The sequence below is a fragment of the Denticeps clupeoides genome, chromosome 8 (assembly GCF_900700375.1).
Source record: "Denticeps clupeoides chromosome 8, fDenClu1.1, whole genome shotgun sequence".
NCBI lineage: Eukaryota > Metazoa > Chordata > Actinopteri > Clupeiformes > Denticipitidae > Denticeps > Denticeps clupeoides.
Window position 1 is genome coordinate 898,816 of NC_041714.1, and position 103,902 is coordinate 1,002,717.

Sequence of the window (103,902 nt, forward strand, 5' to 3'; positions counted from 1 at the left end):
GAGCACCTCCATGCTCTGGACACTACGCTGACAGACACAGCAAATGTTCTTGCCACCGCTCACATTGATGTGCCATCCTGAAGGAGCTTCACTACCTGAGCCACTTGTGTGGGTTGTAGACTCCGTCTCATGCTACCTCTAGAGTGAAAGCACCACCAGCATTCAAAAGTGACCAAAACATCAGCCAGAAAGATAGGAAGTGAGAAGTGGTCTGTGGTCACCACCTGCAGGACCACGCCTTTATTGGTGGATGTCTCGCTAATTGCCAATAATTTCCACCTGTTGTCTATTAAATTTGCACAACAGCATGTCAAATTGATCGTCAATCAGTGTTGATTCCTATGTATGATTGACTTGGAGTTACATTGTGTTGTTTAAGTGTTAAGTGTTAAGTGTTTAAGTGTTGTTTAACATGTACATGTTGCATTGTAAGGCTTGCTACATGGATTGCATTACACTTGCACTAGTTTATCCCAGTATGGTGCATTCAGATGCACAAACATTTACAGTTCTGGAAACACACAATTGCCGCTCTGCAGTCCCACACATTAGTCTGTGTAATGCAGACAGGCACATTATCTTAAATGGCATATTTGTATGTTTATTGGTTAATTAAGCCTGGTGTAACTTTCCAGAGAGTTTAATGAGTGGCTGGCATTTCCTCAGCCTATTGCATTTCAGTTTATTAGAGCAATTAGAGGAATAAACAAGTATCATTGCAGATTTGCTTTAACTTATTTGTAACTTATTTCTTGGTTTTACTTTTTGAATCTCCATCCTCCCTCTCTCTTATACTTTATTCTCCCCTCTCTCAAGCTGAATTTTAGTTCCAGTTGTAAAACAATGGCTGGCTCATGCACATGCCGTGTAACAGAATCTGCTCCATCAGTTGTACAGTAAAAAAGGATTTGAGGAGGGAATTAAACCACACCAGTGTGATAAGGAGTTAAGAACAGAGGCTTTGATTTTGCTTTAATGGCTTCTATAAAAGAGGCACAGGATGGAGGACAGGGTGTCCATAAAGCCCTAATGGAGGATCAATTAAGAAGCCTGGGCAGTGAGGGGATATTTTAACAGCTCTGGTGCCAGAGATGGGCTGTTTCAAGAAAATAAAACACATTCTCTGAGCTCCTGTAACACCTCAGTCTGGAGTACAGAGCAGAAAAGGAAAGAAACTGATGCAGAGCTGATTGAGAAATTATTCCACAGTGCCACCAAGTGGGCAGGAGGACCCCCACATGCAAAATTCTTTTGCAAAACCAAAACTAGTTCAGGAAAATGCAAGATTCATTAATAATCTGGGAGGTTTTGTTGATACAAAACCTAATATTTCATAAGGTGATAAGGAGACCTACACAATGTTTTCATTCAATTCTGGACAAACATGACCTGAGAGATGCACCACAACACAGTCGGACCCAGGGTCTGGCACCCACTACAGGCCTCAATGATAGTGAATATCTGTGCCCACAGGGCTGCAGAGTGTGCATGCATATATTCTGATTTTATCACATTTCAGCCTGCAGTCTAATATTTGGCTTAACATCACCAATTCAAAACGCACTGCGAAAAGTGATCTGCCGAGGCGTCAGTAAACACTTTTGCGGCCATTAAAATTGAAGCTTAAACATCCAAAATTTGGAGCCAGAGAAAAAGCAAACACTGACCTTGTTTCATGTCCACAGTCAACACTCAGCTTCTCCAGATTTCATATGAGTGTAAGACATGCTTCTGTTTGCTGAATGTATTCTATTGCAAAAAAAATTCACTTTGTAACTGCTTTAAAGGACTGGCTTGAAAAGAATTGCCAGAAAATGTTGAATAATGGCAGACGAGGTGAAGCATTAATGATGATCTTTTCATCTGCTCCCATGCAGGCCTGGCTCTGGTGACATAAGAAGTGAGCAAATGAGGCTCTGAGCAGGAGCCCAGAAGTCAGCCGAGGCTCTTCTCGGACAGAGACGGCACTCTGTAAACTCTGCCCAGGAAGTAATGCTAACAAATGTCCAGCCCGCATCTTATCTCTTCCCCCCTGCCCCCATGCCGTGTGCGGATACGCCGAGCCCTAATCTGAAAGACCTATTCAAGAATGGTGCCAAATCATGTCAACACGCTGCCACTTAGCTCTGCTCGTACTGCCAGGAGTGACGGTATGTATGAGTGTGTGTGTGTGTGTGTGTGTGTGTTTGTTACCTTCACTCGGACAGAAAGCAGATGTGGGTGAAACGTGCTAAGGGACAGCCTTGTTGATAATCAAGCCGCTATTAGGGAGGTATGTGGCAGCGGTCCTGCAGAGATGTGACGGATTACATTAGTCGATCCCCCTTGAGCAGACAAGTGGCTGCCTTCCACAGAGGAAGCGCTGAGAAGCTACTGGTGTACAGAACCTCCAGGGGTGGAGAGGGGGAAGAGAGGAACAGATTTGTTCACACAGTTTAGGAGCATCCCTGGATCCAAGGCTTATACAAACTCTTGCGTGTGTCTCCCTGGGGTGAGTTATGGCCAAAATGTGTCTCTGTTTGGGCCTGCGGCGTGGCAGGTCTTGTAAACACTGGGCTAAAGTGATGCGCATTATTTGATTTTGCCGCCCATTCTTTTTCCGCCCATAACAAATGAATATGAAGGCCCTAGGACTCCCCTGGCTTTTAGTAGGGATGTAGGGAGAAGGGGAGACTGAGCTGGATGGAGAGCTGGATAGAGGAGGGAGGGGAAGAGGTAAAAAGCCCTGCCGCTCCCCCCTGCATTTGAGCAGCGGCCAAGGTCTGAGGCTCACAGCCACAGCCAGTCTCTTCTGAGACAGCTGCAACTTTTCATGGCTCCAGCTCAGCAAATTTCCATCAGCCACCACTGCCAGAGACCACAAAACGATTTCAAACAACGGCTCACTTCAAGAATTTTTGTCTCGGCGAAAGCGGGGAAAAACGGGGGTGGGGAAACGAGGAGAAATGTGTCTTGGTGCTGGTGAGTGAGCGTGGCACTCTTGGGTTAGCAGATTAATGAAAGCATCCCACTGGCAGAGAGCTGCGATTGGCCTCTGCTGCTAAATTGCTTGCAGATTTAGGGCTAGGTGAAGAAAACGAAGCGAGAGGGGTGGGTGGGTGGTTGCATCTCAGAGATGAGGACTGTTTTTAAAAAAACTCTCACCATACATTAGCACTTGTCAGGGATAGCCATTAAGCCAAAGCCATAGAAGAAATTTAATTACAAGACCATTTATTTCATTGAAAGGAAAATAAACCCACGCTGTCCCAGAATGCATTAGACCAGTCTGGTCAGGCGTAGACCCTCCTCCCGTCACCAAGCTAAGTTGATAACACCCAGGACCCTGACACAATCTCCTGGGCCAAAAAGCGGGTGTGGGCTTCTATTACTAACAGCTGTGTCTCATAAGTCATTCTTTATTTAAGCTTAATTAGAACAACTGATTTAATGAAAGGTGGGTATTTACACTCTGCGCTACTCATCCGTGGCACCCATTGACAGGGCAACGGTTACACCAAGCAGCAACCAGTCTCAATAAATAAGCGCGTTTACACAGGCCGCTTATGAAAATAGTTGTGCTGGCAGAGGGGACTACAGGCGGCCTTTGTCGCTTGCTGTCTAGCTGTGGCAGCTGAACAGAGGTGTGCAGCGTAATAGGAACAGGAAAAAATGAAAAGTTGAGAGTTTTATTTTTTTCTTCATAAATGAGGAAGTGGAGTGAAGGGGCTGATTGGAAGGTAAACACCACATTGATGCAGACAGAGCTACGGATGAAGTCGAACATTTCCTCTGCTGCACGTCTGAAACGGCCGACAGACTGCACTGGACCTGCTTCTCCCGGCTTCATGGTGTTCCTGGTGCAGTGGGGACGGTGGGGGGACGAGCACTGGAGGCTTTTGTTTGAAGTCTGGGCCCCAGTCCCGCTGGAGTAGTAAAGGGACTCCCTCTACCTTCCTCTGGTCGTATAAATGACAGCTTGTGAAACCGGATCAGCCGTGCAGTAATAAAGAGCGGCGATATCTACACCGCCCTCTCTGTTAATCAAATTCGCTGTAATTGTCATCTGAAGATTTTTAAAGACACAAAGGGGAAATAGTAACTCGACCTGTAACCCCTGACTCAGGCTTGTCTGAGCGTTTGTATATAGTCATGCTCCACTGTCTGTTAATGTCTGGAGGAGTATCCTTTTTTCCCCCTGAAAGGATGTGAGAGGGTGGGAGCAACACTGTTCTTTGGTCATCTCGCTCGCTTGTCCTCCATCCCTCCTCAGATCTTCAAAGCTGAAGTAGAGAGCACAAATCACAAATCACATTCTCCTAGGGGTGCACTAGGCCATAACCATGAGAGTGAGGCATAATGGCGGCAAAAGAACTAATCGGTACCAGTAGGGGAAGCATCTGGAACATTTTGGAGAAGCATATAGTACAGCAGGGGAGATCTATATCTAGACATTCTGTGATAGATATCAGTCTTCAACAGTGAAAATAATATATTAGAAAATAAAAAATACCATCTCTGTCCATGTTTACATCTAAATTACTTTTAAGTGTGGGCTGTACAATCAAATATTTGTGTGTTGTGGCTGAAAGGCAATGGTTTTGGACATTTTAATAAGAGATAAGATAAAATGATCTTTTTGTCCCACAAGACCGCAAAAAAATTGGACAGTAAGCGCAGCAAAAAAAATAAATCTCAGTGAGTCTCTTGCATGGAGGTGGGAGATGTTCTCCAGCAGAGTTAACCACTATTCTCCTGTCACTCACTGTTTAATTATCTGTATTCAGGAAGAATGCAGGATATGTTGACACATCATTCCGGCAGCAACTGGTCAAACTGTGATTCTAAAGGCAAATGCCAGCTTAGAAGGTATAATGCATTTTGTTTTATAAACTCTAAATACATTAAAGTAATATTTGCTTAATTTTTCATTTAATATATATATTTTTAAATGCTGATCCAGAGTAAAGTTTTGTAAGTCATGTAATAGTTAATGTGAATATAGTATTTCAGTTATGCTAAAACAAGATTATACTAACATTAATGATACAAAGTTTTACTGTGATAAGTTTTACGCAGTCTGAGGTGAACTTGTTTAAGTTGATAAGATTGCATGAGTTTAGAATAAATCTGTGAAGTAGCACATGTGATAGTTTGAATGCTTAATTTTGGTAGAAACTCTGTATAGTCGAAGAATTTAAATAGATAAGATGTTAAAAGAATTATAGAGCACAGTGATTGATGACAAATGTTAAATGCTTTACAGAAACAATATTGGTCTGTGTCGCAGATGAATCCTGTTACAGGACCAGCAGTACCATCATTACTGTGAGCAAAAGGGATTGATGTCATAGATCACGCTGTTCTTCCCATCATAGCTTTTAGTTTAACTGAATCCTCTATTCGTCTTATCCCTCGGCCCATCTGCTATCCTTTCTCCAGCCACACCAGCCACCCACAAGCTCATGAGTGGCCAGTCATTGCTACACTGTCTGGACCCACTCCACCATTTGGCTGGAAGTAGAAACTGTTTGCAGGCTTGTTCAGTTTGGCAGATGTGTGCGTGGGGAGCAAGGGGCCGATGTCTGGTTGGTAGAGCAGTGGGGGGGCTGAATATGACACCCTTTACACAGGTGTCCCACAGGGGCAGCAGTTGTCAGGGCCCCGGGCCTTAATGAGGATTGACGCGCTTAACCCGACAAACATGCACGCCATCTAAGGAATGACGGGACAGTGGGAGAGGAAGGCGTAGTGGCTGCAGAGCGGGAAGGGGGGTAAGGGGGACCCAAAAGGGGTCGTAAAAGAGTCCAACACCCTGTACGTGATTTAAAGCTCCAAATATATATAACAGTGTCAATAAATCTCCGCTGCTTTTGGAATAAGATAATCCTAATTAGTAAAAGTTGTTCCCTGAGCTCCAGGAACCAGAGGTTGCCATGCTGAGATAAGAAATCAGGAGAAATAACGAGCCTCCATTGACCCACAGAGCAGTATCAGAAACCTACATGTGTCTGGAGTTAACATGCTTTCAGAAGAACCTCGGTTCCGTTGTTCTGGTAGAAGCTCAGTCTAATATTTCACTTTCACCTGCTATCCACATGGGTGAAACGGCAAACAGACACCTTTTACACACCTACGCTCATTCAATAGGGCATAAACCTCCTTTGAGTAGTTGGTAGGGTAGCTCCTCTCTGATGTGTTTACTCAATGTCCTGACCTTCTCGTCGTGACACTTTCGCTGCTGATATAAATACCACTGACACTTAAAATCACCCAGCGCCACTGTAACCCAGCACCACCCTGTACCCTTCCACGCTATTTGCTCAGAGGTGTCACATGGTTCAGCAGTTGATCAATGGGGTGAAGAATCACGGCAGTGGGAAGATATTTTTAAACCACATTTATATGGTGAGAGGCCATCTGTAAAGAGGCAGAAGGAGGAGGATAGAGCTTCTGGAGTATTGGGTTCCGTGTTGAAACCGGATCGGTGTCCCGGGCGTAATATGTCCAAAAGTACGATAATTACAAGGCGATAATGCCTACCGATTGAATAGCCTGCTGCCAACAAGAGGGAAGCCCATACTATTCCCAGGGCAGTGTGTGTGTGTGTGTGTGATAACATGTTATGTTTGTGGAGCACTTGCCAGGTCCAGATGATGCAATATTTCAGTCACATGGAGCTCCGCCCTGTGGATTCAAGTTGCACAGGGGTGTCTTGACCAGGGTTCGAAAAAGCACACACAAGGATGAGCCGACGCCTTCTCCATGCTGAGTGCAATAACACTCCACATTCAGGACCCACAATGTGGAACAGAGCACGATCAAACATCACGAGATGCCATGACCACCAAACACATTGGAGTATCACAGGTCACCAGCGAGGTTACAGGCCAGTCCTGTAGGAATGGCTGATACTCTGAAGCAGGTTGTGGTCTGGGGGTGAGGGGTTGTTTTGGGGTCAGGGTCAGGGCAGTGGTTCGGCGCTTATCATCCAACAGATCTGCTTACAAAGAGCCAGTCCCGCTGTCTCATCCGCAGCCGGAGAACCAAAGCTCCCTGTATTACTGACATATGTGGCACTGTACCAGCTGCCGCACAGACATGGAAATCTATGGAAATATATGGCCGCTGTTTATTTAAAGTTTCAAATTCAAAGTCATTTCCTTTTCATGTTTTTTGGATTTCACTCAGACTTTCCAGCTTGGTATTTTTAAAAACTGGCAAAGAAATGAGGAAGGGGGTAGGGAAGGGAAAAATAAAACAGAATCAGTCATTCAAGCCAAGGCAGAAATATAGTTTCGATGTCTCATCTCTACCTTCACCAATTGCTTTTAAAACAACACACAAACACACTCGCCTATGAACCTGAAGACCCTGGTTCAAATCCCACTTACTACCATTGTGTCCCTGAGCAAGACACTTAATCCTAAATTGCTTCAGGGGGGACTGTCCCTATATCTACTGATTGTAAGTCGGTGTGGATAAGGGCGTCTGATAAATGCTGTAAATGTAAATGTTGTAAATAAGGTATATAACAGACATGTTGTGCTAGATGATGGGTATAAATCAGTGAGATTGACAGCATTTTTAAAGACTTTCACTACCAGCCAAACAGGAACGAACACAATAGAGATGCAAAATTTCTGACTTTTGACCCCATGAGGTAGCCCCTCTACACAGACACAAATGGCAAGGATCTATGGGGTGTGTAATGCTACACCCTGCGCTGCAGACTGTCCCCTGGGCTAATATGGCATTCACCACCCTGCTGTCCGCGAGGCAGCAGCCCACCGCCGGGCTCCAGCCAGCAGCAGATGGGGGAGAGGGCAGTCCGGCTGCCAGTCACCTGGGTGGGCAGCCATGAGTCCCACCCCCTTCCCCCAGGCTGTCGGATGGACCTACGCCGGTGTGGGCCAGTTGAAACACAATCACAGCACTCACAAACTCAGGCCATTTATCCACTCGCTTTACCAAAACACGTTTAGTACTTAGATGATTTACACAGAGATTTACTCAGATTGGTGCTATTTGTCGCCAAATTACTGAACGTGTGGACTGCTGGGTGTGTCCCCATCATCTCTGAGACGCTGACAAAACGTCTATAGGCAAAGAACTTAAATGTAGAGAGGATCATTGGTGTTTCTGGGGTCAATTGTTTCAGATTGCATGCTAAATATAGGAATATTTTGTGAAAGGCAGTTATTGTAGGTGAGTGCTCATCCAGGGATTTTTCTCATTAAACCTTCACCTTCGGTGCATTGAGGGAGGAAAGCAGCATTTTTTTTTCTTTTCAGAAACCTCAATCCATTCAGCAGAGCCTCAAGCGAAGGCGTCCAGTCTGCACAGTTCTTATTGATGGCTAATGGCCTCAGCACACCGAGTCCATTTGTTTTCTCAGTAACAGAATCTGCATGTTGTTTATAGTCATGTTTTAAAATAGCAGCATGACTCATGACTCCATTTGACATGACTGCTTGTGACCCAACACCCGACTCATATTGCAGAGAGGAGGAGAAAAGGCCTTTTTAATGAACAAGGGTGGGGGTAGTGAGGTGTGTTGGAAATGGAGAAACGTCTGGAGCAGGAGGACGAAGGAAAAAACGAAGACTGGTAGAAAGAAGTGAAGGAAGAAAATGAGATGGCTGTTCAGATTATGTCATGTCAGTCTCTCTAACATCCCTTGTTTCCCCATTTGGTTGGGCAAAACCCCAAATACAGTTTGATTTGGGATCCTGTGCATATGCACCCATACATCTAGGCCTGACTGCTGCTTTCTCCGGATCCCAGAAGGTCTGCAGGAACACTTTAAAAAAACTGTCAAACATTGAACAAGTATTGATTTGCCTAAACCGTTTAATGTAGAATCTTCCTTATTTTCATTAAAAAGGGATGTAATGTGTGTAGAGATAGAGACTCTGTTTTCATGTTGTTCTCTGAGTAGCAAAACAATATTGTTCTCCATCTCCGACTTTTGCTTGCAGAAGATCATTCATTCGTTTATTTGGGAGAGATCAAGCCACAATAATAAAAAAATATTTTATTATTTTATTAAGTTACATTGTTTTTAATCATTTTTGTGTTTTACAAATTTAGATGGTCTCATCCTCTGTCTTAAATACTACTACTACTTTTAGCTATCATTGTACAAAATGAATTTTCTCTGTAAACCTAAACTGAAACAGGTTATAAGATTGTATTAGTTTGTATGCACCTCTGAGGTTTGAACTGTGCTATCTAGGACTCAGGTGAGTGCCAGGTCCTTGGTCTCAGCAAGATGTAGGTGTAGAACATCATTCTCACATCATATTTACTGCAGGAATTGTGAGCTGTAAACCCTATCATTGGCCCATCCACATTGGTCCATGACCTTCCAGCATTGTTCTCAAGAAGCAAAAGAGTGCCGGATCATCTTACCTTTTCAGGGGGAAAAAATGCAACATAAAACTCTTCGGAACTCTATGTGCAGAGAAGGGTAAACATATGAAGAAGGGATGGGGGTGTATTAAACCAAACACATCAAGAGAATCTCATCTCCCATCTCTGTATCTTTCACCACACACTTTTCAAACACTTTTTTATCCAGTACAACACACATATACAGCACATATACAGTATTTAAACATTTTTTAATTACCTGGTTTATTTGTCTTCAGTTGTTCATGTGGTGTTTTCCATTATATACATTACAAAATTGAGTAAAACTATTGACTGCTCAGGTACACATCTTTACCTGTTACCGGTCTAAGGTGCATAAAAAATGTGCAAATTACTGCATCACTGAAACTCTGTAAACAACTGAGATGGTAATTTCCTGTTTTTCCCCCAATTGGACTGCTTGTTATACCAACTGTCAGAGATGTCAGTTACCCTGACTGAGTACAAGATAAACCTGACTTTTTAAGACTTAAATCTATAATAAGGCATTAATGGTATTCAGGACAGAAAATAATCACCCTGACAGCTTAATTATGTTTCAGGGAGGAAGAAACAATGAGCTGAACATTTAAGGCCAGGTAAATCCAGTCTGCTGTGTGTGTCAAGCTGTGGTACGAGGTGACAGCCAGCCGAACCTGTTTGTCTGCTTCAAAGATCTGTGTTTTTCTTCTGAGAGAGTGTGGTCGGGTGTGAATGAGTGTGAGAGAGGGGCATCTCTGGCCCTGTGAGCAGTATTTAAATGTGATTAAAAGTATAAATCTCATTACTGCTTTTATTGCTGATGTACTGCTCAGCAGCCCCTTGGCTCTCTTCTGGCACATTGGTTTATTCGTCGGGGATTTTTTGGTAAGATGAGCACTGGCACATACAAACAGGATCTTATCGGGCGGATCAGGTATGTATGGGAAAGTGATACAGAGGGAGTCACTTGCCCCCGAGATAAGGAGGTACAAGTTTCCAGTTTGCACTGCAGGCATATCCTGTTACTAATACTGCCCCCCTTTTGTCCCTGTGCTGGGATGTCATGTCCCCTCAGGCCAGGAACATCAACTTCCCCCTCACCCCTCATCTCCGTCTCTCTGCTTTCTCACACTCGGCTCAGAAGCTGCATTGGCACAAGTGCACAGTACTAATTCAGAAGTTTTAACTGTTCCACATGCACCCCACACTCAGCTGAAGCCGATCTATTGTTGAATTCACAGTCTGTCTGACTCATGCGAAAGGCCCCAGGCCATGATATGCTGCCCTCTGTAATGTCAAAGGTTGAATGGTCATGTCCTGTCCTAGCATACCTTATGTCACCTCAGTCTCCACCTTCCTCAACACCTGTGCACTACTAGACCTGAGTCTCTGCTAAATTCAGACCCATTAGTCATTATTTTGTCAGGGCTGGGCTTGGATCAGCCACTTTGGAGCTCGTCCTTCTTTATTGCTTTGGGATACTATATTGATAATATTTTGATAAGCAGACTGTGAGACTGTGATATGAATAAAACCAGCCTTTCTCAGGGTTGTCAAAACCCCAAACCAATGGTTCTGTCCAAGACATTGTGCCATAATGTTGAGAGCCACAAGAACCATATTCTGATAATCAATGATTATCAATTATTAAAAAAGTTGTCAACGTTGCATACATCACCACACCATTATGTAAACAACTGCAGTTGTCACATCATTCAAAGAGGACTAAATAGTTCTATAATTACAGAAAGAATTAAAAAATGCCATATTCTTGAAAGCCTAATGTGTGGAGCTGTGTTTCATGGATGAATCTTTATGAAAAAAAAGTTAATAAATCAGGAAGTATGGTTACTTGATTATCCAAAAAGCTGCACCAAAGGTCTCAGAATGGAATAAGCTCTGTTAACTGAAGGGCATATCATAAGATACACCATGTTCATATTAATTAAACATTCAGTGGGAGCATAATCATCCTGCAAAACGCCAATCCCAACATGCCCATTCCATAATGTTTTAATCCCAGGTTGAAGCTGATCATCTGAACGCCTTTTTTTCATCTCATGGGCCTGGTGTTTGGCGCAGTCAGTCAGTCATCTCCCACCTGTCACTGGCCTTGCAGCTCTGAAATGAAGTCACATCCCACATTCCTCTGCCATCACCCTGAACTGTTGTTTACTGTCCTCTTTGTACGAGCTGTCTGAAGTCCTCCCCCTCTCTCTCAGAGTGCTGAATGAAAAGTCAGTGCTCCATCAGCTGCTTTACCTGCCTACACCTTCAAGGGCTGCCTCCTTCTGCCCTTCCAGTGGCGCTAATCCAGCATCTGAATGCACTTCACACCTTTAATCCGCTGCTTTCACCCATCTGAGAGGCTTTAAAAGCAAGTTCCACTGACAGATGCAGAGGTAATATCATAATCTGCTCTTTGTTTTTGGGGCAGTGTTGTACTCAGAACTTAAAGAGTGAAGGTCAGGCCTTACCTGAAATATGCAGGTTACACACAGAATCACATCTCAGAAATATATAATACAATATAAAAATTAAAATAGTAAGTAAGTTGTTTACCTGAAAAAATAACAATGAACAATGCTGGCCAGACAGCAGCTTCTCTTGGCATGAACCTCCGTTCTACTTCCTGCTTAACCCGCTGCTGTCTCTGCGGTTCCTCCTCACCTGTGGCCAGGTGTGTTGGCCCATGTTTGTGGCAGTGTGTGTATGTGTGTGTTGTCTGCAATGCGGATGAAGCAATGACAAATACTGTGCTTACCGAGGTCATCCGGAGGTTATCCAAAATGAAAAGAGGTAATGGCAGACAAGTCATGTCTGAGCACAGCAGTGCAGGAAGCTGCAGGAACTTTCTGGTAGGTCCTTTCAGAAAGTGAAACAGACAGACAGACTTACAGAGGCAGGTGGGCAAGCAGGCAGGCGGACAGACAGAAGGGTTAGTGGATATTACAGATGTGTCAATCCTGCCAGTCAGTTCTGGCAGGCAGGATTATTATATAGAATATTCAACCGTGGAGCTCACATTCAACAAATTTTTTAGTCTTTGGGCAATCAAACACACACACACAAACACACAGGTCAATACTTCTGCTGCATTCACTCACACAGCTGGGGCCTGCTGCGTATTTTAACATTTCTACCTCTTCACTCATACATCAGAAGAAGGTCCTGCTCCAAAATAAATGTGGAGAAATGGAAATCATTTTTGCACCCAGTCATTTCTCACAGGGGCATAAGAATTTATAAATGAATCAGAAGGAAAAACAGTTACTCTACCATCTGGTACCTAAGAAATCCACTTATAACATCAGTTCCACTCTCTGGTCAGAAAGAAGCTGCTCACACTGAATGTAAACATTCTCCACCAGCGGCACTGTTCTATTTCCCCGCCATGGCTGTACACAGCCTTTCCCACCGCTCACTTGCGGTCGCCCCCCTGCAGGACTGACTGGAACTGGCCAGCAAGGCCCAGGTGCTGGGGGCAGCGTGGCTGGGAGGTCCGGAATAAGGCTGAGGTCTGAGGCGGCCTGAAGCCATTAGAGGCGGTTTGTTTGTATGGTGGTGGGGTGTGGAGGCCTGAAGTAGTGACACGGGGAAGTGGATGGTGGGAAGAGGGAACTACAGACCCGCACCCAGTGGGAGAGGAGAGTGAGACCAAGTCTACTGCAGTCCTGTAATACTGCACTAAATATAAATATACAGAAAATAATTTCTATACATAACCCAACATACATAGCAATGAGTGAAATGGACCCTTTGAATGTTCAGGAAATATAAATGCAACAGGATGAATTTAAGAAGCCCTGCTGTAAACACACCAATTTGCACTGAGCACACACTTTACTCAGACAAAATCCAAACTCAGGGAAATTATGCACTTTAATATTCACATGTACCATTCAAACATTTAAGGTCATTTAAAACTTTTTTGGAATTGAGACTGAAAAGGACAAATGAAATATTACAAGATGAATAAGAAAGAGTTATATATGAGTAAGAAATTTTGATGCAGTTGAACCCACATTTGCTGTTGCAGTCAACACTGAGGTAGTGTGAAGAAGGCCAGATTTATTGCCTCTTTAATCAGTGCAACTGTAGAAAGATAATACTAAGATTTCAGCATTCATTTGGAATTCAAGACTGCTGATAACAGGCCTTTATGCATGCCTCTGTATCACTCCTTCCCAAGGTTTCTTCCTTTCTTTTTCTCTCACCTAGTTTTTTTCAGGGGAGTTTTTCAGTGTAGTGTCAACTGTAGGGTCAGTCAAAGCCCATTGACACATACTGTATGTACTATAAATGTTGCTGTTGTGTGTATCAGATACAGAAGAAAGGGGGTCAGTTGTTAGAGGTTCCGCAGCTCTTCTTCGGAACAGGATTTTCTTCTCACATCTATCGCCCTGAGGCCGGTAACCAGTTCATCAGTGATTCTTCCTTGGACCTCTTTCAGGTGGGTCCCTGTATAACCACCAGTCACACCACCAGTCCTGCAGTTGCCTGGTCCTCACAGTTTGGTCACTGTCCTTTTTCATACTGGCAACAACTTACTAATACACTCATGAAAGTCTGGACTAGTTGTACTAAAATGTTACCTTGAATATCAAAGAAAACATTTCGATCAGTCTGGGACAACACTGCATGCACGAGCATTCAATGGTTTCCATAATGCCATGATGCGTTTTTCTTGAAATCATGATATAGATTTTTGCTTTGTTTAAAAATGTTGATGATTTATGACACAATTCTTTTTCTGGTATTTTTATAAATTGTCGTAATTGTATTTCAAATTTTTCATATCATGATATTGTCGCTATAGTGGTCAATGTAGTATAACTGTTGTGGTATTTTATGATTATTATCAATATCCTGTACAATTCCTGACAAACACAAACAAACGTTACAACTGCAGGAAAGGGAGAAGAAAAACTGCAACCCTGAAACTCACTTAACTCCATTTCTCCATCCTGATTCTCTTTCCTGTCTTTCTCTCACAATGGAGTGGCATGGAGCGTGATGGAGGGAGGAAGAGATTTGCCTGAGAAAATAAACGTGTGAAAGCGACACTGTCTGCGCTGGTGTTGTGTTACACTGCCCTGGAAAAGCGTGCTCCGCTGAGAGGCAGGCTGCGCTCCGTAATGTGAGCTCAGTAATCGCGTTGCTGCTGAACCCATCCGTCTTCAGATCGCAAACAGCAGAAACACAGAGAGAGCGAGAAGAGAGAGGCTCGGGTGCAGCAAATAAGGAGGATCAATTTGACTAAATAGGGAGAGATGGATTATTTTTAGGACGTTTCTCCAGCTATTCATAAAGTGTATGATTAGTATAATTTTAATTTTTTATGCACAATTGCAAACATTAGTCCAGAATTATGCTGTGGTTGGCCACATTTTGGTAAATTACCACATCTAGGAACCAGAAGAAGTGGATTCATAACCAAATTCAAAGGTCAAAATTTTGGCTGCCCACTGCTCACTAAGGGTGATAAAGGGTTAAATGCACAGGATGCATATCATTGTATGTCACTATGTGCTGTGCCTTTCATCTTATCATTTGCTTTTTCACTTTCATCAGAGAGAGAGTAAATGTGGATTAACTGTCCATTACCTGAACAGCAATATCAGTGGAGTCCTTGATCACCACCTTTACTTAGGTGGAAAGTAAATGGAAAGTTTGTGACAGACTTCACTTATATTAAACATTTACATTAGAAAACATTTGCTTCAGAGTCAAGGTCAGTGTTAAAAGAGAGACCTGAACCTAATTTTTTGACACTGTGACGGATCAAAATACAAAAATGTGTTACTGTGTTAAGGATGGTCAAATTAGGCCTTTGGTTAAGGCTTAGAATGTAAAGTAATTTTTAGTTTATACAGTAAATGTACATGCAACCATAACTTTCTGACACTGTCTCTGTCTTGGTGTGATAAAACAGAAAAATATCTGTTGTTTGCCAGAAGTGGGGCATTTATTGTGAAATTGTAAACAGGGAGGATCTGTGCATTTTCTTTTTTAATAGTAAAGGAGAACAGCTTGCATGAAATATGACATATGACAACACACACACACACACACACACACACACACATGGGGTAGCACTGCTGTTATGTTTTGATGCTCCAAAATGAGGTGAGACATGGTGAGGAGAGAAGTTTGGAGTGTCAGAATGGGGTAAAAATTACACCACTCTCACCCCACTTTTAACTACTTACACAGCATTTGAAGCCAAACACAACCCCCACATCCTTATGAGTGACATCCCACATGAACGATGTCCTGCCCCTCAGGTGAGGCTCTTCGTGGGGGGTGAATCAGGTTTCTCTGCCTTTAGGCTCTGCACTCCTGCATGATCTTGGCTCAGACCATGTCCTTCCCCCAGACAAAGGCAGGAAGTACAGAGCTTCTCTTCAGGTAGTGAGATTCACACCCTCTCCTGGGAAAGGAGGCGTATCTGTAACACAAACCCCTCACCTGAGGGCCTGACAACCGTCTCAACCGTGCGCTGTCTCTTCCCGTTTACCAGCAATTCAGGCCCAACCAGGACATACAACATACAACATCTCACCTGACTCAACCAACTGTCCCACAAACACTGCAGTGACTGATAAAATCTCCAACTTTCCCCCATTACAGCAGTGACCTATTTGTAAAAAAGTTAATGAAATGCAAGAGTAAATTGAAACGGTCCTATCATGAGCTATTCATTTCCTGCTGTCTTTGGGTAAATATTATGGATAAATTCAGGTCCCCACACGCCATCAATCATGATTCAGTGGGCCAGCTTTGAGCTCACTGGATCTGCTTTGTCATAATTACTCATTCGTCCTGTGCCGCTGACAGCTTTTTTCCCTGCCAGTGATGGCAGGCCCCTAAAAAATCAAATAACATTACCTGTGTTAACTCCACTGTGTGACGCGACATGCCAAGAGCTGGAAAAAAACTATAAACAATCTCAAACATCAATACCACGCCCCAACACTCTTCACTGCTGCAAAAAGTTCATAAAGCGGTTCACAGCATCTGAGCTGTAGAACTTGAGACGTGATTGGACTAAACTGGTGGTTTTTCCATAATATGCCCTCTTTTCATGTTGGCTGAAAGAGTTTTGCTTGATGGACGGGGAGTGAAACTTTGAATAGATGCATGACCTTTCTAACAATTAGCCATTGCAAAACAAGCCCATCAGCATCTGGACCATTCAATGGCTAATGATCATTCAAAAGTGGGTGTGATGAAGGAAGAGCTGAAGCTTGAGGTCCACTCCAGCTGAGAAGGTTTGAGATATGAGCAAACATGGGGAGATCACACAGATCGTCTGAACTGGCTTTTAAAGAGGACAAAGCTGTAGGCCAGGCTTGGGGGATAATTGGAAGATGGATATTTCAGACACTCAGCGTCCCAGCTGGGTGGAAGCAAAGACTTTTGGGATAGATTTATACAGACCCTGGCCTGAAATTACACGTCAGGGTAAACTTGCTCTAATATTCATAATAATTCCTGCTGGACGGGGTTTGGCCAGTACTGGGGCATCTGGAGTTTCTGAGTAGTTTTCCATGGAATTATCACAGAACTGAGCACTTTTGAGTAGCTGATGACTAAAACCGCTTTTCTCTTATTCCTCTCTTTCTTGTGGTCCCCTTTTCTAGCTACCTTCTCCTAGGCTCCAGCTCACATTCCCTTCATAACTGCCACAATTTTCCCTCCACTTTCTTCCTCAGGAAGAAAATCTGCAGCTTTATTCCAAGAATCCACTGCACAAAAACACATAAAAAAAAACCAAATTTTAAATGTACAGCAAGAATGCCATAAGTAAAGAGGGCAGAGCTTAAAGTGGAAAAATGATTCTTTCCTTGATTCCGCCCATCTTCGTTTCCAAATCATCCCCAATAAGACAATTACTGAATGCTCATTACTGAACCTGCTGCTGGCCAAAATCATCCTTGTTCAGTTTCTCCCTTCTTTCCTACTGTACCTACTTGCACAGTGTCTGAACTGTAGCAGCTCACAGACCTCACAGGCTGTCCCCAAACCACCTAGGGCCTTCAGAGGGGCCACAGGGCACACAATCTGCAGCAACATGGGAAGAGCATGCAAACTCTAACTAACCCTGTTGAGAGGGTGAGTGAAAGGCCTGATCTGGTCCATTAATGACCACATCAATGGACTGTTAACAGCGACCTCACTCACAGTTTCTTATATGTCCTCATTAGGGCTTTGTTACACTCTAATGTTCCCCCTCAAATAAAAAGGAAAAAAATCTTTGCATACATTCATGATTCGATTCTATTTCCTCCATCTCGGGCAGGATGAGAGTTCAGTTGGGATCTGATCCCTCCCAGGGAACAATTCCTGTGTCACATGCCAGAACCAGCCCTGTGGATCTGCAGCACGAGTCCAGGGGAAGTGCAGGAAATTCCAGCTTTCTGAGCCAGGATTTGATGGAGCAGCCAGGAGGTTCACAGCTCTGATTGAGGCAGCAGGTGACGGGACACTGACAGGGTTAATCCACACACCAACACACAGATGTGCACACACATGCCTATAAACACAGATATATTTACAGCATTTTTCAGACACCTTTATCCAGAGAGCCTTACAATCAGTAGTTGCAGGGACAGTCCCCCTGGGAATTTGTTGTCTTCTGATTCATAGGTGAGTGTTTTACCCACTGGATTACTACCACCATACACACACACACACACGCTCAAACTCACCTCCCATACACCAAACAGGTCCAGGTTTCTGTGAAATGTCATGTTTCAACTCATTTGCGCTTGTATTTATTTTAATTGGAATGAAATATGTAACCCTCACCCTATAACCCAGCCAGAAACGAAGAGAACTGATGGTAAGGGATTGCAATTGGTGCTACATGGCACTGAGCAGAAATTCATACATGAGGTGATCTGATAAATATTTATATAATAAAGTCATTCTTAGGACATTTTGGGTCATCCTCTGTAGCCCATGGGTGGACAAGGAAAAACTGCATCAGAACAATTCATCATTTGACACATTTGTAGCACATTTGTAGCACATTTTAACACGTGTAGCACTTTATCTGGAAAGATTTGTTAATTATATTAAAAAAACATGATATTAAGGGAATAAACACAATCTGAGTGTGAAGTGGTTTTCATTTTGAAACACTGCAGCACAGCACACAGTGACACACAACTAAATGTTTCCTCTGCATTTAACCCATCACCTTGGTAAGCAGTGGGCAGCCATGAAAGGCGTCTGGGGAGCAGTGTGTGGGGACAGTACCTTCATAAAGGGGACCTCAATGGCACATTGACAGTTAAGGATTCAAGCCCAACCTTCTGATTATGAGTCCGCTTCTTTACCTGCTAGAAAACCACTGCCCCCCAGTCTCCTCAATGAAAACACATTTTAAGTGTGTCTTAAAAAACAAATATAAAGAAAATTCCTATTTTCAAAGAGACACTTCCATCCAGAAAGTATTCACAGCTAATCACTTCTTCCACAGCTTTCCTCCAAAATGGATTAATTTATTTTTTCCCCTCAATTATATGTACGACACACCATAATGACAACGTGAAAAATGTTTACTTGAGGTTATGGCAAATCTATTAAGAATAAATTACTTAGAAAGCACATGTACGTAAGTATTCACAGTTTGCTCAATAAATTCTCTATGCATCTTTGTCAACAAATACAGCCTCAAGTCTTTTTTAATATGATGTAACAAGCTTCCTCTTTGTAGTACCTCTCAAGCTCCATCAGGTTGGATGGGAAGCATCTGAGTACAGCCATTTCATGATCTTCTTTTTAAGGCCTTCAGAGATATTCGATTACAGGTACACATCCTTAACCAGAACAACATCAACAACATTATTTCTTATATAGTCCAAAATCACATAGAGTATATCTCAATGGACTTTAATAGGCCCTAGAGTTGACACCCCCCATAATTGACCCTTCTGCGTGTAAGGAAAAACTCCACAAAAAAAGAGAGAAAAGAAAGGAAGAAACCTTGGGAAGGAGTGATTTGTCCAATAAGAGAAAAATACGTGTCCATTATGATGCTACTAGTCCATTTAAAAATCCCTGAAGCTTTAGTTGTTACGGTGGTGGTGGCTGTGGTGACCCTCTGGTTCGTTTCATGCAAGTCCTCGTTTAGCAGTTGTCAGGAACCAGGATTTATCTGCTGGTCTCTTCACTGGAGTTTGCCAGTAGTCTGTGCGCTTGATTCAGTGTCTCAGAGAAAACAAACAGAAGCAGTGGCAGACGGTGGCATTGTACGTCTGATACTGAAATATGTGGTTATAGTCTGTACACTGTCTGTAACAGTGGCCCAGTACCCTAACTAGGACAGCCCAACTAAGGTCTGTGCTTAACAGGGTGACTGTGTGATTAAGTTAATAATTGACACTGTGTCTGGGACTTTAACAGAAGGCTAGAGAAGACCACTTCCCCACCATTATATAGTGTGTGTATGTATATATATATGAGGTTTCTCCCTAAGAACCAGAAGACTACGGAGTCACAGGTTCAAATCCCACTTCCTTCCATTGTGTCTCTGAGCAAGACACTTAACCTAAGTTGCTCCAGGGGGGGGGGGCTGTCCCTGTAACTACTGATTGTAAGTCGCTCTGGATAAGAGCGTCTGATAAATGCCATAAATGTAAATGTAAATGTAAATGTAAATGCAGAGACTTCTTACCAGCAAAAGTGCAGATCCCATACCAGCTAGTGATGTAGCAGCAAATGACACTCTAAATGGTTCCCTGGCAAAATTATGTGAGTGGTGTTCAGGTGGAGAGCGGACGAGATGGCATCATCTGTGGAGCGTTTTGGGCAGTAAGCAAACTGTAGTAGGTTTGCTTACTGTTGGAGTTGAGTTTTCATGTGCCTTAATACCAGCTTCATAAAACACCTTGTGATGATGGGCATAAGTGCCACTGGCCAGTACATTTACATTTTACATTTAAGGTATTTGGCAGATGCTGAATCTGATGCGTGAAGCAACTGGGAACCATTGGAGGGAACGTAGCAGAGGGGTGGTGTGGGTGAATTTGGGAAAGTTGAAGATCAGTCGTGCTGCTTCATTTTGTATTAGTTGTAGAGGTCGGATGGTACGTAGAGGTAGACCAGCTAGAAGGGAGCTACAGTAGTCCAGTCGTGAGATTACTAAGGACTGAACCAGTCAGATAAGGACGGATTCGTCTGATATTGTAGAGAAGGAATCTACATGAGCAGGAAGGATTGCTGATGTGAGTGGAGAAGGACAACAACAAAAACAACATTTATTTCTTATATAGCCCAAAATCAGTATGTCTCAATGGGAGAGTTGGTTGTCTATTGTTACTCGAAGGTTGTAGAAGGAGAGAGATGTGAATTGTCCAGGTAAATAGGAAGATCCTGATGTGGTGAAGAATCTAATGGAATGAATATTAGTTCAGTTTTGGTGGAATTGAGTTTGAGGTGATAGGCTGCCATCCAAGATGAGAGGTCATTTAGACATCCAGAGATTTTGGAAGCAGCATGTAGATCTGAGGGAAGAAAAGAGAAGAGGAGTTGTGTCTCATCGGCATAGCAATGGTAGGATACTCCATGTGAGGAAATGACCTCACCAAGTGATCTCGTGTAGATTGAGAAAAGGAGAGGACCTAGCACTGAGCCTTGAGGGACACCAGTGGAGAGTCTACATGATGTAGAGGTGGATCCATTCCAAGTCCCTTGTTAAGATCACTCATCAAGGTAGGAAGCAAACCACTGCCATGCTAAACCCAGTAGTCATTGAGGCAGGACACACTAGACTTCTTTGGCACTGGAATTAGTTCTGTGGTTTTGAGGCATGCAGGTATCATAGCTGAGCTTGACAATGTATTAAAGATGTCTGTGAAGATGCCTGCTGGTCAGCACAGTCCAGATATGTTGTCTGGTCCTGCAGCCTCCTCTGAGTCAACCTGACATCTTCTGTGCCTCAAAACGTGCAAAGAAGTCATTCAGTTCATCTGGCAAGTAGGAATCACTGCTGCATGCCAGAGGTGTTGGCTTGTAGCCTGTGACTTTTTGAATGCCCTGCGACATGTGCAAAATGTCCTTTTGTGGATTGTGTGTTGACCTTCTCTGTTTCTGTATTTGCCCTAGCAGTAGCGTAAGCTTCCCTGTTGTTGGACTTAAAAGCAGAGTCTCTGATTTTCATCTGGTTGCATAGCTTTGCAGAGCACCAGGGTTTATATTTTTGCTTGGGTGATGACGGTCTAGGAAACAGTGACATCATAAATGCACTGATTGATGTAGCTGGTCACTGAGGTTGTGTACTCCTCCAGGTCCATCATGTCTGTCAATGTAGCTTTTCTAAAAATGTACCAGTCTGTGCATTCAAAGCAATCTTGCCGAGCAGGTATGGCCTCCTCTGGCCTTGTTCTCTTCTCTCTCAAGGCTAGTCTGATCTGCTTGATGGGTCTGTAGACTGGAGTGGGAAGTATTATGTAGTGGAGCCTTGTATGCATTTTGGCTGTTTATTTAACATGTTGTTACAAAATCAACATTCTGTTGAAATATAGGTTAAACTTATTTACAGTGTGTGTAGAAAGTATTTAGACCCCCTTACATTTTTCACTCTTTGTTATACTGCAACCATTTGATAAAACCATTTTCCTCATTAATGTACACGCAGCACCCCATATTGACAGAAAAACATAGAATTGTTGACATTTTTATCAAAGAAAAACTGAAATATCACATGGTCCTAAGTATTCAGACGCTTTGCTCTGACATTCATATATTTAACTCTGGTGCTGTCCATTTCCTCTGGTCATCCTTGAGATGGTTCTACACCTTTATCTGAGTCCAGCTGTGTTTGATCATGCTGATTGGACTTGATTAGGAAAACTACAAGTTTACATAAGAGCTTACAGCTCACAACGCATGTCAGAGCAAACGAGAATCATGAGGTCAAAGGAACTGCCTGAGCTCAGAGACAAAACTGTGGCATGGCACAGATATGGCCATGGTTACAAAAAAGTTCTGCTGCACTTAAAGTTTCAAAGAGCCTAGTGGCATCCATAATCCTTAAATGGAAAATGTGTGGGACGAATAGATCCCTACCTAGAGCTGAGCTGAGCTTTCGGGGGAGAAGAGCCCAAAGATCACTGTGGCTCCATAAATGAAGTCAGGAGATGGGAGAAAGTTATAGAAAATTAACCATCATTGCAGCCCCCCACCACAAAGTTGGGGTTTTATGTTAAGAGTGGCCCTCAGTGCAAGGCAGCTAAAAAAAAACACCCGGAGGACTCCAAAATGGTGAGAAATTAGATTCTCCAGGCACTTCTCATCAACTGTCCCAACAGTGAAGCATGGTGGTGGCAGTATCATGCTGTGGGGGTGTTTTGCAGTTGCAGGGACAGGACAACTGGTTACAAATTGAGGGAAAGATGAATGCGGCCAAATACAGGGATATACTGGATGAAAACCTTCTCCAGAGTGCTCAGGACCTCAGACTGGGCTGAAGGTTTACCTTCCAACAAGACAAGGACCCTAAGCAAACAGCTAAAACCAGTGGCTTCACAACAACTGTTCTGAAATGGCCCAGCCAGAGCTCTGACTTAAACCCAATTGAGCATATCTGGACAGACCTTAAAATGACTGTCCACAAACGTTTACAATCCAGCCTGCCAGAAATGGCAGAGGATCCCGAAATCCAGCTCTGAAAAACTTGCCTGAATTAGATCGAAAGGGGGTTTCTACTAAATACTGAGTTCACATGCCTCTGTGGCCAAACATGTGGCCATGTTTCATGCAGTGTCCTATATCACTCTGAAAGTTTAGTAGTAGTCTTAGACTGTCCATTTTATTGTCTATAAAACACACATTATGGATGCCGTGCTTGCTTACCGCAAGCGAGTATGGCCGCTGTACCTAGCATGTCACCATTTTGGTCCAAGAGCGCTCTGGAGCAGTTTTTCATCCAGGATGTGTCTGTACATTGTTGCAGTCATCTATCCTCATCTATCATCTAGTCTCCCAGTTCATGCAGCTAAAAAAACATCCCCACATCATGATGCTACCACCACAATGCTTTACTGTAAGGATATTATTAGCCTGGTGATGAGCAGTGCCTGGTTTCCTCCAAATGTGACGCCTAGCATTCACACCACAGTGTTCAATCTTTGTCGAATTAGACAACAAAAACAAATTTTGTTTCTCAGGGTCTGAGAGTCCTTCAGGTGCCTTTTACTGTGGACGGGCTTCCACCTGGCCACTATACCATACAGGCCTGATAGGTGGATTGCTGCAGAGATAGTTCTCCTTCTAGAAGATTCTCTTCTGTACACAGAGGACCTCTGGAGCTCTGATAGTGTGACCATGGGGTTATTGGTCACCACTCTGATTAAGTCTCTTCTCCCCGATTGCTCAGTTTAGGTCCCCGACCAACCCTAGGAAGAGTCCTGGTGGATTTGTACTTCTTCCACTTACAAATTAATGTCATTATGGGGTGTTGTGTGGGAAGTTCTGAGAGTTCTGGGCCAGTGGTGGCCTAGCGGTTCCCCACACACTGCTCCCCGGGCATCTGTCATGGCTGCCCACTGCCCACTCAGGGGGATGGGTTAAATGCAGAGCACAAATTTCACTATGTGCACCGTGTGCTGTGCTGCTGTGTATCACAAGTGACAATCACTTCACTTTCAAAATGAATTTAATCCATTTTGGAATAAGGCTGTAACATAATCAAATTAGGAAAAAGTGATGCACTGTCTGGATGTGCTGTACTAGATGTGGCATGTGGGGCTTGTTTGCTAATGACAGGCCAAATTGAAATAAATAAATTGACAAAAACAAGAAAGGACTGTTTGCTATTGTCATGTGGGAGGCAGTAAGAGAAAAAAAAGGATTTTGCACACCTGATGTTACTTTGCTTTACTTTATTTTGCAAACGCTTTTGCAGATATGATGAACCAGATAACCCAGGTTCAAATCCCACTTACTACCATTGTGTCACTGAGCAGGACACTTAACCCTAAGTTGCTCCAGGGGGGGACTGTCCCTGTAACTACTGATTGTAAGTCCCTCTGGATAAGGGCGTCTGATAAATTCTGTAAATGTAAATAGGAACCAGAGGGTTTACCATCAAGTGCGTCAGCCAGGCCAGTGTCAGGCACCTCAGGAGTTCGGTAATAGACCAAACTCCTTTAATACATACCATCCACAATCTGCATTCTCACTCATTTCAAGACAAAAATCAGTCTGGTTTCAAAATATCTTATTCCACAGATAATTATGGATGTTACAGAAAATCCACAAAATCCTCTGCATGGCTGTGGATAGCTTCCAATCTTGAGTATAGGACATATCAGGTGACATGGAATGGAACAACATCTGCTCCTCTCAAGATCTCTACTGGTGTCGCTGTACACCAGGGGTGGGCAAAATATCGGGCCCACATAAGTTTGGTACAGAATTGACCAAATCAAATCAAATAAAAAATCAACAAATAATTGTTAACAACAGCCCATTCTTGACATAAAGCTAAAGAGCTGTGTGCGTGCGCACATTTTAATAATGTGGCAAGCTTTTGCTGAGGAAGAAATGCTCATCACTTATTCTGGCTGGAGTAAGAACTTTTCATTTTTACAAGCGGGTAGTGAAGTGATTGTCATTCAATTACTATTACTGCATAGCAGTAATATGAACAAGTCTGTATTAGAGTTGCCTTGCATTTACTGGAAAGGCTCTAAACTTTAAATCTATTTAAAACACATGTATACAAATATACAGCTTTTGTCATCAGTGTGGTAATCATTTATTCTTTATGTATCGGTCCTCCCCTGTAAGGAGATTGAGAGTTTATTAAAACTTTAAAGAATGATAGATAACAACATAACCATAAAAAAACAGTTGTCTGTGTCACACCAGATATTAAGGCACAACATAGTGGAACTTAAATGACAAACAGAAACAGAAGAAAATACAACAGAGACAAGGTCTAAACTGAAACGGAACATACATGTACATGTAGGGTTATGCTCAGAAGACAAGCGACAAATGAACAGCAAATAATCCCCTTAGTTCAACCTCCAGGAGCAAGGTAAGAATCCAGGAGGAGGAACAGAAGTGAAGAACCAACAGAAGTGAAGAACAGCAAACACAGAACCCCTGTGGAACCAGCCATTGTGTCGTTGAAGTTCTCCTCTGGATGCAAGGAGACAGGTGGGCCTGTCCAGCAGGAAGACTGTTGTCTTGCCCTATTGTAGTCTCCAGAACTGGTGATATCAGGTCCACCACGCTTTCATCTGTGGTTCGCCCCATCGCCCTTCAAACCTAAGGCCTTGGGGATAGGTTCCCCTGCCCACATAGCATCCCCAAAGATCACAAACGACCAGTTGACTGTGGTTTTTGTAGTTTTTTTGGGTGCTTGAGAGCTCGTATAGAGCAGGGGAGTTCTTCACATGTATGGAGAGAGGAGAGACACAGAGTAAAAGTAACAATGTTTATGTGTCTGCACTATGGTCTGCTTCTGAATCTTTTTCTTCCTTCGACTGCTCCATCTGATGACACCACAGCAGATCAGCCATTCACAATTCAAATGAGCTTTAGTTTCATTTCAGCTCCGTATATGTTGGACAGTACATAGTGAAACAGATCAACTTTTTTTTTTATGAACAAAGTTACGAACTGACATAAAGTGCACGTGTGCTACATTGACAAACTGAGATACATAAAGTGCAAAGTGAAAGTCATTGTCATTGTAAAACACAGCACGTTAATTCACGTTTCTGGCTGCTGCATCCCACTATATGTTTTTACAGGTTGAGATGAGACATTTTCACACACCAACACAATGTAATAACATTGTCAGCTATGGGGAAGAGGCTGTCAGTGTCGAATCCACTACAATCAGAGTGCAGTGCACATACTGGTATTTGGGTGAAAATAAAAACCCTGACTGCTATGGGATTAAATCTGAATATCTGACACATAACATCCACACCATGCATGTTGTTTTAGTATATTAGAATATATTAATTATGTTTTTGCTTACACAACAATAAAAATTGGTTTACCACCAAAAGCACAAAATATGTCTGATAAATAATAAAATTCACCACCCCCCCCGATTTGTTTTTACAACTCGACTACTGCCTGTAACCCTCTCCAGTCCAACGGCTTGGAAAAGACACAAACTAGCATGGAACACATGAGGAACAGGGGGAATTGATTCACATGGATTCACAGGGCTTTTGTAGGGGAGCATAACAAGCCGCACCTGACTTACTACACCAGTGAGGATCTCTATCCATGCTGAAGGGCCGTAGAAGGGAAACATGAGAAGAAACCCACAACTCGGAAGTGTGAGGGTACTAACACCAAGTGTACTCAATGAGATTGGAATTTACAAGGGTGCCTGCAGCTCCACACACAGACACAGATCCTAATAGTCAGGGGAGGGGGAGCCGGCATGGACATGACAGTAGCCCTTAATCCAGGTGCACTTCCAACCGCAGAAGCGAGGACCCCCCTGGGCCTGGGGCTGGGACATGAGGGCTGCAACAAACTGGGAGGCCGACCTATCTGATGGCAATCAGGCTGGGAAGTACAGTTGGTGGGTGAGCAGTCTCATGCTGCATGCTGACTCTGGGGCGTGAGCACTGCCCTCACATTAAGTTGAATGCCGATAGAATGTTCACCTTGAGAAGGCATCCAATATGGAGTGGGTGACATTTATTATAGTGATTTTGTTGAGGCTATGGAATTCAGTGCAGGGGGCATTTCATGTATATGGTATCCCGGTCGACTGGTGAGGCCAGGGCACCAGGAAAGAGTGGAGAACAAGACCAGAAGTCAAAGTGCACTTCATTGTCACCTCACCAAATACAAGTACTTGGTGAGAGAGAAGAGATTGCGAAGCTTTGGAGATTCACAGTGTGCAAAAAAACATGGAATAACACACAACACAAAACATTACAAGGACATTGTGCACCAACCCATAATATAGTGCATGTCAAGACAAACAAGATAACTGGTGAGGTGTCAATGATATTTCAGAGAGGAGAGGTCCACTTGGTGATGAGGCTGGGGCTGGTCATCCACAGAGGTGATTGAGATGGACTGCAATAAAGGCTCCCTCACATGTACGCAGCTTGACACGGAAAGTGGCTTGGATCATCTCTTCCCAGATGTGAAGAGCTAGCCCTTCAACAAGGCCCAAAGAGCCTAAGATGGTCTGTACCGCAAGGGTTTGGAAATCAGCATTGTATTGGCTGATGATAGACAGTACTTGAGATATTAACTTGCTGGATGGGGTAGCAAGGTGGCTGGAATAAAAAAAAAAAATTGCACTGCACTTCCTGTACCTTCCATTTCCACAGCACGAGCTGTGGCTCAGGGGAAGATGATGTGGTGGCAGAAGCAATTGCAGGATGCACACTGTGTGTGCACGGCAGTTTGCATTCAGTGCCTGCAAGACCTGACGCAAGGGCTGCACTTTGTGGGATAGGTGGTTAATGATGGTGGTCTGCAGAGTTACAGTGTCACAGAGCCATTTTATTATGGCACCGAGGTGAAGCCAATGCCAGGATTCAGGGTCATGAGATCGATGGACCCAACTGTGGAGGTGTGCAATTGTGTACTTAAGTCTTTAAAGAACATGTAACACAAATTATTGTGCACTGCTGAGTTTCTTGTGCCCGTTTCTAGTCTGAGAATCACTTACATCCGCGTTCCTTTGGTGATCACATCAGTCAATCAATCAATTTTTATTATTTACCCTAGCATTTTACAATATCCATTGACACAAAGTGCCTCACATTAGAACAGTTCTCAGGGCATTTAGTGAATTGCAAAAGGCACCTGTGGCAAGGAAAAACTCCCAGGAAAAGAAGGAAACCATAAAAGGAAGATCAGATTCAGACGCCAGAGGAATTGTACCAGCAAAACTTTGTACAAGGTGGGCAAAAAGCACATGCTAAAGACAGAGGTTCAGGCTGAGGAGATGAGGGTGAGGGTGTCAGTCAGACAATCTACATGTCATTTCTGGGAGGGATTACAACAATAAATTAATATAATATAAGGAAAATACACAGATTTTATAATATAAGAAATATATTCATAAATAATGGTAACAATACAACAACTGGGCTACAAGAAGTCATTAACAATTAAGGGTCTAATGGCATACAAAACTATAGTTAGTAGTAGTAGTAAATGAAGACTTTTCTGCCATGCTAGTCAGTCCACCAATCACAAGATGGAGGGACATGGTGAATATTATCTACAAAAAAATGGGGTTTGATTATGTTTGGTTGTTTTGCAGATAAAGAGAAACTGCACTCTGTATCAAAGTGATATGCAGCATCATTCTTTAAACATGAGAAACACATTTAACATTCAGTACATTTCAGATTTTCAGTACATTTTGGTACAATCAAGATATCTGTTCCCGCATACAGCAGGTCCATTAGCATTCCTGTGGAAAACATTAAATTACTCTGGTGCCCATTCCTGTGAAGACCTATGACATGTTAGGCAGGCCAGTGTGACATTTCTGTCATTTCCGGCAATTTAAGGTGACAGGCCAACTGTCTGGTATTATGTTGCAGTATTAAAAAGTTCATGAGAAATAGGGCCATGTAGAGGGACAAGGCATTAAACTAAAGAAAAGAGAAAAAAAACAGGCAATACAAAAGATTTATATGAACTGTATGCCAACTTTATTTACCTCTAAATATATTTAATTAATGTAACCAGGTCAGGATTGAACTAATATACTAATGTGGTATCTTCCTCAACCACCGAAACTTCTGTTTGTGGCTTTGCTGTTTCCTGCATGCTTTTTGTTTGCTCTACCCACTTCTCAATATCCATAATATAATTCAGTTATTCTGGTGCACATGTCTTGAAGTAACAAGACCTCATTGCATTCATTGCATGTAATATGCAACTTATGTTTCCAGTACGTAGCCTACATTTAAACAGCTTTAGTCTTGCTTTGATTATGATCTATTGATTTATGGAGTATAATGATTTATTTTATTTTAACCATAATACCAACTGGCATGAATGCAATTTGAAAATCACAACTGAAAATGGCTGCTGTAGACACTGAAATTGTGCAGGTTGAAGACTTGGTGCCATAGAAAAGATGTGGTTGTAGTATATGGAAGGTTGCAGCGTTTGGGCACAGTCTGCACAATTTTCAGTGTTAATTCAGTATGCACTTTCAACAGTGAAAGGTACAGAGGCTCAAGCCTCTAAAGCAACCCCCTCAGTGCATGCCTGCAAAAAGTATTAAGAAATGCCCTGCGGCTAAACTAAAGACTGCAAATTACATTAATCAATCTTCACACAATCACCACATATTCTCAATTTGACATACTAAACCATAAGGTCTGTACAGGGACAGTTTGCACGACTACAAGAGGGTTTGTATGGTCATAAAAAACCTGGAAAAGTTAGAAAAGAGAATTATCTAGTACTTGAAAAGTTTTTTGCACCAGCAAAGTATGAGGTGTGGAATCAATAAGGTTAAAATGTATAAATGTTTCATACAATCATAAATCGAGATTGCATAATCAACCAACAGTAGTGGTAATTATGATTTTGATGATCATTTTTTTGCCTCATTTAAGTTAAGCTTTTCAGGATTCAGGGATGTCATAAATTTAGTTTAACAATTTTTTGGATTATTTGACTTCTTGTGATTTTTTTCAAATTAGCACAGAAATTTCAGAATATATGCTCATGAAAATTTTCCTTAGAGTATCTGAAATGTTTAATTGAAATATAAATTCTTTTGTAAAAATGTGTAAGAACCCTGATACAAAATACTTTGATAATTTATGAAGACAAAGTTATTAACACTTTCATTTTTGAAAGCATTCTTAGTTTATAGCCTTTTTCTTGTCTAACCTGCCTTAAGTTCCTTTCAGTCAATTCACTTGGTATGACACAAGAAGAATGACCACACCTCTGCATACCCCCCTGAAGACATCTTTAATCCTATAGGCAGAAGATGAGGACACAGGGGGAGGGGCAACGCCCCCAAATAAAACTACCTGAAGTCACCATTTACCCTTTAGTTCTTACACTATTCACCCTGCTAAGGACACTTTTATGCCTATCAATCTTAGTTTAGGTAGTTCTAACGGTTGTGGATTTAGCCACTCAGGATTTTACCTGTTTCAGCGAACTGCTCCAAAAAGGCTTAATGGACAACATTCAGAAAACGAGTCTGTTGTCCTCTGATGCTACCATGGTGAAAGGGAACTTATGTCTTCAAACAAAGAGTACATGCAGGCCACCCAAAATCAGGATGATAAGGAGACATCATCCTTTATTGTCCTTTTTCATTGAGTGGCTGGTGGTGGCGTGGTCTTCCCATCCTCCTAGCATGGGTAATGAGCAGAGTGTTGTATTTGTTGTGTCTGACAGAAAGCACCACGTTGATCATGTTGTGGGTCCCTGACATGTTCTGCCCCTTCACAGTCTCCCAAACACCCACACAAAGTTCCTTTTATGTATGTACCAGTTCATCCTTAGCCCAGTCGCTGTACACAAACAGGCCATTCAGCCTATGGACAAAGCATTCAGCCGATATTTTGTGGTTGAACAAGCACCTGTGTGTGTACAGTTTCACAATTTTAACACTTATCACAATTTACGCAGATCACAGACAGTTTCTCAGATTTGCACCTGCCAGGGCATTTGCTTTCTCGAGTATTTGTATGATCTGGTGGTGATTTTGCCATCAGAAGTGAAAGCACAGCAGAACACAGGTCTTCTTGCACCTGCAGTGTCTGGGGTTTTCGTTAATGTGAAAAAGAGTTTCCTATCCCTAGCTCAGAAAAGATCATATCTGGGTCTGGAGCTCTGCTCTTGCACTGGCTTTGAGAGATCAGAGCTTTTAGCTAAAGGGTTGCCTGCCAATGTTAGCGCCAGTATTCAGAGCTCCTGGGCTTCCTCAACCAGGAGCCTTTATGCTTATAAATGACATTTTTTAAAGCTCTGTCAGGGGAAGGGTCTGGATCCATTCCTCTGTTCCTTTGAGGGCATTCTAACATTTCTGCAGGACCTGCTAGAGCAAGGTCACTCATTTTCATATTGATGGGGTGTCACCATGGTCTCTCCCCCTTGCATTTTGTGCGTTTTTTTATTGCCTGGATGTGGTTTCCTCTCCAATGGCTACTGCAGGGCTTACTGCCACCTCAGGGAAATCTTCAACACTCGCATCTTCCTCTGGTTCGTTTCTGCTGTGCGGGGCATGTGTGTATGTCCAATAATTTTTGTGTTGTATCGAGTGAATCGACTCAAAAGGAACATCAGGTTATACAACAACAACAACAACATTTATTTCTTATATAGCCCAAAATCACATACTCTATGTCTCAATGGGCTTTGACAAGCCATACAGTTGACACCCGCCCACAAATGACCCTTCTGCACACAAGGAAAAACTCCACACAAAAAAACTCTAGGAGAGAGAAAAAAAGAAAGGAAGAAACCTTGGGAAGGAGTGATACAGAGAGGGACCCCCTTGCAGGGTAGAGTGAGCCTGCAAATTATGTCAGTGCAGGGTTTGTGATTGTCCAATGAGAGAAAAAGGCCTGTAGTCCAAAGTGTAGTCCAGTGTCATGGTGTACATTACGTGTCCATTATGATGCTACAGGTCCATTTGAAGATCCCTGAAGCTGTAGTTGTTACGGTGGTGGTGGCTGTGGTGACCCTTTGGTTCGTTTCATGCTAAGTCCTCCTTTAGCAGTTTCCAGGAACCAGGATTTATCTGCTGTCTCTTCACTGGAGTGTGCCGGTAGTCTGTGCGCTTGATTCAGTGTCTCACAGAGAAAAAACAGAAGCAGCGGAAGACAGTGACATTGGACGTCTGATACTGAAAAATGTGGTTATAGTGGTATATTGGTGCTACAGTGACTCGGTACCCTAACAAGGACAGACTAACTGAGGTGAATTTAACACTGTCTGCGCCAGAGAAAACAGGTGTATTTTCAGTTTAGATTTAAAAACTGAGACAGTGTCTGAGTCTCGAACACTGACTGGCAAGCTGTTCCACAACTGTGGAGCTCTATATGAGAAGGATCTGCTCCCAACTGTGGGGTGATGTGGTCAAATTTCCTAGTTCTAGTTAGAACTCTGGTTTTCTCATGCACCAACTAGAACATATAACCACTGTTCCCTGAGGAAGAGGAACAAGGTAAAACACTACGTCACCCTGCCCTGTCGCTGCATAGCTTGGCAAAGAGCGGTTCTGAACTGAAGGGGAGATGGCAGAATCTCCCCTTCCTGGCCCCTCCCCCATGATTTCATGATTTCGCTTTTATAGAAGTTTTGATTAGTAAAGTAAGTTTTGAAAGTAAACAGGTTAGAGAGAGGAGGCTTAGTGCCTCTCGTTAAGATGCACTCTCCCTACAACTAAGTATAAGAAAACATTTCTGAATATTAACAGAAAAAATATCTATTTATTTGGTTTACTCAAAGAGGCTGATATACATTTCAATATTTGTTTGCTCAGAGTCCATATTCATTTTGCTCTGCTGAACAGCACAAACAGCAGAGAAAACAAATTGCTCAATACTGCTCCACAATCCCACAAAAATAAACCACACAAACAAATACAACTGGAAATAGCCCAAAGGTAAACAAGCAGTGAATATTTCCTTTTTTTATTGATGATGAATTTCCCCTCGGAGACGAGTGCAAATCCTTGGGAAAACTTGATTTAAAAACTTTGTGAAGCAGGAAATGTTTTCTTTAATACTTTTTGTCTGTTTAAGGGCAAAACAAAGATTATAAATTCATCACATTACATTTTTGAGAAAATAAACATTAATCTATGCACACACATAATTAATATATAATGTTGTATTTGATATGTTCTATGGCCTAACATTCCGCCGCTGCTAAAGTGTACCAGCTGTAACAAATGCAAAAAGTGGTAATAGGAAAAAGGTGTTTCTATCTCAGTGTGACAACCTATTATTTGACCCTCCTGCCCTTCTCCCTATTAGCGGGGCTTTGGACCGTCAGCTGACTAAGCCAACAGTGAGAGGAAATCAGTGGGAAATGAAAGACAAACAGTCATTAGTGACAAGGCCATAAGCAATCAAACACCTGCCCACTGCTGCCCACCCTGCAAAAAACACATAATAAAGTGCCACTGTAGGGCCTAGCTGCTGACAGAAATATCCTGTACTAAAGTACTGCATGAACTATGACCCTTATCTGACCCTGCAAAATGCATGTCCCAAAATGAACAAGGCGAGCAAGTCCAGTTTGGGGCTGAAAATGTGACGGCATGCAGAGTTGCTGCAATAATGTGATGTGTTGTAGTGAAACATGCCTCATGCCACACTACATGTTAAGGTAACAAAAGCTAAAACTGCTTACCCCCCATAGTGTTAAATATACTCTGGCCCTGAGTAGGACTAACATTGCAAGCTTTTAAACACGTCATGCCTTTAAGTTACAACCCAGTGTTGTGCTTGGCCACAGCTCAGTGTCTCTTCCCAGCTGGGAACACACTGCTGAGCTGGAGTTATTGGTGATGCAGAGAGTCTATTAATGAGAACAAGTTGTTTAAACTTGCCATTAGTGGCATCCATTTAGGGTAAAATTTGAATTACGGTGCACAGTACATTCGGGTTGGAAGTTGGAAAAGTCATTTATTCTTATTTCTAGTACAGAGTACCCATATAAAACATGACTCATCTTAAGACATGTGTGGAAAACATTTTCACAGATTAATGGCTGACACAACATCAGCGCTAACACAGAATTTGTTCACAGCTGTGGCATTCATAGATGTGACCATGTCCTACACTAATGACAAACAGGAACCATGGCTCTTGCCAACTGTTGTGTTGCGCCATAGAAGCGGCACCAGCTGTGCTCACAGTTGTGGCGTTGGCAGTGCTAATGGACAGCCCTGATTATCGGGCCAGTGACAGGGGAAGCTCTTCCTTTTCCTCAGATGCAGCCCAGCAGGAAAAATCCATCACCGTTAGCTGTCTGAACAGAATGCAGATGAGAGCTACTCCACTCAAATCACTGCCTCCTTCCTTCCTGAACCGGAAGCTATAGTGAGACGATACTATAGTGTGGTGTACTGTAACTCAAGAAGCCTTTAATGGAGACATGACACGTGAAAAATGCAGATAAGTGCTGGCATCCAGGTTTCCAAATAAAAAAATCATAGGTTTAAGGTCCTTTCATAAAAATAGACTATTCACAAAAAATTATACTATGCTTTCATATGTTTTATGATTTGTTAGTAATGCCTTCCGTTGATTAAATCCACTTGAATGAATAAATTGAATACATTTTTATTTATATGAAATCTATGGAGTTATTGTCTTGATTAACGCCAGTTCAGACAAGTGCTAAATATGCCTAGGGCAATGTTCAATAACAAAAAAAATAGTTTCCTATATTTTTTAGAAGGGCATTTGGACAGACACTGTGATATGAAAACACCCAGAAGGAGATTATAAAGCTATTAATCTGGTTTTGAGATAAAAGCGTCAACCCTCTGAGCTGAAGGGAGTGAGTTAAGAGTCGGCCGCTGAAAGGCAGCCAGACGGATTGGCTACATCTCAGTAGTGGTAGTATTGTTCTAACACTAAATCTGTCGCATGGTGACAGCCTAGTCTGACATTAATAAGGTATTATTACCCTTCGTTGACTCTGGATCCCTTGAACGAATGGTAATTAGACCACAGAGGCTGTGTACAGACTGCCACCAGCACAACTCATAAGGTGTGCTGGAACGTGCCCACCAGGGATGAGCTCCATCTCTTCTGAAGACGAGTTTGTTTATGACCAACCTTATCCTTGCCGTATTATTACCATCCTCACAAACCAGAGAGTTATCACAAATACCACGTAGCTAAACTTTAAGACCTGCAGACACACAGGCCATAAATTAAGCTTCAAAGGACGCAGATTTGTAAGATCTACAGAAACTTGATCACATCGCCCCCACAACGCACTGCTGCTCCTAGACACAGGTCTGGCAACTTCACTGAGCAGAGAGCCTGCGTCCTAGCATAAGAACCATGCTGCTGGGTTCAAATGTTTTTCAAGGCACATTGTAAAAACACCCCTTATATAAAACTCTGGGGGACACAGGCCAGACCCCATTTCAAAAACAATTGAAAAATCAAAAAAAAAAAAAAAAAAAAAAGATTTTTTTTTTTTTTTTCAAGGGTATTGTGAATCGTATCGCCAGACCACCTCTCAAATCCTCACTTTCCTTCCTGTGACCGGAGTGGGACTGGACTGAAGGCAGTTGCCAGATCCTCAGAAGGCTGAATTTAAGATGTGAGATGGGTCTGAGATTAGACCAGAGTGTTTATACTTTCGCTGGTGTAACAATACATACCACTTCACCTTGGATGTCAGTCACATAATATCTATAGAATTGGGAAGGAAGAGCTGATCACATGACCAGAGGTGAGGTGAAATATCTGAGAAGTTTTAAGGCGCAATGAGTTACATGTAAGGGCGTTATGTAATTTAATTACAAATAAATTGTCATCCTTTAGTTACTACAGACAAAGGTGAAATTAAATTAGTTACTTATTGAAAGATGCATGATTATCAGTTTGCATCTTAATATTGTATACAAACCTTGCCATTATTTTTAATAATATTGGTATAGGGAGAATCATAGGTATCAGTGGTATTTGTGTTAGGCAATCAGTTTTCAGTGCTGACTATGTTAGTTGAATGTGATGAGTTGTCTGTCCTAATTTCAATCTCATGGCTGTCCCACCGCATAGGCAATATACATCTCATCCGGAAAGTATTCACACTTTTTTTTCTACACACAACACCCCATAATGACGACACAAAAAAGTTTACTTGAGGTTTTGGCAAATTTATTAAAAATAAATTGGCTCTCTCATGCGCTTCCACCAAAAACTCCTCCCCCTAAGCCGCATTCATTCACATTGGTTCTGCTCTACAAAAACATTATTTAATAATTGGAACAGATAACATCCACTATTCCTATGGTTACATAATGAAAAGCAACTTTCCTATGAGGCCACCATGGCCACAAGGTTGGATGGTAATTTTTTGATGTGTCAACAAGCTCAACATGTCAAAATGTCCTAAATTATCTGGTGTACAAAACAAATAATGAAGAGGTGGAAAAACATGACAAAGACAGGGGTAATGCTGAAATACAGGAATACTGCATAACATTAAATGAGAGGAAATAATGTCTCGTCTGCATCAATGAAAACGAAGAGACATTTTAGTCGTTTTTATTTTGTAATAAAAAAATGTAATCTAATTTTTATTAGTCAACAATATCACATGATGTTTCTCATAGTAGCTATCATCACTGTAAAAGGTATGTGTGCTTATGTATTGCGTGTGTTTATTTAGTGAATGTCTGGTTGGTTACTTGTATATTGTTTCACTGAAAATAAATGCACTTTTGTACAGTTCGCTGGCCTTCACATGTCTCACTACTCCTGTCCCAAATCCATCCTGATCACATTCCTCTACATCCCTAGACAAAGACGTGACTGTCTGTTGTGTGCACGGGTCGCACCTACTCATCATTCATTGACGACTTTAATTCCACATCCTAGTGAACATCTGTTGTTTCTCCCAAATATGCATACACACCATTCATGTTTTCACAACGGCTCTTCTTGTCAAGCAGCATAAATGTCCCCCATGGAAATGCACACCCTGGGAGATCGGTGCCTTTATAGGAATTGTTGAAATGTGTGTTTGATGTAAGGGGGTCAAGTGTTTGCTGTTTTTATTTTTTTTTTATGTTTAAGTGTTCTCTGTATGGTTTGGGTTATGGAATGTGGCTTACAATACGTGTAGTTATGTCTTGGGTGTTATAGAGGAATATTGATGGCGGGAATTATGAATATGTATGCGTATATTAGGGGTGTGTATTGGGGTGTGAACATGTGATATAAGCAGAGCTGGTATAAAAAAATGTGTTTTATCAGTTTTTCCTGAGTTGGGGTCACAAGACACGGCTTCATCTACCAAAACCTTGTTTCCAACTGTGCTATAGAGCCACAAACCCTGAAAAATAAAATGCACTTGCAATTCTGTCGTTTTTTGTGCGCAAGGTGACTTGGGTGGGAGTTTGTTTGCGGTATCCATTGCACTTCGATAGGTGTCGATTGTTGCTGTACTTTATCTGGAGGGTTCCTGCTGAAATGAATTAGGTTGGGTCACGTATTGAGCATAACAGTCACTGAAATAATTCACAAAAGAAATGTGTAGGCTAATATGCCACAGCACCAAATATTTCTCAGACAGTTGCGCCTCACTATGAAACAAGCGTGTCTCTGCCGGAGTCCAAGAGCCTGTCACTTACAAAACAGCTTCGACAGAAGATAATCAGAAAATACCAGTATTTTATCTGGCTAAAATGCAACACAGCCACCAATGAATAGGCACCCTTGCATTATGAAATCTTCTGGATATTTCATTGACCCAATCCATTGGAGCATCATTTAAAGCACAGAGTAAGTCATCTTCTGATTTAATTCAAAATTTGACTTTTAGAGAATGTTGCTCAGATAATGAGCATCAGTTTTTCAATGCTGAATGCAAATCTCAAAACATGACAGACTGATCACAGCATCTTGTATTTAAGATCTGTTTTTAAATTTTTAGTGAAATGTATAATAACGCAACATGTACAGTATCACAATATATTGTGATATAATTGTAATGTGATCCTTGTATCGTGATACTTATCATATCGTGAGATCCTAGCCAATACACACCCCTATTTGAAACGTATAAAATATTTGTAATTATTAGTGGTGGGCCGTTATTGGCGTTAACGTGCTACGTTAACGTGAGACTCTTATCGTGCGATAAAAGAAATATCGCCGTTAATCTATTCACAAAGTTGGTTTGGGTCTAAGCTGGGTCTATACTACGCAAGCTATTGTGACGGAGTTCAATGGTTACACTAGATTTATAAGTATATTTCTTCTTTCTTGTGTCTTATTTTCTTATTTCCTAAAGACTTTTATTTTGTTTTTGAGACCCGGTTCAGGTCTCTTGGACACATGGCGTGAGCTGTGAGAGGTGCGTGGGGTTTATGTGCAAAAAGTTATTTCTTTCATTTTAATTTATGTACATATTAGGAATATTTTGCATGTGTGTTATTTTGTGAATATTTTTTTAATGTTTTTTTTAATACTGTATATTGTAGAGAGAGGTGCAGAAAGACGCGATGTTCTGACACGACCTTGCTTTTTGTACAGAATACACTTTGCACAGAAGATCTCTTGGGTGTCAGCTCATCATTTGTGGTTCAAGAAATGAAATTAAAAAATTACACAATGCAGAAAAAGAACCGCTACACTAGGATGACTTTCACCTTGATATTTTAGCGAGGATGTATACCTAGCCGAATTGCACTGTAGGAGGCGAGAATGAGTCTCCGAACTGTGAAATTACCACATCAAACGTGACGTGTTAACATGGATGCAGCTATTTAACTGAATAAACAGTTGGTAAACACAAGTACATCTTATTGAACATAATTTATTTTCATCACCAATTATTATAGAACAGCTTTCTCAAGCATTTTAATCTAGATTAATGTAGACTAATCTAGAATCTAGATTAATTTTGCTTACTCTAGATTAGTCTAGATTCATTCCAAAATCACAGTGAGATTAATCTATGCCCACCTCTAGTAATTATACATCAATAAACCACAGAAACAACTGACAAACCAATCGAAAAACACTGAAAATCAGTATTTGTGTCTTCTCTAAGATTTTGGCCACAACTGTAGTCTTGATCATATTTCATTATCACAGGATAACTGGCATTCAATGTCACTCTAAACTTGAGAGCCTTGCAGACAATATCACAAAAATAGATCACAGGGGAATTCTGGGAAGCATATGGGACACGTGTAATGTAAACACTGCCAGATTATACAATTTCAACATGGTAAACAGTTAAGAAAATGTATTCAGAATTTCGATACATTACTTTAATGTAGTTAGGATAACAATTGAAATAGTTATCCTATTTATCCTAATTTTAACTAATATAAACTTCCCCACACTGCACCTGAGCATAGTAGGCCTACTGTACCTGGTGTTGGTGTATAAGTTTGACCCAAGAGGCATTAGGAGTATACAGACCGGAGGAGAATGGGAGATGGACACTGCACTACACCTGATCGGATGGGATTGAGTAGTGTGTGTGAGCTGTCAATTATGCCTACAGTCTCTCAATATTTTACTAAACATCTGATCAAAACATATTTAAAATTCATATTCTGGTTGCACCAATACAAAGGGCTGGCAGGGTAGTAAGTTTTTCTTCTCCAAGACACTTAGTTGTTTATTTCTGACAAGGCTTTCAATCAATGCAGAATTAGAAACCAGGAGCTCCTGAACACCTGGGCTATGGGGAGAGCATTTGGCCGAAGCTGTGGGGCTGATGGAGGGGGATCTCTGCTGGAGGCTCTCATCTCAATAACGTCGTCAGGCCCACGTAATCAGAGTAAGCACATTATCCACTTACTGTCGCGCAGCCGCGGGGCCGGGGCGGAGTGGGGCTAGTGAGGCAGGCTAACAGGGTTAGCCTAATGGTCTCTGGTGAATGAAGATAATGAATTTTAGCTTGGGAGGCGGTAGCCGGCGTGACCCCAGGGGACTCGCTAATCAGCTGCTGCTCTCGGCTCACTTCACAGCAAACTGATTCGGGGACAAGCAAGCTTATAAGCTCTGTTGACAAGGTGCGATGTATTGCAAACACTCACTCACCTGCCTCGAGGCGACATCACAAAATGGAAGCAGTGTGGGTTTAAATTGGGAAATACGTCGACATGTAGTGGAATGCAGTGAACTGGTGTGGGAGAGGAACCACTTACTAAAATGTGACCTCACCTAAACCTAAACCCACAAACAGGAACAACCATAAAACCGGCTTTTACTCTCGCACATGATCCATACGTGCAGGAACTAAGAAATCTGGCTAAAAATCCAAACAAAAATGTTTTCAGCAAGAAACCGAGCCTCATCAAACCCAGCAGAGGTGCAGGGTGGAGAAACAAAGACTACAGTATGACCACCTGCTGTCCGGCCAGGAGGGATAGGGGTAGGTGGTGTCCGGTGTGGGTGAGCTTGCATGACAGGTGCATTCTGGGGGCTTGCATGGCCGCAGTGAGAAATCTGACAGCAGCTCGTAAAAGCACTCCAGACAGGGAGTCATAGCCAACAACAGCAACCTCGGTCACATAAACTGTATTATATGTATATAAATATGTATACACACACACACACACACACACACACACAGTGGTGCTTTAACATGTGTAAACCCTTTAGATTATTACAGATATCTCCATAAATTTGACTTCTTCACAAAATCTTCACATTTACAGAACAGATATGTACATAATATTGAATTAATTTTAATAAATCTTTAGTGAGTTAGTGATGTTTTAGACCATATTTATTAGGAATTTGGAATGCCAAGGATGTACACACACTTTGATTCACTATACTCAGTGCAACGAGAGAGGGACAGTAGTAGCCTACTGCTTACGGAACAGGCTCAGGCAACCAACAGGTCCCCATGTAATGCTCCAAGGCACCGTTCATGGCCTATCACAGTACAAGCCTGCTTTGTGTTGCGCACCATTGCAGTCATCACATCATGATCCTGTTCTCTCTCACACACCGGTATCCATCACACTCACACATATATTCTATACCGTGCCAGTCCCTCAAAATCACAACACCTTCATTCACATTTTCCCCAAATTAGCTAACGAAAAACTAACATCTAGCAAGACGGGGGAAAAACTGAGAGCTATGACTCAAAGTGATGCATGGAAGAACTTGGCCCCTCACAGATGACTGAGAATAGGTCACATGAATGGCAGAATGTGGAAGGATGTACAGTTGTGGCCAAAAGTTCTGAGAATGACATAAATACTGGTTCTCACACACTGTTTGCTGAGTCTGAAAGTGGAAAAAAAGGGAAAGTGAAGTGATTGTCAGTTTTAAACAATGCAGCACAGCACACAGTGACACAATGAAATGTGTCCTCTGCTTTTAACCAGTCACCCTTGGTGAGCAGTGGGCAGCCATGACAGGCACCTTGGGAGCAGTGCTGAGACGGTGCTTTGCTAGGTCACCACTGCCATATGTGTTTTTCGATCTCTTTCTCAGTTGTTTCTGTGGTGTACTGAAGTATAATTACTAAAGTATAATAATTTAAGTATTTTATATGTTTCATATAAACTTTTCTTGACAATTACATCAACTTTATGCAAAGAGTTTTTTTTTCAGTGTTCCCCCAAGACCTCTATAATTCAAAGTGGCATGCTGTCAACCAACTTCTATCCTTGAACTTAAACCACTCTCCTTGAACTTTTGATGATTCGCAAAAGTTTGATTTAGGCTGATCTTAGTAGCAGAAATATCCTTGCCTGTAAAGGCCTTTTTATGCAACACAGTGATGGTTTCATTGCAGGTAACCACTGTTAACAGAGGAAGAACAATGATTTCAAGCATCACCCTCCTTTTGAAGCATCAAGTCTGCTATAGTCACTCAGTCAGCATCACAGGCACACAGCCTTGTGCTCCTCAACACTCTCACTTGTGTTAATGAGAGGATCACTGAAATGATCTCAGCAGGTCCTTTTGTGGCAGGGTTGAAATGCAGTGGAAATGTTATTTTGGGGGGATTTAGTTCATTTTCATGGCAAACAGGGACTTTGAAATTCATCTGATCATTCTTCATAACATTCTGGAGTACATGCAAATTGCCATAATAAAAAGCAGCCAACTTTGTGAAAACCAATATTTGTGTCATTCTTAATGACTGTAGAAGAAAAACTGTTATATATTTTTTACATTTACATCCTCGACTTGTTTTAACAGTTTAACTGTAGCAAATGTATGTTTTTTACTGCTCATTACTGCTAACTTCTTGTCTATTCTATCAGGACAGGAATGGAAGGGCTGTAGTTTGTTGTTTTTCATGCCAAATAAAGCTTTGAATCCAAGAGAACAAAATAGATAAGAGATGCGGCGGTGGGTGTCTTGGACTCTGCTTGATCCAACCACATTCTCTGTTCAATATGAGCCCACAGAGATCCTGCTCATATCAGCAGCATTACTGTGAGCCATCACCCCCTCTGGGCAGCCGAGAAGCTGGCCTGCTGGTTGCTAATCAGGCCGGATGGACCGAGCACCACAGCACGCTGCTCCATCACGGTCGGAGATGGAGGAAATGGATGCCTGGTTTCAAACCTGTGCTTAAAAAGCAGCAGAAAGAGCCCCGAAAGAGGAGGCGATGGCCTCTCCCTCTCCATATGGCAGATAACAGTCACGGCTGGGACGGCTTCTACTCCCAGCTGCTCGCTGCAGAGTGTCTGGCTGAAGCTGTCTGACTTTCTCCCAGGGTCCTGATGGATTTGGGGGTGGTGGCGCACCGCGGCCAGCCCGTAAATTGGCTTCTCTGTCGGACGGCTCACGTCCATGGCAGGGTGGGGCCGGCTTTCCTCTGGAAACGCTGCCAGTGGCACAGGTCACCTCTGTGATAATAGGACATGGCAACACTGAGGAGTGTGTGTGTGTGTCTGAGTTCTAGTTATTACATCTCACTTTTCCTGTCTTTGTGCAGATACAGAAGAGGAAGACCTCAACATTTATCACAAACAGAAACCTTCATATTGGACTTGCCATCAACATGAACACTAAAAAATAAGATTTGTGTTTTTTTTTGTTTTTTTTTTTTTTAAAGAGGTTGCCAAACATAATACAGCCAGGGAATAAGGGATTAATTTTGTGGTGCCAGATTAGCACGTGGCTAGTCAGGTGTAATTGGGTTTGCGTTCTCCCCACAGCCTCTCCATGTTTATTGCATTCTGACGGTGGCTTCGCTAAAACTGCTCTCAAGCTCCCTGCAGATTAAGCAAACTGTCAATCAGAGTGACTTCCTGTTACCCACTGCTGTTTCCTGTTGGTTTTCAAGGTGACTGATGTTAGTGTGATGTGCAAACAAAACAAATTGCGCCACACAGCAAATGTTCAAATATTGGGATTAGTCATAATGCACAAAAATCATGAGGTATACACATTAACAATATACGTATCAAACAATAACTGAAAGTGAAACTGAAAATACTCGTTAACATGAGTAACAAATTAAAACGTTAACTGTTTGGATCTAGTGTCTTTTAAGGAATTCTTATCTAATGACCCGAACAAGATCAAGGGTAATCCGTTTCCTCTGAAGGTCCAAATCCACAACCCGGACCTCCACCCGCTCCCCAGGGCCCAGTGCCAGGCTGTGGTTACGCTGGTCAGAGGGTAGCTTGTCTGGCGTGATGAATCGTTTGGGTATAAGTCCTGATCTTTCCATTCCGATGTCCACAAACGCACCAAAGAGCGCCATGTTGCTCACGCGGCCCGTCAATACCAACCCCACATGCAGATCGCTCATGGAGATGATCTGCCGCTTGAAGTCCGCTTGGTTAAAGTCTGTGAATCAGCAGAAGAGGGGGGAAAGAGGATTAGACAATCAAGAGAAGAGGAATTGGACAATAGAGAATAAAAGCGCCATATCGGGCTACAAATGACAAATCAAGACGACTTCTTGCCATTCCTACAAATTCTTTCCTTCCATCCTTTCTCCCCCACACAGCTTTGCAGGGTCTGTCTGTTCAGGGACATTTTCTTTGGTTGGGCTTTAACATAAACACGGCCTCTCGGCAGGGTTTGTGGTCCAGGAAACATTCATCCACAATTATGCTTATCCGGGACACCTTACCTAGCATACGGTTCACATATCATCTATTTGTACAGCTGGCTATCCGCTGAGGCTCATCAGGGGGCCTGAGCAGGGAGGCCAACCTGTAGCCCTCCTGATGGGAAAGCCAGGTCTCCATCCCCAGCCTGAGAGCTCCGCACTGCACCTAGTCCAGCAGAACCCGGTGCTCATCCTGCCTCTGGGTAATGATGGGGCTATACTGGCGCTGCGAGGTGCAATCTAGAGTGATGGGGGCACACGCACACACACGCATGCAAATGTAACAACACAAGAAGCATACTGTTCTGCCTCGGATGGAAAATTGAGCCTGAGATACTCAGATTTAAAAACACACACGTCTGAGCACGAGAAAGTAAAACACAGGAGGCGCTGTGTGTGATCTCAGGGCCAGTGATTCCTATCCTGAACAGACACACACACCTCAAAGCACTTCAGACAGAGACAGGGCTTTCTTTCCACCCCAGCTCTGGTGAGGGTGAGGAGTGGTGGGATGCTCTCCAAGCTTTGAAGCCCCGCTGCGTAATTCGGGGGAAGACCCAGCGGCGGGTTCTGAAACGGCTACTTGCAGTCAGCAGATAGATCATTAATGAGGAGAAAAGCAGTAGCTGCGTATTTGTGCAGTGGGCCAGACCGAGAGAGAGCAAGAGCGATGTTCATAAAACAGAGATTGTGCGGCTGGTTTAAACATCAGTGCACAGACACGGCAGACGCCACGGGCGGCCGCTGATAATAACAAGGCTCAGGTTTCATGATTGAGTGAGATGATTGAGACGAATGACTGGCTGATGTCTGGGAAGATGAGGTGGGGTAAGTACAACGGACCACTGCTAAACACTGCATAAGGACCTGGATGTCAACCAGGCAGCAGTTGAGTACACTGGTGGTGATTAGATCTTATTTTCAGTGACTGGTAACCGCACAGGCATGAAAATAAAGAAAAAAAGCACATCCTCACAGAACAGTATAATTATTTATTAAGCGCCTAAATTGACACGCAACCAGTCAGGTGCATCTATGTATACATTTTCTCAACGGACACTGCCAGCGCATCACAGTAGACACACATCATACACACCACATCATAGAAAAGTTGGCAAAGAATTGTCCAGGAAGGCGGTTTTCAACATGGGCTGTGGCCCAGGGAAGCATCATGGGCATCGGCAAAATAATTTATTTTTATATTTATATATATTTTGAATGCACACAGTTTTCTATTGCCCATTTGCGCCTGGTTGTATTGCCGTTGTATTTTGTTGAACCACTGTGACGGAGACAGCTGGGACTACATCTACATTCACCACCAGGTATTTGGAGAAAAAGCTGCATGAAATTTAAGATAACTAATTACAAGATCATTGACTATCTCTGCGTTTCATGTTATCAACCTATGAGGAAAAACTCCTAAATCTGGCATAGAATGTCTTGCATGCATGCATAGTACAGTCATCTGTTTAGGTTGATTACAATCCCGTGTCTATGTGCAAGAGCAGCAATAATTTAAATGTATGACATTCCAAAATTATGGTGTCATCTTAAGTTCTGGAAAATAAGAGATGGAAATTTATTTTGTTATTTTAAATAACTTGCACAGTTTATGGTACTTTAGGGGCTTCATACACTACTCCTTGTTAAATCTGTAGATAGTGAAGCAGCACTGCCTTACTAAGGCAAATTTGTAAAATTTGCTGGGAAAAAAAATTCTTAAAACGTGTAAGTGAACATTTGAGTGCCAAATATCCATTGCCTTCAATTCAAAGCAAGGGATCATTTCATAGCCTTATTCATAGATATAATAAGGCCTATAATAAGGTGGTGGTAGTAGCCTAGTGGGTAACACACTCGCCTATGAACCAGAAGACCCAGGTTCAAATCCCACTTACTACCATTGTGTCCCTGAGCAAGACACTTAACCCTAAGTTGCTCCAGGGAGGCTGTCCCTGAACTACTGATTGTAAGTCGCTCTGGATAAGGGCGTCTGATAAATGCTGTAAAATGTAAATGTAAGGCCTCAGTCCGTGGTATAAGAGACTTAATATGAACATCTATAATTTAATAATTTAATATAATTTAAAAGACAACATGAATTTTAATTTTAATGAGTAATGACATTTAACAGCAATTACTTTTTTTGTCTACAGTTGATCTGAGTAATGTGATGTCAATTCTAGCCCTAGTCTGTTTTCGATCTTGGTACCCTCAAGGTACCCTCTTGGTACCCTCTTAGCTCTGTCTTGGTACCCTCCGATCTCAGCAATGTCTTTGGTGTGACCACCCTTTGCCTTCAAGACAGCATCAGTTCTTTTAGGTATGTCTGCACACAGTTACTTCTTGTTTGGATACATGTTTGTATTGTTGTCCTACTGCAGAATATATTTGAGGCCAATCATACCCCTACCAGATGGTATTGCTTGATGGATAAGGATATGCCAGTATTCCTCAGCATTGAGGAACCTCCACCATTCTTCACTGTTGCCTGAAGACATTCACCTGCAGTCCCTATTTTTAGTGCATAGTTGCCCTCATTGCCATGTCAGAGGTATGGCTTTGGTTGCAACTATTCATTGAAGGCCAGTTCTAGCCAAACTTCTCCAGACAGTAGATGGACTAAATAGGGCTCTCCAAATGAGGGATTACAATAATAGACATCTTAAAGCACATTTGTAAATTGCTCTGGTTAAGAGTATCTGCTGTAATTGTAAATGGGTTTGTATGTATGTGTGCACGTGCGTGCATATATTTGTTTTACACACACACACACACACACACACACACAAGCAAGTACCTAAAACTTGCAATATATACATTGTTCTACAGTCTCTCTAAATCACAAAAATAGTTGAAGTCAATCCAGTCCTAATATTATCAACATCAAGAACTGTACAATGAATTCTTCAAAGAGTCTAAATTGCAGTCTAGACTTCACTAGATCAACACACACTTGTTATGTCTTGCCCAATATCCCTCTGCTACCCTTTCTCATTTTGTCTCACTTTCTCACTTTTCACTCTCGCATTGTGCCGGTTATTTTCCGGTACATGAGAAAATTATAACACATTTGATCATTAAAGCATATGGAACCCTCTCAGTACACAGCAACCACCCCAATAACTTCATAATATGATTATTTTCATCAACTCATGAAGCTACGTCAATTAGGCTAAAGTGATTTCATTCCTCATGTGGTGGAGAATTCCAGTGGAAAAACCTTCTTGACTTGACTGTAATCATGTTATGAGTGGAAATTCCGCTGTCAGTATCAATATGGTCCAGGATCCCTCATCCACCAGGATTCATCTGTCACTAGCACAGACCACAGTGGGTGTTTACTGGATGGCTGTTCCTGTCTCTTACCTTGGCGGATGTCAAAGCCAGGCGGCTGGGTGAGGCCATCTATAATCAGTTGCAGAGTTTCGCATGTGGCATCCAGAGTTTGGGCCAAAGCCTCCAAACCATGAGACTTTACATGAGCCTCGACACGATCCTTCAACTGGCACTGTCCCAACTGGTCCACATGGCCTCCAAACAAAGATAGGAACCTGAGACAGAAACCCAGGAAAGGAGGGTAAATAAAGTGTGCATGGTCCCTCAAGGCTGCACCTTAGTGATTCAGTGATGATAGACTTACAAAAGAAACTTTCAGAAAACTAGAAATGAAAATGTGATATAAATGTTTCAAAGGAGCCAACACACAAAAGGAACTCAGAGTATGTCTGTAATTAGTATGGGTTCAATTGTTTAAGCACAAAACACCTCAATTATAAAATTAGTTTAAACTTTACAAAAAGAGTGATTGTAGTGTGGGTTTATCTACTGATATGTTTATTGGAGGCGAAGTGGGCAGTTTGGGCTGTCATGCAAATTTTACCAAGGCTCTAGACCTTCATTAGCTTATTAGGGTGGTAGTATCCTAGTGGGTAACACACTCGCCTATGAACCAGAAGACCCGGGTTCGAATCCCACTTACTACCATTGTGTCCCTGAGCAAGACACCTAACCCTGAGTTGCTCCAGGGAGACTGTCCCTGTAAATACTGATTGTAAGTCGCTCTGGATAAGGGCGTCTGATAAATGCTGTAAATGTAAATGTATTAAGTTATGGCTGGTTCTAAATCATTGGAAGGAAAAGTCAGGCAATGCCATAAAGCACACAGTGTTAGGTAGGTGGCCACATGGGCAAGTTATGTTTGATTGATATGGTGATAATGTTGAGGACCATTCTGTTAAAACTTCTGTTAAGGGTCTGTGTCCATTGAGACATACTGTTTGTGATTTTGGGCTATACAAGTTCTCAAGCATCTTAATAAAACAAAAATAAAAATAATTTATATTATTGAACATGATAAAAATGAGGTCATAAACTATAAGCTGAAAATACAAACACACACACAACAGCTAGGTGGGTGTTAATGAATGTCTGTTTAACACTCTGCACCAGAGGCAGACCCCTGAGATGGCTGGAGCCCTGAGGGCCCAGAGAGAGATTAGGAGGAGAAGCGAATAATAACAGAATCTCAGCTTTCGAGCTCCCGAAACACATAGAGATGAGACACAAGGATGTGGCCCCACATGCAATAAATCTCACATCTCCAGGGGCTATATATGCTTAAGCGTGCATGTGTGTGTGTGTGTGTCTGAACTACTCAGCAGCAGGACATTACGTCTGTGGACTTACTGAATAACTTACCTGTCAGTCAACCCAACAGGTCAGATAAGTCAAACCATTTTCAGGTGAGCAAAGGTCAACATCATGCATCTCATTTGGCTGCATTTAATATAGCCTTCAAGAGACAGAGCTAAATATGGGTTTCTATAGGCACATGCAGTCTAGATTGAAAGATAGATCTGGATTCTGGTTGAAGGTATTTTGGACCATTCTTCTTTACAAAACATCTCTAGATCATTCAGGTTTGATGGTTTCCAAGCATAGACAGCTCTCTTTAACTCACACCACAGAATTTCAATAGTATTCTGGTCTGGGGACTGAGATAGCCATTCCAGAATGTTGTACTTCATCTCAATAAATGCCTTAGATGATTTTGAGCAGTGTTTAGGGTCATTGTCTTGTTGAAAGACCCAGCCTTGTCACTTATTCCTGGACGTTGGTCTCCAGAATCTGCTGATATTGAGTGGAATCCATGCATCCCTCAACTTTAACAAGATTCCCAATCCCTGCACTGGTCACACGGCATGATGAAACCACCACCATATTTTACTGTAGGCATATATTTACTAGCAGGTGCTCTGTTCTTTTTCCTCCATGCATAACGCCCCTTGTTATGGCCAAATAACTTCATCAGTCCACAGCACCTTATTCCAAAATGAAGCTGGCTTGTCCAAATGTGCTTTAGCATCCCTCAAACAGCTCTGTTTGTGCTGTGGGTTAAGAAAAGGCTTCCTCTGCATTGTTATTGCATTTAGCTTTTACTTGTGTAAAGTTTGAATGATGCACAGTGACTCCATCTGCAGTAAGATGATGTTGCAGGTCTTTGGTCTGTGGGTTGACACTGACTGTTCTCACCATTCTTTGCTTCTGTTTATCCAATCCTTTTCTTGGTCTACCACTTCGAGCTTTAACTTGACACTGTGCCTCTGGTCTTCCATTTCCTCAGTATTTTCCTAACCGTAGAAACAGAAGGCTGAAATCTCAAAGGCAGCTTTCTGTATCCTTCTTCTAAACCAGTTGTTTTTAGACCCACATGTTTCTACTCGTTAGAGAATATTCAAAGAGGAGGGAAACTTACAATTCCCCCCTTAAATTCTCTTTCTCTTAATTGTATTCACCTGTTTATGGAGGTCAAGGGTCACTGAGCTTACCAAACCAATTTTGCGTTCCAATAATTAGTTCTAAAGGTTTTGGAATTAATAAAAAGGCAACAATTCCTAAATTTATGCACCTGCCTAATTTGGTTTAAACAATTATTGCACACTTTCTATAAATCCTCTAAACTTTGTTTCACTTCTCAAATATCACTGTGTGTGTCTCCTATGTGATATATTTAAGTGACATTTTTTATCGTAACAACCAACAATTCATGAAGATTAACAAGGCTGCCCATACGTTCCAAGTCCTTAACAGTTATGCCTAAACTATGGTTGCTGTTCTTTCCTTATTAGAAGCTTCGTTTTCAGCCTCCCCATGAAAGGCGGGGCATGCACAGTCTTTTCTTAGAATAGATAAAATAACCGTTTCCAGACTGCACAATATATTAAGGTGACACTGGATAAATTTGGGACTTTAAGATTTGAATAATAAACCACATGTTCGGACTCTGAACAGCCTGTCATTGGACGTGTACTTGGCCTCCATATCACCCTTGACAGTCCACATTGGTGTAATTTGAGGAAAAGCCAGTACAATAAAAACCAAAGTACCTTAATGCCCTCATAAGTCACACACTCACACACACTGTCTCCAACAGCACACACACACACACACACACACATACATGCAGTATGTGACAGTTCAATCCTGGAGAATTTAGGGTTGCTGGTGTGACTCTGGCCAGAGGTCCGGTAGAGGTGGATGAGGGATTGGAGGAGTGTGTAAGGAATGTGGGGCCACAGCTGACTGGGACCTGCATGCTGGAGCCCTGTTGATAGATGGGCGTCGCCGTTGCACCCTGACGCCAGCCTGGAACTGCAGCTGTCTGTGTATTGACTGACAGGACAGGTGCAGGTTCAGGCCCCACCCACTTCCTGTTGCCGTTAGAGAGGCTGTAAATGCAGCATTGTGCCATAATTGTGTCTATGTATGTACATGCACACAGACACGCCAGCACACACAATCTAAATCCATTCACACTGGCATTGAAACCAGGTTAATGGTACAGTAACACAGTGTGAATAAATCCTCACTTCGACAACTACAACTGAAATTAGGGCCCTGCAGACAATAAGTAGCTAAGACATCATGAGTTTTAGGAAAATTGGGCAATAAGCAAATCACCCCCTATACAACCACTACTGGTAAACAGTGTACAAGAAACCTGATAATTTTAAATAAATTATAATGATAACATTTTAAAGACATTAATACATTAGAGCTGTGCAAGTTAACATGTTAACATGTTAACTTGCAAGTTAACATCCCATTAACACATTATTTAAAGAATGCCGTTATTTTATCATGCCGACAATTATTTCATCATGACTGTTTTATTATTTTTATTTTGAAATTGTGGCTTTGAATACACATACCGTCATTATGTGCCTCACATGAACTTGAACAGAACTTGTTCTGCTGTTGGTTCTTATTTTACTCCCTATTTATTTTTGATAACATTTTGCTTTATTTTTCTGCAGCAGGAAATTGAACCTATTAATTTAACAATGTCTTGTTGCTACAATGAAAATAAAAGAATTTTGTTTTTTTGTAAAAATTCAAGGTCTCCTTGAGAGCATGTTTTCTTTTAAGAGGTCCTTCTATATGTGACTTTTAAGAGCCCAGAATGAAGAAATGGGTGGTAACTGTTGATCAAAAACATTATGGAAGATTTTTTTCATATAAATACAGAAATATTTTGAATCAAGTACACTGCACATGATCATTTTTGTATTATAAAATAACTTTCACCATTCATGCATTGGAATAACTTACATACATTCTTTGCTATATTTTCCATCAAGCAAAATGATCTCAATAATTACTGATTTTTATAGTTATATGTTCAATGTATGTAAGTAAACAATGCCACCAGAAAAAAAAAGATGCTTCGTCTCAGCATTGGCTATAAGAGTTACGGGGTGCTGAAAATCCTGTACGTACACACACACGTACACACATACACACACACCAGGTCTCAACGCTCTGTTCTGATGAGTTCCAGCCTCTCCCTCAGGTAGAGATCTGGCGTCTCCTCTAGCAGTGGAAGGCAGATCGCTTTACCCCAACGCGCAGGCGGCCCTGCGAGAGCTGCCCACAAATCCATCAGTACATCAATCAGCACGCGCACACACAGACACACACACAAATATCTGAATTTGTGGTAGAAATGTCTACATGTAGACCCCAAAACACACACACACACACACACACACACACACACACCAATTTGTGCTCCAAGTTGCCTCTCCCCAATGTCACACTGTAACTCTGAGTTGATTTATGAACAGTCAGAACACAGTGAAGGGTGTGTGTGTGTGTGTGTGTGTGTGTGTGTGTGTGTCTGTGAGTATGTTGGGTGATTGAGCCCCTCAGATCAGGTTGCGTCGGGGCCCAGGGGTCTGACTAAACCCACCCGATCAGTGAATTGCGCTTTAGGAGGTAGAGGGAGCTCCCAGCGCCACTGGCCTGCAGATCCCAGAGAGACCCTCTCTCTCTTCCTCTCTCCACAGGGCCTAATGAAAAGCAGGTTTCAAGTGGACTAAATACTGAAAGTGTGTGGCTGTGACAGACAGAGAAGGAAACAGAAAGAGGGAAAGTGACACTGGGTGGGCCCTGGTACAGAGGCGTTCCAGACACCCCCACCCCCGGGGTCTAGACCACGGTACAGGTGAGAAACTGATGCAGCTCCATGACGGGCCTACTTCTCCCCTCTACACATGCACCCCATACAGCGATCTCTGCATAAATCTGCCCGCGGACATGCGAAATCATAAAAAAAAAAAAAAAAGCTGGAAATGCTATTGAGATTATAATGATAAATTATATTTACAGTGTATGTTGCGACATTATATTTCAACAACGAGTCAGCTACATTTCTAATGTTTTCTTGTAATAAGGGGATCTAGAGGATTAGAACAGCAGATATAAACTAGACAGACAGGACAGGGCTATGAGGGTTTAATCTCTCTGAATCTATACAGGTCTGCCCACCAGGGGGTCAAAGTGGAATTGTGTGTGTTTTGGGTCAAGGGTATAGGATTCGTTGCATTCAGGCAACACAATCTGCCTCTCCAGGTTTCTTCCCACAGACCGCCACAACAACACAATCGCACCCCCCAACACGCTGACAGGGCGGCCAAACACCTCCACAGTTCAAAATCTGTGAATGATTTAAGGCTTTTGCCTACCCTCCTCCATCTGGCCTGATATTAGGGGCTGTAATATCCTGTTGGTGGGATGAGTGGCAGGAGGATTTTGCAGGGCTATGCAAAATCAGGTTGCATCATCAAAAAATGGTGATGTGCGGCTGTCGGCTTAAAAACACAAGAATCAGAAGACCATGTGGAAAAATAAGGATTTAAGTGAAATGAGTGATGGGAAATGGGCCACAGCTTGTCATCGTTGTTATAAAGCCATTCCTCACCAGGGTTTCGCTCCGGCCCTGATGTCTGGCTCACACGCCGCTCACCCCCCCAGGCAGCAGTGTGAATCCTCCGTCGTCGTCAATGAGTCGGAACACCGCCCCCCCCGCCCTCCTCCCCACGGCGAGAGCAGCTGCCATGTTTAATCACCGCACTCACCTCCAAAAACAATATTGCGCACGGCTGATGACATGGCGCACGTGGGAGAGCGGCCATTAGAGCGGCACTCCGTAATGACAGAATGGGGCGATAATCGATAGGTCGGCGAGGGATGCAGTTCTGCCTGGTGTAGAAGCAAATGGGGCTGAACTGGGGGGAAGAAAAACAAACCAAACAGAGGGGGGATTTTTTTTCCTGAGTAGATATCACAGGCTGAATATGCCGCCTCTCAGACACCTAAGTGCCTTTAGTAGACCTCTGACCTCAGCCTCACACACATACACACACACACATACACACATGCATATAGTACTCAAACAGCAAATCAGCTCCATTGTCTAATCATTAAAAAAAACTAATGTGCGAGTGTGCAAGCATTAGACATACACACATTTAAAAGCAGGGAAAGAAACAAATATAATGTAAATTCTATTTTTCTCTCTCTCTCACATACACATGTGGCAATTACTTAAAAAAAAAAAAAAATGTAGAAAAAAAAACACAAAATTGTATGTCTGTGCATGCATTAAAACACACACATTTAAGCTGTATGGTCACATTTTAATCCTACCCATGCTACACATTTCTTGTACTTTATTACACTGAAATGTCTGAAAAAGCACCCACCTACCTGTATAATTGACTACATAATAATTTATGAGGTTGTGGTTGTGTTTTTTTCTGTTAAATTATAAGTTGTATTACAAAACAAAAAGATCTTGAAAATGTAGATATTATGTCAAATATGTCTTTTACTTCCAAATCACAGAAATTAATTCATAACCACAAAATAATGCTATTAACTGTATAAGAGCAAATTCATGGCAAAAGCTCTGAAAACTAAAAAGCCTACAAAAAGCAATGTTATGATGATAAACTCACACACACACACACACACACACACACACACACACACACACACACACACACACACACACACAACCGCATAGGAAACAATTTCAGAGCAGCACAGATCTCACCCTCTTTTATATACACACACACACACACACTGAATCCTGTCTCCAGCCAGTAGCAGTTATGCAGCTCTCTGAGTGACTCTTTGTTAAAAATCACAGCATTTAATCCACCCAGCATCTCCCACCGATCAGCATCTCTCTATGACAAACAACTGCCAGCCACACACTCAAAATCTTCACCCTGATGAGATTACAGGCCTCACAGAAGCAGGGAGCTGGTTAGATGCCCTGTCATGGTGAAGTGCTGCAAGCAACTGTGTACTGAAGGCCCATGCATAGTTGGGCCAAATACCACATGGGCACACGCTGTCCACCTAGCAACTATAGCAAATCAGATACACAAAAAGTCCACACTTACAGGGTAAATGTTCTCAAAAGTATCCAGATGTTCAAAGCATTTTCATTAAAAAAGATCACAATGAGCATAAATGAATTAATTAATACTGTGTGTGTGTGTGTGTGTGTGTGTGTGTGTGTGTGTGTGTGTGTGTGTGTGTATGTATATATATATATATATATATATATATATGTGTGTGTGTGTGTGTGTGTGTGTGTGTGTGTGTGTGTGTGTGTGTGTGTGTGTGTGTATAAAATGTATTAAAATATATTACACACCTCTAAAAATAAATAAGAATAAATATATGAAACGAAATATGCGGATGTATGTCAATTGTACATTAAACCATTAAATAATAATTTTGAATAGCCCCATCAAATAAAACACCAGTCATGAGAGTATTTTTTTTTTTCACAAAAGATCTAAGAATTTATTTTACTTTGTGACTTCTGTGATTAATCAATACATTTTATAATGTGCAAAGTCTGTAACAATGGACATAGCAAATTGCAATCAGATTCTCTGATATTTAAGATTATGATGAATACATTGCAGCAATATTAATTGGATATATAAAACTGTTAAATAATAACAGTTAAATGTAGCAGAAGAATATGAATTGTGGATGAAAAAATATTGACTGCATTGTATTAATGCAGCTATCATGACATATGCAATAAGAGAGGAAATTTCACATTAATAGAAAGAATAATGTAAGTAGAATGTCTCCTACCTCATGGCGGTACTGTAGGACTCTGGGTGGATGCAGGTCTGGTCCAGTGGGTTTAGTTCAGTGCCGATGATCTTTCCCTTTCCTTTATTTGTTACTGGTTTGTTGTGTGCTTTAGCTTCACTGCACAAATTCAATCAAGAGATCAGAGAGTAAACAAGGTAATTTAGCATATTCCCAATTAATTATGAGAGGTTCCCCATATAATCCCCATATAAAACTCAAGCAGATAGTCTAATAATTAAATACCAACATAAATTACTTTGTTTAAGTGTATTGTTGAAAACAAATAAAACAAGCGATCCCTAATAAGTTGAAGTGTCACTGTCACATATAAGCACCTGATGTACTGCAGGTACATTCTGAATTTAAAATACAAGCATAACCTATTCTTTCATATTATAGCCTTTGTACATAACAATGTAGCACATAATAAAATAAAAAGGGTATTTAGGTTTTAATTAATTAAAATAATGCTCGTGTCTGTTCTTGAGTAAAACGTGATTTAACGCAAACTTTTCAATAATGCCAGTTTCTGTACTTAAACAGGAGTTGGTGGAATTTCAACAAATATTATTTCAGCAACTTGATGCCAGACCAACAATACACCCCAGGATCACAGCAACAGGGAATCAACGTATTTATACATTTAAGTGGGGGATGTGTCAGTCACACTCTGCATATGAATTATTCATGTAGACTGGAACTCAACATAAACACAAAAATCCAAAAAGGGGGGAGATTATATTATATTATAATGATGTCATACTAGAATCTAAAATACTAGTTAAAATGTAGTGCCGGTAGTGACTGTGAACGCCCTTTGAACACCTTTGTCGTTCAATGCGCGTTCACCTGATGCCAGATTTTATTGAAAACAAAATGTGAAGTAACACAAAAAATCGGATTGGATGCATCATGATTCTTCGATAATCGAGGCATTGTTAATTGTAATCTAATCAAATCATGAGACCAGTGAAGGTTCACGCCCCTAGCTGTGACCTGCGGAACTTTGTTCACATGCAGGCTGAAGAAAAAGTAATTAGTTACAGTACTTTAAATAATTACACTACTATTAAAAACAAGGTAACTTGTAATTGTAACAAATTATGTTTCCAAAGTAATCTTCCTAACACTGGTTACACTACATATTATTTATATATTTATAAATTAGTCCAGATAAAAGAGATAGCATATGTTCCTATTGGTTGTGACATGACCAGGACATGAAAGCAACTGAGAAAGAAGTCTGTGTACCTGGTGGCACTCTGCACCGTCTCGGTGTTGATCCTAATGAAGCCAGCGCACTGCTGGAAGCTCTTGGGTCCCAGGCCCTTCACCTGTTTCAGCTGCTCTCGGTTGAGGAAGGGCCCGTTCTTCTCCCGCCATTCTATGATGTTGTGTGCCCGGCCTGCATTCAGACCTGCTACGTGCCTGAAAATTAGTGCACTTATTGATTGTGAGTGATGGGATTTATCCAGTTTCTCTGCCAAACTCACCCAAGACCCCAGATGTACAAAATGATGGACAATAATCAATTGACAAATTAATTTGTAAATCTCCAAAGCAAGAACATTCTGAATTGTGTGCCATGGTACCCGATTGCGGATTTGTACCAGTCTACAGTTTGCTCATGAATTTCTACTCATTCAGAATTAGGTCTCTAAATTCGCAGTATGAATTTAGACATGAGTGTGTACGTAAACAATAAAAGAACAAAGAGAAAAGAATTAGTCAGAAAGGGGTTGACTGCACCATGCTCTATGGAGGCATGCTGTGGTGGCGGCACGGTGAACACAGTGAACAGCGGCGGGTCCAGACTCATTTTTAGTCAGGTAAACAGATGACCTGATCCCTGCATGCTGCAACTCAAAATCGTATAAAAAGTCTTTCCTGTAAACGTGTGTGTCTGCGTGTGCGTAGAGAACGCTTGTGCAAGTGGAAACTGTGTGAGTGTGTGTGTGCGTGTGTATGTGTGTCTGTGTATACAGACTGTTTTTTGTGTTTGTGTTTACAGTATAAGCAGGTGGGTGAGGTCACAGACAGTTCAAGGGAATTATGTCAACTGTGACACTTGATTTTGCTCTTCAGCGAACAAACACAGCTTTGAAGGGGAAGCCAATGGCAGCAACTATGCCTCCGTTGGACCAATGAGGACTCTGGAGTTGTGCGTGTGTGTGTTTGTGTGTCAGACTAAACAGTGTGTCGGGGTGGAGAGGGTGAGGCAGGGCTGCCATGCTGTGACTGCTGCTGGAAAATATTCTCTACCTCATCAGGGTCTCGGAGCAAACGTTGACGTCCACTCCCACGAAGCTCACACACTCCTGCACTACTCCGTCCAGCGCCGCCCGCAGCAGCGTCTGAGACACGTCGTGCTGGAAAGAGTGACGGCAGCCATTACTGAACATGTTGGTGTCTGCGCGTCCGTGTGTCTGTCTGTCTGTCTGTCTGTCTGTGTGTGTGAGTGTGTGTTCATCATTGTTTGTGTATCTAGTCCTGTACATTCCGGGTCTAAGTTACAAGTTACACCTGTTTCACTGAATGAAAGCCTAATTGCTTGTAATGCTTTATAAAAGATATTTGAATTTTATCAGTAATTATACACATTTGTATATTTGTATTTTCTTTGTATTGTTGATTTTTTGCTTTTCTTAGATCTTTTGTGAAAAAAAAATACTCTCATGACTGGTAATATACCAGGACTTTTGAGACGTTTTATGAGGTTTTTCTTTATACAGTCATCACTCTTGTAATCATGTCAGATAATGTAAGGTTAAAATGTCTGCATCACATCTTTTGCATTTTCAAAAGGCATTTCAGTGGGTCAGGAAATTCTTCAGTAAACTCTGTCTCTATAGCCAATCGATCCCAGGATCCCTCATGCACACTTCCACAAATACAGGCTCACTTTCCTCGCATTCAGTTTAAACCCTTAACGCAAGTCTGTTCCTGCACTTACAGTTATGAGCTGAAGGCAATCTGTGATCATCATCGTCACAATAAGTTGCACCCTGAAGTGCAGGAGAAAGACGTAACCAGTGGCCCAGCCGGGGGAAATGAACAGGTTGTTTCGGGCTGATGCGATGTGGGCTTTGGTCTGCAGCCTGAAGGCAAAGCAGCTGGAGGAGCAGGCTGCGGCTACTGAAGCATCTTACCCACCATACCTTGCAATTTATAGGTCAATACACCAAAAACCACCACCTCTGTTAGAGCAAGCGAGTAGGAGAGAGAGTGAGTGAGAGAGAGAGGGGAAGAGGGGCCTGTGTCCTGTTTTGATTGGAGAGCCTCAGTGACACTTCAAAGCCACTCCACACAGGTTTCGGATTAAACCAAGGCAGCTGATCAAATTAACAGCAGTCGAAGTTTCACACGTCAAAGGAGGATTTTACAGGGAACAGAAATCTGTAACTGTCAGAAATTAGGCAAGAATGGTGCTCACTGAGTGGTCCTGTCGCTCCTCCAGAAGGGTCAGCAGGCATATGGAACATGTTACTGTGCTGAAGCCCTGCAGTTCTTTCTGCTTAGAAACGAGTGTGGCTTCTGGTATGGTCATTTACCCTAAACTGTATCGCTGATTAAAATGATATGTGAAATGATCTAATGATTGAGGTGTGACGTCCTTTCCACATCTCACTCTGTCCTACATGCACAGCAATCTGTGTAAAATGGACACCAGAATGCTGAGTCAGTGTTACGTTGAAAACATTTTCTCTCTGACAAGCGGGTGACTGGTCCAGCTGCAGCCAAAACATAGGGGTGTGTGAGGGCAAATGTGTGTGTTCCTGTGTGTGAAATACGTTACGGAACTTTCAGAGATTTTCGTGGAATCCACATGAAGGTGGGTGTGTGTACCCCCCTTGTACTCAAATAAATGGCTAAATTGTGTGTTTGTGTATACTTTGTGTGTGTGTGCTTTAGGTCAGGACATTTATTGGAATACATACTTTGTGATTAATACAAATGGAAAGACTCACAGCGCTTACACAACTAAAATAATATACAGAAAGGTACAACAGCACACACACACACACACACAGGCTACAACAATAAACAGCCATCAGGCTAGATATATATTTTTCTCCTGGTGTTGGGGCAGAGCTGTTTGCTACAGAGACTCCCTCATACCAAACACCAATCTCAGAAAGGAGGGAGTTTACACCCCAAAAAGAGCGTAAGAAACCAACAAGGAATGGGCTGAGAAAACAATCAGTGCCTCCCCATGTTTGCTATGTAACACGATATTGTCCAGCGCAAACAACCTCCTAGACCCTGAAAACAACGGCAGATCCCTCCAACAGAGTGTCAGAAACAACAAGCACTCAGCCCAGCACCGCTCAAAGCAGGACGGCTGAAATCCATACCACGCCATCATCACTATCTGGTTTAATTAAAGAAGAAAATACAGATAAAGCAATAAAGAAGCAATAAAAAAAAAAAATTAAAAGAAATAAGAACCTTGTTACACGTCTCCAATATACTATAACAACAAGACATATTTTTAGTGAGGTATTTTTGAAAAAAAAAAACCTCAGCCAAACATAACAATAATTCTTCAAAAGAACATGATTCATGGAAAGAATTTAAAGCATAAATGGATCATAATTTTGAAATTGCATGAAATTTATTGCATCTTATGGTTTGCTCGGTGCATAAAACACAGAGAAGTTGAATTTTAAAAATAAACAAACCTAAGGATGACCAGCAGAAGTTGTACTTACGACTGTCAAAATTAACACATTAACTGCTGAAATTTATCCATAAATGAATATATTTAAATGACAATTATGTGTGGCAAAATGTGTGGTTAATTACTTAACATTGTCTAATTGATTGACAGAAAAGAAAGTAACTGTGATATTGATTAGAACCTTGTTTGTGGGGCAGTGTGTTATGCACAGTGCAGCATGGGCATCTTAATGCTATTAATTAACACAGGCTTTAGGAAAGTTAATCCCAGGATGTTAAATATTATAGGAACAGTTGTGCTGTTTGCAGCTTTTAATCTGAGGAGCTTGACAGGATATTTAAATTTCTCAAACCGGACTCTCCCAGCAATGGAGGGCTTCTTTGCAATCTGTAAAGTGACGAAAACAGTGACTTGTTTCTGAAGGGCTGCCTGACTGGCAGAAGATGGAGGGAGGGGGGTTATGAGGTAATGACAGAAGAGAGAAAACACAAAGAAATGAGTGAAGAGAGGATAAAGGCAAAGTGTGGAAGGAGCGAAAAGAGAGCCGCAGAGTGACAGCAGTCCTGCTGAGTGGACTAATGGGATGACTGACAGCTTGATTGACAGCTGTGTGGAGGAAGGGTGGCTGGTTGCTGGCCCAGCATGTGTGAGGTGACCTACAGCGGACTTCAGACCATGAAGTGTGCATGTGTGTGAGAGAGATACTTCATGTTATACTATTTGTGGAAGACCCTCAGTCCAGCTACATGTCACTACTTTTTGTCAGACTATTTCCTATTACCGGCATAGATGTCAAACAACATTATATAAATACATTTTTTACAATATTATGTGTTAACACATTCAATTCAGCAGCACTGAACTTGATTCTGCTGACCTTCACATGGTGCCACCAAAAACGGCACTGGAAACAATTAAAAAAGCAGCATGTACAGACTTTATAGCAGCGCTCAGTGGTAATACCTTGCAACTACAGGTGTGATTAACATGACTCAGGGGATCAAAATTCACATACTTCACAAAAACAAAAAAAACAATATGAACCTGTTTATGACACGACATCACTTCCTGTGTGAAAACGAGTGGGAAGCACAGGTAATGTGACACTAACCAAAAGTGTTTTTTCACACGAGAACGACACTCATGGGAACCCCCACCCACCCATCCAACAAATGCTGAGGAACGTGCTGACGCTCCCCCCGAATGAAACCCAAGGTGCTGGGGCGTCAGCCAAGCTATGGAATGCAGGTAAGGCTGAACAATGCATGGAGGAAGGTTTTAACTGGCTGAAGTGGTACATTTAACATCAATGTAGGTTCTATTGTCACTCTGGTCACATGAGCCCTAAGTCATGGTCTTATGAGAATAACCTTGGCCCATTTTCTGTTAGATGGAAATATAGCTCTGCTAAAGGTGACATAATACAATTTCAGACATTCAAAAGTAATCTGGGGTTGAAACACAAATATTTTCATTAATAAATGAAGCTGAGACGACAATTGTACTTCTTTTCAGTATCGTGAGTTTTGCTCAATTTGTGATATCATAATAATAATAAGCAGCTACTGTGGTCATATGGAATCACAGGTCACAGTTGTGGTGATAAGGGATTAACCGCCCTTGCTTTGACTAAAGCTCCTGGTCTTACAGGCCTGCAGCCTGAGGGCACGGCCGAGGAGCTGTCTTCTGCAATGGCGGGACATCAGTTTCTGCCTCAACAACTGCCAGAAGCCCAATCTGAAGAGGAAGGGGTGTGAGATGTTTCAGCGTCAGTGTCACTGCACCCTAACCCGGAGAACACCTCAGAAGCCCTACGGCACAGAAAAGGTAAAAATTCTCACCGTATACGAGCTGAGAGCATGAGACAGGGGGAGACAGAGGGAGACAGAGATTGGAGGAGAGGGGAAGACACCCAAAAAGTGTCCCCTGGAGCAAAACGGAAACACTAAGGAGCCAATCAATCATCTGGGCCAGAAATAAGCGCTTATTAAAAACACCAGCTCCAGGGCTGCCAGAAGAGTCGTATACGAGTGCGGTGTTAATTTATGAGAGAGCGCAGCACTGGCGTGTGTATTATCGCTCACACACTGAGAAAGAAAACCTCCGGAACCTCCAAGCAACTGAAGAAGTGAAGGTTCCCACCATAAGCTGGGCATTGGAGAACAAAAAAACACCATGATGATAAATCTTTACAAATAAAATGATCATTTTATAAAATGTGTCATTTATTTGCATGGAGCTGTAAAGTTTTAACATAAAGTTAAGTTTTAATATTTTACTGTATTCACAGATCAGATAAATGCTGTAAATGTACAATGAATTAAAAAAAAAAAGTAAAACCTTTTCAGAACAGTGTTTGTAGTTTATTTTTTATTTATGATTAAATTACAGTTAATTACTATAATTAATGTTTCTTTAAACCTGTTCCTATATGTATTTAAATTTTTTGTGTTAGGTAAGACTTTTCATTTTGGAGACTAGAACAGATGACCTGCTGATTCTGTTCTCTAGTCATGTAGTGTTAGTGACACGTTCTTCCTTTGAACTTCCAAGATGTAGAAAGACAGAAACGAAGAAAAAGTAATGAAGAGCGAAGGCCAAAAATGAAAATATTAAATTGGCAGAGGCTCAACAAACACACACACACAAACTGCTTCAATAGCTAACTGAGCAAGAACCAGTCTCTCTCTCTCTCTCTCTCTCTCGCACTCACACACAGCAGGATTAAATTCAGGTGCAAGGTCCTGTTTGGCTTGGATGAGCCCCAACAACAGAACAAAGTGTTTCTGTCTGCACTCAGCTCCGTTCACAGCTTTCTCGCCTTTTTTTTCCACCCAAAACCTGCCATTCTGACACGTCAATCAGCCATTCCAGAGAGAGAGACCAAGAGCAGGAGCCCTAACCAGCTGCAGGCTCTGAGAGCACTTTTTGCCCAGAAGAGGAAAACACAGAAGTTGTTTGAAGGAGATCTCTTTACACGAAGAGCCCCTCAACACCCCATCAACCCTGAACACCCCCAGTGTAACTAAAGAACTGCACTTTCAGCAGAACATTAAAAACCCTGATAAAATGGGGAACAAAGAGGCATCCGACACAACGCTGGCCAGCCAAGACACAATGGCGGCCTGCTGACAGTCTGGAGGTCTTGCGTAGGCCCCTCAAACACCTGAGTCAAAACTAAACAGGAGTTATGACGGCAATCCCCTCAGCCCCAGCCATGTAAAAGAGGCCGATGCTAGCACACTCAACCTGAAAACCTTTCACTAAAATTAAAACCCATCCTGCTGAAATGTGGAGGAAAGCTAAATGAATCCAAATCTTGGGCCGGTTAACCAGAAGCCTATAAAACAAGCAAAAAGCTCAAGCACCAATAAAAACTGGCAGGTGGTGGATGGCATCAGGAGTCACTCTAGCGACTCACTTTAGCGTTGTTATTTTTTGTGAAGGGACAGTGGTACGGGGTTAGAGCCGCCCTGTGCCCAGTGTCCCTGAGTAGGACTAAGCATTTACAGAAAGTGAGTTAGTAAGTGATCAAAGGTGGATCGGTAAAGCTGTTTACATTACCAATGCAAAGAAAAACCCAATAATAATAATAATAAAAAAAACGTAGCGAATCCATGATTAAAGCACTTTTAATCAACTGTTGGTTTTCAGTTCAGGTCAGGCTCAGACACCAATCTCCTGGACTTAGGTCAGATAGTTAGTTGACATCTAGGCTACTAAGTAACAACTACAATGTCTCATGAATATGTTCCACAGGCTATTTCAGGGTTGAGACCGGATAAAGTGACAGTTTTAAAGCTAATCGTAATACACATGACTCTCACACCTGCACCCTAGGGCACAGCACCATAAATTCATTTAAGCACAACACACAAACATGACCTCATGAGAAACTGAGAAAAGATACACAGATATTCAGCCACACATTTAAACGAGGGGGAATATTTAGAATTTCCAGCCACAAGGAAATGCACAATATCAGTTGCCATTATCTGGAAGGCAAATTAATTTGTAACTTGATCTCAGTGAGAGCGCATCAGTCTAGACTCAAACAGAGGTCGCACAGACTAATGTCTGAAGAACAAGTGAGAGATGTCACCACAGCACCACCCAGCAGCTTACAAGTCAAAATTGAAAGTCTCCTCTCAAGACTTTCTAATGAATATATTGAAATATCTGATCTTGATTTGCACCTCATTTCTGCTTCATCTTCAATTATGAAACAACAATCAAACATTAAAAAATTACAATAATACTGAGAAATTATGAGAGCGTGTCTGTAAATGTGAGGTTTTAACAGCCAGGGGTTATAACATATCTCTAGGAAGAGTAAAGATATAAGGTTAAATTTGTAAAAATAATTTGTTCAGACATCATAATGCAACAGAGCTCTCTTGTGAGCGTTGCAGCTTTTCCCACGCTGGAGGAGACAGCCGAGTCATCAATCAGTGTCACACCGCCAAAGATCAACCCCTCACCTCACATTCTCTCTTCCTGCTCACCCCGAGGCCACCAATTTACATTGCACCAATCAGAAGAAGGAGCACTGCCAATCATGCAAGTGACATCACAATCACCTGAGTGCCTGAAGCAGGCTCACCTGTCCTGTCAAAACACCTGTGTGAAATTATCCAGAGTGCACTGGGAAGGGAGCATAAAAAAAATAAAGACAGGCCTGCCATTCTCACACACTTACAGTGGATATAAAAAGAATGCACAGTGTTAAAATTACAGTTCTTTTTTGAGAACATTAATGAGACAATTAATGAGTACATTTCCCTCAGTCTGTCAAAAAGAACTAAAATCACTGCACTCTTCGCAACCTACAAACCAGAAAAACATGCAGCCTTAGGGTTTATATTTCTTATCTGCTTCCCGAGTAAAACGGCATTTCAGCAAGATCCTTTTACCAATCTGATTTTGTGGGTTCATCTTTTTTCGGTACAAACTCATCCATGTATTTTCCTTACTTCATCAGGCATGTCAATCAGGGCAGGGAAAAAAGGTGCTATGTGAGAGCCTTGTGTTTGATTTGGCAGTTGTTACAACTTGGTGGCTTTTTCAAGTATTAAAAAAGGGAGAGAGGGCATAGATGGAGCAAGAGTGGCTGGCTGAAGCACCACGGGAAAAGCAGGAATGACACAGTAGACACAAACCCGCAGGCAGCTGTTCCATTCCTGCAGACAGGGAGCCTGACTGGAGTCAACCTGTCTGTCCTGAAAGGAAAGAAAGGTGCGGCCCGTCCTGCTAAAACACGGGGTCTTAAAGTCAACAATACTAAAAGTCAACAATAAATACATAACTAACAAATCTGAGCATTTCCCTATTATTATCGCAATATTTCTTCAGAACCCCAGCTCTCTAATGCAAAGCCTTATTAGTATTGGCTATGAGTAAATCAGTACACATAGATTTTATATGAGCACTAGTAGAGTCTTATATCTATGCATGCACAGATATAAACATTTTAAATTTTTCACTCCACTCCATGTGTATACAGATTGAGCATATATTACAGATCAAGATGTGTGACACAAATGTCAAATTTACCAACAACATGTACAACTAAAGACAGCAGTTTCCTTCTCACTGGAACAAGTTGCCTTTGATTTCAATCCTATTATTTCCACTCCAAAAATTGATTGCAATTTGAAGAAAACAGTTTTTTAAAATCCATAATCCTCAATTTAAAATATCCAAAAGATATTTAATGATGATGCCTCAAAAAGAAATTAATAAAAAATGTGCTGATTAAGAATGGATATAAAATCAATATTTAACTCCAGTGATTAGTTTGTAATTATAGCATAAGTCTAAAGTTGGCATTCCAAGCTCAGTCAGATCATGTGGCAGTGTAAAAACAGTAGCCACACTGACAGAGCAGCACCACGCCACCAAGTCCCGCCACCGAGTGCTCAGATGAACCTGGGGCCATGTGGCAGTGCTGGTCAGCACCAGGGTTTCTGGACTGACCAGCACTGCCACAAGTTAGTCTAGATGGAAGAGTGGTGATTTGGACATAAGCACTTAGAAGCGGTGAGGATCAGTGCTTCACCCAGACTTCCATAGTTCACCAATGCTCTGTGCCAGAGAGTGTGTGTGAAAACAAGGAGGAAATCTATGGGTGTTTGTGGGGGGTGGGGACCAAGGTCTCAACCCAAGGGATGAAGGCAGAATGTGAGGCTGCAGGGCTGGACATCTGCTTTGAGTTAGAGTTCCTGTGAGGAGGCCAGAGTGGAAGAGAGGACGGCCGAGCACAGACGACATGGGAGATGGACCGCGCCCTCAAGCAAGACCTTCAGTCTGCGAGTGTTTACACATGACAATGTATTTATAATCAAGATGAAATACATACTTATGATTTAAATTTACATTTGCGTTTTAGTGTTTGCTAAAGAATCTCGTGTGCTGGTTTATATTTATACATCTATGTAAAAATGCACATATAGATGTGTGTGTGTGTGTGTGTCTATGTGTCTGTGTGCCGTTTTCTCATTTGTTGACAGCATTCTAATAATTCTAATAATTTCCTAATAATGTAAATAAAAGCATTCCCATGACACAAACCCCCACAAACATAAGCAAATGAATAAACAAATTAAAAACTGTCCTCAATATCAGAATACTGATAAGAGACCCCGTCATGTATTTTTAATTGAAAAGCTCTGAAAAGACGGAGAGAGAGAGAATCCACCAACAGGGAGAATGGCTTTCTGTTTGCTTTCTTTCACATTGGAAACTCCAAATCACAATGCACACATTTTTTTCTACCAACCATTTGCCAGTCGCATAAAGCAATAAACCATTTCTCAAGCAGTCTAATCTGCATTTATTTTCTCATGAGGTCTTGCCGAGTTGAGACTGATGTTTTCTAACAGAAAGAGAGAGAAAGACAAGAAATAGACAGAATCTGGTGGTGGGACCTACAAAAAAACACCAATTTGGCTCAGCCTTGTGTCAACATATGATGCTACTGGGAGGTGTAATTGAATTAATTTTAGGAGAGCACAGGATTACTCATGACACAGGCGCAGGGAAAGAAAACAGCCGGACTGGGATGGGCTCTCCTCTCCCGCCACAGTCATTCATACTGAAACTCCATCTCGTTGAGTGCCAGTCTGATCCCAGATCTGAGCCTAAGTCCCATCAATGTCCTTAATTCAGCAGCATCATGTCACTGCTGGTGTAGGATCAGATGCAATCCTGGATAAACTAATGCTGGGAGTTCATTATGAACTGCTTCTAAAATTAGATTACTTAAAGTAATGTTTTTTTTAAGAATGAATTTTAGTGCATTTTTAAAATAACCATGAATACATCATGGATAAAATAACTAGTCACACATTTTGATCACCCCATATTTATATATTTTTATATTCTATATTTTGAAAGCTAATTTAGAATTCAAGGATTTTAGTTTATAATCTTATACAGTTATAAAGAACCAGTTATACAGAACATTGCCTGTTCAAATTGCGCTACACTGACCCTGAACCAGAACCAAGACCGCAATTTTAACAGCCTTATTGCACAGACCTTGACCTCAAAGCCATTGTAAAGGTCAAAAGGGAGGGAGTGTTTGTATCTCACAAGGGTCTTGGGTCATGTGGCTAACCTGGTAGGTTCCAATGCCGATGTGTTTGGGGTCGATTTTCACGAGCTCTGCTAATGGGTCCTGCACACGCCTCCCAATGGACACTGAAAAAACACAAACATAGCCATTAATGTGCCGCCAGAATATGGCACACACACACACAGTTGGGTTAACTGTTTATGTTTTGATATTTTATTATAATCCCCAGAGACTGGAAGACAGAAGGAGAGAAAGAGAGAGAAATACAATCAACACAACACTGCCTTGGGGCAAGTGTTTATAAATGCAACAGAAACTGAATGGGAAAATGGACAGAATGTGCAACAGACAGGTGGGTGGGACTAGACAAACAGACAGATGCAACCATCCAATGATAGCAGGGGACAGAGTCTCGGGAGGCAGCGAGCAGGGTGGCTTTAATAAACTCCCTGACTTGATTACAGGCTGATTATCTATGCAGATGTGATTAACAATAAACATGAGAAGGGTGGCCTAGAGGCAGGCCCTGCCCACTTCATCACAAAGCAGCACATTAATTATGTTAATGAACTACTGGGCCCCAGATCAATTAAAAAGCCTTGGCACCTGCTACAAAACTTTGCAGCATGCAGTGCACAACACAAACACACATTCATGCTCGTCGCAAACTCTCAAAAGTCTCTTCTGTACTGCTCTGTGTGCACTGGGTGAAAAAAAATTACATCAACAAAAAGGAAGCAAGTGAGGAGTGCTGAACGCGTGGCGGCATCCAACATCAGCCACAACCACAGAAAGCGATAGCATCACCACTCCCAAGCCAAACACATTATTAGAGTCAATAACACACACTACACAAATATGAAATTGTGCCCTCACACTGAATGTTACGCTTTGAATAAAAGGTAAATAAATAAAATGAGAATAAACATAATCTGCTGCTTTGATGTGTCCTTATGCAGATACTCATCTGTCTTTTTGGCAGCAAAATGTCTCAGTATCACTTTTACACACACATGCACACACAAAAAGCCAGGAGATCATCCAGAGCCAAATACACTGATCAAAGGGAAAAATAAAAGGAACACAGTAAAACATCCTTGATCTGAATGAATGAAATATTCTCACACTATACTTTACATAGTTGAATGTAATGACAACAAAATCACACAAATGTTTGATGGAAATCAAATTTAGCAACCCATGGAGGTTGCTAAATTTGATGTGATTTGAGTGTGATTTGGAGTCACACACACTACAGGCTGATCCAACTTTAATGTAATGTCCTTAAAGTGAGGCTCAGTACTGTGTAGTAGTAGTTGTTGCCCTCCTACGGCCTTCTCCACATCTCCTGCTGTACTGTCCTGTCTCCTGGTAGCGCCTTAATTCTCTGGACACTACAAAACATCAGCCAGAAAGCATAGGAAATGAGAAGTGGTCTGTGGTCACTGCCTGCAGGACCACACCTTTATTAGGGATGTCTTACTAATTAACTATAATTCTGTCTATTCCATTTGCACAACAGCATGTTAAATTGATTGTAAATCAGTGTTGCTTCGTAAGTGGACAGATTGATTTCACGGAAGTGCAACTGACTTGGAGTTACATTGTGTTGTTTAAATGTACCCTTAATCTTTTGAGCAGTATATTAAAAACTCAATTACATACAAATCATAACCCCATTAGAGGGAGCAAGAGGCACAGCGCTCTTGTTAACGTTATCTGCCAAGACGCCAAAGATAACATGGCCGAGTGTGGTGAGCACAGATGGCTGGGTGTGCGAGAAAAAAAAAAAGCGGTTTTGTTTGGCCTTAGATAAAAATCAGCGGAGGTAGCGACTCCGGCCGCATCAGTTGACCATCAGTCAATTCATACAACAAAAAGGTGTGAGGCCTTCCCAGTCCACACAAACAGGAAACGAGGGGAGTTAAAAGGTTCCCTGCGGAGTAAACGCCGCTCAGCTTCATCCTTCATGATCATGTCAGCACAACCCAACATCAGTCCTCACAATTTCAGTCCTGAGCCAATTTCTAACTGACTTGGAGTGTTTTGTGTGTGTGTGTGTGTGTGTGTGTAGGTAGGATGTTACAACACTGGTTTACGGGCAAAGCAGAGTTCTGCGTTTATCAGCACTGGAAAGATTTGTGCTCCAAACAAGAACCTGGACTGAAACCCCATCCCTCCCCAAATATTATTACAGGCAGCAGATTCCCTGAGAGACAGGAGTGGGGGCAGAAAGATAGGCATGAAGACAGAAGAACTGAGAGATAGATAGAATAATGCAGTCAGATATACAAAAAGCAGAACAGAGAAGAGAAAAGATCAGTAATACTGTGTAAGCCTTCATTTGGAAGAGCTTTAAAAGATGCACATGGGAAGTGTTCATTAATCTCACATCAAAACTGTACCTGAATAGTCAAAAAAACACAACACTGAGCTGAAGGTCTTGCCTCCTGTGTTCCTGTCCATTTTGTTAGTTATTAAATATTAAATACCAGCTTCATCAGAGGACATCTCTGGAAACAGAAACATCCCCAATACAGAAAAATAAATACAAAATGAAAAGACACTTAATTTATTCCTCAATGTTCAAGAACCAGAACCATGTCTGCACTACACATAATACAGCAGTGAACTATGCAGTGAACATTAACAGCGTCACAAAACCTGAAAATGGCATGCATGTCTATAATCCAGACAACAAACAGGAGCCAAAACAGGAACTACATTTAAACAACTGAGTGCTGATTGTTCGGTCAGCATTGTGGATACACACACATTCTGTAAGATGTGTGACGTGTTATCAGCGTGTAGGGATTGTCGTTATGAGTAATGGTTGGGTTGGGCAGGCAAGGGTTATTCCAGGATGAACATAAACGGAAGGATATCAGGTTGTGAGGCTCACACAAACCTAACAGAAGTGTGTAGTTACCAGGGATGTATGTCTACATCGAGGGGTGGGTGTGGTTTGTTGTGTAAGCAACGTGAGAACATGCAAACGCAGGCAGCAATAATATATCCATGTAGATGCATTCACCAAAACTAATGCAAAGCACATCATTTAACACAGAAACCCACAGCAACATAACAGACATACACTCAGACACTCCAAGCACTCCGATTTTCTCCGGCTTTTGATGCAGATAAATATAGCTCCCCTGGTTTGCTCACGCACTTGACCAGAAAAAAAATTTATGATGGGACATCCAGATTTACTGTTTTTATGGAGGAAGTCTGGAATTATTTCCCTGCTTTTGGGAGCATTTGAGCCAATTCCAGGTTTTGAAGGGGATCTGTGCATTTGGGGAGACAGCAGCAAAGTAGGGTGAGATGCTGTGTGGTCCTGAGACCTGGCTGGACTGTACATACAAAGTGATGACTCCAGCAGACCTGAACCCACTGTTTCATTTCTAAAAACCATATGGACACCAGCATGCCTGGGACAGGCTGTAGATAGTGAAGGATGCTGCAGGGCGCTGTGCTGATGTAACAAAACGTAACAACGGCGGCATCATCTCCAAACACAGGCCATCAGTTTAGACATTCACCTCAGCTCTAGTGCAGAACTGAAGAGAATGGGTGTGCTTAGAGACATAAATAAATAAATAATATCCTATGACGGAAGTCATTTTTATCAATACATTTTAAGGTATAAAAAAGCCAGCATTTAATTTACATGCATAACATTCATCAGCCCTGTTGGATTAATTAATATATGGACTTTTTCAAATGTTTGTAATCAATCTAGTTGTGAATACAGATACCCCATAACAGGTTTTGTTTAAAATAAAATTTTCAGATTTTCTTATAACTGAAGCAGTAACCCCCAAGCTTCACACACAAAGTAACATTTATTTTTAGCATATGTAATTAAAATGTATGAATGTAACGTATAAATGTAACTCATGTACTGCACAACTTTTCCAAAGTTTTTAATGAAATATTTATCGTTTGTAAAGAAGCAACTAAATCTGCACTCACTGCAAAATTTGCTGATATAAATGCCAGCACCAATACACACACATAAATATAAATAAGGCATGATCAGAACAAGAGACATTTATATTAATTGCAGAAACACTCACCATTTAATAACAAAGACATATTTGCAGACATACACAATGCATACACAGTGTATCATGACAAACGTCACAAAGAAATGTGACATGCAGCAGTAGGGGGATAAATATGCACAGATGCAGTAAATAAGAATTGCAGACAAGGACAGAGGAGAGTGTCAGATGAGTGCGGTGCTACCTGCACTCCTTAGGTTTGGGTCCAGGTCGGGCATTTCCTTTACGGCCTCTGGGCTCACACTGTAGATGGATGCTCCGGCTTCATCAGTAATACTGACAGGGTACAAGGAATGACAGAAAAAAGGCAAGTGGTTATAAATGGCATTATCAGTGATTAATTTATGGCCAATGTGGCTTATTTGGTAAATTTAGTTTTTTATTAAGGAAAAAAGGACACATGCCCACTGCTTACCAAGGGTGATAGGTTAAAGGCAGAGGACTTGTTTTGTTGTGTGCACCGTGTGCTGTGCATCACAATGACAATCGCTTCACTTTCAACTTCTCACCCAAACATGAATGAATGGCAGCATCATTGTTTGCACAGTAATGTAATTAATCATCTAATAATTAAGTAAATAAAGTAATAAAGGGTTATGTGTGTGTGTGTGTGTGTGTGTGTGTGTGTGTGTGTATGCTTGCTGCTAAGAGAAACATTCGTTTCACAACACACAACACACCAGGAAGGAAGGCAGGAAAGGAATACTGTTAAAATAAGGTCAGAGGACAGCAGACAGAGAGCGAGAAGAGTGAGAGAGTGAAGGAAATCAAAAAGACGCACTGCAATCAATAGGTTTAAATGTGAGGTTACAGTCTATTTATAGTGACTATGAAGACATCAAGCATGTATGATAGACACGTACTGGCACATGACCTTGGCAGTGCTGAGATTTACATGAAATACGGCCAAGCATGTAGCAATGCTGCCATCTAGAGGATCAAAAAATGTACTGCCAGAGCACAGGGGAAAAAAAGAAAAAAAGAAAAAAAAAAAAAAAGAAAACTGTACTAAAGGCACCATAACCAAACCACATGGTTTAACACACTGATCTCACACACTGGTCCTAGGTTTTTGATTTTATAAAACATCGTTTGGCTTGGTGGTCTGGAGTTTCCAGTTCATCCATAACATGATCTGGGAGCTGTGGATTGATTCCTCCCACAGTCAACTGGGTTCTGAATAGGTTCAGAAAAAGCACGGACAAAGAGAATAAAATGATGATCAGATCATTATGTTGTGCAGAAAGAGGAACCACAGGAAGAACCACAAGACTGTGGTTCCACCTACAGTAATTCAGAGAAGGACATAGCCTGCTACACCAGTCTTTCAGACGTCGTACTGACCTCAGAGATCAAACTTTATTACTCTCACAACATATGAATGGGCCACAACAGTCAGCATGGAAACAATATGAGCATCATAGACACATAAGATAGACACAGGTTTGTTTCTTTTAAGATCTGCATGACTCACTCATTAAACCATGACACACTGTCCATCCTAAGCACAAAATACACCTGTTGGAGCACTCACCAAACCACAAGCAAAAACACACACACACACAAACACATTGAAATAGCACACAATCCATTCACGTCCTTGTCTGGTATAACTGAGAAATACAATAAGCACCAATAAATCACACACAAACACACACACACACAATCACACTACATCCCCTCATTAAGTGATATGTGACACCCCAGGATGCTCTAGGTCAACTGAAAGAGAGACAGCGCCCAATCTTAGAGAGAAATGACTCACCAGAGGGAAGATGCCCAAAACACATTTGAGAGAGATGCTGCCCCATATCATGTCTGAATTAATTACAACAGCTGCAAGGGATGCTGGGTAGCAGCTTTCATTGACCCTGACATGGATAGGGCCCTGCCCCATTGCCATAAATAGAGGACATCATCATGGCAGAAAGCAGAAGGTTGTCTGTGCCTGCTTGGGTCTGAGTGGACATGTCCAAACACACACACAGAAACACACAGCTCCTACTAAATCAGAGGCCCTGACGCCATCCTGGGGCAAAGTCACGCCATTCCTCCATAAACACCATGTTCTTCCAACAGCCGTGTGGATCTTGCATCCACACACACATTCAAACAGCCTTGCCCCAATCCTAATTAGTCTAACTCAGAAAATACAATAGTGCTCGGTCATGACCATCATGGGCAGAGAATATGGCAAAGCCTGCATCAGCAGCAGGATCAACAGCTCCTCAATCATCTCATCAATCAAAATGATAATAATATACTTATGACCCGTTCTATCAAACAAGGCTGAATCATGTTCTCAAGCAGGGGAAAATATGAACATTGCAGAGCTGCAGATAAGAAAGCAGTAAAGAGAGTTAATGAGCAGACTGACATGAACACAACAGCAGGATAGTAATGGGAAAAAAAAAAGATCTGCCGAGCATGGTTCCCCTCACAACTTTATCCCAGATAATGGGCTGAACACCGAGTGCAATTACCTGACCGTTCTCTACACTGCCATCCATATCTGATGGGGCTGCACTCGCTGCCCCATCCCCGCCAATGAAGAGAGGCGCGGTCTATCCCACTTAATTAAACCCTCCTGCTGCAAGCGCGGCGATAAAGAACGGAAGCTGCGACTGCTCTCTCTCCTCTGATTGCTCTCCATTTTCACAGATTACGTACAGGTCTGCTTCAGAAGGATGTTAAGTGAAAAATGGGGGGAGGAAGGAGGAGGAACATCTTTATCAGAATGGCTTTCACCTTCATCTGAGTAGGGGAGAGTGTGTGTGTGTGTTTGTGTGGGAAAGCATTAATATCTCTACCTGTGTTACAAATTCTGCATTACAGTAGTGGCACATGCCACTTATATCTTCATCTTCAGCCACTGGAAAGATTTAACTTGGCCAAGCCAAAGGCATGAGAGGAAACAAAGAGCTCAGGCCATTGTTCAGTCATCTACAGAACGCGACCCGAGGGACTCGGCATACAGGAAAGATGATCAGATATCGGTCCGATCTGTCATCTGAAAACGGAGACATTTTTCGCTCAGAAAAGGGTCCAAATGGCAGGTGTCAAAGGCTTTCAGTCTGACGCGTGGTGCTGCAAGGCAGGAAGCGCCCAGTCAGTGGAACCCTTGTCAGACGCACACCCCAGCTGCCACGGCAAGGCACGTCTGAAAAGAGCAAAGCCTCACAGCCACTCACATCAAACGGATGGCAGGCTGGCATCTCACACACACACTTATCAGATCTGCCAGTTCTGCACAGCCACAGTCACTCGTCACCGCCCTTTTCAAACACTTTTACACACAAAGGCATACAAGACACACACACACACACACACACACACACACACAGCTGGTACAAGAGAGCACCAGTGCCCTGAGGGGCCACAGGCGGGTTGCTGTCCAGCAGTGACCGACGGCCGGGTGGCACATTGTTGGCCACCTGCATGTGCCCATACCCTCTGGATACCCAAAATGCCATTTCACACCCATACATGCCCGACCAACGCTTCTGCCTTAATATTTCTGTCTGAATTATAATCAGGACGGTAATTCAGTGCTTCCCTGTCATGTCAATTTGGAACAGTCCCTGCCCCCAGTTCAGGCGCACATCTTACTTTTCAATCAGACTCTACCTCATACAGTTTGAGAACTCAAACAGTCTCCAGGGGGGGAAAAAAGAACATAAAAGCGCCTCTCATACGATCCCCGTGTGCGGATTTGCGAGGCGGATTTTACGGCAGCCTCAGTTCATTTGCTCAGATGTGGCATTGAGGCTTTCCCACGATTCCCTGAGTTTTCTTTTGCTGTGGCAATAGCAATAAACTCGGGCCGACTTCAAAAATTGCCGAACGCAAGCTAACGACGCGTGAAATGAGCAGCCAGTAAAAATGATTTCGGGTTGAGCTGGCTCTCGGGGACTTGCTGACATCACCACAAGCTGAGCAAATGGAAATGAACAAATAGCCATCTGAAAGTGGCAGCAGCAATGGGAGGAAGAGGAGAGTGAAAGTCAGATCAGCTAAAACGTAGGCAAGAGACTGCTGTTTTCAGGTATTTTTTTTCTACAAGATTATTTGGGATACATAAATGAATATATATACAGACACACACCAAAATCATACATCACTTTGCAATTTTTTAGGTTAATCTCCAAAAATGTGATGCAAGGTGATATACATAAAATGCATCCGGGATAGTATTCACAGCACATCACCTTTTTTTTTTGGGTTACGTTACAGCCTTATCCCAAAATTGAGCTCAAGTGAATCCTGTCTCCCCTAATCATCATTCTGTGAAAGAAACAGTTGATTGGACATGATTTGGAAAAGCACACACCTATATAAGGTCCTACAGTTGTGAGTTGCAACAGGATTGTCTTGAGGCACAAATCTGGGGAAGGGTACAGAAAAATTTCTGCTGCTATGAAAGGTCCCAATAAGCACAGCGGCCTCAATTATCCGTAAGTGGAAAAAGTTCAAATCCACCAGGACTCTTCCTAGAGCTGGCTGGCCACCTAAACTGAGCAATCAGGGGAGAAGAGACTTAGTCAGGGAGGTGACCAAGTACCCAATGGTCACTCTGTCAGAGCTCAAGAGGTCCTCTGTGGATAGAGGAAAACCTTCTAGAAGGACAACCATCTCTGCAATTAAATGCAAAATAAATATTTCTTTAAAAATCATACGTGATTTCGTTTTTTTTTTATGTCTTGCACAGTTGAAGTGTACCTACGATGAAAATGACAGATCTCTCCATTCTTTGTAAGTGGGAAAACTTGAAAAAAATAACAGAGTATTAAAACATTATGTTCATACTCTGTACATGATATATTTTATACCCTGCAAAGTTGCACCAAATGTAGATCATGAGCCTGATACTGTTACTGGTTATCCACATGGTATTATGTTCCTTAAGGGTGTCTAGATGGCACTTCCTGCCCCTGGCAAGGGTTTAATGGACATGTGATACCATTCTGCTTGTTTGGCCAAAGTCATCTTAATTAGTGCTAGTAAATTGCCCAGCTCCGTTTTAGACACCAATAGAAAGTTGTAGTCATCTTGACACATACATAGCCTGGTGAAAAAGGACGGTCGGTGGAAGGCAGACCTGCCCCCAAAAGATTCCCTCTACCCCGTGAGCCAGTCTGCCCCCATCTGTCCTTTGTTACTCATGCATCCAACCTTCGCTGGAACTAGCAGCCAGAAGGCGGTGACTACAATTATCTTGCCTTCTCCTCACTGTCCGACCCACTGGCCTTGGTCATCCTACAAAGAATCCCCGGTATGGCATGCCAACTCCTCCTTCTCCTAACACTGAGGGCCTGGAGCCGGCAGTGATCTCATTTCAACAGAGGAAGGCCGCCATCCAAGAGCTGCAACAACTTGAAGAAAGGGAGCAAAAAACAAGCAAAAAACAGACAACATGCCAAGTAATCTGTCTACACTGGGAGGACACAATAAGCATGGACAGTTTGAGGTGACTACCTTTTACGGAGAACAGTGTTTAACCATGAGAAACCACAGAAACCTTTGTAGGAAGCACAACTATTATAGCCTCAACACAAATGTGGCCATCCGTCATTACCAGGCCTGTATTGATGGGCAGATAACCCGCAGAAAGTAAGGACCGTGTGATGAAGAAAGACAGACGGAACATAGCATCGACTGAGAGATGCGGGAAGAGATATATGAACCGAGACAGGGATGAGGGGTGCGGTGAGAAAGAGAGATGGGCTAAGACAGAGCAAGAACGGGGAGAGAGGAAGATAGAGCAAAGCCCCTCTGGGCCATGTTCACTGAGCACCAACCGGAGACTGATGGGTGCAGACTGGCTGGCTGGTGGCACAGCGAGATGCCCCAGGGTGGCAGGGCGGCCACTACAGCTCCCTGCCGTCTCGTCGAATGACAGGCCGGTGGCAGTGGGCAAGCGGCCAGGGCTCGGTGTCAGGGTGGCAGCCCGCAGAGTCGAGCTGACGTGGCCGCTGCCCCGCGCCACGCCACTGCTGGCACCCCTCGTTAGCAGGGATTCATGTCAGCTCGTCCTTCAGGGACAGGGCAGGGACAGACCCAAGACAAACGTGCAGCTACAATTAAGCCACTCATTCAGATTGTCCTTCTCCCACACACACACACAGGAGATATGGACTTGTATGAAAATGTGTGAACAATGTATGAAAAGAACCAAAAGAAAAAATACAAAGAAATAAGGCTAAAAGCTGATACAAAAAAGCTGCTGCTGAACAGAGGCAAACTTAATAAAGACAACAAGCATAATATAAAGAAACAGAGAGAGATAAAATGCCATTCTTTCCAAACTAATGACAATCTGTTTCTCATTCACTTCCAATTTTATATTTAAATTCCCAATGATTTCTAATGTACCACACAATGGTAGTGTCACACTGTATAAATGGTCATAAATCAGCAGTTGTAAAGATTTTGTCACATGTTGTGGAAGGATATGTTCTTCCATATGCCCAACAAACCTGCATAATTCTGTTCACATTTTTTTTTAAAGTTTGATTTTAATATTCCAGTTGTTTAAACAGGAAACAGAGAAGACTCAGACAATTGCTGTTGAGGAGCCTTCTCTCAGTGAGAACCTGTTATTGGTGAGGTGGGGTTGAAGTGTAGTGAGAGATTGAGTGGAGAGAGACGGTGAGGAAGTCTCTCTTTCAGGAGGCGTGCGTCTCTCCTAGGCTGTTTATGCGCATAGACATTGCCACGTCAAACGAGCCGTGTACCACGGCACTCCACTAAGAGTCCATGACAGCTAAGGACATCCTTGCTCTGCTGTCTCATGTACTCACTTACACAATTCACTCTTTCAGTTCAGTTCAATAAGCTTTACTGGCAAGACTGTAATAAATGAAATATTACCAAATAGATGATGAAGGAAAACAAAACAGTACAAGACCTGTATGCAATAAAAGAAGATAAATTATTATCTTTGACAGGATGCAAGCACTTCCAGCACCTCTGATGTGTTGAAAGTCAGACAATGACAATCAACCTCAATCCTATATATGTGTGTGTGTGTGTGTGTGTGTGTGTGTGTGTGTGTCAGATTACACCAGCGTTTACAGTGTCCTATCAAAATTCTAAATCAGTCCTTGATTTAAACTTGTTAATTGTACTTGTCAATAACATAATACAAATCATAATACAGCATACTTACTATCTATTGTCCTATTCAGGGTCCCCATGACAGGATACTGGGCACAGGGGATTGACTCATTCTGGGCGCAGTCTGGGGCGCAAATGTATTTAATGCACTTTTATAAGCAAAATACAATGCTTTCTATCACTTTGTAGGAAATAATGGGCTCACAACTGAAGATTTGTCTGCATCACTCTTCTAACCTCACCATTCTTCCTGCCATCTAAATAAAACACAAGGCAGCGAGCACTCGGAGCCTCGTTGCTGTGGCACGGCTGTCCTGGAGGCTCATTACCACGTGCAGACTGCTGGCACTGGCTGTCATTCCACAGGAGCAACCAAGCAGAATGAGAAAGCAGAGTTGGAATGAGAAGGCTGAGGGGGACATGTGCACGGTGGGTGGAAGGGTGGAGTGCAGGAATTGGGGGTTTACAGCGAGCCGCTGAGTGAAAAGACACTTAACAGACACTGCAAATGAAGCCGGTAGAGTAATTAACTTCGGTGGAGTACAACAGAGTCAAGTTTGGGTTTTAGGCATGTTTAAGGAACCACACACACGATTATTCATTCAAAAAACAAACAAAAAATATTTCTATACCAATTAGCACTAGTATCTATACTTAAATTCTAATTCTGTATCTGCAGGTTCACAGCATTCACCGGCAGATCTACCTGGAGGTCACAATATTTTTGATTCTATGTATAGAAAGTACAACAGAGTGAATAAAAAGATTGTTATATTCATAGTTGGGGGTCCTAGTGAATTAGAATTGATCACTTTATTGATGATAACGTGAAAGCATGTTGTAAGTCGCTCTGGATACGGGCGTCTGCCAAATGCCTTAAATGTAGAATGTAAATGTAGATTCATGTTCAGGCTCAATTTTATTATTTTAGTCTGGGCAAGGTTGGGACACCATCAGGTGATTTGTTTAATTCGAAAGAGATTAGAAAATCCGGAGGAGCTGAAATGGAGTATAGTGCTCGTAGCTAAGTAACTGAAACTAAATACTAAAAGTATAGTCGTGGCCAAAAAATTTGGCAAATGACGCACATACTGGTTTTCACAAAGTTCGCTGTTTCAGTGTTTTGAGATATTTGTCAGTTGTCTGTGGTGTACTGAAGTATAATTACAAGCATTTTTTAAGTTTAAAAGATTTGATTGAAAATTACATCAGGTTTATGCAAAGATTCAATATTTGCAGTACTGGCCCTTTTTGTTCAAGACCTCTGTAATTCACCCTGGAATGCTGTCAATCAACCAAATCCTGACTGATGGAGACCCATTCCTTCATAATCAATGCTTGGAGTTTGTCAGAATTTGTGGGTTTTTGTTTGTCCACCCGCCTCTTGAGGATTGACCACAAGTTCATTGATTAGATTAAGGTCCAGGGAGTTTCCTGGCCATGGACCTAAAATTACATTTTTTTGTTCCCCAAGTCACTTAGTTTTCACTTTGACCTTATGGCATTGTGCTCCATCATGCTGAATTGTTCTTTAACAAACTGTTCTTGGATATCTGTCGCTGTTCAAGGTCATGGTTGTCTCAAAAAAAGATAAATAGACTAATCTTTTTCCCCCCAAAACAAGTACAGTTGCTATTGGAATAACTTTTTTTTTGTTGTTTTTTTTAAGATGTTCTTGGATTGTTGGGAGATGTTGCTGTCGTAGGATGTTTTGGTTCCATTCTTTATTCATGGCTGTGGCTCCCCGAGGCTCACTCACTGAGGCTTACTCTACCGTGGAAGGGGGTCCCTCTCTGTGTCACTCCTTCCCAAGGTTTCTTCCTTTCTTTTTTTTTTTTCTCTCTCCAAGAGTTTTTTGTGTGGCGTTTTTCCTTGTATGCAGGGTCAAGCTGTAGGGCCTGTCAAAGCACATTGAGACATACTGTATGTGATTTTGGGCTATATAAGAAATAAATGTTGTTGTTATTGCTGTGTTCTTAGTCAAAATTGTGAGTGAGCCCACTCCCTTTGATGTGCAGATGCACTCACACCAACCTGGTGCCATTCTTGAGCAAGCTCTGCCCTGGTGGCACCCCAATCCTACAGTGGAATCATCTTTCGAAGACGATCCTGGCATTTTCTGGACTTTCTTGGGCACCATGAAGCATTCTTTACAACACTTGAACCTCTCTCCTTGAAGTTTTTGTTATCCGGTAAATGGTTGATTCAGGTGCAATAATGCAGCATCAATATCCTTGCCTGTGAAGCACTTTTCATGCAACACAATGATGACTGCACGTGCTTCCTTGCAGGTAACCATGGTTAACAGAGGAAGAACAATGATTTCACACATCACCCTCATCATAAAGCATCAAGTCTGCTATTCTAACTCAATCAGCATGACAATGATCTCCAGCCTTGTGCTCCTCAACACACTCACTTGTGTTAACGAGAGGAATTACGGGAATTAGCGAGAATTATCTCAGCAGGTCCTTTTGTGCAGTGGAAATGATTTTTGGGAGGATTTAGTGAATTTTCATGTCAAAGAGGGACTTTGCAATTCATCTGATCAATCTTCATAACATTCTAGATATGCAAATTGCTATAATAAAAATGGAAGCAGCAAATGTTGTGAAAACCGATATTGTCATTCCGATGACACCGATGTGTCATTCTCAAAACCATGACTGTACTTGTCTGGGTCGGGCCGGGCCGGGCCAGGCCAGGCCTAACTTTTCAGGCCCGATTACAGCTGTAATCGCTCAATGCACATATATTTTTCACTTCTGCAGCGTGAGTTTTTTCTAGTTTAGCCGTAAAATATTGAAATACATTTCTTTCTTTTATAAAAATGTTCATGTATTTATTTAATAGTAAATAGATTTGGTATCTATTTACTAATTAAGTTCTTTATGTAGTATATGATGTTCTGACCATTTTTTTAAATTCTAAAAATATTCTAAAGAGATTTTAGTACCATTACAAGCCTAGCTCATACCCTCTGCTACACAAGAACTATAGCATACTGAATATATATTCAATTATGCAACAGATTTCCTATAAAAACAAGCATTTAAACAACCCAATTTACAGTATTGATCTCCAAGGTCAGATGAATTTACATGACCTAATTTTTCATGCCACACTCTTGATGAAATGCTTGGCTTGACATTTCAACGTGGACCTGCTCATTTTATCAGTATATCAGTATAAAAACCTTAAGCAATATAAGATTTAAACAAACGTGCCATTCAACATAAAGGGAACTGAAGATCGATATAATACTTTTCAAAAAGTGTTCCTGCCATCAGTTCAAATGAGGAGTGTAGCCTCTCCAAAGAAAAAAAAAACCTATCAAGATCAGCAGCAGAAAGGAGGAAACCGTTCATTATAGAAGGGGGAAGGGGGCACCAAGTGGCAGTGTCACGGACGGATGGTGTTTATGGAGAAATGATTAAATAAACTTCTGCCAATGCCTGGCACCAGGTCTGTCTGCAGAAAGAACCTTTGATTTAAAGCTGGCAATTTTATGTTTTCTTTTTTTTTTTTTTTCCCCTCTTTCCCTCCCCACTTCTGCCCAGTCCCTGGGAATGACGTGGGAAGACAGAGACAGAATGCAGCCATGTTCAAGTAACACCCGTCTGTCAGTCACAGCCTGTTTTCAGCGGTGAAAGAAACTCAACGCTAGTGGTGAGGCACGGGCGTCACAGCGAGGGATTCTGGGAACTCAGCGGTTCTGGGGCTATGACAGCTCATCTCAGTTCACCCTTAACGGGCCATGCTGTTAGGAGAGAGCATCCCGGGGTCAACAACAGGGCCTAACGCCTCCTGGGAGTCACAGTAACCAGCAAGGAAAAGGTCATTCCTCACTGCTAATCATATGTCCCTGGGCTATTTGAATTACAGTACTTTGGGTTTGCACAGAGACACACGCACTTGCACACAAAGTGAGAGGAACTATATTAAGCGGTTTTAGGCACATTTATTTGATCAAGCCATGGAAAATAAAATTATCAGAGAGACATGGGTAAACACTCAAAACCGAGAGGTGTGTTTGCAAAGGGGTTGCAACAGGGTCTTAGAACCTGTCCGGAAATAAGTACAGAAGTGGTCTTTCAAGGGTGGAGGAAGAGTACACGTCTGGTGTAAAAACATACTAAAGTGAGATTGATGAGGAAATTGATGAGGGGTGAAATAAAGTACATATATATTTACAGTTCTTTACAAAGTCCCACCAAAGAAGGAGAACATCATGAATGTAAGGATGGACCCTCCTCATCTCAGATGCTGCTGACTCCGGATCACTCAGAGACCCTGGTCCAAACAACGATCCCTGGGTTGGGAGGGTCTGTGAAGCAGATCACGAAGGCAAGTGCAACTGCCAGTAAACTCGAGACAGCCTCAGAGGTCAGACACCCACTGTACGCATGGCAGGACAGTTATAAAAAAATTATTTATCTTTATAAAGATAATCAACGGCAAATATTGAGTGTGCCTATAAAAAAAAAAAACATTTAGAAAGGCCAACTAGTTTGGCTGAAGCAGCCCAACATGTGAGGATGTGGCAAAGTGTCCATTTTTGACATGAGCTGGGAAGGCAGCCTAGTCTGAGATGACAGCACCAGAAACCGCCGGCACACTGCTTCATAAAGGGCTGCTTGGGGATTCAGTACTGGGCCGTGTTTCTGGGCCATGCTCCAGTCCAAACCCAAAGTCAACAAACAGCCATCGGCGAGAGAGTGGAACGACCTGAAAAGCAGGTCTTATTTGGGTTGGATGGGGCAAGAGAGGAGCGCAAAATGAGCTGGGTTGGTTAGGAGCGACGTCAAAAAGTATTTGTTTTTAATTAAAGGGAGTCAAACAAGGTCCAGATGGCATTTTTTTAAAGCTCAATTCGACATTCACATTCCTATTTTGCGCCATTCCCCACCTCATCTGCTTAGTCCCTGTTTTCTTACCTTCACCAGTTTATTGATCAAAGTTCAGGAAAATACGACAGAGGGGTGAAAATGGAAGCTGTTCAAATGGTCACATCTAGTCACATCTAGAGTGAGAGCTCACTTAGCAAAAATGTCAGAATTTTACTTATTCCTTTAAATACAGAAACTGGTTTGAAATGGGAATGTAATAGAAATTAAACTGCAAACCGCATCACATCACTACTGGTCCAGTAAATGCAGCGTAGGAGCAGGAGAATATAATATCAGAGTCACTGTCTATATATTTGCATTCATCGGGGTTTGTACACACACTGACAATTTGTGGGCATAAAAAAATAATAATAATTATGTGTGAAAAGACAAAAGGGACAGATAAAAACCAATACTAAGTTTAATTCAAGCTCCTTTTACCTTTGAGCTGTGTGACTGAGGGTTCTCAGAAAAGCAGAATTAAAATCCTTACCAGTATGACACGTCCAACGGCTGGAAAAAGCGCCGTTTAATGAGGTTGTCAAAGTACGCTTCAGTCTGTCGACATGCTGTTCCATTACCGATGACAACAGTTTCACAGCTTCGGTTTTTACAGACACATGAACAGGGACACACAAACACACACGTATGTTAAAATTATTCATTTGACATTTTTGTTGTACTGTTCTATAAAATATAGATTAAAAATTAATTATTAGACATTTGTTTAAAACTGCTTAATTACACCAAACTATATAATATTATACAAATCCTTAAATTAAAGTAAATTCTAAACTGGCCAACAAGTCTAAATATTCTTATGTCTTATGGAAATCAAGCATTAAGCAACCAATGACAGTAAGGAATTTAGAACATTTTGTGAATGAATGAATTAATCATTTGTTAACCAAAATATGCATAGTTGTGCATGTGATTATGGCAGTAAGCAAATAACATTTTTAAAAATCCTGTGTTGGTTGTAATTGGTGCCTAGCTGATGTGTGTTCTTAATTCTGTTTCCAACATGATTCTGACAACACTATAATTTCTTTATTTAATTATATTTATTAACCTATATTGCAAATCTAGAATTTGTGATTATGAAGGTTGCTGCAGTACCCATGCAGCATCAAGAGGTGGCGCAGTTTGTCAGCCTCTCTGTTCTGGCCTGTCCCATGCAGGTATACCACATCTGTGTGAAGGATCTTACCTGGGAAAGAGAACAAAAGGGTACAAATTTCACAAAATGACCAACTAAACATTATTAAATATGTATGCTAATAAACTTTGTTAAGCATGGAGTGGTGCTCTTTCACAAGAGTTTCCCAGACAACAACAAACAAGACTGGGTATCTCTTGTGAGTGGTCACATGACCACACACCCACTAACCTGTCAAGGACCTGCTGGTATGTCAGCAACAAGGAAAAAAGTGGGAAATGGCGTGTGTGTACGTGCGTGTGTGAGTGTGTGTGTGTGTGTGTGTGCATAGCAGAGCTCCGGGGCACAGGGCACAACAGAGGAACGTCAGCTGACACACACTTGCCATGCCACGTGCCAGGAAGCAGGACAGGGCGATCAGCTGCCCGCAGGGGGGGGTACAGAGCTCCCGCAGCAAGGAGTGGGCACACAACTTGGGCACACCGGGTATCATTCTCACACATGCCACTCAGAGTCAAACCCCTGCAGCTGGCCAGCCTTGTCAAAAAACAGCTTTCAATTCAAAATCTATTGTAGTTTAGAAAATGGCAAGGGGTTGTGAGTGAAATCAGTCAAACGGTTGGACAGAGTTTCATTAATAACTAATATAAAGGGCTCTAGCGATGCTGCTACCCACCCGTAGGTGAGAGAACAGCCAACTTGCAGCCATGGCGGAAGCCTGGATCCACGGCCAGAATTGTTCGGCCCCGAACTGGACATGTTAGCAGGCGCTGGCGCAGATTTTGCACGAAGATCGCCACCGACTCCTTTTCTGCATTTGAGGTCAGCTGACTCCTGTTATGCAAAGGTCAGAACCATTAAAAAAAGAGGCAAAAAAGCTGCAAGTAGAGGGGAAATTACAACAATTTAATAACATGACATTATCTGTCTGACACATGGGCAGACCACAAGGAATTGAAAAATTACCTGAATCTTCTGCAGAGCAGAGGCAGGATGAGTCTCTTGTAGGAATCCTTCACGGCATTTCCCAAAATATTCATCATCTCTGGCTGGGCAAAGCCTCGTGGTCTCCATCTGACATTTTACACAAATATACACATTCATCGGCACATTACATAACACATGACTAATGAGAACTTCTCCATATCAAAAAGCAAAAATGACAAAATAATTTATTTTGAGTAATGAATTAAATAAGGCACTTCAGTATTTGCCATTTGCAGTATCCAGGGGGTTTTGGAACCATTCCCGCATATCATATTAGTACAGGAACAGCATTAAACTTTTGTAATCCCAGAGAAAGGAATTTATAAATTTACATACATTTATAAATTAAACAAAAAAAAACAACATTTGAATGAATGTGATTAGCATGACCTAGTAAATTAACAGTAAGAGCATGTTCTACTATATATGTAGCATTTCATGGTTATTACAAATATTACATACAAATTACAAATGATTATTATTACATACAAATTATTACAAATCATTATTTGATTGCTACTAACAAAATTTACATTCTTTGAAAATAGGATAATTTATGTAATTCTAAAAGACTGAAATTTATTAAAATATATTGACACCATTTATGTTTAATACAACATAATATCATTTTGTACATAATTACAGCGCTTCTAGTTTTGTTGTAACATTTTAAGCACAAGTTTTTGAAAATAAGGGAAAAACATTGCTTATTTGACATCTATTTTAGTTTTGTACATTTCGAGTAGTGACAATGAAGAAAGTTTTCATGTCATCAGTACTAAGTGAAAAGTAAAAATATGTATTTTTCTTATTTATAAAATTACCATGTCCTGTGCAAGTGAGCAGAAATGTTGAGAACAGGAAGCAACATCAGATTCTACCGCCAAATACCATATACAAAAAATTTCAATGTAATGACAATGGACAGGTATGATTAATATTTTATATTCTAGCACTGTGCAAAACAGATGTAGCCAAGGTCACATCTGATTAAGAGACACACTCATCCATATCCCATTACCAATATGAATGTGCAGTCTGGGTCAAATTTGATCAGACTTTCCACATATTCTCTAGGGAGTCAAGTGAGGGGCAGACAGAGAGGGAGAACTACTGTGAATGTGAATGAATGAGTGTGTATGTGTGTGTGGGAGAAGCAGGGTACGGACCTCACGTTGATGCACCACCTACAGAAGTCAGTCCCCACGCAGTCGGGGATGATGACCTTCACTGTCAGAATCTTGAGATTCTCCCCACGGTTAATCGCCAGGATCTACAGACAGAGAGAAGGAAGGTAACCTGTAGAGACAGGCGACACACACGGCACGACGCATCACAAGCGAGCACTCCAACAGACGGACCCACACACATAATGAGGGAATCATGTGTTTTAAAACACCCAGAACACACTCCTCTAATCACATAGACAGCCAACCCCTAAAAAAATTATTTTCAAACATACACGTCAGTCAAGGCCAAGATCCTAGGACTCTCCCTTCTTGGCCCAGATGCTCTAAGGGAAAGTGACATGCTGTTAAGCAAATAGTTTTAAGTGTCTGACCTTTTCTGAGGAAAATCTTTCGAGTTGAGAGAAAGAGGGAATGAACCACATGTCAATCTGCAGTCCAGGCGGAAGAAGCAAGCTGACAAATGCCAATGCTGCTGCCACCACACACATACAGATGGTTAAACAACAGATACACAGCCCACACACTTCACGACACAACGTCCTGCTCACATCTGAACCTAGCAGGCAGAAACATTATCAAAATTATATTTACAGTGTGTGTGTGTATAAAAGTGAACTGATTGTCAGCACAGAACACAGTACACACAATGAAATGTGTCCTCTGTATTAACCCTGCATCACCCTGAGTGAGCAGTGGGCAGCCATGACAGGCGCCCGCAGAGCAGTGTGTGGGGACGGTTCTTTGCTAAGTAGCACCTCAGTGGCTCCTTAGCGGTTCAGGATTCGAACCAGAAATCTTCTGATTACAGGTCCGCTTCCTCAACCGCTAGGCCACCACTTCCACAGTGTGTGCTGATGAGATGCAAGCAACTACAATGGAAATAAAAGTTATAATGAAAACACACATACACATATACAGAACATATGTGCATAAAAAGACTTGTTTACACCAACTAACAAAATGTCCCCACTATTAATGAGTGCATGGTGTTTGATAAGAAATAAATACAAGAAACACAATACATAACTCTTTTATGTAATCCCTCTCACGGATGTAGCCAGTCAGATCTCACAGACATAAAAATAAAATGGTAAGATGTGCTCTGTGCTCTATAGCTTTTGTTACTTCTTAGCACATTTTAATAATTATTGTATTAAAACAGGGGTGTTAGAAAATATCAATACAGCAATATATTGTGATATTTTACGTGGTGATATTGTATAGATACAGGGACATTCATTATTGATATTTTTGTATACAATTTTTGTCCAAAATTCAGTTCCAAGTTATGTTGTTTTGGCTGTTTTGTTGTATTTCAGCTGTTTTTACATTTTCAGTGAACTGAAGAATATCGCAATATGTACAATATCACAACATATAACGATTTAATTGTAGTGTGACCCATGTATCGTGATACGTATCATATCGCAAGATCCTTGCCTATACACACCCCTAATTAAAACCATCTTTCTCATTATACTGATAACTAATGTCAATGTTTCTACAGATTTCTGCTATAACATAGATAATATACCTTTATAAAACCGTACTTTCAAGATATAATAATAATGATAATATTATTATTATTATATTGTTATATATTATATTATAATATAATATATTTTTGAATGTTTATTTTATGCTATATGTGTAAACATTGTCAGTCTCTGTTCACATCAAGCCCAGCAGACAGGCCATTTCCCACTCTTGGCGGTGTGCTCAGTATGCGACACTGTGCTGACAGGGGTGAGAAAGAAGAAGGGGGGCAGAGAGAAGTGAAATATTCAACATATCAGGTTCTTCAAAAACAGTGAAATCATAATTGGAAAAATATGAGGAATGTAAGCTACATTAATGAATATTATTCTTCAGACTGAGCAATTCCGATTCAATATTTACTCTCCAAATACAGCAAGTGGCCAGAAGAGGGGTGGCCCATGGTACATGGCGATGGGCAGGCCTCAACAAAAACATGAAGGCCCCATGAACTTTCAACTCCTTATCTTTTCATATGCACATAAACAAACAGCCGCTACACGGGGCCATTCGCTGTGCCAAATAAACTCCGTCCCGACTTTCAGAAAGCAAAAAAGGCTTTTAGTCTCTCTCTGCTTTGGCCCACTTCAAATAAATGATCCTGATTTAGCTCTGAAGATATTTATTTGATAAAAATGTATGTAAGTGCAGAGAGTAATAATGAAGTCAAAGTAAATAACATCTTCACCTGGATCACTGGAAAATATTATAATACCGTCTGAGTGAATAAAGAAACAGTCTCTCTCATTTGATGTCCCATTAAACTGAGCAGTCAGAGTGAAATCTCTTCAGAGATGTTTCCAGGCCTGGCGTCAGATGTGGTCTTGAATACATTTCCTACATTTCCTGTAGAATCTGTGGATCCGTGAAGCGCCAAACACAGCAAGCGCACCGTCCTTTTAAAACTCAATCATGGTCAAATCCCCTTCACCGTTTAAGCACATCACACGGGATGCAAAGCATTCAAAAACACACACACACACACACACAGTTTAGCAGCTGGAGATGAGGAGCCTTTCCTCACCTGTCCGTCAGCATCGAGGACTAATGGAGTCAGCAGACGCATTATGGCCTGCCACTCAGACCACATTCAGCAACCCATTCAACAGCGCAAATCAAATTAGAGCCTCCCCATCCAAAACAAATTCATAACGCCATATTCTACAGTCCACTGTAAGTGCTTAAGAGCTACAGAGATGGGAATACTTTGGAATACAGCCTTCATGTCTAATCCTCCACATTTCCACACATACTGGGGAAAAAAAGTAAAACTTTCTTGGGATGGTAAAAGGGAATAGAAACATTTGAGGTGAAATTCATTGACTTTCAATCTGTAGTAAAACATATAATATATTTATCATATTGATTCATGCCTATCATATTGGTTTATGCATATAACTGATTTAAATCTGAAATTCTTAGAATTAAAACTCCTATACTTAAAATATAATAAAACATTTCAGTCCCAATATGTTATATAATGAATTAATTATAGAATTTATTACCCTCAGCAGAGTCTAACTAAGCCCCATTAACATAAAAAGATATTAGGTAAGATAATCGAAATCATAAAAGCTTTTTCAAAAACCTAATAAGGGAATTAAATGTTGAAAATGTTCAATTTATAAAATATTTTTAGTATTAAAAATAGTCAAACATTAACTTTCATATGCATTTTAAAGTATTGCTGAGGTAATGAGAGTTTTAACATTAACTCTAACTAACATCATTCATCAAAATTATTATTGAATTCATTCCACAACTGAAATCCCAGTGACAACCCATGACCTTGTCTGTTCTGGGTTATCAAACAAACAACTGTGGCAGGAAGGTAGAAAATTATAAACTTAATTGGTTCTTTAATCAAGCTCTATGAAAGAATCCTTATCTTATTCACATACACAGTGATCTACAGAGCAGCGGAACCAAACACTAAACAACCAATCAGAGAGAGTGGACACCTGACACCCACCCTGTCACAGCACATCAGTCAGTCCCACATCTCCGCGAGAGCTGAATGAAACCCACCAGAACACTCGCTTAACACACATCCAACACACAAATGCCCATCTGTGCGTGCATGCTGAAAAGCAACCCCTCTAATGGGGTACAGACCTGATTAGAGAGTTATGTAGAGATCATGAACAGACCTACTTCACCTAGTCCACCCTGATACTGACTGATTTCATTAATAGCAACGCTTCAGACATTGAACATCATGATGCCAAGAAAAACACCTACAAAAAGGAGAAAATCTACTCCAGCTTTTTATTGAAAGGAAATGTCCCATGTGCTGGTTGAAATGTAAATGTAACATCAATGTAACCCCGTCTTCCGGATTTACAGTAAAAAACTAAGAAAAACAAGAACTTATCTGTATAAGTTATTAACTACCCACCTTTCTTTTAAAAGACTAAATTTAATCATGTTTTATGAACAAAGTCTGAAAAGGGAGGAGCCAATGTTGATGACTAACATCTCTCTGACAACCTACATTCTCATTCTGGATCATTTAAATCCCCTTGTGGCAGAATATTGCATGACCAGTTGCAAAGTCTACCTCCAACCTTTCTCCTCATTTTCCAGAAAATACTAAAATAAGGCAATAGAGAATAAATAATAAATAGATAGATAAATAGATAAATAAATAAATTTACCAAAGAACAGTACACTTTCCACCAAATCACTGTGATTCGTGAATGACTAATGTCTGTTTCGTTATTTTGGCAAAAATCTAATCAGTGGTGGAATCCTAAAATTTGTAAAATAGTATCTACTGAATAAATTATGTCTTTTTAAAAGTCAGTGTGAGATCCTGCCATTAATCCACACAGCTACAGATGTGTCTTGTAGTCACAAATGCAGAGCAATGTTCACAGTTGCGTTTCACATTATTCATTAAGCATTAAGAATTTTTCTGATGAACACACACAGATGTTTTCACCACAAGTGGTCTTTGTGCTTGATAAATCCAAATGCTTATATTTTCATGATACTTATATTTTCAATATTACTGTTCAGTAATATTGGCAGCTAAATGACACATCGATTTATTGTATGATCTCAAAATTAATTAATATAACTTCAGATCATTTTAACATATCATATGTAATATCTAATCATTTTCTGTTGTATTTAAAACAGTTGCATCCTTAAAGACGTTGCCAGATTTTCAAGCCTGCTTCAACAGTGAAAAATTGACTGTGCTTAGCACAAAACTGCCATCAATCTCTGATTATATATGCAGTATTTTTAATTAAAATGCAGCCGGCCAGTGGTTAAAACACAGAGTGGACAGAGCAAGTTAAAAACTGCTCTCTTAATAAACTGGCTCAAAAATGTGCTAAATTAAACAAGTGCGTGTGTGTGCGCGCAAACACATGTGTCATGCCAACATGCATCACTTGTTCCACAGACAGCGCGGCTTAGAAAAGGTTCACTTTTGCCTGAATCTGACAGCTGCCAGGTTAAAGTTCAGCCTAACGCTCAGTGACAACAGTCGTCACAAAATTAACCCACACAGAGGCTGCAACGGGAGACGAGACGGCACAGACCCTGATTCTCTCACTCACCAGCTCGCTCCGTTTTTACCTCCCTCTCTGAGCCCATGAGGGCCTGTCACCACAGACACACAGCTGTCAATCACAGCACCTAATCCAATGGCACGACAGAGGGACATGTCACATATGTTGGAAAGGGGGTGGAGGGGAAATGACTTGGGGACAGGGGGGTCCAGCAGAAGAAGGCGGGGGTGATGAGAGCCACTGTGACATGCGCCCCCAACCACTGCTGACTAACGTGGCTCCTAACAGACAAGGGGGCAGGATGTGCCGGAGTGTAGGGCACTGCTAACCCCACCCCAAATGGCAGGCACACATTGGTTTTGTGCATGTGGGTGTGCTTCTAGTACAAATCCAATTTTTTACGGCACTAGGCTCTAGCCTGTGGAGGCTGTTTTGCTGTTATTGTCTCTCATATTATACAAGCATGAGTTGCTTCCTACATTAAGTGTGGCATGACGTCCTCACTGTCACAAGAATAACAAAGATGAGTGCTCCACCAACTGACAGCATTGAACAGGATTTAAATGGTAATCATGTCATGTTTTCTTGGCATTGTTGTCACCTCATGCATAACAAAAATGATTAAATCATTTGACATCAACATCATTGCACATTAAGAGTGACATCAGGAACATACCACCCCACACACTATTGAACACAAGATTTTCACTTTGAGGGACCTGTCACAGGCATACACATGGAGACAGATGAGCTTGCATGTGTGAGGTGGAGTGAGTTAGACCTGGTGGTGCTGGATTCTCTGTATGTTGCAGGTGAAGTCAAAGTACAGCTTGAAGTTGTTGATGTCATTAGGTCTCCCCTGCTGCGGCCCCGGCTTCTCCTTCTGTGCAGTTTTAGACACCGAGGACTGAAGCTTTACTACACTGTTGTCACACCTAGAGAAGGCAAAAACACTCAGACAGATGGCTGCTCACCTGACTGAACACTAGAAAATAACGCCAATAAACTGACTATAAGTAATATACTAATTTTTTGAACATAAGGTGGAGAAATTCCACTTTATGATAGATATTTATAAATATCTATCTAGGATGAGCAATTTAAAAAAAAAATGGCTGCTAAAGTTTTTCTTTCAGGCCAGGATATTTTAGAGCAATTTAAAATTCTGGAACGGGTGGTTCCAGAACCAGATAAAATAAGGCAGTCTTGAATGAAGCTTGAAACAAAGCTATGCCAGAACACCCCAAAAAGCATCGACTGATTTATTAATATTTAATAATGTAATGAATGTTTCTAGAAAATAAACACATAAATTAAACATTCTGTATATTAAAGACAAAGCACACACATTTATACCTGACACATTACCTGCCAGAAAAGGTTCAAAATGGAAAAAATTTGGAAAAAAAAAAAAAAGAAGAAGAAGAAAAAGAACATTGTTCTTACAGTGTGAGCACGTAGGTCAATGTCTCCTTATCTTTTGCAATCATATCTGCCAGGATGTGCACTATGCCTGTAGTCACATCATCCAGTGTGGCTAAACCTAAGGGTAAACATAGGATCAAAATTCAATAACACATAGTGGCCAACATCTCAAACCTGGTCTTCTGATGCCCCCTAGTGAGCACTGAGATTGATTTAATATATTTCATTTAACATGGTCTAGACTTCATTTACAATCAGGATTGTTTTAGCAAAATGCTCATAATAAAATTTTACACACATGAAAATACATACATGCATGTGTTCTGAACTGAAATAGGGATAAAAAATTAAAGGCATAAAATTAAGTCAAACTCAAAACCAGCGAGTGCATAATATCGATTCTGAATATTAAGTGATACTTCCAGAGATGCACACTCTATGTAAAAATATGAACAACTGCTCATGTTACATTTATCATGTTACATAAACATACCCCAAACCAAGTGTGTCTAAATTGAGTTAACTAATTGAGTTAATATATATTTTTTTTAATGAACCAGTTCTCATCATTGCTCTAAAAATGTTCAGATGAGTACCCTCAATGTCTGGCTGAACCAGTGGCTGCAGGTTAAGGGTCTGGGGTCTCTGCAGGAGGGCCAGTGCTGGAGGTTCTAACCCAAGCTCCTTGGCTCGTCTGGCCTTGGACAGTTTGCTGCTCTTCTTATATGGGGTGTGCTGGGGAAGATTAATGGAAACCTTAGACAGCTGAATGTTCACATTAAAAATGCCACTGATTAGTTAATTAAGAATTAAATTATTACGCAAATAAATTACCCTCACACTCACCACATGGTCAAGCTCATCCATAGTCTTGCAATTCTTAAACAATTCTTCCAGTTCAGTGGTAAGAACTCCCTCTTTCTTCAACGTGAGCATGGTGGACTGGCATTTCTTAGCAAGAGAGCTAAGGAAAACAAACAAAAATGATATTCTTAATTTAAAAAAAAAATTTCATAAAAAACCCTAAAATCCTATCTATAAATAGGTATTGCAATGATCTTTGATACACATAATAAACTTTATTCTATTATCTCAACAGACATGGACTTAATTTCCAGTTTAACCAATCATTTCTTTCAAGATCTATGCAGCTGAAGACCTAGATAAACACCCAGGATAAAAATCTCTAACACATTAAGCTGTGACTATGAGATTTTATCTAAAGGGCAAGTCTGGCTACAGACTTGGTCAAATAAAAGGTCAACCTTTCTCTTGATGTTCAAAATATGGTCAAACTGTGCCACTTCTCTGATTTGCAAATTCCAGTTCCCTCCACCACACCACACTCCTTACCAGAGCTCCTGCAGAGCCTGCTGCACTTCTCTGAGCCCATCTGCATCCATATGATTGACCAGATCCTTTCTGTAGCGCACCATGAAAGGTATGGTATTCTCCTCCCGGAAGAGGTTGGCAATGTTGGCACAAACCCATGGATCCACACCAGTCTTCTCTGCAAGCATCTATCATCACCAATGATGTTAGGGCTTGTTTTTTTGTTTTTTTACACAATGTACCAACAAACACTGTAAATGCATCAAAATAACAACCCAGTAGGGGAAATTATATTTCTTAAATTCTAAATGCTTAAACAACTTGAAAAGTTGGGACATTCCTTAAATTTGAATAAAATGAAAACAAGGGCTGTAGTTCTCGAGACCAGTCTTGGTCAAACATTAAGATTATAGTGTATACATGAATTAATATTCCATTCAATTAAGCATATTGTACTAGTTGTTAATGAAGTACAGAAGTACAGTTAAAGTACAGAAATTAGATTTTATTTAGAATTTTTGTTTTGGGTGGTTGCGCCAAATTACATCAAGACCTTAAAAATAAATGTAACGAGGTAAACAAACAAATTCCATACAAAATTGTATTCAAACCAGATTTTATTAACATTGAATTTAACAAAATGAACTTTACTACATTTCATACAAGGAATAACACAAAATGCTTGACATGTAAGAACACACCGTAAATATACACTTTTTAAAATGTGATTTTACAGGCCCTGAGCAACCAGGTGAGGAAAGTATTAATTAACTTATTGAACAACATGAACCTAAACATTTCATAAACTTTAATTGAATTTTTTTTTTTAAATCTAGCCCCAGGCCTGTTTGAACTTTGTGTGCCATGAGGTTGCCTTCTCAGATTCCGATGATAGATGACAGCAAATGAACATGTTCACACACACACACACACACACACACACACACACACACAAATATGTACTGCAAGTTGCCAAATTTATTGTTTTAATTTTTAACACTTTTAACATACCTTTCTCTTCTCATGGCAAGGTACTCAGCTCTTGCTGTAAGGTCAGAGTTGACACGCTGCCTGTGGCAAGCATTTTTTTTTACTTTGCTTGGCAGTGGCATCTGGTAAAATAGATTAAATTGAGTTAAATAAATCTATAACAATTAATAAATTGATAATAATCAAATAGAAATAGAAAACAGCATGCTATTAATATTACTTCTTTAAAAACAATGCAAAATGGTCACACCACATGACATTTTCAAGTTCAGTTACACTGGATTAGCCACCTAAGCAAAACAAGCTAGCTTCCCACAAAAGGTCACTATGAAATTTATGATAAAATAATTTTTGGAAATATCACATGATCTGAACATGCCAACTCCATTACAGCAGTTAAGGTTCTCTTTACTTAAGAACTGAGACAGTTACAAACCTGCTTTTAGTTTCCATGGGTCCATGGTGGATGGTGCACCTTCATGACTTTGAGTAGATTCCAACATAAAAAGTCCCCAAATTTCTTGATGGTCGCAGCACATATTAAATGAAATAGAATTCAGACAAAGTTTGTCTGTAAATTATGATAGACATATAACAGAATATGGTTTGGAATTTTGTACAGGGAAACACTAAATTATGCCAAATAGCGCTGAATATACATTGAAGTAGATTTTGAATAATATCAAAGAAGTTTTCAGATCAATGGTCATGACTGGATGGTTGCACCTCATGATACTTTGACACTTTAAATTACAAATAATTCCTGTTTTTTGAAAAGTTCAATTGAGCACAGTCGTTGGTCAAAGAATGGCAAAACTACTGGTTTTCACAAAGTTTACTGCTTCAGATCTTTTTGTCAGTTGTTTCTGTGGTGTATAATAACAAGCATTTTACATGCAAAGAGTTAATATTTGCAGTCTTGGTCCTTTTTTCTTTTCAAGACCTCTGCAATTCGCCAAATCTGGGCCAAATCCTGACTGATGGCAACTCATTCCTTCATACAGGGCTTGGAGTTTGTCAAAATTTGAGGGTTCTTGTTTGGCCATTAGCCTTGTGAGCATTTGACAGCAAGTTGGACTGAAATTTTAATGTTTTGTTCGCTGAGCCACTTAGTTATCACTTTGGCTTTATAGCATGGTTTTACTAATGCTGGAAAAGGCATTGTTCTTCACCAAACTGTTCTTGGATGGTTGGGAGAAGTTGCTGTCGGATGTTTTGGTACCATTCTTTATTCAAGGTTGTGGCAAAATTGTGTGTGAGACCACTCCATTGAAAAAGCCCCACAAGTGAATGGTCTTAGAATGCTTTACTGTTGGCACGAGACAGGACTGATGGTAGTGCTGACCTTTTCTTCCCCAGACAATCATTTTTCCAGATGCCAGAAAGGGACTTCATCAGAGAAAATGTCTTTACCCCAGTCCTCAGCAGTCCAGTCCCTGTGCTTTTTGCAGAATATCAGTCTGTCCTTGATGTTTTTCTTGGAGAGAAGTGCACTCTCACCATTCTTGAGCAAGCTCTGCACTGGTAGCACCTTGATCCTGCAGCTGAATCATCAAGTCCTGGCGCTTGCTGGACTTTCTTGGGTACCATGAAGGCTTCTTCACACTTGAGCCTCTCTCTTTACAGATAAATCTGATATATTCAGGTGCAATCTTAGAAGCAGCAATATCCTTGCCTGTGAAGCCTTTTTTATGCAAAGCAATGATTGCAGGTAACCATGGTTAACAGAAGAACAAAAGAGGAGGAGACCGTCCGCCAGGGGCAGCGGTGGCTGGTAAGGACGCAGACCTTTAATCAGAGGTTGCCGGTTCGAATACAGAGCCGCCAGAGTGACACTGAACTACCACTGAGCAAAGTACCATCCCCACCATCCCACTGCTCCCCGGGCGCCCCTGGGTTAAAAGCAGAGGACACATTTTGATGTGTAGACCGTGTGCTGTGCTGCAGTGTTTCACAATGACATTTCACTTTTATATTCAATTATTTCAAGCATCACCCTCTTTATAAAGCATCTAATCTAACTCAATCAGCATGACAATGATCTCCAGCCTTGTGCTCCTCAACACACTTACTTGTGTTAACGAGAGGATTGCTGAAACGATCTCAGCAGGTCCTTTTTTGGCAGAGCTGAAGTGCAGTGGATATTTTTTTTTTTATTCATTTCATTTTCATGGCAAAGAGGGACTTTGCAATTAATCTAATCACTCTTCTTTATTTTCTGGAGTATATGCAAATTGCCATAATCAAAAAAACGGAAGAGGCAAACTTTGTAAGAACCAGCATATGTCATTCTGAAAACCTTTGTATATTGGAGAGATACTACATAGTATATTGCAGCACCATGACTGGTTTTCAACCTTCCCAAATTCTCTCACACCACCCAACTGCTACGCTCCCTCCACTGGCTCCCAGTACCTGCCCACATCAGATTCAATGTGGGGTAGCATTAGGCGTGTTAGAAAATATCAATTCACCAATAGATCACAATATCACCACTTAAAATGTTGCATCGATAAAGGGACATCAAATATCAATATTTTTGTACACAAATTTAGTAGAAAGTTATGAGTTAATTGTTTTGAATTATTATGATTACTGCGATCCACTTAGACCGCAAACAGCATGTTGTATTTCAGCTCCGTTTTTAAATTTTCAGGCAATTCTAGAATATTGTAATATGTACAGTATCACAAAATATCATGATATAATTGTATCGTGACCCATATATCGTGATACGTATTGTATTGTGAGATCCTTGCCAATACACACCCCTAGGTAGCACCATCCTACCTCACAGCCCTTATTATACCTCGCACTGCACCTCGCATTAACTTACCTTCCAGTATATAAAGGAGACACTAATCTACAGTCCCTGACAAAAGTCTTGACGCTTGTGTACAAATTTTTAGTAGAATTGGCTCATTTTATTCCCAACAGCTTTTGTAATAAATGTTTCAGTGCAAAACAAAACTGTCAAAAAGTATTGTAATATTCAAAGCTTGGTAAACCCATTGAGCCATTTTTGCAAAGACATAAGTGTTGTTGACTTGTAATATGAGCTTCACCTGTGACTAATAATGGATCAATTAAATCTCAGGTGTGTATAAAAAGAAACCCAGTACACTAGACCTTCACATCAACTGCAACTAGACCTCTGCAAACATGCCTAAGATTCACCTTGAGACTAAAGTGTTGATTATCAAGAGACTGAAGACAAGATCCACTGCTGAAGTGGCAGACACCTTCAAAGTGTCTCAGTGTCAAGTACAGAGGATTTTAAAAAAAAAAAAAAAAAAAAAAAAAAAAAAAATTCTCTTTAGAGAATACTTAGACTTACTTTCTTATAGCTTGACTCATTGATGGTATCATGAAAGCACGTTGTAAGTTAAATGTATATTTGATTGTTTGATTATATTAAGTTTCATCAATGCTGCAAACATTAGGAAGAGTATGGCAGAGATTTGCACCAGTAGAAACTAAAATTTAATTGAATATATTTGAATCAGAATTGTACAAAAAGAATCTGCAAATTGTATTTGCATTCAAATGAAATTGAAACCACATTTGATATCCCTAAATGTTATGTAAATTTGCTTTCCAACATTCAAATTCATTTTTCATAATTAAATAAAAAAAAAATGGTCATGCACAATCTGGTTCCTTGAGTAAAAACAATCAGCGCTCATTTCCATGTTTATGAGCACTCTGGTCTACCTGCACATAAAGATGCAAATACACACAATATAAAATGGAAGCTGGACTTGAACTTTATTTTTCCTTGGACTGTAAAGTTTTTGCTGTTAACCTATCAGGTAGGAATGAAGAAAGCAATAAAAACACATATAACCTGTTAGTATCTGAATACAAGAATACGATTAGAATCATATGAACATTTCAACCACTAAACCTTCATATTATGACTAAATCAATCAGTTTGGTGAAGTGAAAGTGAAGCGATTGTCACTTGTGATACACAGCAGTACAGTACACGGTGCACACATTGAAATTTGTCCTCTGCTTTTAACCAATCACCCTAAGAGAGCAGTGGGCAGCCATGGCAGGCGCCGGGGAGCAGTGTGTTGGGACGTTGTGGTAGTTTCTCACTTATGAGAAGTGGTGTCAATCGGCACATATCAATACAGACAGCCTGGTGTAAAGCTGTCGTAAACATGGAAATGAGCCCTGTTGGGAGTCTGAGCTTGATTGCGTTTTCTCAAGGACCCAGATTTTACAAATGCAGTTTCAATTGCATTGGAATTCAGATGCAATTTAATAAATTCAAATATACGATTTTTGTTTGTACAATTCAATTTCAATTTGTGCAATTTCAGTTTACCTGTAGAAAGGTTTACGAAAACGTTCCATGATTCCGTAAGATTGCACCATAATACCTGGCAGGCTAATAACTATACCAAAACACTTGCAGCAACAGTCATTTAAAATTTACCCAGAAAACATAGCCGCTCCATCCTACTAACCCTATTTGAGAGAGGGTGATCGTTTTTCACATGGGAGTTCCTATATGGGAAACACAATGTAATAAAGCGTGATACCTGAATGGGATCCCAGTTCATATGCAGGTCTTCACCGAAAACGCTGGCTGACTTGGGCAGTTTCACTCGTCTTCCCTGGGGAGCACTGCTGGTCTTCTGCTTTTTGTGCACTGGCTCATCGAAGGTGAAGTCATCCTCTGGCTCCTCTTTCTTCACCTTCAGAAGCACCTGACTGGATGTTGGTGCCTCACTACTTCCACTGCCCGCATCATTAAATGTGACACTAGGCAAAGCAAAGGATAGCCTCTGGGGGAGGGGAGGAGGAAAAAAGTCAAACATGTCATTTTTATTGATGAACAAGGAAGACATGCAAACTCATATCAAAAACCACAAGTGCTTCATTCACAGACTCAAGCTTTTGGCAAACCTCTTGTTTGACTATCACTGATGTCTGTGACTCCTCACTCTCATTCTGGACATCACTTGGTCCTGTAGCAGTCTTTAAACAACTTGGCTCAGTTTCCTTCGCTTTGAAAGCCTTTGCAGTTTTGGTAACCCTGGGCTTCCTATCTGCCTTGGGTTTGGGTTCCTTTTTTGGCTTAGGTTCTTTGGATGGTCCCTTAGATGCTGTATTCTTTTCAGTTGACTTCACACTCAGCCTCTTTGCGACCTTCGGCTCTGGATGCCATGACTCATCTTCATCAGCACTCTCTGGCTTTCCACCCCTTCCAAGCCCATAAAAATTCAGACAAAAGTTGTTGTCAATGCATGGAATTTTGAAACCACATAGAATATAAGAATTAAAAACACACATAAAAAATGAGGCAGTGGTGGCCTAGCAGTTAAAAAAACAGCCAACAAACAGCCAACATTTAACACCGTCCTGCTGAGGCTGCATGATAACATCACGGCAGTCAGGGTCATAAGGTATCATTGTTCCACTCAGCCAATCACAATGCGAGGTCAGACCTAGCTTTTAATAATGAACATTGCTCTTATTATTTTGAGCAGTTGTCTACATTCTATGATTTGTGCAAATCATTAAACCAAATGAAAGTCACTCACAGGTCGTCATCATCATCATCAGTTTCCTTGTAAACTTTCGCCATTTTTGCTCTCCGCATCATCTTCAGCACAGAGAAAAGCACAAAGACAGAGGTGAAGAAGAGGTGTATTTTACTTTAATTATAATCTATAACCAGTCAGGTTATGGCAATGGGGTAAATTGGGTAAATTGTCACTGCACTATACTACAGATGTATCTCTAATGTTTGCTTATAATATTTCTTAAAAGCACCATTGCTTATTTGCCTTTCAAAGGGGCACAAACACATGTATTATATATTTGCAGATACATGTCTGCTTTTTATTGGAGGAGCAGCTCAGTTTTCGGCTACTGATTAAGTGGGTAAAGCAGTTTGCAAGCTCCTTCAAAACTCCCCACCACACGCACCAGTTATGACCTGGAGAGTGTTAAGGGCGATAAAAACTTTTTTAATCAGGACCAGCTTAATCTCACCAGAAACGAGACACATTTAAGTAGACATTATGAAACTCCCACGCGTGGAAGATAAATAACGAACGGCATTGCCGAGTGGTAGATTTGAAACCACTCGAATTCCGAGTACTGCACATAGGTTTTATCGTTCACAGTATCACAAAAAATAAACATTCCATTGTCTGTTATCCCCGCGCACTGGGTCTCCGGCTTCAGCCACCAGCGAGTCTCATTCGAATTTAGCGCCGCGCCGCGCCGCCTCAGCTGCGAGAAGCCCTGCAGTCACACTTGCCTGCCGCAGTTCAAGCTGTACAGCTTGTACCCACGTTGCTGATGGGTAAATTGTACTCACATTTCGGGCACAGGCCGCAAAGATGTGAACGTGTTTTGAATCTCCTTTCTAGTTGTCGTTGGTAGCGCTTGTGGTAAGCAAGTCTGAACTCACATCGCCACCTAGCGGTGGGGAGTGGAAGCCACGTGGCCAGATTCGCAATGTTTTCACGAAGTTTAGATTTTTACAGGATGAGAGTACATGCAGAAGAGTTGATGAATGCAAAAATTCAGTTTCCCTATTAATCCCCTCAGTCATGACACATTTCTACATGAAGGTGTCAGACCAAGTTTCATATGAATATGTCACAAACCACGAATATTACATTTATTTTCATCCTCTTCTGTCCTCTTTCTGTTCAAAGATGTGTTTGAAGGTAAATGTATATGTGTATATGCAAGACAATAATTGTTATACATTCATATGCATTTTGCAATGAATACTAAAAAAGGACAGATATACAATACAGAACATTTAAGAATGCAATTCAAATAGAAAATTCTTCAGAAAGCTCTTCCAAACTCTGTTTTGTGTGGCACATGTATGTGCGATGCTTTTAGGCTGATTTAAGTCTGGCTATTGTGCTGATGACTTGAACTGCTTGAATAAAAAATCTTTAAAAACTGTGACAGTAGTGTATGTTCAGTTGAGCAAAAGGTACAGTTATAACAGTTATAACAGTTTCTAATTTATTAACACAGGTAGATTAATACTGCGGTTAAATGGAAATATTGTATGTAAAATGCAGTGGCAAAATTACTGGTGAAATAATTTTTTGGTGCGAGTCAGTTTTCAGATGCGCTCTAACCACATATCACCACTAGGAATCGCCAAAGCACAATTCTTACGAATTACATTACTTTAAAAGATTGAATAAAAGCAATGTCTGTCAGCAGTTGCCATTGGAGGGAAGTGATTGTCATTGTGAAATACTGCAGCACAGCACACGGTGCACACATCGAAATGTGTCTTCTGCATTTAACCCATCACCCTTGGTGAGCAGTGGGCAGCCATGACAGGCGCCCGGTGAGCAGCGTGTAGGGACAGTGCTTTGCTCAGTGGCAACCTTACGGAGCCACTTCCTTAACCGCTAGGCCACCACTGGCGCCAATGAAGACACAGGTTCAAATCCCACCTACTACACTTAACCCTGAGTGTCTCCAGGGGGACTGTCCCTGTAACTACTGATTGTAAGACACTATGGATAAGGGTGTCTGATAACTGCCATAAATGTGAATCTTCAGCAGTGATAATGTCTCTGGAAACACATCCTGAAAACACCTATTTGGCTATTTAAAGGACTCTAAGTAAAAATAAAAATTATTTTAATTCATTTTGTGGCACCTAGTCTGTTCACACTTTTTACCTTTTCAGGAAAGTGTTTTAAATTTGTAATACTGTCCAGGCTTGCTCCGTACCTGGCAGGACAAGGGGTAAGGACAATGACGCAAGGACAATGTTGAACTGCAGTGGTTTTTTGAGTTTCCTGGG

At 41.3% G+C, this 103,902-nt stretch overlaps 1 protein-coding gene across 1 annotated transcript; it reads right to left on the bottom strand.

The window, feature by feature from the left end:
* Window positions 1-40,892: 40,892 nt before the first annotated feature.
* On the bottom strand, window positions 40,893-102,514 carry srbd1 (S1 RNA binding domain 1). The gene is made up of 21 exons (XM_028989582.1): window positions 102,433-102,514; window positions 101,648-101,709; window positions 101,010-101,307; window positions 100,643-100,888; window positions 95,121-95,287; window positions 94,614-94,731; window positions 94,364-94,502; window positions 93,789-93,885; window positions 93,124-93,277; window positions 87,262-87,365; window positions 86,072-86,179; window positions 85,782-85,939; window positions 85,066-85,156; window positions 84,440-84,547; window positions 72,126-72,217; window positions 67,914-67,996; window positions 57,877-57,983; window positions 56,866-57,042; window positions 55,612-55,731; window positions 47,512-47,696; window positions 40,893-43,871 (listed from the first exon to the last, which is right to left on the bottom strand). Exons 2-21 carry the CDS (start codon window positions 101,707-101,709, stop codon window positions 43,579-43,581), a joined length of 2,907 nt encoding a protein of 968 aa, XP_028845415.1. The 5' UTR covers window positions 102,433-102,514; the 3' UTR covers window positions 40,893-43,578.
* Between the last annotated feature and the right edge of the window lie 1,388 nt (window positions 102,515-103,902).

Excerpts from the sequence above, each read along its gene's own strand:
- srbd1 (XM_028989582.1), bottom strand. The coding sequence starts at position 101,709 with ATGATGCGGAGAGCAAAAATGGCGAAAGTTTACAAGGAAACTGATGAT. Across the intron at positions 95,288-100,642 it reads TGAACTGGGATCCCATTCAG|ATGCTTGCAGAGAAGACTGG; the intron begins GTATCACGCTTT and ends TGGTGATGATAG. Across the intron at positions 93,278-93,788 it reads TTGACCTACGTGCTCACACT|GTGTGACAACAGTGTAGTAA; the intron begins GTAAGAACAATG and ends TGCCTTCTCTAG.